The sequence below is a fragment of the Balearica regulorum genome, chromosome 1 (genome assembly GCF_011004875.1).
Source record: "Balearica regulorum gibbericeps isolate bBalReg1 chromosome 1, bBalReg1.pri, whole genome shotgun sequence".
Classification (NCBI taxonomy): Eukaryota; Metazoa; Chordata; class Aves; order Gruiformes; family Gruidae; genus Balearica; species Balearica regulorum.
Window position 1 is genome coordinate 145,958,357 of NC_046184.1, and position 122,574 is coordinate 146,080,930.

The 122,574-nt window shown below is 40.8% G+C and overlaps 2 protein-coding genes across 9 annotated transcripts; one reads left to right on the forward strand and one right to left on the reverse strand.

Annotated features, from left to right (window-relative positions):
• The first annotated feature begins 17,522 nt into the window (after window positions 1-17,522).
• UBE3A (ubiquitin protein ligase E3A) lies at window positions 17,523-72,560 on the forward strand. 6 transcript variants are annotated; one of them, XM_075737600.1, is made up of 15 exons: window positions 17,725-18,114; window positions 22,057-22,146; window positions 26,451-26,518; window positions 33,728-33,874; window positions 34,492-34,610; window positions 38,057-38,101; window positions 48,432-48,742; window positions 52,607-53,862; window positions 61,763-61,907; window positions 65,565-65,770; window positions 68,474-68,638; window positions 69,042-69,197; window positions 69,291-69,364; window positions 70,866-71,009; window positions 71,239-72,560. In XM_075737600.1, exons 5-15 carry the CDS (start codon window positions 34,591-34,593, stop codon window positions 71,357-71,359), a joined length of 2,643 nt encoding a protein of 880 aa, XP_075593715.1. In that variant the 5' UTR covers window positions 17,725-18,114; window positions 22,057-22,146; window positions 26,451-26,518; window positions 33,728-33,874; window positions 34,492-34,590; the 3' UTR covers window positions 71,360-72,560. The 6 variants fall into 6 exon arrangements, with proteins under 6 accessions (XP_075593723.1, XP_075593739.1, XP_075593706.1 ...); XM_075737608.1 differs by lacking the exons at window positions 17,725-18,114; window positions 22,057-22,146 and adding an exon at window positions 17,523-17,640; XM_075737583.1 differs by lacking the exon at window positions 22,057-22,146 and having other exon boundaries at window positions 17,701-18,114.
• Window positions 72,561-81,256: 8,696 nt separating this feature from the next.
• CNGA3 (cyclic nucleotide gated channel subunit alpha 3) lies at window positions 81,257-119,574 on the reverse strand. 3 transcript variants are annotated; one of them, XM_075737651.1, is made up of 9 exons: window positions 119,371-119,574; window positions 109,179-109,310; window positions 101,082-101,198; window positions 98,188-98,367; window positions 96,459-96,512; window positions 91,848-91,979; window positions 89,615-89,722; window positions 88,626-88,732; window positions 81,257-85,518 (listed from the first exon to the last, which is right to left on the reverse strand). In XM_075737651.1, the coding sequence occupies exons 2-9, from the start codon at window positions 109,277-109,279 to the stop codon at window positions 84,110-84,112; spliced, it is 2,208 nt and encodes a 735-aa protein (XP_075593766.1). In that variant the 5' UTR covers window positions 109,280-109,310; window positions 119,371-119,574; the 3' UTR covers window positions 81,257-84,109. The 3 variants fall into 3 exon arrangements, with proteins under 3 accessions (XP_075593766.1, XP_075593750.1, XP_075593758.1); XM_075737635.1 differs by lacking the exons at window positions 91,848-91,979; window positions 96,459-96,512; XM_075737643.1 differs by lacking the exons at window positions 91,848-91,979; window positions 96,459-96,512; window positions 98,188-98,367.
• Window positions 119,575-122,574: the final 3,000 nt, after the last annotated feature.

Below are 122,574 nucleotides of genomic sequence, written 5' to 3' on the forward strand. Positions count from 1 at the left end.
ACCTCGCTGCGCCCTTCAGACCAGGCGCAACAAGCCAACACCCAGCAAAAGTTCAAAGCCTTATCACCTCTCTGCACTGGGCAGAAACGGCGGCTCCGGGGCTTTGAGGGAGCGACGGCAGCAAGGGGAAATAGAGGGAAGGGGGGAAAAGCTGCTGCGTCAGCGTATGGCGCTTGGCACCCAGTTGCAGGGAGTGAGACAGCAAAGTCGGCTGCGGTCGAGCCCAATCCTCACCAGAGAGGGGGAGAGCAGCAAAGAGAAAGCTGAGGAGGAGACAGCGGGGATTTTCCCTCAGCAACAGTGGTATCTGAAAGCATAAAGATATAAATTACTTTTGGACCGTATGGGCAGTTAGCAGGAGCTGGGGATTATTGGTACGGAGTTCAGAAGAGGCTGTAAGCGCTTTGGGAGGATCCTAAACTGAGTGTAAAGTGAGTAAATCTCTGGTCAGCTGTGAGAGGAAAGCTGCAGTGATTCATTTTAGCTGAAAAGGGTTTTTATAAGCTTATAGGCTTCCTGGGACCTTTGCTTACCGCAATGACCATCATTGCGGCAGTGTTGAAGGCACCTGCTGTCTTCACCTCCCGCTTCTCTCTGTGAAGGGTATGGCACAGGCACTTTTATTTTCAATGCTCATGATTATTTTGCCTGGGAAACTTACTGCAAGGGGATTTAAATCCTCTTTTGTGAGGCTCTCAGCCCAAAATAAATACAAATAATAGCCAAATACACCAACTGAAGCTCACAGAAAGGCCTCCACCATTTCTCTCTGTACTTTCTGTGGTTCTAAGGCACCATATGCTCAAATGTGCATGCTCATTTGGTGGGACAGCCCAGCCCCACAGTGAGGACCCAGCTGGTGACCGTCAGCAAACAGAAATGACAGGCTCAAAGAGAGGAATCCAAATCGGGGGGCCCCAAAACATCCACATACTGCCTATTACACTGCAAAGACGTCCAGCAGACGCCACCAGCAGGAGCCCTGCCCAGATGTGTTAAGCAATTCCCTACTGATATGGATTGCATCAGCTCTCCGGATACAGCCAGTGATTTTTGCTGTCCTTGAAACTCTTTAAAATACACAGTAAAAGTGCTTTTCTTTTTTTAACCATTGTTAAAAATCAGGTTGTCCCATATGTTTTATATTTTCAGTTCATTTGCTGGGATGGAGAATACCTTTGGGCAAGGTCTTTATTTCCTTAAACTTAATTCAGCTATACTACCCATACAGATGAACAGTTTTCAAAAATGAGGTACAGATAAGTCCAGCAGTAAGTACAGACTACAATTTCTTTGCTGTATAGATGGTGTCTTTCCTCATTACAGAGCAGCTTTTTTTGTTTCAGTGTGTTTTGCCCTCAGTTTATGCACCGGTTCCCCATTTCTTCAGCCCTCCTCAACCTCAAAATTAGGGTTAGGCAGCAGCTAAGCTGGAAGGCTCCTGACCACCCCTGCTCACCCATATGGCTTCATATAATCTCCCATGAGGAAAAATCTCTCCCAGTCGGAGGGTGGCTTCCCTCCAGTAGCAGCTCGTGCATAGGGATTTTGTGAAGGGCCAGAGCGTGCTTTCCTCCTCCCCATGAAATCCTAGCCAGATCACGCCACCGTGCATCAAAAAAAGAGAGTAGGGTCAAAACGGCACCCGCCTCACGCCGCCTCTCTGCCTGAGAGAGGAGGCAGCCCCGTGAGCTCTCACGGGGAGACTGAAGGAGGCAGGTGCTGGCAGCTGGGTCACGTAGGCGTGCCAAGGGCTTTGGCCACCTCCAGCTGCCACCCTCCCCTTAACTCGTGCTCCATCAGAGGGGGTGGGAAAAGCAAACCCTGGAGAGGAGCTGGCAATAACGGGGCTGTCTAAAAGGCTACCTTGGAGGAATGGGGGGGGGTGTGTGTCTCCTGCCTCAAGCCCCTGTCTGCCACCCACGCTCCCTCCTGCTCTACCCCTCAGCCCCCTGCGTACTCCCCAGGTCTGCTGAAGGATCCGGTTTTACACATCTTGCTCATCCATGAGCAGCCTTACCGATGTCCACAGCCCTTCCAGCCCCATAAAGGTCTCCTCAAAGCGACCATCACATGCCAGATGTGCTCCCCTTTGCCCAGAGCAGCACTTCCACAGCTCTGGGATGCTTCAGGCTGAGCATCAGCCAAAACGGAAGAGCACTGATGCCACCCAAGCACTGATACCATCCAAGCACCATGTAAGAAGATATTTGATTCAGATACGGAGTGGATGGGGATCAACATCATCTGCAGGGTTTGGGGGAGGGAGGGAGTGGATGAGGACCCGCAGCTAGAGCGGGAAAAGGAGAAGACCAGGAGGGCAAAATGGGGGACGCACAGGTTTGGAGGCTGGCAAGACCATGAAGAAAAAAGCATGCAGGGGGACTAGAAAGGGAAGACTGAGTAGTGAAAGAGCAAAGCAGGGACTGGTGTTCAGCAAGGCAGTAGGAAGAGCACTGTATAGATAAAACATCATACAAGAAGCACAGAAGCCTGGGGAGAACCAGGAATGTAGAGAAGGGTGAGCATGTGGCATCAGGGGAGAGCATGAGGTGCAAAGCAGCGTGCAAGGGAAAAGCAGAAAGATTAAAGAAAAATCTGTGCTTGGGAGTTGAAAGGCATTGAGGCTCCCCCCTTTTTTTTTTCCTTTTCTGTCCAGAAGTGCCTACAAAAGTTTCTGACAAAGCATCCCAGCCCTCCCGAAAGCCTCAGCCACCCTGTACAGGGCAGCTGGCAGCTGCTCTCTGCTGCCTTCTTCATTGTGTACCTGGCACCGGTCCTGCAGGGAAACTCGTGGTTTTGTCCTGGTTTTTGGCATGTCCGCAGGTAGCAACAGTATGATAAATCTGTGTGTGTTCTTGCTTTTTAGAAACCCAGGCTCCCAATCTTGATTCCATCTGCCGCAGTACGTAGCATCATGTAACCCCTGTACACAGAATGTGCATTAGGAGACACAACTCACCAAGGACTCTGCTCCACTGCCTGGATTTACTTCTTTTTAAGAGAAGAGATTTCAAATGAAATATTTGAAGCCAGTGCAAAAAAATCCCAAATGTGTTCCTCTCAAATTCAAGCAGGTGGAAGGAAAACATTTTCATTTTCTTCTTCTGGAGGGAAAAACAAAAGCATAACATCTCCAGAGTGGCACAGTCACACTTCCTGGAGGCGTTTCCAGGTAAAAGCAAACCCTGTCAATGAGCAATTTCATTTTCTTGAAATGGAATTTTCCCTCAATAAATGAATAAACTTACTTCATTTTTAACCTCAAACTTTCTATTGTTAATCTGTAAAGTGCAGTAATGTTACCTATCCATCTCTTTGACATGTTATGAAAATAAAGCCCTGTGAAGCCCTCAGTTGTTACAGCAATTAGCATCATAGGAAAAGGCCAATGATGAAACAAAGGAAGTTGTCTCCAGAACAGGGTTTAAATCATGCATGAACTGTATGTTAACCTTAAGACCCACATAAAACGATGAGGAGGAAAAAAATATACTGAGGCAAAAATCCTGAAAGAATAAATATGCCACGTGCTGATATAATTAAAGGCTCCACGGCTCACACAGGCACCTTCTTTCTGACATTTCCTGTGAGATCTTTAGGCGACTTGGCAACCAGAAGAATGTTTTTATTAGTTAATGATTTTTGTGTCAAACTCTATTTGATTTGCCTTGTACATGTAATTTGGTCTTTCACCTGGATACTTGAGGAAATTATGAATTCGTAGGTTCTTTTTTCCATTAGACTAGGTACCTCATAAATATATCTATCTAAACTGTACCATATATGTATTTAAAAATACTTAACCCACTTCAATTTCTGTTCTAACCTTTGTCCACCATCTATTTTCTTTTCTCTGAAAAGACTTTCTTCTTATCAGCTTTTTCTTCCACTCTATCTTCAATAAAAAAGTGCTTCCTAATCACAAGACATGATGGGGCTTGCCACGTTTTGAAACAGCAGTGTGCTTGGGTGCTTAAGAGCATTTGGCTTTGTGCTTTGCATCTAACCAACAACGCACCCAGGTGAGCTGCTATTGGACGGGGACTTAATCCCTGTCATGTTTAATCACTACATTAACAGATTTAAAGACTAATGTTAAAGGCCATTCAGTTTGGGCAACATCGACTTAAATGACGGAGTTGGGAAAAGCCACTTGGTTTATCCAGGCAAGACCTGTTTTAAATCATTGAGAACAAAAGCCAGGGCAGCTGAGAAGGAAACTCCTTCTTTGCACAGCCTCTCCCCATGGCTCAGACATCCATGCCGATGCCCTCGGACTTCCCGTGAGTTCCACATATAAGGTGTTACTTGCACCATTTACTTAAATAGTTGCAATAAATGGTTAGCTCTGTCCCACTTCTGCTCTGCTTGACACCAGTAAGAAAGCTATTAAGTCAGAGCTACATGCACTGAAAAAATCTCATCCGTGCTCGGTGTGTAACTCTCTGCAGCGAGGATGACTCATCCGCCCCCCAGTGCAGAAGACATGAGGGGGCCATTTTACATTCCCTCAAGAATTTGACCTTCAAGTGTAAAATCGCCTGCTCGAATCCCACACTGCCAGGGCTGTTTCTGCCTGTCCAGTTGGCTAGGAGTTAGAAGCTTCTCTTAGGGGTGTGGACTTTGCTACAATTCCCCAAGTGCGGTTACTGTGTGCTTAACTCAGATCTCGGGCAGCTGAGAAATAAGAGGGGGTGGAAGGTAGCTGCACATCCAGGTTTGTCCCCTGGGGCCACACTACTCCCATGTTGCAATAAACTCTGTTGGCTTCCAAATCCAGTTCTCCAGTCCAAATCCAGTACCTTGCTTTGATTTCTCAAATTGCTTATGACTGTAGTCCTCTGTGTCTGACAAAAACCACTTCTCTGCATTTTCAGCCTAGTAATTCATCAGCCAGAGGACTCTGGTGCTACACACAAACTGTGGGGTGATTGCAATGCCTTCTGCACTGTGTTCCAGAGTCTTAGTCCCTCAATGTCCAGATGAGGCGACCATGGAGGCCACCACGGATTCTTCCTTGAGTTTCTTACAGGTTTTCTTCCAGTGAAAACCAGGGTAGGCAGTGGGGGAGGAGTGATGTGTGATGGCTTTCTCTCTAAGGTACCGTCAGGGTACAGGTACCACAGCTCAGAGGCATCCTCATGGTTGCCCAGATAGATGCCTCATGTCTCAGAAGATATACCATTCAAAGTCCCTTTCCTTGGCAAAGACCAAGTTTTATCAACTTCAGAGGACGCTTTGAGGATAACTAGTTCTTCAACCAGACCATTTCCAGAGTGTTATTAAAAAAACCAGGCAGCTTGAGGGGTATTTTAAACCATTAGCTCATACTTGCTTACATGTTGTGCTAGTTAACTTTGCTGCTCAGTTTATATCTCTGTTAACTGTAAGTGTATCTGGAGCTGGTATATAGGTGCATCAAACAAAAGAATGAAGTAATAAATTTAATCATCATACTGATTTTAACTACATTCCTACAATATAAATGGAAGCTGAAATAGACACCTGAGATGTCTTCCATCGAATAGGGAGAAAATACAACATTATAAGACCATCAAAAGGAAGTCTACTGAAGATACAAGATCTTTTTAATTGTATTCATGAATTCATATGTGAAAAATCAGGTTTCGGAACTCAAATTATGAGACAGTTGAAAAAGAATTTGGGTCTACAGCAAGGTTTCCCCACATTACAATCCCTCTTTGTGCAAAGAATGGTACAAAGGCCTGAACCTGCAAAACCTGCCTCGTATGACCTTCTCTGTGAACAACACAGGCTGTACAAAGCCTCTCACATTACTTTCCCAAGTGGGGAAGAAATTAGTATTGTGATAGCAGGACATACAATACCTTTATCATGGCTTTATCTACAGAAAAAATCTAGTTTTTCACAGACAACCCTACAGTAATCATCAATCTTTCCAGCTACCAGAACCTGGCACAAACTTCCAGGGAGCAACTCTCAATAATCAGCTTCTGCCAGCACCCATAGAGCAAAGACATCCCTTCCTGATGCTTTCCCTGCAGCCCTTTTATCTATGCTGCCTTGGCTGAAAACACTTTCACAGCCACAAAGCTAACAATATCACACATCTTTTCAAACATCAAGTCTTCCTCATATGGTAAAAAAAAAAAAAAAAAAGAAATTGTAAAACAGCAGACTACACAGTGATAACCACTGAAGTACAGTCTACATCATATAAGGGTCTTATCAATAAGGTCATTCCTTATGAATGCTCATTTAGATTTACAATCCCCCTATATAAACAATCAGCAATTTATTCCATTTATCCCCATTTTATGTTAACAATATGTGGAGTCATTCAAACCATGCAACTTCTTTTTTTCCATTAAAAATAAGCCACCGTTGTTTTCCTACCAATTCCTTATCAGGGTAATAAAAATTGTCTTTGTCATAGGTGTATGACGTCTCAACACAGATAGGTTTTAATACTCCAAAACAACCTTTTCAAATGTTAGCCTTTATCATATGTTTGCCTTGTCTTTTCATGCATCAACGTGCACACACACACATGCACACGCAGATAAACACAAACAGAAAAGATAAGGAAAACAAAATACTTTCTAGCCCAACCACTGCTAGCAATGGACACTTGAAAATGAGACAAATCATGATCTTCGTACACAAGAGAATTATTTGCTCGAGGAGGTCAGGAAAGACTTGGCCTAGGATGCTGTTTAATGTAAATGTAATGTAAAAAACTTTGCAGTCCGAATATTCTATCATTCACATGACTTGGACATAGTCTGTGGCTTAAACAGCATGGAAAGTGGGCTTCTCTTGTTCTAAGTATTTTTCTTTTTTTTTTTTTTAATTTAAGAGAGTGGAAACTGAAATATGAGCACAAAGGAGTCATCAATGGGTGTCACTCTAAAGAGGTCTCTCCAGTTCTTCCTCACCATAAACACGTGTCTCTGTGGAAGGAAGATGAAGTTTGCATGCCCTCTGTGTCTGTGACAGGACAGCATGAGAGGTATTTGCTTCTTCTAAGAAAAGTTCAGCATGAAGTATAGAGTTGTTGTTCCTTATGTATTCCTTACCCAAATATTTGCATATTGCCACAGTAAGACTGAGGATCCGAACTTCACTTGGTATTGAACTTCAGAGCTTATATCTAGTCCTGAGTGCTTTGATACTAATTTTGATATTATTTTCAACTGCTTTCAGTTTATGATTTTACAGCTTCGGCATCACTTTATTCTGGGGGAAAAAAAAAGAAAAAAAAATATTTAGGCATGATAGCTAGTGTTTCAGCTAGGTATATCTTAATTAGTAATTAAGCATATGACACACATAACACACTGTATTAAAGTACTATTATTTCCAGCATTACAAGCATTATAGCATTAGAAATCACTCTACAACTCTAATTCCAGTTCATAAGTGATTACAAGCACTTACTATGCTATATAACTCTTAGCTAAGGATCCTACATGCTTATAACTAAGCTTCTGAGAAGCCTGGAGTCTTGGCAGAGAAATCAAACCACAGTATTCACTCTCAGGGCAAAGATTTTCTTGTGTAAATACTGCTTTCAGGTTCAGGAGGAGTGTATTTATGGAGAAGGGGGGAAAAAAGTGCGTGGGGGCTACTTGCTACATTTAGGAGCTCATTTGTTTAATTGAACAATGGAGAGCATAATGGTGTCTGTAAGCATGGAATTAACCAACATTATAAGATGAAAATGTAAGGATGTTCCTTCTGGATCCATCTTAGAAACATCAGTGTGGATAATTTAATGAAAGGTAAACCCTCATCCTGCACAATGCTTCTTACCACATTTCCCCTCATTCTGAAGGACAGACCCTGCAGTAATTTCCAGTTGTTCACTCCAAGCTGGAGAGGGTAATTTGTGCCTTGAAGGAAAAGTTCCCATTTCAACACAAAGTTCGCAGTGGTGATTGAGTCTCAAAGATGCAATTCTTATGACCTTGGCTCCAACAGCATACCAATTTAAAATTTACTGGATCTTTTCACCTCCTTTATGGTCATTACACATAAGAAGTCATAAATAACAGACAACCATCCAGTCTTGCTCATATAGTAAGAACAAGAAACCGAAAACCAGCAGACTATGCCGTGGTGTCTGCTGTCACAGAATCTACATCATGTAAGGGTCTTACCCTTGAAGTTATGCCTTGTGAGTGCTCATCCAGCTTTATAATGCCTCTATGTCTGTAATGACATCAATTTTGATCAATTTAGAAGCGTGCAATGGTATTAATTTTCAATATCCTCTCTAGAACGATGAGGATATCAGGTGAGGTACTTCTTAAATCAGATGTCACTTGTGAAAAAGCATATACGCATTCACTCACTGCTTCCTTTTGCAAAAGCAGTGTCAGTTCAACCTTTCAGGGTTACAGAATAGTCCCTGGGCATGGAATCACATCTGCTCTGTGATTTTTTTTTTTTTTTTAATATTACTTTCCGTAATTGCAAGGCTGTCAGGGAACTTGTAGGCTTGCAAAGGAAAAGCTGACAAGAAGTCACAATCAACATTTGTTATATCTGTTCGAATCTGTTTCTCATATGCATGAATAGCATGAATATATTTCTTCTTCAATGTCTCTAAACAGTGTGAAGTAGCTGGGTTTTTTATTTTTAAGTGTCTGCAATAAATGATCACTGTAGGTTAGTAAAGAAACTAGTTCAAAGGGGGCTTGCCCAGTCTTTAGCAATACAATGATTTGCTCACAAGCTTGGCCTTTTCCATATAAGTAAAGTAAAATCAGTATTTCACAGTTCACACAGATTAAACACCAGCCTAGAAAATCAGCACCAGAAGCAATACACTGTTTCATTCCTGAGTAGACTTTCTGAGAGACCAGAGAATGAAGATCCTGTTTTAAAAGATACTTATTCTTAGTTCAAATGAGTTCTGCATCCAGACAGGTCCAGTCATCATATTTGAAAGAGAAAAGCAATGGGAACAAGGAGCTCTAAAGCACCTTCTTAAAACTCCAAGGTCTATTTCCATCCCAAAGGCCAAACCTTTCAGTACTCATTCAGGCAAAGCTCCCACGTATTTCAACCAGATTTTCCTCTGTCATGTAGGATTTCACTTTCTCGGTAAAAATATCTGTATTTCTTCAGCATGCCAGACAGAATGTTATTTTTTAGTATTACAAAATGTAAAATTAAGAAAGCAAAACTGTGACAGCAAAATCAGAAATGCAAAGAAGACCATAGGTCTATATATTGGCAGTCGTGGATTGACGTGTATGGGACAGATATTCAATGCTTCTCCAGACAAAACACTTATTGAATGCATTTGCTGGGTACATAAGGACCTGGTTGATCTCTTCGGCTATACAGGTATTAGCAGCCCAGAGTATATTTCAGTTCTGGGGTCAAGAGGTGTGACATGGCCACATGCCAATGTCACATGGGGCTGAGATGGAGATTACACAGCAGTTTCCACAGAAAGGCAATGCAGGCACGTGGGTCAGATGCAGCCTGCAACACACTCTAGCAGGACCCCAAGCATAAAATGACATCCTCCAGCAGATTTCTGTATGGTGTCTCCCAACCCTACGCTTCAGTGGTGAGCTCAACACTGGGGACAGTGGTTGTCTGAGGAGACCAACAATGCTATGGTACTTCTAACCTTTGGGTTCAAATGCAATTCACCCCAACCTTGGTAATAAAATCCCTCAGTGGTCGATGCCTCCAGCGTCCTTGTCCCACTGCCCCCTCCTCTGCCACTCCACGGAAGTAAGGCAGGGAGCAAGACCCAAACCACAGCAATTAAATTTCCACCTAATACCAAAACCAGGCAATTCGCTGGGACAAAGCATGTGAGGCAGCTTAAACTCTCCTTCTTCTCCCCCATCCCCTCTTACTTCTGTGTTTCCCTGCAAGGGGCAGCCTGCCAAGCATCTGGTGTTTATATATTGATGAAAAAAATGTTGTGACTTGTATATTCTGCCTTTCGGGTAGGGACATACTGCAGGGTAGGTCCCACTAGCTACAGGAGGTTTAACCTGGTACAGCTGTCTCTGCAGCAGCAAGAGCTACAGTAAAATTAGTACTGCTGCTGAGGAAAGGAGGGGAGCCGGGCTTCTAACATCTTCCAGCACCTGAGCCAAGAGAGGTTGGAGCTGTGGCTGATGCTTCTTCTTCTCAAGCTAAATTAGGTTTCATCTTCCAGCAGACATCCCTTGGGAGTGCCCTCCTTTTCAAACTAAAATCTCCCCAGACAAGTGTATTACCAATGCAGCAGTATAAAAATACTGGGTGTGGAAATCTGCATATTGTATGCTAATTACTTGAGCCTTCAACTTTTCAATTATGTCATGATGACCTTTTAAAAAATCATTTATTGACTGGAAAAAATATGGATAGCTGTTTGGACCTGATTTCACCAAGGTGCCACTGCAGTGCTAATAATCAAACCATACTTTGTATTCAAGGAACGAGCTGTTTAAATAGGAAAGTAATTATGACATTAAAATGCCAAAGGAGAAAAAAATTGTAAATTGAATTTGTCACCCTGTAGTATAACCCAAGGGTAAAGTGAGTTTCTGGCATGACACAAGTTTCTCGTGGAAAAAATAGTGTCTTGTCTCAAAAGCAATATTACCAATTGGGCATTGTGCGGTCCCTTGTTTTAGAAAAACATGTGCTGTGTTTGCGCTGGGATTGCTTGTCAGATTATTTTTTTTTAGCCATGGCAGGTTGATAAATGCAGATGCCTGCACCCTTCCAAGCATTATTAAGCATGTCACATTAATTGCACAAAGTCATTTTGCTCTGCTCAGCAAGTCAGACTTCTATATATATCTTGGAAAAATAATGTAGGCATGTGGTCAGAAAAACAGCTGTCAGTCAGGCTCCTCTTTTACAACCGAAAGAACAGTTAACCCAAACCTGCATAGCTATGTGATGTAAGGCAGTTTCAGCTGGGTTGCGTGCTGCAGAACATACCAAGATGTCCCCATGAAATCTCTGAGTAAACAAAAGCATTGCTCCTAAGCATCTTTCACAACTACAGCAACTGCTCGAGACTTCTTTCTGCAACCAGACACCACGTCAGGAACCAGGGCCTGGCTGTGAATGTAGAAAAGTGTGTGATACAGCACAGCAGAGAGCAAGAAGGCATAAAAAAAATGGGTTTAAAATCCCTGCAGTGCTGGCATCCTCAGAGCACAGAACCGGAAAGAACGCAGAATGGCCAAAAAAAAAAAAAAAAAGGCATTTCCAGTTCATCTGCAAAGGTGACCAAAGAAAATATCGCGGAGACCTGCAGCGAAGCACAAAGCCCTCACCCCAAAGGGAAGAACAGAAATGTCTATATTATGCTCCCTCAGGATGCCTGGATGAGGTAAGTGCAAGGCTGGCAGAAAGATGGTACACGAGACTCGGAGACAAAGGGCTGCGCAGGAGCTGCCTCTCCCTTCACCCCATTTCTTTCCAGAGGCTGCTGTGCCAGGCAAAGCATTTGGGGAAACAAGACTCTCCTCAGACGGGCTGATTTCAGCAAAATACAGTGGGAAATCTCCTCCAGCTTGCAGGGAGGAACCAAAAGACCCTCACTCAATTCAACATCAGTCTTCGGGCCAGAAGTGGGAACTGCTTCAAGGTAACATGAACGTCCACATCACACCTTAACTAAGAGACCAGTTCATCTCTTTGTGTGTGGAAAGGGGAGAACAAGTATGCTTTTCAGGACTCAGAAGCATGCACGGCCCTTCAGAAATGCCCATGGAAAAATTCAGTCCTTCAGGTTAAAATGAAGAACTGGAAGTAAGTATGAAATAAACTTTTCTGAGTACTGCTTGCATTTCGCTTCTATATTTTTCAAACTAATGTTTCCATCTTGTGAATAAAAAGGGCAGTAATTTGGTAGAGTTTAAACATTCTCCTTGTTATTCATACACACCAAACCAATAACAAGAGATAAGACTGTTTTCAGACACTAAAAATCAACACCGGCAAAAAACCACACCTGTGTAAAAACATATGGGAGATGGGGGGGATCACATCTGGGCCATCTCCAGAGGACGCTGGAAAGCGAAGTGCCTGTTTCCCTGTTTCCACTTGCTTCACTCATGTCTGACTCCACTCAGAGATTTTTGCTACAGCTCTCAGCACAAGGACAGTCACGTTTACCATAAGTGGCAAAGGGTGGAGAGGCCAGAAGGGGCTGGACAGGTTTTAAGATTCTGGGGACACATTACTAACCACTTGAAATTAGTTAACTCCTCACCATCGTGACAGTAATGAGAGGAGAAAAGGTTAGAAGCAACGCTCACTTTGGTTGTGACCTGCCTTCTCCTACATCCAGGGCTCGAGCTCAAAGCATCTCGCTTGCCTGTCAAGGCCTGGCCCTGCAGCCTCCGCCACTGTCTTCGCTTCACTGCCTGCTTAAGCTAAGGATTACGCTGTATTAAGCCAACTGACTTGCAGTCCCCTATAGACAACCTTATAGAGAGTGAGTCTCCCCATCTGCATTGAAAATGAGATCTGCGTCAAGAGTGTTATACCTACCTCCAAAGTCCTACCACAGAAAGAGAGGAACAGATGAGAGGACAGACCACCACAGTCCATCATCATCACCCAGTCACTCTGGGGATTTTTTTATCTCCCAGTTGCCCAGACTAAACTCTAACTCAGAACCTCAGTATTTCATTACATGGCTGATGATCTTTTCCCCTTCCTTATCTTTTTATCTGCAAAGGGAGGCATAAAGGCTTCAGCTATCAGCAAGTCAAAGTGTTTGGCTTGGCTCCCAAAAGCTCATAACACTTCAGTGTACTCCTTCTGTCTAAAGAGGATTAACTAAGGTAGATTGCTCACAAAAAGATGCCTATCATCTGACGGGTTACACTTATAGAGCTTCACAATCTAATTTTCACTCACATAATTCTTTGAAATGAACACACACACACAAAAAAAAAGCATTAGCAGGTCATTTGTATTGGGGTTTTCACATGAAATGAGAACAGGACACATGCAGCATTCTGTGTGTGTTTATGAAGACATCTCCAGAGGAAACTATTTTCTACAAAGCTCTGAAGTGAGACATCAACATCTACTGAAATTAATATGCACTAGACTTGGTTCATGATGGCATCTGTCCAGCATCACAAGTAAATGGGGAACGAGGCTTGGGATTCTATTTTTAACGTCCTTTTCCTCCCGCTGGAAACCACTGCCTATTCCATACAACTTGTGTATGAGGCAAGTTCTATTTGTTCCCCTTCAGCAGTTAAGGAAAGACACTTGTATCCAAATCTTCAGACGCTAGGATTAGATTTTCTACTTAGTGACCAGGTTATTAGCTATAAGTGTTGATTTTTACTTTTTTTACCAAGCATTACTTCAGTCACACAATTGAAGCATCTCACTGGTGCCTGTTCTGTGGAGGCGACCGCCGCAAAACATAGCCTAACCACTTGTTCTCCTCAGCAGCAGTCCACACCCAGGCCCTAGAGCTGCAGCAGGGATTAGTGAGGAAGCAGGGAGGGAGTGGTGGCTTTTCCACTGGGAATTCCAATCAGATTTCTCGAAATTCGGGAGTCTGCTCAGCTGGGCAGATCCAGTTGCTTTCCAGCAGCTGGCTATACCAATGCCAAGTAGCTCAAAGAACTCACTCAAGGCAGCAAAAGCATTTCTGTACCCTACTAAGCACTTCAGAATATGCAACATACTTACATGAGGCAGGAAAGTACAATTATCCCCTTTGTAACAGAAACAACTTGGGCACACCAATGGCCACAGTTCATCTATGGCTAGTCAAGCTACTTCAGTGTACAAAAAAGTTGCAAGCATGTGATATAGAGCCTAAAAGTGATTTGGTACTTCCCCCAAAACAGCAATTTATCCCTAGCGGAATCAAAGTGAAATCCATCATGCAGCTTGGTCATCCTTGCACCACTGCTATTGAGCAATTTGCTCTGGGTATATTCATTAACATACCATTCTTCACATGGCCACAGCCAATATGTGATTTGTCCCACACCTCCTCAAAACAGAAGGAAGGCTGAGTCTTTTCAGCCTTTGTCCTTTTCAGAGAAGTCCCCTTCCCATAGCTCTGCATCCAGCCAGTGCAATACATACACCCCAGCATCTGCATCAGCTGGATCCAACCTGCACATTTCCTCCATCTGCTATCATCTGCCTCTTCCTCGCAATTGCCTTGGTTTCTTCAGAGGAAAACCTGTGACATGTCTAAGCAATATTACCTCAAAGCAGTCATAGACCGTGAGCTGCCTGTTCGTAACCAGGGCTGAGATCTCAGGATTGCAATCTATAGTTCCATGGAAAAAAAAAATGCACTTGATGCTCTGCAAGGGCCAAAAAACCCAACTCCAAACCAAATGTCAGCTACTATTTGGAAAGAAAGAGGGGTAAAAAAGACCATCATCGTATAAATCCATGGAGTCCCTATCTTGGATATTTTGGCGGTCCTGGTCCTTCCTGCTATAAGGATGCAAAAAGATGACCAAATGTCCTGATAAAAGTTATGGACACAGCTTCCATGCAATGAGTGACTGGGATATATTCCAGGAAGGGCTTTAGGAACATCATCTAAGTGTGCAGGGATAAAATTGTGAAGGCCAAAGCTAGGCCAGAGTTGAAACTGGTGAGGGATGTGAAGGACAGTAAGAGCATCGGTAGGTACATGAGCAGCAAAAGGAGAAGTAAGGAAATTGCGGTGGTGTTGCTTAATGGGGCAGGGCACCTAGTGGCACAGGACACAGAAAAGACTGTGTCAGTGCTGTCGCTACTGGCAAGGTGTGGTCTTGGGGGTCCCCGATCCCTATGGGTAGTAGCCAAGCTTGGGGGAGAAAGGTGCTCGCAGAAGAGGAGGATGAAGTTATAAACTACTCAGATAAATCAGACATATGTAAGCTCACAGGATCAGATGGGAAGCAACCAAGCACACTGAGCTGGCCAATGTCATTGTGAGGCCACCTTCTGATATCTCTGAATGATCCTGGTGTTTGTGACAGGTCCCTAAGGGCCAGAGGCAAGGAGAATCTGGAGAACTTATGGCTGATCAGCTTCACCTGAAACTCTGGGAGGTTATTTCCAGACTCGGTACGAGCAAGAAGGTAACTGGGAACAGCCAGCATGGATTTACCAAAAGCAAATTATGCCTGACCAGCCTGAGCACCTCTGTGATGAGAAGACTCACTCTATAGGCAAGGGGAGAGCAGACGATGTTGCTGTGACAGAAGTTGAGAACAGAATTTTAGCCTGTGACATGCTTCCCCATAGCATCCTTACAGTCAAGCAGGAGATAAGGACCAGACATGTGGGCTCTGCAACAGAGCAAGGGAAAAGCAGCAAGAAACTGCATTTCCAGATCCAGTTTTCTCAATGTTATTATTTCTGAGGTAACAGGAAAGCTCATGGCACAATAAACTTTGTCCTGAATCTGAAATTTTAATACATTAAAGTTGGCAGGTTTTGCTACTGTGTGGGAGAGAGCCTCCAGATGCAGAAGTCTGTGTTCATTCCAGTGATTATTTTTAGATGAATACCGACGTCCATCTGAGCACAGCGATGCACCCGGCTTTCAGACCATAGTGAAGTATGAGAGTACTTCACTCAGCCTTAATATTTCAATTATACATCTGCTTACCATACTCTCTGTGAGTACCAGGACTCTCCGCATTGATTTGTAACAATGTAGTTTAAGTCCACTGGTCTTATCAGCTATCACTCTGTAACATACACATTAGGTCTTCCAAAATTGTGCTAAAAAATGTACTGTGTCCATGTCTTCCTAAAGATCTTGAACACACGTTTTCTGGCCCAGAACAAACACTTGGCTTCAGTATCATGCTTTTCAGAATTTATGTTTATGGTTTCAACAGCTTATTCTAACCTTTAAGAACTTCTCATGCTTCTAGATTACACTTTTTTTTAAAAAAAAATGTATACTCTCTGCCAGGGTAGAATCAACTCTATTTAATCCCCTTTATTAAGGGATAATGTAAAAAAGATTCAGATCTGTTTTCCTTTTTTCTTTCTACTTACTCCTTTCCCCCCTCCTTCTAAGCTTGCAGCTCCACATATTTATTGCCTAAAAAAAGTCAACACCCCCCAAAAGTCAAATTTTGCGTGCTTTGCCCAACTTTGAACTTATTTGCTCAACCTGCTTTCAACACTGACCTGCCAAAACGCAAACTTTACTTGTGTTTTTGAAACCCCTCCAAAAGCATGCCTGCAATGCACAAGGTAGGGGAGGGAAAGAAATGACCCGAGAGGCAAAGGAAAAATTATTCGTAGAGTCAGACGAGCAAGCCAGGCAGCAGGCAGGGCTGCGCAGCACCTGAGGGTTTCTTGCCCACCCTTAGGGCTGCACGTCCAGGCCTCACGGCTCCCCAACCCTCCCAGTTCTGCCCTCAGTGCCCCCCAGAGTTGGGCGTTTCTTAATATTTATTCAGATGCATATGCTACAAGTAAAAATCAGTCATTCAAGAGTGAAAACATGGACAGTTTGAGTAACACTTGGCTTTTGGTGACCTAAATCTACACGGTGGTGGCCCTCTAACCCACCCAGGCCCTCCCTGCGCCTCGCAGCCAGCCACCCGCCCAGGCCTTCCTCTCCACATCCTCGCCTCCCTCGCCTGCCGCCGCGGCAGGGCCCCACACGGCCGGGGCTGCCTGTCCTCGCGTGCCTCGGGCAGCGGCAGCAGCAGCAGCGGCAGCAGCATATGGCTGCGACGTGGGCTGCTCTCCAGAGGTCACCAGCCATTCCCCTGCCTGCACTCCCTCCCGCCGGCCAGCCCTGGCATCCTGCCCAGGGTAAACTTGATAAACCCCGGGCGGGCAGCCATGGGGCCCGTCGCTGCGGTGGGGTTTGGCAGTGGCGGGCCTTGGAGGGGACCTCGCCGAGGGGTGAGGAGGTGGTGGTGGTTGCTGCTCTCCTGGGCGCAGCAGCGATGGCCCCTTGCTGTGCCACAGCCTCTGGGCTGCAGGTGTGCCTCGATGGCTGCGTGCTGGGAGCGTGGGTGAGCGGGGCTCTGTGTGTGTGCGTGCACGTGCGAAGGTATGTATGTATGTATGCGCGTGTGCATACATACCTGTGTGCCTGTGCACGTGTTGTGTATCAATGTGCACACACATATGTGCTTATAACGTGTGTGTGCACATATGTTAATACACGAGCGTATGTGCCTGCATGTGGATATGCACACTCGTGTACGTCTCCATAGATATGTTTATGTGTATGTCCCCCCGGTATGTATGCATTTGCATATGTATGTGTGCACGTTGACAGGCACGTGTACGTGCGTGTATGTCTACACTTATACATGTGCGCGTGGGCGCGCACCCCCGACGGCCCCGCGCACTGCCGCGCGCCCCCCTCTCCCACCCCGCCCTGGGCTCGCCCCCGGGGCTTGAGTATGCGCATGCGCGGCTCCGAGCTAAGCTCCGCCCCACCGGCGCGTCACCAACCCGCGCGCCGGGCTGACCGCCGCTCCATAGGGAAGGAGCTCCCGCCCCCCACCCCATCGCCCTGTTGCCCTCTTCCAACATGGCCGCTCCCGCCTCACGCGCGCAAGCACGCAGGCGCCGCCTCGGCTCCCTTCCGCCGGGCGCCCCGACTGAAAAAGGCAGGAAAGAACCGGCCCGGGAACTCTATGGTTTCGCGCGGTGGGTAGCGCGGCGCAGCCGCTTCGTCCTCCCGCCCCCGGCCGCGTTGCACGCCGGGACACAGTGGGTCCTCCTTCCTGTCCCCCCCACCCCACCCCCGCCCGCCGCGAGTCCTCCGAGCTTGCGCCGCGCCGATATCCGCGTTGCTCCCAAGATGGTGGCGCGGGGCTCGGGCTGAGAGTGAGCGAGTCCGTGAGAGGAGGCACACCCGCGGGCCCGGCCCGCCCTCCCGCCCTTGCGCTCCGCGCCGCCGGCCTCGCCAGGCCGCTCGCCTCTCCCTTCCCCGCCCCGCCAGGCCGCGGCCCCGTCTCCTCCGCCCCGGGGCCCCGACGGCTCCACCGGCAGCTACAGCAGCGGCGGCGGCGCCTCCTCCTCGTCTTCGCCTGCGGCCCGGCCCCGAGCGCGGCGCGGCCCCCGCATGAGCCCGGGCGGCGGCGGCGGGAGTGACCGGGAGCAGCAGGCCGCGACGCTCAGGTCGGTAGGCGCTGCGCAGCGCCCGGCCCGGGGGAGGGCCGGGAGGGGGGATGGCGCCCGTCTCACGCCGGCCCTGAAGGGGAGGGGTCCGGGAGGCGGCCCTGCCCGCTTGCCTCCGCCGGAGAGATCCCCCATACCGGGTGGGAGGCACCGGCGGCAGGGGTGCGTGGCCTCAGTGGTCCGTTCCCTCCTCCCCGAGAGGCACATGGGTGCGGGGCCGCCCCGTCTCTCCCCAGAAGCGGGAAGGCCTGGCGGCTGGGTGACTCCGAGCTTCAGCCGTCCCCCGGGGAGCCCGGGCTTGCTGGGCGACCTTGCGTGAACCCAGCCTGCCCCTGCCTCGGCTTCCCGGCTCGGCCGAACGGCGGTGCCCGTTCCGCTGGGCTGCTGTGGGCATGGGGTGCCTCGGTGCCTTCGGCATGGCCGGCTGTGGCAGTCGGGGAGGTGCGGGTGTGCAAAGTACTGTGAGGGTGCGTAACTGGTGTGCAAGGCCTGCCTAACAAAGTAGGTATGCTCACTTGCTCGTGTTACCTTCTAACTAGTCTGAAGAGTTGGATCTGCTAACCTGTGAACAGGCTGCTTCGCTGGTAAACGCGGTCTGTCACTCCTGATTGCAGAACTTGCTGGGTTTCCATTTTTAAGTATACCTGCAGTATTTCTTTTAAAGGAACTGTATGGGTTGTTATGGTTCACAGTTGATTTGTAAATCAGTATCTAAGATGATGGAATATGGTCATTCTGAAGTTACTACTGCTTAGGAAATAAGACATGTTCCATAACTCTCTTAAGTGGCTAGAACCTGTAATCTATAGACTTGTAGTTATGCTTTTTTTTCCCTCCAGTTAATGGAAGTGCTTGTTTCTGTTTCCTTCTGTGTAAGCAATGCTCTAATTCTGAGACAAAGCCTGCGTCTTGCACATCACTTCAGGGATGGTCCTCTGTGTCTATGGAAACTTCCGTACCTCAGTAGGAGTCAGTGCAAACCTGAGGCTCTGCGAGAATCAGATTGTCAGATTAGTTTTACCATGCCTCTTGCACGTCTACCAAAAAGTTCCTCAGTACGAAATTGTACCTCATGTTAGCTTTGATTTCCTAAGGAAGTAAGACTTACATGATTGTATTGTCAGTTTATCTTTTTCTTTTTTTTTTTTTTTTTTTTTTTCCTGGTTTGAGAGAGATCTAAAAGATAAGATTAAGTTCCTCATTCATGCAAATAGCATCCCTTTAGAGATTCCCGGCTAGGGGAGAAGCTACACTTAAAGTTTAACTGCACTGTTAGACATTTATGATTGGGTGGGAGAATAATTGTGATGGGGAGAGGTACCTCTTGATAAGAATGAAAACTACTGGAAAATGGGCTTTACAGTTTTCACAAACTGCTTGGTTTGGGTGGTGGCACTGAATACTCTGTGCCCTTTCTTTCATCTTGGAAACAGTTAAAGGTTTTTAAATTTGAAAATACTGTGAAACCTCAGAGTTTAGTGAGTGTATTGAATTGAAAATATGTGCGTTACCAAATTGCTATAGATATTCAGTAGTTCGTGCTCACATACATTTGTCTTTTAAAACAGATGCAGTTTGCAGTGTTTATTACTTGTCTTCATAACAGTAATGTTCTGTCAATTCAGTACAGACAAACCTTGGAAGAAAAGCTAGACCACTACTTAGGTTTACAGGGCCGAAAAACACCTTTAATTGAGATTATTTCCCTGCAATATTACAGATACTTCATCTGTCTTGTAGAGTGGGATGGAAGGTATTCATAATTGTTTGCTATTTAATGTAATATCTTTCATACTGGAATTAACAAGTTCTTTTTCTGTTTACCAGAATTGTTTGCTATTTCTCCTCACTGGATTATCCTGAGTATCTCCCAAGAATTTAGAAATAAAAGCACTAAGATAGATGGCACAATAAATGGCTTGATTTGTTTGGGGGTTTTTAGAGGTATGATTGTGTGACTGTGTTTAAAAAAAAAAAGTGACTGAAGGAAAGGCAGGCTTGAAAAAGCAGAGGTGTTTAACTTTTTCACAGCAGTCGGTTTCAAAGCCTAGATCTCTCAGCCCAGGTCCTCTTCAAAACTCTTAACACTGTGTGGATTTGATTCTTACTTTTAATAGGAAACAAAACTTCCAGTCTTTTTTAAATTACTGCTACTGCTTAAAGACATATGCATATGATGATTCTTTTGTGAGTGGAATTTAAAACTGTGTGTATTTGTTAAATACATCTAGGTTTGTTCTCAGCTTGTTAGAGTCCTTGTTAGAACACCTTGAATTTGTCCCTGCTCTAATCGACTTGAGAAAATGAAAACAAGTTCTCTTTATTTTTGTTTAACTTCACTTTTTGTAGGAGAAAACCTGCTTCAGAAATCTGGAATGATGCATACCTCGATGTAAAATCATGCTTATTTCATTACCAATATGTGCTTTGTTGACATGTTCTTCACTAGTTCTCTGTGAATTCACAGCTTCTCCTTAACTAAATATGTAATTGGGGGGGGGGGCAGGGCGGGAATATCTTTAAGTCAAGTTTCAATAGTCATAGACATGTTTAATTGTGAACATGTTTAAGCATGTAACATTTTGTGTAAATAATTAGTGTAGTGCATGATATAACACTTATCATGGAACAAATTTAGTGTTTACATTTTTGTAAATATGCATCATCTTAGTTTTTGCTATGTAGGAAAGATTTTATTTTTTTTCCCCCTGCTACTTTTGGTTTCAGTTTACTTAGTGAATGTCCAGAGAGAATTCATCTTTCTTTAAACGCAGGAAACGTCTTTCTTCCTCCCCACACCAGTGTATTTGTACACTTGAAGGCAAAAGCCACTAATTCTTAAAAATAGAGCATGCAATTGAGGGACACAAGGAAAGAATCCCTAAAGTATGTAGGCATATATCTTGTTTCCAGTGTCAATCTTGATTTCTGGTACTGTGGGCCAGATCTTTGCTTCACTTTAGTTAATGAAGTGATATTGATTTTTAAACAAAGGAGGTATGTTTTACACTTTTTTTGAAGCATTCAGTATATTTAAGGTAGTTACACATTTTATAGAGAAGCAGTGTTGAAAGGTTTTCTGTCGTTAATCAAATTTTGATTTGTACATGGAAGCATACATGGGTAATACATTTGCTTTCAAGATCTGTAACAAATAATTTAGAATACTATATTTAGTTTTTTAAAAAAAAATAATCTTCTTCCCTCCCAGGAGAGCGCTGTAAGCTTTGCTAAATAGCTGGTTCCCAGAGACAAAAGCAATGAGCAAATCACATGTTTGAAGTTACTTTTGCCACCTTAAATACTTTGACCTTAACATGTACTGCATTAACTTCCTGTATTTACAGGCAGTGCCTGACAGCCTCATAAGGCTGTATCACCCATGAATGAAAGTTTGGGGAAAAAGCTAGTTCATCTGAATAGTAATGTGTGTCATGTATCTGGTTGGTTAGCAGAAAGTCAGCAAATACAGTGTAACGGTAATGTTTTGTAATGAAGCAATGCTTCAGTAACTATACCAGCTGGTAAGACATTTTTACAGGAAAATAACCTCGTAGAAGAAATATAAAAAAGATAAAATCAAATAATGTTGAGATCCAGGACTCATGCTAGGCAATGTAACGTGAACAAATAGCACTTTAAATTGCTGTATTTTTTAATAGTTCCACCTTATAAGTTCTGTCACTCCTAGCCACAATGACAAAATAACTTGCTGGTTTCAGAATTACACTATAAATTAAATATTGCCATGGCGTTCTGTCTCACAAATACTCTTATGAACGAATCTCTTAAAGGAAGCATTAACTACTTCTTACTTTTAATAGGTTGAGCCTGCTTCCCTGTATTATGCACACTGCTGAATGGAGGAAGGGGGCAGAAGTCAGTCTTTACCGATACTCTTTCCGTTACCATCCTGCATGGTTCTTTACCCATGTTTTGCAGGGTGGTGAAGAATTAGGAGAAGCTGCAGTTATTCAGCTGAGTGGAACTAAATGGGTGGCTTCCCTCTGGACCCTCACTTCACTGTCTTAGGTAAGAGGGGTGACCTGCTTCTTTTGAAGCAACTTGCATTTCCTTAGAACAGAGGTACATGTGTTTTTAGAGGAACTGCTAGTTATCAAAGCAGAGATTTGGACTCTTGGTTTGTGTTTTTTGGTTTTTGTAATCTGGTGTCTTGAAAAGGATATTCAGCATATGTACCTGTTCAAGAGCTTTCATCAGAAAGCATTAGTGTTTGCACCCATCCAAATAGCTTTGAAAACATGCTCGATGTTCACGTGCTTGTCTTACGTAGTATATCAATAAGTGAGACTGTACCAGAGGTGAATTACAGCGGTGATGTTTTAGCATTACACAATGATGTACCGGTTGGCTGCTTGATATTGAGGGTGCTAATTTTTTATGTTCAATCCTTGTGTGACATAGTTTCAAAGCTGTGGCCTAAGTAACTAAACACCACAAATTTTAAGTGTCTCAGACTGTAAGGTACAGTATCTCAGTTTGAAACCCAATGGAAATTTTGGCTTGGCAGGCCTTGCACCAACTGGTGGGATCACAAGCACGAAATTATGGAACTCGTATTTGGGTTTGGTGGTTGTTGCATAATTGCCTGGCAGTGATTAGTCCACATGGATTGCTTTTCATTCTGATGTCCTGTGAGGGCGATGGCAGGACTTCTACTGTCTTGACCAAGCTTGAATAATAGAGGTGAAGCTAGTTCTTCATCTCTCCTTCATAGAGGAGACCACACTCTTACTCCCTTTGGTGGACCCCTTTTTGGACTTGTTGATAGTTCCTTGATAATTGTCACACCAAAGAAATTGGTAACATGAGGAAATTAGAATGACAGACACCTCGTCTCTCTTACCTTTAGGAGCTGCGTGCAGGGTGGCACAAGAGCTATCTGTAACACGTTGCCAAGCTTGTGCTGTGCTGAGAGATGCAAGACTTGTCCAGGCAGCCAGTCTCTGGCACTACTTGTGTACTCCTGCTCTGGTATGCTCTGTGCGACCCAGGCTGGAGCAGCTGCACTTCAGCAGGCTTGTAGTGTTAGAGGGTGATGGAGTGGCTCTTAAAGGAGCTGAGCTTCTACAACGGGCTGCGGGTCAAAATATTTCAGGAAATGCTACCATAGTTGTAGATGAGTTTTGCTTTTGCATTATGGTTAGTAATGTGTTTGAACTGATTAATGCTTAAAATATTTTTATTTTTACAGTACAATATTTTTCATTTTCTTAAAAGGTATCAAACACTTTTACAAAGTTAGATAATACCGAAGAGGTCTATCACTACTTCAGAATTTCTATTCCCAATATGATGTTTTCCGTCTTTCTTATTTGTATAGCCATATTCAGATAATGGTTACTTTTTATTTCATAGTGAAATCTCATGTCCAAAGTCTTGGTGATGAATATTGTGGTTTAATATGTGTGTGTACCCTATTTTATTTTTAGAAAGTCCAAGGTATATTAGCATACACTGGCTGCAGTAGCAGCACCTAGAGGTGTTTCAGCTGTTGTAGCAATATTTGTCTATTGTGGGCCATAGAAATACACGCTTATATTCCACAGAATCTGCAAGTCCCATGAGAATTCAAGGACATAGGAGCTCTTAAGTGTATGTATCACTTCTGTGAAATACTGGGATTTCTTGGTTGCAAATGTTGAGCCCTTTACATTGCAAGGTGGTGATAAATACTGTTTGCATGGTTCTTATGACTTGAATATCTTATTGAAAGAAGGATGTTTGTGAATACTTGAGAGTTTTTATTTGGCTAACGTTGTTGTATTAAGAATGCCAGTCATGGAAGAAAATTATTCTCATTTGAACTTACATATTTGAAACTGTGTGAGAGAATCTATAATACTAGGTAAAATACCTACCCTTTTCTTTAGGATAATGCTTTCAGAATTTTTTCTTCTGCTCCTGTCTTGTGACAGTTATTGCAAAAAAAAAAAAAAAAAAAGGAAAACTTAATTTAAGCACCTGACAGAGGTGACTTCATGATGTCTTTTATCACGCCAGACATGAGTTGCAAAGTATTTTTTGTAATCTATAATTCATTTCTTAAATATTTTGCAGTTCTATACTCTACAGTTTGGTTAATTCAGCAGTTTACAGTCTCTGTTAATATAATTTAGCGTGCCGTAAAGTCTCTTTTTCTTATTGAAAATTGTAAAAAAGCAACTCTTTTGGCTCTATTCATGTGACAGATAAAGATTTCTTTATGTTGAGTAGAAGCAATAGTGTTAGCCACGCAAATGGTAAATGTGATTAAAAGCATCTTTTTTTAGGCAGATGTGGCTTAATGCTAATTAATAAGTATACCAAAGGTGAATGTTGAAGCACATCTGAATTAATGAAATTATTTTCTTAGACAAGCATTATAAATTCCATGTTTCATTTTGTTGATCATGTAGCCTTTGCACAATTTTTTTTAGTAGACTGCTGAACTCTTGCTCTGCCTTGGTGGTAGCTGCTAGGGGGAGATTGAGGATGGAGAACTGGAAGTGCAGGTGCTTCAGTTTTTTGTACTGTTGAAGTTATGTATCTAGCAGCGGAAGAGCAAATGTTATTGATCAAATCCTCTGTCTCCATCTCCTTTACTGTGGTCTTGTTTCTTCTGTGAATTGTACTGTCTTAAGCTACATAGCTTCAGTTATGTTGGGAACCTTTTTCTTTTCCGCTGTTGCTGGGCAATAGTCATAAGGCCCCTGATAGATGTATTTGTGATACTTCTTCATGCTGTACTTTGCTGTGTTTGTGCTCTGTGCAGACCAAAAGTTGGTGCTTTTGTACCTTAGAGGAGAATGGGTGAATTTTATACAGATGCTATTGTGTGTACATGAACAAATATATACATTGGAGTATATAAGCTGGAAGTTCCGTGATAAAGGTGTGAAAATATTGGTCATATTTGTCAGAATACTTTTAACTGGGTTTGCCTAATGGTGTTACTGTGAATTATTCTTCAATAGAATATAAGGTAGGTATTCTGGATTTCTGCTGTTGGTATGGAGTGGCAGTGCCACCTCCAAACAGGAAAATCATCAGTTACTGTTTCATACTGTTCAGATAAATTTGGTTTTTTGCTTCTGAATGTTAGTAAAGTTTTATTGACACAGTTGCGTAACATTAACTTATCCTAATTGTACATAAATCCACATAATTATCATAATTGTTTGTTGAAATAGCAATCTTGTTTCATGAAACAGGTAGGGTGCCCTATTTAACTTTTTAATTTAAATATAAAAAACTGTGTGCAAACTGTTAGTGCTGTAGAGCATAACTGGCACGACTGTGTCAGTCCAGGATCACACTTTTTCACATCCCTGATACAGAATTGGGCCTTTGGTACTGGATGGGTTCTCTGTTGTTTGACTTCTTTAAGACAAACCTGAATGTACTCTTCAGATATCAGATCAGGGTTTCCTTTGTGGAAGCTCCAATCTATATCAGAGATCAGCCTAAATTAGCTGCATTGGATTTTTTTGTTTGTAATAGAGTTTTAGAACCAAGAAATAAAGTATTAAATCTTCGTGGTACTGAAAATGTGATACTGTGCCAAATGAGTAACTTTCTGGAAAGTAATTACTAGATTTCTTTAGTTATATGCCTGTTTCTGTCACTTTTTTTTTTTCCCCTGAAATTGGTTGTGCTTTTTGTTGAAAATGTTTGGAATATGTTTTAGTCATGAGTCCCATGTTAATTATGGCTTTACTGAAAACGAACAATTTATAGAAAAGCTTATCAAACTCCAGCAGTTTTGTGCGATGTGCAGCCAGGACAAAGATGCAGTTCTGTCTGTGACTTCTTTTGAGTGTTGTTTTTATTTTATTTATTATTATTGTAAATACCAATTTATTTATTTTTTTTAAAAGGAGGGGTGGGGAGGGGGAAGAAGCCTTGCCAGAATCTTCCAGAAGGAGGAAATGGGTATTTTTAATGAACTGGATGAACAGAATTGTAAAACGTTGTTGTATCGCTAGAGAGGAAAGAATAGGGAATGTTGTGTGTATGTGCTTTCTGCTTTTGTAGTTTCCCTACCATACTAAGCATTTTCTGTTGCATTTTTTATGGAAAGTATGATTTAGTTTGGGAAGTCATATGATTGAGTGTTAGGTAGTTCCACAAGGAGTAGGGAGTTGGACCCGATGATCCTTACGGGTCCCTTCCAATTTGAGATATTCTATGATTCTAAGTATAAGTTTCCTCTAATTGCAAACTTGTGACTAATTGAATGGCCATTCTTGAATGTATTGTTTTGAAGTTGTATTGAGCTTCAGATTGGTATGGAGCATAGTGCAAAAACTGAAATGTAATGTTTTGCATTATAGGTGCAAGAACTGTAGAAGTCCATTTTAGAATTTGAAAGAACAAGTTTCTGCAGCTCTGGAAAGATATGGTATGTTTATCTTTTCACGTATCATGTGTATGCTAATAATTATAATAAATAATTATACTTTTGTTCCCTGATTTTAAAAAAAAAGTTGAAAATGGATTCAGGAAGAAACACACGTGTTCATTTTTCCCATATTTTTTTGACTGTAATGTCTGTTACTTAGATATAGTTCTCTAGGAAACGGAGTTATTTGATTTTTCTTGGAGAAAATAAATACTGAAGACACAGCATTGATGAATTCCCTTTTAATTTGTTTTATGAGCTCAGCATCATTTCTTTCTCCATGGATTGGATAAGAATTGGTGCTGTTTCTGAAAGTTGGTGGGTTGGGTTTTTTTTCTTCCTGCTGGGCATATTTATAGTGAGGCGTGTGCAGTTTTTAGGTATAACTTGAAAAATAAGTTCAGAACTACTAGAAAACTTAAGGAAACATCAGTGAAAGTCAAATTTGCATTGGAATGTTAGGAAATATAGAAATGTAACCTTCATTAGCAGTGTTAACATGAGCCCATGGCACGTGGTATTTCTTTTTGTTTAGGCTCTTAAATGTCCAGCCAGCTTAAAAATATGTACATGTATTACAGCAAGGTTGGAACCTTAACTTGTAGTTATTTTAATTTCCATTTTCTAACTTTATTCTGGTGTAGTACTGTGGAGACACCTGGTAGTATGGAATAACTGTGAACCACTCTTCTGTAGTTCTGCAACTTGGTACATACAGAATTTTTGAAACTTCTTGCGTTGCTGCATTCAGAAAAACAATTATTGTTTAAGTTCATTTTTCTACCATATTAGATCTGTTAATGCATATATAAAATTGTATGTAGTTACTTCAACTGCTTCTAAGCCATGTGTGTACTTTTTTTTCTAACCACTTAAAATGTGAGGAAGAACTCAGTAACTGCCGATACAAATTTTGTACACTGTGTGCTTATATCTGATTTTTTTTTTAAGATGCTTAACATAAGAACATATTTAAAGTTTTGAAATCTCAACCTTGCAGAAGGGTCACTGGGTGTCTTTTTTTTCTTTCTTAAGTTCTATTCACAGGAAGCTATAGACAAGAGCTAAAATGATTAATTCTAAGCTGAAACTTCAAATATAGTGTGTGCTAATTAAAAACTGTAAACCTCTTAAAAAGCTACAATGTTACATTATCACAATCCAGATGTTCCTGAGAGAATTGTATAGATTGGTCCTTTACTCTAGCAGGCATCTGGCAGGTAGTGTATATTCATTTTTGCACCCACAGCACCACTGGGACCACCCACTTGCTTCTTGCTCTCCAGTTTCAATACCAGTTGTGTGTATGATGGCTCTTCTTCAAACCGAAGCTATTACTTCTTTATTGCCCTTATTACTGCTGGCTGCTTTTTTCTGAATGTTTAACTGCTTGCCACTGTATGTATGCATAGAATCTTTGTAATGGTATGCACTTCATAAATTGATGAGGAATTTCCCTTTAATCCCCCACAACTTGCAATGAATACTAATGGAACATCAGAAAAGCTGAATGTTATGCTACAGAATTGCATGATTGCTTGATCTTAATATATAAACTGTATATAAACAAATGTGCTGGTGACACTGAAGAACTTGGTGAACAGAAAGGTACTTTACACGGAAGGCTGCATGAAAGATGAGTGGCAAAAGAAAGCAAAATAACAAAGCATAAGGACAGATGGAATAAAAATGTAAATGTTAAAGCTGAAGTGAAGCTGTAAAACTTACCTGTTTGGAAAATAACTTAACTTGATACCTAGCCAGTAAAATGAGAGCTATTAAAAGAAATTTAAATAGATGATTGGATTTCACCTCATGAATGGAAAGCCTGTCCTACATCAGAACTATATCATTTTGGAGGGAGCCTGAAGTAGCAGGCGTAACCGAGATAGAAACAAATGGTTCTGCTGCAAAAAATAAGGAGTGTGTGTATTGGAAGAAAAATCAGCTGTGGTCTAAGTGAAAAATGCAGAAGGTAAAGATAATTTCAGGTCTTTCTCTCTTTTACAAAGGTGAATAAAGTATATCTATGATCTTACTGGAATATCGAACCAAAAACAAATGTTGAAGGGAAAATCTAGTTGTAGAAAATGAGAATAATGCACAGGCCTTTAGCTTTGGGCCGGGGGAAGGAATGGGAGCAAACACTAGACTTTTTTTTGTTACTGGGTGATTTGTGGAGTATTGACATCAAGGCAAGGCAAATATACAGATATTATAGGATGAAGCTTTTGTATAAATCTATAGTAGATCTCTGTGTATTGAGATGCACCAAATTCTACCTTTATTAACCTCAGTAACTTGTTTTTTTACTGAAGTGTAAATTTCAGAATGGCACCAGCTTTAATTTGAAGATAGTAGCAAATTCAGATCCCACCACAAATAATTTATTCAAGTGTTAATTGTCCTCGCTATCCTGCATGGTTATGTTCCTACTCTAATTTGAACTTGTCAACCTTCAGTTTCTACTCATGTGGAGTTTTATATCCTTTCTTTTAATTGGAAGATATTTTCTTATGTATTCTTTCTGTGCTATTAGAGGACTTAGTTACTTCCAGTATCCATTTTGATCAGGTTGATTAACTTTGAACTCTTTCCATTATCTAATCACAAGGCACTTTCTCTTATCTTCATGCTGTCTTTGTGACTTTGGCTACTTCTGGAACACTTTTGAAGAATATTGAATAATTGGAGAACTGGGCTCAAGTTTTTAACATGTCTGAAGTACAGATGTACAGACACCTGTACAGATGAGCAGACACTTTTCCAGGAACCCTTCATAAGTGATATTTGTTGTCGTTGCTGTAATACTGGGAGCATGTGTGTGTTTGCTCATCAGTTGTGACTGCCTTAGTCTCTTTAGGTTGGCATTTTCCAGAGTAGAACCCAATTCTTTTGGTCTTCGATGTAATTTTGTATTTGTTGTTATTAGTTGAAGGGTTTAGTTTACCAGGCAGTGGAAAAAAAAAATCATATAGATGTCTTACTACTGTTCTTTTGCAGCTCCATTAGGATTTATGCAATCAGGTTTTATTAGTGGCTGTTTTATTTTACTTTAGGATTATTGTTAATTTGACCTGCTGTTAGTTGCACGAAGAAAACTTCTGGAATCTTACGTCTTTCCATGTTTTCTGTGTTGGAAGCAGCATGCAGGCAATAAAAGCAATTGATGTTTCCAATCTTATCAAGAAATTAAATCTCAAACATGCCTATTACACTATTCTCTTTTTTTTTCCTGCAAGTGACAGTTAATATTGAACTTAGGGACTTGGTGAATGTTCCACAATTTCCTTCAGGACACTTGAATCAATCTCAAGTTAAAAAAGGCCTGCTTTCCTATTAGTTGTCACTTCCTTTTTTTGAAGTAGTAAGCTAGCTAGAGCAGTTCTGAGGGCATGTTTTGCTGCATAGGTGATGGCTGTCCATTTAATCATGGTACTAAAGTCATTCTGGAAATGTATCAAATTCCTGCTGGGGGTATTCAGAGGGATTCTTCAGAAAACATACCAAAGCTATCTTTAGTGGTGTCTTCTTGAGATGGTTATTTGTAATTAAGCAATGCAAATTCTCGCACTGGAAAGTAAGGAAGATCATAGTACTTCTTTGTACAGGTGAATCACCCCTGTTTTCATTAGATCATCTGTCAAAAAGAGAATTTAAGTGTGGATCGAAGATTACTTGGCTGGATACTTAAATTTTTACAAATGCCACTTCCCAGGGCACCCATCCTTCAATAAGGCCAATAAGAAGTCATGGTTTAAAGAAAAGTGTTCTTCCTCTGAGGGATCTTCTTAGACCTCAGATACTGGGTGTCAGCTGCCAGGTTGCTGTGCTGTCCCAGAAAGTGAATATCAAATAACACGGGGAAAGTAATAAGTATAGGAAATCCATGTAAGTGACAACTTTAAGTGATTTGTAGCTGGAAGTTTTTTGGCTTTAACTTTGACTGCTGACGAATAGGTACTTACATTCTCCATGGCGTGGCTTTAGCTTCTGTTTATTGAAGCTGTGGGCCTCTTCTTGGCTCATGTTTGTGATTCCAGACTTTCAAGATTAAATGAAATATGCAAAGAGAAGATCTCAGGCTATGCAACACAGTTGCTTTTAGCCTCTTTTGATGCATCTGAACTTGATTTCTGACTTCTTGCTCTTTCACTCATTTATTATTTATTTCCTTCCTGGTTTTGAGTTGATAAGAACATTCTTTTCAGAAAATCTCCACTTCTGCCACCTTGGAGAAACGGGTGTTATCTCAAACTACTACATAAACGTTATTTATCCTGTTCCCTCTTGATGAGGGCTATTCCATGCCACACAAGATTCTTTAGATATATATGGTTTGAAGGCCTGGATCTTGTGTATTGTCTTTCTAATTATAATAGGGGTTGTTGTAGTCCTGGTTGAATCTACCCCTTGTAAATAGTTACTAGGCAGATGCAGATGTGTCTGTACTGGAGCCTGCCCAGTCACAAAGAGCTTAGCAGCCATCTCAGATTTCTCGGACATACTCCACAGGCACAAACTTCATGTGATACCTTCAGCTGCTCTGTATGTCTGTGAAAGCCTAAACTAAGCCATGCTAATCATGACAGTGAAGACCAGAGAAATCTGTTTGAGTAATAAGAATAAATATCTGCTTTGGGGCTGCTGTTCCTACCTTCTAAAAGGTAAGTTACATCCAGAGGATTCTTTTGTAAAGGAATTCCTGTGACAGAAAAGCAGTTGATTTAGGTTAGTTTCCTATTCTTCATAATGCCCTTTCCCAAGATTTTAGTCTGTTCATCAGTGTGATTTCCCTTCCCTGATCAAGTAGTGTTCTTTAACTCTCTTACCAGTGGGGCTGTGTTTTCTGCCTTGTTTAGATCCAGCGGTCAAAATGTCATTTGTTCAAACTAGATTCAGAATAAGGAATCTCTGATGGCAGTGTCCTTCACCACCTACCCCATGTTTCAGCATGCTGGTCTCTTTGCCAGCAGACAGTACTCTGCTGATGCATGAATGAGTAAGGTCTTAGAAAAATGAATTCTTTCATCTGTGCTAGGGAATCCTTGCCAATCATACTCTTGTCCCACAGGAGTGGCAGCAAGGATAGGTGGGGAAGGTACAACGAGAAGGAGATACAAGAAATGTTAATGAATCATTTTCCCTTCTATCTGGACTGTTGAAAAGTAGCATGAGATTTTTAGACTCCAGTACAGTAAGTCTAGTTTTAAGGTAACTAGTAACAGATTAGAAATGCTGCAGCTACCTGATTCAAAGATCTGAGCCATGATAAATTCAATTCGTAGATACAAACTTCACTACAAAACTTAGATGGGTTAACTTTGGCTTGGTGAGATTCATGCCAGTTTGGATACTGCCTCTCTTCACAGAGCTGCTGTAGATACTATGTTCGGTGGTGTGGTAAATCTGACTAACAGCATTGGATCTGTGTTGGGCCTGGGCACAAAGTTTTCTTGGCCATGACTGTGGAGCTGCTACCTTAGTGCATATTCTTTTAACATTCCAAAATCTGTTGGTTTTTGCATCCGGCACCAACACTTTGTGTGTTCTTTCACTGTTGACAATCGTGTTCATGACTTCTCCCATATGAAACAGCCTTCAGGAAAACCTTGTTTTACTAGGGTTGCCGTCAGCCTGTTATTCTTCCATTTGAATGGAAGACTGCTGTAGTTAGCTTTTGCACGTGGTCTGGGTGATACAGGACACAAGTCTAGGTAGGGCCTGATTGATCTGGCACACTCCAGAACGTGAGCTGGTACTGCCAACAGTCAGAATGCGAGTTTCCTAACGAGTGAGGCATTAGAGATTACACCACTGTCCTCTTTGACCAGCATACTAAAAGTTACTTGGGCAAAGAGCTAGAAGGGGTTTTAATTTCTAAATGCATTTTTACAGACCCATTTCACATCAGTTCAGAAAGCAGCAGGAATTTAGACTTAATTTTAGAAGAAAGCGCTGCCTTAGACTAGGCATTTGTTTCTTTAAAGCTAAGGCTTGCCTGAAAGTGGACATTGTCAGGTCTTAAACAATCAGAATGCCATAAGCAGTGTTTTAAGGCTTCTTAGTTTTGTATCGGCATCTTCGTTTTTGCTGTTTGCTTTTCTGTACAGCTGATGGTCAGCAAACATTAATTTGAAAATCTTTACCCTGTCTGCCATTTAATGTTGACAGATGAGGAACCTTTCCAACTGACTTTTATTCATTGTACTGTGTTCCTGGCATTGACTCAGTTAAACTTTGACAATTTACACCAGTAAAACATAGGTACTAGAGAATCTGTTTTGGTTTGGAGGTGTTGGGTAGCCTGCTTCTTTTTTTACTTGTCACCTGCACTTGTGTTTAGATGAAACAACTCAAATATTACTGACGTTAAAATAATGAAATGACACTTTTCCTACCTCAAGGAATGTACCCCGTAAAACTAATAAGCATCATTCCGAAACTAATACAAATTTTATTCTGTTGCAGAGTTTGTAGCAGAATGGCAAATTGTAGCAGAATGGCAAAAGTCAGCAGCTTTTCTGACAAACTTTAGAAAATCATGGACTTTGTTTACTGATCAGTGATTTCATTTGTATCTCTTGGCTTGTCAGAGATATGAGCATTGAGAATGCTTGATTGGTCACAAAACCTAAGATCTTACTGAAAGACTCTTGTAATAGGTTGGACTGAAGCACAAAAGCTTTCTTTACTGAAAGGTTTAAAGCTGTCTGATGTGCTCTCAGTGTTTGCACCAGATCATTATGTCTTCAAGTGTTGCAGAGAGCTGCGGGTGTGCCCTTGATAGCTCACTAGCATTTGTGCACCTTGCTTCTGTATGAGGCTTCTGCTGCGTGGCCCCCTACAAATATGGGGTTTCATCTGGGTTAGAGCCACAGGAATAAACTCAGATACTGTACAGAGGTCTGTCTTCATAGCTACTGACTGTTTAGAGAAGGATGACTTTTTATTTACTAAATACAGTAATAACACTTCAATTTTAATCAAAACTTTATATTAACAGAAAGTGAGTAACACTGTGATCTGACTCTCTATCAGAGGCCTTCTTTCTTTACAGTCTTTGTCTAGTGCACCTAGGAGCTTGGGTGGGAGAGAGAATGGGGTGAATTGAGTGTTGAGGGTTATGTTTGGAAGTACTTTTATCAGTTAACTTTAGTTTAGAGTAGATAATAGCAGTAGGTAAGAGACTAACTGGTTCCTTTTCAGCCATGGAAGTAATCAGCTGGGGTGGTCCCAGGGCGCTCTGGGCACGAGTATTGCTGAGTGATCATTGGCTGCCACCTGCGTGACAAAGTAAAGGACCAACCCTTCAATTTATACCGGTGGAGCCAGATCACGGGAAACAATTGACAGGTAAAAAACACTTTTGAAAATTTAAGGGAGAGGAGAGAGTACATGTGGCGTAAATGGACCAAAGAATCTAAAAGATTGGCCACAGGTAGCAAAGGTTGCTCCTCTGGAACTTTTACATAGCTTTAGCTTGTTTCATTTTGGGGAGAGGCACACAGCAAAGCACAAGTTACGTGTTGGTCCCGTGGGAACACCAAGCCTCATTAGGAACCAGTATTAATTGAGTTGCAGCAGGAAAACAACTAACAGAATTTTATTGTAGTTAGAAATTACAGTTCGTATTTATGCACATGCTTCCAAATCTTTGAGTGCTTGTTGTCTTGACGTGGGGTGCTTTCCACTGGTCCAAGAGATGGGGTTTTGTTTTGGTTTTTTCCAGAGAGGCTAAAAGTAAGTTGATGAATCTTCAAGTTCACCAGTTGAGTGTACTCTAGTGAGTTACTCTAGAAGTCTTAGAATGCCATTCAAAAATGAACTAATTTTTGTGCAGTAGGTCTTAGTCGTGCAGATAAAAACCATAAACCAGAAGAAAAATATTGATGCTAAGCATTGTTTTATTTAGTGGACTGACTGCAAATAGTTTGTAAGGACTTTTAACTAAATTATTTTTACTTATTTAGAGTTGTTAAGCTTATGCTTAGCCCAGCGTGATACAGGACTGGTGTGACAACTCGTTTTTAATCAGTGACTCAAAATTGTGATCACCCCGATGTCACCGAATGGCCACAGCTTGTAAAAGGTAAGCATAAACCATATGTATTGTTTCTCAGCATCATTTTAAGTATAATGTTTATTTTAAGTGTTCCATTTGTATGACTTGAAGTTAGTTTTATAGATAGTATTAAGGTATATTGTTTGTTTAAGAGAAGTCAACTGGCAAAGTTGACTTACCCTCTTGCTTAGAGTGATTTCAAAGCTCACTTATCTTGTCCCTGTTTGCTAAATATGAGCACTGTGGTGCTCTGTGGTATCCCTCTTAAGAGCAATACTATAATTTAAAAGTCTCTGGCTTTTACTGTTATACTGAAATACTGGATAAATTGTTTAGCATACTTATTTAAGCATTTTATTCAATTTTTTTTTAAAGTATTTGTCCAGGATGCTTGATGATGATAAAATTTGTGGGTTTGAATACCTTTGCTTTTCTCTCCTAGGGAGGTACAGTGGAGGTAAAAAAAGTGGCTTGCAGAATGGAAAAGTTGCTCCCTGTGTTATTGGAAGTGAGCCACCTTTTGAATTTGCTAGCTCATACTGCAGTATTCAGTTTAATTGGTGTCTTGTGATCAGTATCTACGATCTAATTCAAAGCTGAAATTTGTAAGAGCATTTGCTCTGAAACTTTCTCTGAACAGAACTCTTGTTTCAGATTTTAAGCATGATGAAATGATGTCTTGCCATACTATATAGTTGTTTTTCAGTACTGTTGCTTGCTCAGAGGAATAACAAGTTACCTTGTTTGTAAACAGTTGAGTATTGCAGAATAAATAGCTTCTCAACAAACAACTACAATTCCTGTCATTAGATTGATCTTCCATGTTGTTTTAATGAGTACTGAAAGCTCATTTTATTTGGTCCTTACAGTGTCATTTGAAACCTTTTAAAATCTGGTTAACAAGTGCATTAATAGTTCTGCAAATCATAGTTATGGTAGGTCTGCTCATGTTAGAGAAAACAATAGCTGAAGGAATTTGATCCCTGTTTTCTGTAGAACCACTTAACTTCAGAGGGCCAAACCTTTTTTTGAATCAGCTAGTTTTTATTTTTTCTGAACTTTCCTGAAACTTTGTCTTCTCTTATGTTGTTTGTCTTATAGAAGAAACCTTTTTTGAAGGTTTGAACAGAATAGTATGTACTGAACTGTACTGTCTATTCAAAGCCCAGATAAAACTGACAAATGATAAGAATAGGAAAAGATTTTGGATATACTGCTAGCTGTGTTTACATGTCTGTACTGCAAATCACAAGGCTATCTTTTTTTACATGCTAAATTTAGATGCTAACTGCTCTTTTTCTGTGATTTTTCATGCTGCTGTGTATTTTAAAGGCTCATAGTGATTAATACTCTTGATGTTTTTGTTTTAACACCACTATTTCACTTGTATTTTTATAGCAACTTAAAGCACTACTCTTACCCAAAGCTTCATTGTGTTGTATTTCCTATGACTAAAAGATAGCAACTGCCTCAAAATACCAAGCCCTTTGCTATCAGTTCCTGAAGTCCTGGATGTGAATAGAGGAGCTAGCCAGTATGAATATAAACGCTCTTCTTTCCACTGCTCCTCACGTTGTACAGCTTCTAGCGCTTACATGCTTAGATGAATAATTAGAAAAAAAAAATAATTGAGGTACTTTGCTGAGTGTTTAGTGACTTGTTCTTGCCACTGGAGTTGAAGGGAAATAAAATTTTGATTTGTTTTGCTGTTGAGTGTTGTTTTTGTCAGCAACTATCTCATCAGTCCTGAACTTTAATGAGTAAAGGAAACATCATTTGGAAGGAATAGAGACCAAATTTTGAGATTGACCAGTTGTTATTTTCCAGTTAGAGGGTATTTGCATTTTAAGCATGAGTATAAAGTTAGTTAGATAGTAAGTTCAGAATTGTCCCTAGTGTCAGTTGAATTTTATAACTTAGAGGAATATAAACAAATGACTTCCTGTGTTCTGCATCATCTGTCACTGCATAGTATCCAGCCAGCCTAGGAATTTTAAGTTGTCTGCCAGAAATGCTTTCTAAGTACTGGGTCTGTTAATATAGTACAGTTTGGTAAAATCCAGAAAGTTGCTAAGATCTGGTGTGTCAGTAAAGGACCTAAGATTTTACTCAAGAATTCGGAGAACAGTCTAGGCTTTAATAGGAGGGACCATCCAGTAAGGTAGAACAATGAAACGTAGGAAAAAATGGAATGTTTCAGGCTACAGGTGGAGATTTCCGGTAGTGTTTAGAATAGCATACATAGTCACATAGTAAATAGGAATGGAATTTCTGAATTTCTCTATAAACAAAGATTTTTCCCAGTAAAGCTATGGCAAAGCCTGCTTAGCTGTGCTAACTGAAGTCCCCTAGCAAACTGTTGAAACCTACAAAGTGAGGTTTATTTGCAGATTTTAGCTCACTTCTGTTTTGAGAAAGCTCTGTCATGAAAGACATTTTTGTTCATGTAAGCTACAGAGTTTTACTGTAATAGCTGTGCTGTATTTGCACTCCTCATGCAAGATAGCCAGCGTGGCAGTTCTGGTCAGCTGTACCAAAAGCTATACCCAAGTGAAGGTTGGATGAGGTTCTTCAGGATATGATTTCAAGGCAGCTTAAGGTGATTGAAGTCAAAACTGCTGCATTTGTACTCCTTTGTGTCCTGGCTTGTCTGGCTGCAAACTCACTGGGTAGGGGGAAGTCCTGCAGGGAGGAAAAAAAATAACCTGTCTGAAAAAAAAAAACCAAAACCTTGAATGTTAACTTCTTGAATCAGTGCTGGCATAAAGATGATGACAAGAATAGGGAGGGGCTAAACAGCTATAATTTAGCCTACTTAAGTTAATATGGAACCATACCCCTAAATTACTCTGTAAATTAAGTCAAGGAGGTTAGCAAGCTGAACACAGGTGCTGCTTGTGTGTTCAAAAATGCCAGGCGATAACACCTAATACTGAATAATGCTGGCTCACCTGGTGGCTGGAAGGAAGAAACTGAAAGCTGCCTGTGAGATTACATCCATAAGTTCAAGCAGAGAGAGACATGAAATTTGTTTGAGATTCTGCTGAGACCTGCTTCGGAGTTGCTGCTTCGTGGAGTCCAACTCTGTAGAGAATCTGTAGTAGTTGGTCACTGATGAACTTTGAGTATACGTTTTGGTTACAGAAGTGGTTATGAAGAGTTAGCCTAGAACTGGTGCGCTATGCAACCTGAATACAGAAGTACTGCCAGCAGAACTCCTCTAATGGCTGCTGTTGCGTAAGCTATGGGGGGAAAAGGGCTGTCCTCCTTAGAGAAATTTGGCTTAATTATATTGTCAAGTTTTATGTTATAAACTGTCTTCTAGACTTCAGTCAAATTAAATGTGCAAGTGCATAAAAGTTGATGCTTTTAGTGGCAATAATATGTTATCATCACTTTCCACCTTTCCTAACTCTTCATGTAAAGATTTAAAATAACAAACAGTGCTTAAGGTTGTTTATCTGTATTTGTAGATCACCAGGAGAACCTCACTCTGAAAACATTGAAGCTAGCCGAATGTAAGTAAATGAGTGGATGGATTTGGTATATCTTGTTTAAAAAAATTTTTAACATATGTAACAGTTACTCTTGTACCTGCTTAAAAAAAGATGACAAAAGCTGAGTAGGACTGTGGATTTACCATGGAAAATTTCAAGTTAGTATTTTGCTGTGGAAAAATAGAAATCATTTTAAGCTTCTCTAGAAACTGTAGTGAGGTGGGTTTTTTTTTGAGAGTGAATGGGTTGAAGGGAAAGTTCAGAGGTTCAATTTAACGTGAACCAGTAGATGGTAGCATAATACAGTGTCAGAAAACTTCAGGCCTATGTTCTGACTTGACAGTAGGGGTGTAATTTCTACCTGCTATTCACTAACATCTTGCATGGGTTTGAAGACACTTCAGTACTAAGGCACAATACCTGCTAATATCTGTTGTGGCAGATGGATTGCTGAACTAAGAAGAAAAAAAAAAAGCCTAACTTAATTTGGGAAATGTATATACTAGTTACTTTTATAAACAGCAAACTAGCTTTCTTTCACTAAACAGTATTCATGTAGCATCTTACAGTTCTGAACCTTGTATTGGTCTGTCTTCATTAACCTAGAAGCCAAGATTAACTAGAAGCAAGATTGTGATAGGCTGAAATGTTAATTTCAAATTCAAAAGGGTTGAAGGAAAGAGATGACCATTTTAAGAAAAGGAAAAAGTTATTTGAGACTCTCTTCTTTTCTGAGTTGGCAAACAAAGATTCTTTTCTAGCTATTCAAACTCTCCTGTCCTAGAACTCAAATAGGGAAACCACAAACTCTGCTTTTCTGGCTTACAGCACAAGCTCCAAAATAATAGAGGGGTGTAGCCCAGTGGTTGGGGTACTGTCTGAGGCTTCAATAGATTTCTTTTCTGCTACAGGCTTCTTCTGTGACAAACCGTCTCCTCCACACCCTCCCCCCAAGTGGTCTAGCTTTTTACGCACTGTGGGCTGATGGCCAGCTTTGGGATGTTTTGCAGGCTAGGGACATAGTGTGAATTGCTCAAGGACTTCTCTTCTGTAGCTGCCCAGCTTGGGGAGGAGCAAAGCTGAGGTGAGCCCCTCCACAGTGGACTGCACACTTAACCTTCAAAGTGATGAGAAGGAAACAAGGAACGCTTTTCCCATGTTTTTCAGCAATTCATTGCAGTGAAATCTTGCACTAGGAGGAGCATTTCTCCTGGGACGACAAATTTGCTTTTCTCTCTCATGCCATCTGTTACAGAAGTGCTGTCTAGCTACTTTCTTAGGAGTACAGGTTGCAGGGATCCAGGCTTGAGAGGTGACTGGCTGTTGCCACATGGACACGTGTTAGATGTTGCAGGGCGAAAACCCTGCCATAGCCTCTTCTGGTCCAGTAGCAGCCCTTGCTGCATTTTGGTTTATTGTTCCTGCAGCAAGTTGAGTTGTGTTCTTTTGTTTCCCTGGCCTAGCCAAACAGGGGGAATCGGGCTGTAGCCTGGCTGTAGTCCACTCTGGATATTGTCAGTTGAACTATTGCTTTGCACGTTGTAAGGAAAGATGTGTCAGAAACCAGGATCTTGACTGGTGTGAAACAGACACTCTATAGGGACCTATGATAAATCCAAAGGAAAAGGCAGTACAACTATTTTTCCTTCTAGCAGTTTGACAATTCTTGTGTGTGTTTTATCCTTCTTAAAACTGAACCTGACAAAATAATCTACAGTAGCAAGCTTTTCTGTATGAAGGCTGTATTATTTTTTTTTGGTGCAGAATGATCAGTGTTGCCCTGACTATGTAGATTTAGGGTATCTGTCTAAAATAGATGTAAGCCAGTCAAGCTGTAGGGATTCATATATTTGCTTGAGTAGTAGTTATATGGTAGTAATGGATGATATACTTACATTACAAAACTAAATTTTTTAAAACTGTATCACTGTGTGACATCACGTTACAGAGCATTTCTGCAGTCCTGCTGCATAGTTGCTCTTGCCACATGGGGTGGAATGGCAGGCTGGGTAATACAATGTGACCTGGTAAGCCTACTGTGTAGCTAAAATAGTTGCTATGTTATTTACCTGCCTGTAATTCATTAGTAAATGCAAGGACTTAACGCAAGGGTTTTGCTATTTGCACAATGAATGGTTAAGTTGTTTTTGCTCTGGTTGGCTAATATAATTGCTTTATTTGTTTCTGTGTTTAGCTTTATACCAAGAGCATAGTCACATGTGTTTTGCATGTGTGAATTTAAACAAAAACAAAATTTACTGACTCTTTCAGACTCTTAGGGAGCAAATTCTTCCATGGATAAGTCTTGCTTATCCCAAGCTTTTCAAATTCTGGCTCTATGCATGATGAACATCTTGGTGCTACTAGCTCAGACTTAGGAGTCTCTTTTCCTTAGCTTTCATTGAAGTCTTTGAATTTTTAAGATCGGTATCTTCTACTGTCTGCTCCTGTCACAGATCTGCATTAATTTTCAGCTTTGATTAGTATAACTTTTTTAAAACCTCTTTAGCACTGAATTATGTTTTTGTTTACTTTAATTTCTTAATCAGTTCATTTATTTTCACTCTGTATATTGTATGTTGTCAAATATCAAGGCAAAGATTTGTGTATTTTGATACAATGGCTTTCTCTGCATTCATCTTTTCTTCTGTCTGTTTTTAAGGATGGGGTGCTTTGCAATTTTTATGCTTTTCTCTTTTTAAAGTCATTGAACACACCTCCATTTAAAGTGGTGTTACAGTTATAGTTGATGTATAGTCATCTGACATTGGAGTAGACTTGGTAGGTGATTTCTTTCCCTTGAAAGAACAGCAGAGTAAAAATTCTGCAGTGGCCTGAAAATATGCCAGAAAAACAAATTACAACCATTGCAAATATATACAGTAACTTTATAAGTATTAGTGTTTCACAATATATACTGTCAGATGCTATCCTGGTGCTGTCTAAACATAGAATGCCTTAAATTACTTTTCTCATAGCTAAAAACACAGGCGGGTTTGTCTAACGTAACAGTGGGACATGCTGATCATGGCCTCTCTATCAAACCTAGCTACACATAGGTATTTCTGTGGCATTTGCTGCTTGTTTTATTGCCATTCTTGGAAGGAAAAGATGTAAATAGTATCTTTATATACATCTACAGCTTTGCACTATGTTATACTGTGATCTGTCTAGGATGAATTAAAAAATTTCTTCTTGGAGCCTCTTGCAATGCATCATTTAGCCAGGCAGTGATTGCCTTGACAAAACTTCATCAGTTAATAAGACTGCATTGACTGTACTCAAGAATTACTACTTTCTTAAATTTAGCAACTACTTAAGTTACAATTGTCTGTTTTACCTTTGCTTCCAAGAGCAAAAGTGCAGTAAGATAAGTTGACCTAATTTTATAATGAATTGAAAGAAAAGGAATTCCACATTTTACACTAGAAAATATAACTGAAGCAAATGTATTATAAACCTTCACTCCCATGGAGCTTGTAGGATGACATTAATTTACCAGTTGTTTAAAAAAAAAAAGAAGAAGAAAGCTTAAAGAGGAGGTATTTCTCTCTGGAGCTGTGTAATCTACAAATGCTAGACTATTCTTGAACTGGAAACTCAGGTGTTTAAGACTTAAGATCCATGTTATTTGCACTTAGTTTCTGTGTGATCATGGTCATCCTTCTAGGACAGCGTCATGCAGAATGAAGGCATAGTAAAAGAATGCTACCATAGAAACCTAACTTCAAAGAAATGTTCTGGAATTTTTAATAACTTGAAAACAGAGTTGTGTGATTGTCCCTCTCCTGTACTTAGCCACCTTTGTTCAAGTTGTACAAGGAGAGTACAAGGTTGATCAGCATTTAGGTCTTTTCTCTGCAGGTCAGTCTTACATGTCACAATGGTCAGTCCTCTTGTATCAGTGTTTTTGTCTGAAATAGTTTGTCTCTTATACTTTCTACTGAGAAGCCCCACTGTATCTTTTGATGTCTCACTGCAGTGCTAGTATTAATCTCCTTTCTTTGGGCTGCTGATCAGAATACAGTGTATAAATTTCATACTTGACAAATTGAAGCTTGTTCAGTAAAGTACAAGGTGAAGTTTAATTGTACTTGCTTGAGTGGCAGGACTTCTTTAACCAAGGGAAACCAACATGGAAGGTACTAAAGAATATGCATTTTTCCTAGTATTTTAAAAATATTGATTATTTGTTTTGTCCTGAATATGAGAGACAGACTGAAGAATTCCTGCAAGTATGCGACGTTACTGTCATTTCATTTCCTTCCAATAAAGACAAAGTTGGTCTTAATTCTGTCCTCATAGCCAGTACAGAGTATCAGAGTTTAGGACTCCTTACTTGATAATTTCAAACAAAATTTGAAGAACTGTTGAAATGTTGTGTGGTTAGATGTGATTATTCTTTGGAAGGTGAACAGCTGATAACAATTGTGTAATTTTTTCTTTAAAATATTAAGAATAACAATTTTTTTCAAAGAGTAAGATTTTGTAAGTTTATAGTCAGTCCTAAACTTATTACTAAGTTCACAGCAGTAATTCAAGTTACTTTTTCTTTATAGTTAACATAAATTTATGGGCTTTTTTATGAAGGCTGTATTTCACCCTGTGTTTTCAAAAAACACTGATTCTGTGAACGTGAGCATAGTATTTAAAACAGTCGAGTATGCCTACAGTCATTACCATTTACATATGTTGATTGCTTACAATAATTGCCTAAATTGTTTCCCCATAATCAGTTATTTAATGGCTTCAGGCCTGTAATGTTTGGGGGGGGGGGGGGTGGAATTAGGGATTTTTCTTGAAATTGCTTGGGTTGAAAAGCCAGGTTATAATTGATGCATTATTCACCTCTCAATTTTTTGGCTAATTGAATGTTGGAGGGATCACATAGGTGACAGGGCACTGCACGCCTTCTTAAGAAGGACAGATAGAAACCAGGGGATGAAACCAGTTGGTCTGTGGAATGACGTTATCTCTGTAGAGTCCTGGAGTTAATAACCTCAAGAGGAAGGGGCAGTCATGAAGGGTGCTTGTCTGATAGGACTGTAGCAGAGTAATTTGTCTGTGAAACAAGATTGAGATACATGCTAACCGTGTTCTTGACCCCCTCTCTCTAGCTGTCTTTCTGCATTGCTCCGTAAAGCCAGGACAACTCTTCTGTTCTCAGGTTCGCCCTTCCTGAGGAAGTACCGTGCCTGACTTTGTCAGCACATGATGTTCCTGGAGGCACAGTGGATCTAGAATACGTGGTGGGGAGGGAGGTCCCTTGGATGAAGCCAGTATGGTCCAAGGGAGTTAACAGTCTGCACCCCAGCTATTGGGTGCCCCCCGATAACAGTCTGCACTCCACCGCACCGGAAAGAATGAGGCTTGGAAAACGCGAGCTCCATGCGCGCGTGCATTTGCAGATGTGCATTCGCTGGCGCGTCAGTGGCCGAGGCGAACAAAAGGTGTTACGGCACTGCTGGAACAGAGGGCTCGACTCCAGCCCTGGGTGGAGCGTTTGGCAGTTGGGTGTGCAGGCCATTTCAGAAGAGTCTGCGTGGGCAGTGCTGTCACTGGAGGCTTGTCTTCTCTAGCACTGCTGCTCTTGCTCTAACTAAACATAAGCAGGAAACCAACACGCAAGGTTTGAAACTGAAACTCTCAGAAAGCAGTAACTTCACAAAGATGTCCTTCCATAACCCACACTTTTTTTAACAGTTTTTGGTCTGCTAGTCGTCTTATTTCCACAGTATAGTATAATTGTTGCAGGTGTATAAGTCTCTTTATGCTCCTGTCTGTTAAGGCATATACTAAAAGGTTTTTTGCTGTTAGTACTGAAAACACTGGTCCCTGGTTTGTTTGTCTTTTGGATAGGAAAAAATTTTCCTCTAGCTTCCATGCACATTAATACTTCCGTTGGCATTTTTTGGGTTAAGAAAACAGCTTATGAACATTTTGGCACTTATGAGTTCCTCCTAGTTTTGTTAAAATAGGCTGTTGTAATTTTCCACTTATTAAAACTGGCCATCTGGAGCAATATGAGACTTCTTTGTAGAAATAATATAAAAGTTGTCGTGTCTCAAACAGAAACCATTCAGAAACACGTCATTTCATACTGATATTTCCAGACAAGTGTGAAATCTTCATACGTATTTCTAAATTTTAGGTAAACTGAAAGCAAAAATGATGCATTTATGCAGATATTTTTAACTTCAGGCAAGTTTTTGAAACTGGGATGAAAAATCTTTGCTCTGAATTATTAGATATGCTTCAGATTTTTCTAAAATCCCTTAAATGTTTAAGCATTTGATTTTCTGTCACAAAACTTTCCTTTGTGTAGCATTTCTCTGTATGTAGTTTAAGATATTTGGAAAATGCAAATTAGATGCCGTTATGTAGGAACTTTTGAACCAGTGTATTCAATCCCTTGTTTTATATGTGGTTTAGACATTCAGAAGTTACTTTACAACCCAGAATGCAGCCCAGTGCACCTTTGCCTAAGTATCTAGAAAGGTAGAGGCTCAGTGGTGCACATTTCTAGTGATACTGCACAGTTTTGGCAGCATTTCAATTACAAATACAAAGTACTTATTATGTGGCTTTTTATTAGTTAAAGAACGATTGAAAAGTCTAAAGGCGTTCTTTTTTCTTTAAGTATTATAAAAGTCAGTCAGTGAATACTAGTTTTGTTTTTTTAAAATGGAAAAATGTGCTTGTGAAATTGTTGGACTTTGGGGAAGGAAGATGATGGCTATTTTAGGTGCCTCTCCCCCTCACTGAAGTAGCGAGTCTTGCTTGAGGAGGTTATACAAGGCCCACTGTGTGGGAAGTTACCCGTAAGTTAAGGATATGCCTGTGATATGTCCGTGAAATATTTACAACTGCAACCGCACACATCCAGTTTCATACTTGGATGTGCAACAACAGTGTGAGTCTTTGAAGTGACTGCCTTGCATATATGTTTGCAGCCTTAGCTATGCTAGAAGTTGGGTATCTGCTAATGTACAGTTAATTAGTCATTGAGTTTATAAGGGACCAGTTAGGTTTCCCTAGATCCCTGTATAGGAACTTAAAGGGACCTGCACTCTTCCCTGTTATAGTGTGAGCTAAGAATAGAAAGGGGTTTTGTGTTACCTGGCTTGATGAACCAGTTTTAATGCCTCAGGCTAAGAACTTAAGTTTTCTACATACTAAATGAGCAGGGGAATGTAGAAAGAGATCAAGTTTTCACCTCTGGAGACCTGAGAAGGTATGCTGCATTTTTTTTCTTGAATACTATAGAAATGTGGGCTGTTGGCATTGGACAGTGACAATAATCCCTCAAGTACCCCAATGAGAATGTGGTATGGAAAATCTTACTGTTCTGTAAAATCTAAGACATTGGCTTAGTCGGAACTGTATTCTCTGTAAGTGCTTTCATGGTTGGACCTCAGTAAGGGTAGCTCTTGTGGAAGGCATAGTAAAGTCAGTTCTACCTTCTTAGGTCTGTATGCTCACTTTAAGTATCCACCTTTTTTACTTAAATAATTTATCTGAGGCCATGTCAAAAATCTGCAGAATAACTGCCAAGGAGATGTAGGGGGAGGTTCTAGTACTGTTGTACACTGTACTGTTTGCTTCCATAGTTGATGTAAAAATGATAAAAATTCCAACTTTCAGTCAAACCTTCTGTCTCTAGTAGAATTTCACAGAACTTGAGTCAGTGAGTCTATAGCCATGAGTCAAAATGAAAATGTTTGTACAAACAGCATTATTGTAGATAGTTTGAGAAGTTAATTGGTAGTTAAAAATTGGAAGCAAAAAACCAGAAGTTAACTGTTAGAGACAAATCTAAGCTTAGCTTTGTCTCCTGGCATCACAGATATGACCTGATTAAAGTGGAGTGTTGTTTAATATGATAAAATGTGTTGTTAATATATCAGTGTTTATATGCTGAAATAACTTTATTCAAACTAGATGTTATGTAAGCTAGGCAGGTGTGCATGCCTCCTTAAGGCTATCAATTTCTCCAGTTTGAAAACTTAAGTTCTCTCTTCTTGGGGAATTGGTCAGCTTTTCACCCTAAATTTAATCTGAATAACAACTCCAGCTGCTTTAGGTAAATAAATACAAACATGCCTTCTAATATATATATACTTAGAACAGCTGTGAGAAATAATCCATGTAATATTCATAGGTGTATTACATAGGTCGGAAAACACCAAAATTATGGCAAAAACCTTGTGATCTACGTGTAAACTGCAATGGAGAAATAAGATGGAAGGAAAATGCAATGAGGAAGGACAAAGTTAAAATGATAATGTGTATATGAAATAACTGTCATTTAGTATTCACTGTGGAAAAGATGGTCAGTGAGAGAGAGGGGGAAAAATTAAAGGAACAGTAAGTTTCAACTTTAATATGAAAGAACTTTCATGACGGCATCAAAGTGATGCATAGGAGAGACTACAAGAGGAGTAAATAAGGAGCCTGTTGGTGAGACAGGTGGCCATAGCTCAGGTGTAATAATTCAATATTTACAACGAAGGGCTTTCACATGGTATACTTAACCTGCTTACAAATGACAGTATTTCACACTCTAAATCTGAAGGTCTGGAATGATTGAAAGTCAAGAGTGATCAAAGCATGAAATCTTGGCATTCACAAGTAGATGTCTGTGAAATCATGTACTGCTCTAAGCTGTGTTTAAAAAAAAAAAAAAAAAAAACCTGTTGTTTTTTTAAACTTCTATACTAAAAGCTGAAGTATGAAAGGCAAGATCAAAAAAAACCTTATGATTTTATACGTACGTGGAGGGAGGCAGGTTTTCCTAGGTCCAATGTAAAAATTGGAGAGGCTAGAACTCTTTCCGTGGATCAGAATACTGGTATTGCCTGCTTATACAGTAGTGGTTTTGATGGTATTGCTGGTGCTGCTTTTCTTTATTTTTTATGGTCTTACACCTCTGTCTTGAGGTGCCAGGAAAAGCTTTCTCTTCAAATTTTTTTGTCTTGGAACTCACTGGGGCATTTGGAATCTCAGGTAGACATTGAGGTAGTGGTTTTCTTTGTAAGAAATATTTTCTTCTAGGATTGTGAGATCTTGAAGGGTGAAAGAGAAAGGAGCAAAGGTGTTATTGCTGAATGATATACACCTTGATAGTTACTTTCAGAACTGAAGCAGCTGCATTGAAACTCTGATATTTAACCAGCCAGTATTAATAGCTAGGTGCAGCAAGTGCTAAGTAGTACCAGTGGGTCTAGCACTTCAGTTCTCAAGTACATGTTCTATGCAGAATCTATGCATGCATCAGCATCTGAAAAGGCAACTTTAATATCGCAATTTCTGATGAAAATCTTGCTTCCCGTGTTCTAACCTTTATAGTACTGTATCACTAAAGTTAGGTAAAAAGCCTGCATGTTATACCTAATAAAAATGTTTGAAATGTTTCATAGTTGATATTCTTTATTAATAACTTGTTTTCTTAAATGAAGTGAAAGTTTGGGGGTTTCTTTCCAAAATGTGGTGAAGTATGGTGCTGCATGCAGCTTTCTGGCACTTTCTTTACCATTCGTGTGTGTGTGTGTGTGTATATATATATAGTACTGAGCACTTTCACTTGTATAGTGATATGGTTGTAGTTCTTCAAAATACATACTTGCTGTGTATAATTGCAGGAGAAAGGGGAGGATTTGGCAAATAGCTTTTTTTTTTTTAAAGAACCATATACCTTATTAAGTTGAGGAGAGATATATAATCAGCCTTGAGCTCATTGTGGTTTTGTCATCAGTTTAACCAAGGAATATTTTTCATGCAGATTTAAATAGACTCAGATAACTTAGTCATCTAGAGTCTTGTTTTTTAAAAAAAAGTTTACTTTTTTTAAAGGATTTATATCCTATTGGTGTGGTATTGATAGTACTACTAAATAAATACCTGGGTCATTTGTATTTTGTGCCTCTTCCCTCTGTCAGTGGCAAGCACGCCTCAGTACTATATATCAGACTCAATCACCAGTATAAGATCCAGTTCTGTTTCACTTGCAGCCTTGCTTTGCATCTAAATTGCTCTTTTTTGGTGACAATTGAGATTGTTCAGAACTGAACAAGATTGTTTCCGCTGTAACACTAGAATGTAAAGCTAAAAACTGTTTATAAACAGGATTTACCTTTCACTTACGTAGGACCCACAAATTAAATTGCGTGTTAAGTTGCATTTGTCAAGATGAGAATCCTGCGTTTAAAATATCTCCTGATGTGTGCTCTCTGATACAGAAATCTTGTGTTTCAGTGCCTGACTAATCTCTGCCTTGCTGATGCTTTTGAATGAGCTTTGTATGTGAAAGCTCTACTAATCCTTGTACTTACTGTTTGAATGTTTGCTACAGGAAGCGAGCAGCTGCAAAGCATCTAATAGAGCGCTACTACCACCAGTTAACTGAGGGCTGTGGAAATGAAGCCTGCACGAATGAATTTTGTGCTTCCTGTCCAACTTTTCTCCGTATGGATAACAATGCAGCAGCCATTAAGGCCCTCGAGCTTTATAAGATTAATGCAAAACTCTGTGATCCTCATCCCTCCAAGAAAGGAACGAGCTCAGCTTACCTAGAAAACAATTCCAAAGGTGCCCATAACAATTCCTGCACTGACAGAAAAATGAACAAGAAGGAAATGCAAGGCCCAAGAGATGACTTTAAAGGTAAGGTGTTATTTTTAGAATTTTCTTAAAATAAAACACGTTGAATATGCATGAATATAACCCTACAGAATTCACTGTGGTGGTTTTCTGCTGACTGCGGTGGTGTTCTGCTGACTTCTTGAGTAAAACACAATATTTGGCAATGAAGTATTTTACTATGGATTCTGAAAAGTGGCTTGATTAATGCTGAACGCTGATTCCAAATCAGGATCTTTATCTCTGTTAAAATCCATATGCATTTGTTGCCTTCTGAGATTACTGGTTTTGTGAATATGGAGAGATTTTTTTTAAAGTGCTGTTATATGATTGTTTTAGTTTTTGCTAGTTTTGTAACTCTTCTGTAGTTGATGAGTTATAAAAGTTATACTGTAACTAATTCCAGATTCTGTGTTAAGAAACATAACAAATGAACAAAAAATGATAGTGGGTGATAGGCTTTGAACAGATGTTTTTTTAAGTATTGTTGCAGTAAGTGGTATAAATGTAGAAGTTCAGATTCATTCATCTTAGCTAAAGAATCATAGAATCACAGAATAGTTTGCATTGAAAGGGACCTTAAAGAGCATCTAGTTCCAAGCCCCCTGCCATGGGCAGGGACACCCTCCACTAGACCAGGTTGCCCAAAGCCCCATCCAACCTGGCCTTGAACACTTCCAGGGAGGGGAAAGAAGATGAAACTGTTTACAGCAAAAGGCCTACAGAATCAGCAATAAAACATACACTGTGTTATAAGGGACCTAAGATGTTCCAGTCAATACCTGCATCACTCTGTTGTTTATATGATACAAGGATAAACTTGTCCCCAAATTATTTGTGATCTGAGTAAGCAAAGAGGGAAACGGTAGGGAGGGGAGAGGAGAACCAGTGTGGCGTTGAACAGGCAAGGGGCACATTAGGTCTCTTGTGATTTGTCTCTTAGTTTTGCGTGTTTTTAATGCAGGTGTGCACATACAGGATTTTCCTCCTTCTCCCCGACCCTACTGTCCTCTCTCCCCAAGATAGGTTGAGAAGACTCTTAGATACCTATTTCCAGAGACAGTCTGTTCTCTAAAGCAATGACTATTCTGTCTTCTGACTTCATCTGTTGCAGCATCACAAGTATTGACCTGTCTTTATAGCTGTATGGACAGAGGACATTAATGCCTTCTTAAAGCCCATCTGAGACTCTTAGTTACCTTTGGAGTTGGATGATGTCTAAGGAATCTAGTGCTCCGAAGTTTTTTAAGATCCATCTGCAGCAACAGTTACTGGGAAACTGCAGTTAAGTTTAAGAAAGCCAAGGAAAAGGATGTGCAGCTTGCTTTTATGCTTGATGTAGAATTGAAAGTTCTAAATAAATGGAAAGAAATGTTCTTCATATAGAATTACTTACATTTACTTTTCTGTAGTGCTAAGCTCTAAGACTATTACCTTTGGGGGAAAAATGTATCTGGAGGCCATTGTCAGCGTCTTAGTAACATCTTAAATGGCAGTCCAAAAAGAGGAAGGAAATAGAGAAATTGAAAATACATAAAAAGCCTGGGTTACAAATGATGTCACATGGAGACAACCATTTCAAAATCAGTGTTATAATTACCAGGGAAGCTATTTTCAACTTTGATCACCAAAACGTTAAATTGGGAACAGAGGTCAGTAGACAGGCAGTGAGCACACAATCCTAACAAAGCTTCTGTAAGAGATAATGAAAAGATAAATAAATGTGCTAATTGGGGAATGTGTTGCTGGCAATATATAGATCACATAGTCTTTTTCACAGTTAAGGATCACTGCTAAAGCGTGACTTCATGTGCAGATTTGTCATGGAGTATTATTGAGAACAAGGTATGAGAGGAGATATGTTTACTTGACTGGATCACTTAGTTGCCATAGAAGGGGTGAGAGGAGAAGGCATGTAAAAGCTCACACATTCAGACATGAGTCAGCTAAAATTGACTTGAGTTAGAAGAAAGCTTCACTTACATTTGGTTTTCTCCAGCTGTTCTCACTGCTGTAAAGTAAAAATGGAGCAGACCATTATGGCAGCTCAGTTAGAGGGTGGTCACAGGATATGACTTAAAACTGTTACAAAACTGCTGATGGTAGTACTAAATATTTTAACTGGAGGGAGCATGTGGTTAGTTCCTTAAACACTAAAACCTTTAAAAGAATGACTGTGGAATTCCTGTTATAAGTATGGAAATCTGAAATGTGTCATATTGTTACATGTTCAATTTTTTCCTGGTAATTTTTATGTTCTGACTAACCTCTGCAATCCAGAGTCAGTGAATTTGAGGCTGTGGTCCTCCTTTTGAGTAGCTATGGCATGGAACAGTGTCTATATCAGCAGTTAAATTTTTTTTTAGGCAAGTTCGCTTCTTGAGCATGCACTGCAGCAGGTAAAAATAGTAGGTGTTGCACTAAGCTTGAATCCTTTCATAATATTTTTCAATGCTCTTGTTTTTTTTTAACAGGATGGATTTTAGTTTTGAAGCTTTTTCTTCAGATTGGTTCGAAGTCAATCTCAGTAGCATGACTAAGCTTAGTCTTTCCTGTGTTGTATGTGCTCTAAGAATGGCTTGGGGCTCTGCGAAAATCAATAGGTTGTCTGTCTTTGCATCATTTAGTTTGTATTTTTAATTTAATGACTACTTGGAATGAATGTTAGTGTAGGCAATCACATTTAAAAATACTTTAACGTATTTATTAAAATGGTACACTTCCCTCTGCAGGAAGAGGTAGTTGATCTAGTGTGGTTGGTGAATACAGTGCTGTGGTGTGTGCTTAGATCTCTAGAGATGCTATTAAACAGATTCATTTTTGGTTCTAAATTGTTTCAGTTCAGAAGAATCTTCTTAAACATCTTTCCAGGGTCTGATCATGTGGTAATCCTACTCTAAATCATCACCTGATATGAAAGCACCTGTGGATTCTATTTGAGAAGTAGCATAGAAAAGGGAAGGAGAAATCATTATTTATAGCTTTCTCAAGAGAAAGGAAGATTTCAAATAACAAATGGGCCACCAAATTACGTATTTCATAGCAGGAATTTGGGGGGGGACAGGGAACAGAGAGGTCTTTGGGCCCATGCAGATCATGTGTGTAAACCAGCTCGTTCATCTGAATTGCATGTTGATGAGTATACTCAAGTTGTTTATCTTGGTAAAGGTCTAATGTACAAAGAAATAACCCACATTCTCAAATGCTTGTGTAATTTAGAAGGCAGCATAAATATCTGAGCATGTATTGCGGGTGTTTTGGGAGGATTTTCAGGCATCGGTTTAGTATAAAAACAGTTGCAGAAAGCATTAAAAATAGAAATGAGAAATCTTATATTTCTGTTAATACACACCAAAACAAAATATTGAATCTTTTCTCTAAGATCTTTTTTTAAGGGAGAAAGAGTGTGTGAGGTCCATATGCATGTGCTATGTTTGCAAAAAAGAGGGTGATACAGTTTATTTTGTGTATGGTTTAGCGACTCACATGTTAACTGTGCAGATTTACCAGAATACTGTATTGTCACGGTCTTATTCATTAAGTTTCCTAAAGTTTAAATTTGTTACTGATTGTATTGTTTAAAACAAGAGCAACCAAAACAATACTGTTAACTACCAAAAGTAGTTAATTGGCTGCAAAGCAGTTTTACCATTGTGTTCTCTGATCTACATCCATGAATAAAATAGTTTACAAAATCATAGTGAATGAAATCATTCTTCATGCTAATGAAATTATAAAGTATCTGTCTTGGACTTATCCAGCACTGACACTGTTTTTTTTCAGTGTTGATGATGATACGATACGCAGATTTCTTGAGTAGAGCAAATTAGAAGTATTTTGTCGTTTAAATTTTTACCTTAATATAACTAATACTTTATCTCTTTATAGATGTGACTTTTCTAACAGAAGACAAGATATATGAAATTCTTGAACTATGTCGAGAGAAAGAGGATTATTCCCCTTTAATCCGGGTGATTGGGAGAGTATTTTCTAGTGCTGAAGCATTGGTACAGAGTTTCCGAAAGGCCAAGCAGCACACAAAGGAGGAGCTCAAGTCCCTTCAAGGAAAGGATGAAGACAAAGATGAAGATGAAAAGGAAAAAGCTGCCTGCTCGGCTGCTGCTATGGAAGAAGATTCAGGCGCATCGTCATCTTCATCGTCAAGAATAGGTGATAACACACAAGGAGATAATAACCTCCAAAAACTAGGCCCGGATGAAGTGTCTGTAGATATTGAAGCAGTCAGACGGGTCTATGATAGATTACTTTCTAATGAAAAAATAGAAACTGCCTTTTTAAATGCACTTGTGTACTTATCACCTAATGTGGAATGTGACTTGACTTACCATAATGTGTATTCTCGGGATCCTAACTATCTGAATTTGTTTATTATCGTTATGGAGAATGGCAATCTTCATAGCCCAGAATATCTGGAAATGGCTCTACCATTGTTTTGCAAAGCAATGAGCAAACTACCCCTTGCAGCTCAAGCAAAACTGGTCAGATTGTGGTCTAAGTACAGGGCAGACCAAATTCGGAGAATGATGGAAACATTTCAGCAGCTTATTACTTACAAAGTCATAAGCAACGAGTTCAATAGTCGTAACCTAGTGAATGATGATGATGCTGTTGTTGCTGCTTCAAAGTGCTTGAAAATGGTTTACTATGCAAATGTAGTTGGAGGGGATGTGGATACAGATCATAATGAAGAGGAAGATGAAGAACCCATCCCAGAATCAAGTGAACTAACTCTTCAAGAGCTGTTGGGTGAGGAAAGAAGAAATAAAAAAGGTCCTCGAGTGGACCCATTGGAAACTGAACTTGGTGTTAAAACTATAGATTGCAGAAAACCACTTATCCCTTTTGAAGAATTTATTAATGAACCACTGAATGATGTTCTAGAAATGGACAAGGACTACACTTTCTTCAAAGTAGAAACAGAAAATAAATTCTCTTTTATGACCTGTCCCTTCATATTGAATGCTGTTACCAAGAACCTGGGATTGTATTATGACAATAGAATCCGGATGTACAGTGAAAGACGCATAACTGTGCTCTACAGCTTAGTTCAAGGACAGCAGCTCAACCCGTATTTGCGACTTAAAGTGAGACGCGATCACATCATAGATGATGCGCTCGTCCGGGTAAGTCACACAGCAACATGAATCTTAGGTTTGTTGGTTTTGACTAGTGCAAACTACGTGGGCTTTGACTAACTGAAAAGGACTGCGTGTGAGCGCAATGTTTTATATACTAGATTTCCTCCAGAAGAAACTCAAATAGCTTTTCCGTATTAAGTTTGCTGAAGATTTGTATGTTCAGTAGAACCACTTCTACTCAGAGTGGTTGCAGACTTAGATGTTTTAGTGTCAAATAGTTCTTATTCCCCATTAACAGATTCTGTGCTCTTACGGCTCTTAATAGTGAGAGTGACCAGCTTCTTTTTCAGTACTTTTTTCTTTGTCCTCTGGACTGTCTTGGATTATCTTCTGGTAGTAGGGTTTTTCAGATGGAGGTTGGAATTAAAACCTTTCAGTTGTGTACTTTTCTTGTGGACTTCTGAACTTCTAGATATAAAGTGTGTGGAGTGACTGCATGATAAGTAGAACTTCTCACTTCTCTAAGCGTTGTTGCAGTTTGGTGCAAATACTGATATGACTGAGAAAGGAGAAGACAGACCTGTTAGTACCTGAGAACTGCGAAAGCAGCCTGTTTCTGAATATGCTGGAAAGTAAAACTTAAAGCCATTTGTTCACACATTTTTGGAAGGCGGGTATTATACAGCATACAAACTACAAAGAATATTTCACAGTAAACTATTTTCCATAAATATGTCCTTTAATTTTAGGGCTCTTCCTGTATTTTTTTTGCTTAAAGCTGTTATTTTTCAGAAGCTCATTTTTTTCTGTGTTCTGTTATTAAAGCACAATAATGTTTGCAAAATTTTAAATTTAACCACAGCTTCAAAGCTGGTTGCTGAAGAGCCAGACAGGTATTTGGAGAGACTCTGAGGAAAGTACCTGGTTTTGCCTCTCAACCCAGCTGTTTGTTACTTCTAGTTAAGTTTGATGACTTTAACTGCTGCTGAAGGTCAATTGTGAGAGCCCTGAATGAGCTCCCACCTTGATTTTATTTTTTTTTTTTTCTGTGTACCTATGAGTTTCCAGATGGGTTAGCTGCTTCATGGGAATTGCTGATGTTATGACTTATCAGGGAAAACCTTTGTCTCCAGTACCAATAGGAAAAGTGAAATTTCAATGCAGAAATGGCTTCTGTCTGTAAACCCAATTTTATATTAGGCAAATGAGAAATATACTATTTTAAGATTAAAGCCTACTATGTACCAATCTTCTGATTTAAGAATACTGTTTGTAATTTCACTACCTATCAGACTTACAGTTGTATCCAGTTATGTTTTGCCACAGTAATGTAACAGGGTTTATTTCCTTGACTGTTTAGCTTTGGGATACATAAATACTGCAAAAAAAGGAGGGGCAGTACTATCTCTTTAGGCAAGGATGGAGAAGAGAGTAAGAGCTAGTTTTAGGGAGATGTTCATTTTAGTGTCAGTTCCCACAGAGAAGCAGCAGACCTTCCTCCTCATGCTGATCATGGGAAGGATAATCTCTAAATATGAGAAAAGTCATTCTTCCACATACTGCTTGTTATGGAAAGAAGTTGAAATCTTTGAGAACAAAAAAAAACATGGTTAGTGTTGCTTAGAAAGCTCATGGGCAACATCAAGTTGGTGTGACTGCTGTATCACAACAGGGCCACAGCAGTCACTGCTGTGCGTGCTCTTGGTTTGTTGGAAATTTAGGTAACTTTAATCAGATTAAGCACAAACATACTAATTTAAATTATGATGTGCTTGCAGCAGCCTTTGCACAGCCTAGCAGTCTACCAGTATGTGCCTGGGCAGTTGCAATGGATCCTCTTATGGCTGTTAATTTAAGCTGGCAGAACATGCCAAATTACGGTGATCTGACTGTCAAAGCTCAAAAGAGAGTAAGAATTTTAAACTGTTTATTCTGGGACAGATGATAAAGGAAAAAGATAAAACTGTTCTACATTCAAGTAGTCTGAGCTGAACTGCAGTGTTAGTCAATGAGACCAAGTGCAGCCCATGGCATTTCTCAAAAGTGGAAAATAGATTTTATTCAGTAAAATGGGGATGAATGAAGACTCACCATCGTGGCTGGAGGAGGGGAGCTGTATGTGCCACTTCAAACAGATGCAACAAGGTAGCTGTTGTGAGATGATATGAACCTAGAGAAAATTGTGTTGATAAATGTATGTAGGAGGTAGAGAAGTCACCTTTTAACTATTGATATGTTTTAACTGATGTTAAAAGTAGTATCTGTGCTTGAGGAAGAGATTCTAAGTATTCCTGAGGAAGTGTGAGGAGTTAGAAAGGAGTGCATGGAACAATACAATGTTTCTGTTTACTATGGTGTGCTTATGCCTCTCTCTTTCATTTGTTTCTTCTCATTTTAATATCAAAAAGGATGCAATAGAAATACATTTGGAGAGTTCAGAGTCTCTTCAGAGAGACTGGAAAGTCCTCGTAATGGTATTAAAGATGACTGAGAGAACATAAAAGATGGCATGGAGAAGTTGAATGGGAAATACTGGTTTTCTCAACTGGTAGCACCCAGTCATATTATCAGGAAGCAGGCTTAACATAACCAAAAGGACATATTTTTTTCCACACTGTGTACCTTAAAATTATGGATGTCTTTGCCTAGAACTTGTAGCTCTTCATGAAAGAAGGATCCATGAAAAGGTAATGGGCATTACAGGCATTTTGATGTGACCCACAGACAAACCTTGGGAAGTCTCTAAGCTGCAAGTCTGCTGGTAGCTGGAAAAGTATTGTAGGGAAAATGCTGATCTACACTGTCATCTTGCAGTTTCTTTAGCAGGTGCCTCATCTGTTTAAGAATTCCGTGTTGCTGTTACAGGTACTTCCTGTAAAAGGTTGGGAAGTGATTTTAGAAGTTTTCACAATTTGTTTTCACTTCCTAATTGGAATGAACTAGGCCCGGAAGAAAATCTTCAGTCTTATGTCATAATCCTTAAAGTAACTTGCTCTGATTGTAGTCAAAGCTGGCTACCGTTGATTCTGTAGCAGCACTGACAGCATCAAATCTAAGTGAAAGGTATGTTGTATGAGTTTGCATCAGTGATGGTTGCAGTTTTGGGTTTAGTATTGAACTTTGGAAGGGTCTCACTGAAAACTATCAGAAAGATCTTGCCAAGATAATACTCTTCAGTAGTGAAAGTGTATTCTTAGATCTGTTCAGTGGCAAAATGTTTCCAAACATGCTCAAATTACAGGTAAGTAATTATGATTACCAATATTTTTACCCTTGAATTCCATTTTTTACTTTTGGGATTTGAATGCTTACAGACTTGTTTGAATTGTAAGTAATTACATGCTCATGTGACTAGACCTGTCGTTACAGAACAATCAGTGCAGATTTTTTTTTTTACTATATATGGAATAACTAACTTCCTGCTAAAAGCATTTTCAGAAATGTTGATTAAAATGAGGATGAGATGATCTTATTCATATTTTCTTTATTGATGTTGGATATTTTTTAAGCAAATATAGTGGTCAGCCTTCATAATTTCTTCTTGCAAGTGGACTAAGTACTGCTTTTTCTCTGCTAATTAGTTGAGCTAATTAAGTTATCACCAAGCTGTTTTTCTCTTATCAATTCTTAATATTTAAACTTTTAGAATTCAGTATGTACGTCTTCTCACTTTTTGGACTTCATTAAAACAAATATGAGCACTGGTAAGTGATTTTTTTACTACTGTAGGGCTTTTTCTTTTATTGAGAATTTGAAGCAATACCTTTTAAATACCTTTTGAAGCAATAACTTGTTTAAAGTTGCTTATTAAGAGAATCACTCTGGCACACATAGAACTAAGCAAAAAATTTATTTACAGATTCGTTGTTCACTTTCTTTGCATGTATGAAACTTGCATCAGAAACTTATTTTGTATGGAAATTAACTCAATGAAACATGCTTTCTTTGTATTACGCGCTTATCGTGTACTTATTTTTACGTATGTTAGTTTGAAAGGCCACAGGGGGCGGGGTGGAGGGGAATGTTGGAATTGGTAAAGTGCTAGTCCCCTTAAGGAACCCTTACATTTGGCAGTTGGTAGCTCAGTTTGCATTCTTGGAAACAGTTAATACTCTTTTTTTGTGTCTAACAGGTTTAAGAGGTTAGCTGTACTCCTGCTGAGTCATGTTATGTGGATGTGGTAGTAGCAAAAGGAAGGTTATCTTTAAATCCCCTCTTCAGCCTTTTCATACCCCAACAGCTATTTCTTTCATCCCCTTCCTCTGAGTTTACTCACCCCACCCCCATGCCTCAGATTGTATCTGGATTTATTCCCAGGTAGCAGTAGTTTAAGGAGTGTGAGTGATGACACGTGCGTTCTGCAGGAGAAAGTGTGGTGGACTCCTTCAGCAGAGTCTGGCTAGTACTTGCTCACAAATTAGGAACTCACTTTGACAAATTTCACATTTAATGTAGATGACTGGCAGGCAGCAAGCTTCTGCTGCTTGTAAATGACTGTGCTAAATATATTGATGATCTAAAACTCTGAGGTGACAACTGAAGTCAGTAGGCAGATTCTCTGATAGTGTATTAGCAACAAAGTACTTCAGGAGCTTTGAGGTTCTTTTAGACTAAATCGGTGTTTGCGTGTGTTGAGTTGAAAAATCTCGAGCGCTAGTGTGCCTTGGGTATGTGCAGAATGCGTGATTATGTATGTCAGCTTTGCTGGCAAGCATATGCCTGAATCGTAAAGTACAGCTTGAAAGGATGCTTCTTAGTCACTTTTCAAGTATTACTTTGCATGCCATTTTGCAGAAAAGGTAGTGACTGACTTATGTCATGATGTGTCACTGGTTCTTTCAAACTTGAATTAGTTGTGTTCATGTAATTTTTGCCTTCTAGCATGGAAAGTATTCCTGCCACTGCCTTACAGAGAACTTTTGAGAACTTTTATGTTCCATTGCTAGAACTTGAGGGATTTTTTTGATTGTTTTTTTTAACTGAATAGAAATTAGTTCAGTTGCTATCAGTTTTAAGAAGGTAACCAAATTGATGTTACTCTAAGCTTTTAAATGTTGTCATATTTCTCTCATTCAATGGAAGATATCTTTCAGGAAACAACAATGTTGTTCTGTAAGCAAAGTAAATCATACAATCTGTTATTCTGTGGTACAATGTCATGTTTTAGCCAACAAAATACAGATATTCTTTATGTTGTCTCAGCTTTCAGCTTTTCAATTTGTAGATAATCAATTTTTGATGCTGCTTCAGAAATGCTACACACATGCTTTCTGGGAAGTCTCTCGAAAATGTAATGACAACTTCGTCTGCTTGGCCAGTGAAACCATCATGACAGAGACCATATTAGCTTCTAAAACTTAGGAATACACACACGTAGGTCGGATTTATCCAGCAGCATCTCTGTTGATGTGACTGAGGCAATTCTGATTATTAAAAAAAAAAAAAAAGCAGCAGCAAACAACTTTAAACTGAAGGTCATACTTCACTGCTGCAGTTTTGCTAAAATTTGGTGCCTTTACTGTCATGGCTAATTCTGTGTTTTTCCACCGAGTTCCAGTTTTCTTGTGAAGCATCAATGTTAAGAGACACAAATGTTCAAAGGAGCAACTAAGTCCACAACCTTCAGTTGAGCAGCTTAGCAACATTGTCCTGGTTTATAGAATCTACTTCAAGGAACATTAGGCTTTGACTCAAAATCCTGGCTTCTTGGTAATCCTTGATCTGACTCCCTCGCAGACATCCAGCGCACTGTTCCAATCTGCCCAGCTGGTGTGGCTCAAGTAGGAGTGTTTCCTTCCCCTTTTTTAATACTGCTTTTCTTTTACATCACTCACTGCAGCTTAGTTCTCAGCCAAAAAATCATTTTGAAATATTTTTTTTAATTGCTTTAAATGTATAAACATGAACATGCTCCTTAGTATAACCATATTTCAGTGACACAAGGGAGCCTTTACAAACTATGACAAAGGGTTGCTGTCCCAAAAGAAATGCAGAGGCAATACTTTTTCAGAACCCATCAAAATTCGTAAAACTTGCAAAATAGTGAAGTGCTGGTGGTAAATACTGCAAAGCCAATGAAGTCATGACTGGGGAGAAAAAAACAAAGCATTATTAGTGCCAGTTGTGAGTGGAAGGGATTCAAAGAACTTCTGTCTGTCCAGCTTGAATGTATAACCTGTACTACGGTTTTAAAATAAATGCTACTTGTCTGTCTTTAAAAAGTCTCGGTTGTATTTGGAACATGTCTTAAGTTCCGTTGTCCTCCTGTTCAGGAACAAAATTTTTTTACACATCTGTAAGATGCATAATTTTAAGATTGACATGAAAGGCATGATGCAAAACTACACTGTTGTGGAAGGCACATGATGAGAATACCAAGGTGGGGGAAGTGCAACATGTTATTGCTGCAGAAGTATTGTTGATAAAATAACAGTGAATTTCAAAGATTAAATGTTACTTGGTCTCCTTAGGTGCAAAAATAGTTCATTGCAAATGATATGCAATAGAATACCAAATACTTTAGGTACTTGCTCTCGTTAATGGGTCTTCGTGGCTTGCCTCCCAATTTTGTAACTCAGCTTTATGTGCTATGGAGTTACACTCTTCCTGGTACTAGTTTTCAGTCCCAGTTACTGCAATTCTTTCCCCATGTGATCCTTTTGCATGAGGAGCTTCAAAGTCTTCAAATAACCACCTGGCTACCCATGCTGTGCTGCTTGCAGCATGGCTGGCTGACTTGGCGGTTACTGGGAGATGTATCTTACGGGTGGTGTCATTTTGAGTTGATGGTGTCGTTATTGCTGCCTTTATCCTCTGTGTTCTGTTCCTGTTTTCCTTTACACTTCTGTAGTAAAATTACAATATGTTGGCGTGTGTGTGGATAAGGTAGGGTAGTGAAATAAAAAGCAATGGTTCAGCATGTTAAGGACCCCTGCTGGTGAGTACAGTTTGTGCTAGCGCAGATTAGAGGCGAATCTCGCCAGTAATACGGTTTTGGCAGAGGAATGTACAGGTCCATCTGTGCCTTACTTTAATGCTGTTGAGTTTTCTTTCCCACGTAGGTATGTTTAATGTAATCATGCTGCACAGGTTTAACCAATATGTTTATGCTTTTAAGCAACATGTTTCTTATCAGCTGGAAAATATTCTTGCATAACTTTTGATTTACTGAAAGGATACACTTTTGTTGGCTTTTATATAGACATGAAACCCTTTTCTATGAAATGTCACAGCTGTTTGACCTCGACTGAATTTTCACTTTCATGGAAGCAATGTGGTAGATCTGTTTAAAGGCACTGAAGAAGTAAGAGCAAGAGATTTCTGAGACTTCTTCATTAGGGTCAAGAGGAAAAGGGATCAATTTGACTGTAATGTTAATCTTTTTATTTCTGTTGGGGGGGGTGTTTGGGGTCTGTTTTGTTGTTTTTTCCCCAGCTCTTTGGTGAGATGCAACTACTAGTCAAAGGCTTGTATTCTGTGTTCACTGTAACTTCTCAAATGAAGTTTCTGAAAACATGTCTGTGTAATCCTTTCACAAAACCATTCATTGTCAAACACACAGATTAGATTGCAGACTCTTTTCATTCTCAGATGAATTTAATTATCCTAGTAATACGTCTTGTTTTCATACTGTTTTCTGTGAATTTTGTGCAACACAATGCTAACATATAAAATAAGCACTTAAAAGAATAGAAATGGAGGTGACTAACAGACTTAATTGGCTAACAGATCAGATCTGTGGTAAGTTTCTTGCTGCGTTAATCCCCAAATGCTAGTGTGTGCTTAGTGATTTAGTGTTACTATTGTTTTTTGACATTTTACTGTTGTGATTTATACTTGCTTTCTTAGGTTTGGAGGGTAGTTTTGACTTCATTATTTGACACTCAATTGCCTATTCTAGTAAACAGATTTACTAATGAAATATTTCTATCTGTTCACTCAATAGCTAGAGATGATTGCCATGGAAAATCCTGCAGACTTGAAGAAGCAATTGTATGTTGAATTTGAAGGAGAGCAAGGGGTAGATGAAGGAGGTGTTTCCAAAGAATTTTTTCAACTGGTTGTGGAAGAAATCTTCAATCCAGATATTGGTATGTGTTCTAATAATTTACTAATTGATCAGACTTTTCCCACAAAAGGTTGGACCAGATGATCTTTCAAGGTCCCTTCCAATGTGGGCTGCGCTGTGTTTATGCAGTGCGTTTCTACATCTGCTGCTGCTTCTCTCTGAAGCTCTTCAAGTTCCTTGGTGATCATGAGACTACTTCACCCATTCAGGCTCACTATGTCATTCATCAGTCATCCTCCTAAGGAGCAATGATGAAAGAACTAGCAGTGTATAGTTAGTGAAAGGTAGCGTTGGTTGTTTAGATGTAAATCAGTAGCACAGGGTTTCTTTCCAGGGTTCCTTTGTTCTCTCACCTTTCTCCTCATTTTGCTTTGTGATTAGCTTCTAGAATTAGTAATCAAACCAAAGAGGAAGAGCTTCTGCAATAAAACCAGAGTAGGACTATGGTGAGTCTTTGAGTTATTTCCTCCCCTTCCTCCAGCTTAAAAAAATCTGATAGCCTCAGATCTTCTAATGATTCATCTAAAAGGGGTACAGATCCAAAGTGTGGCGGTAATGTCAAATTTGCTTGTAGTTACTTAAGAACTAGGAGTAAGTTTTATATTTGTGTTTCTAGGTTACATTTCCATCTTGCTGTTTTTACCCTTGTTCCCTGCACCAGTCTTCTATACTTCTGTCTTTATACATGCAAGGACTTGCTGCTTTTAGTATGCAGCTTGTCTGCTGCTCTGAAAAGATTAAAATGTTTTAAAATGTTATGAATACTTTATGTTAGAATAGAAATGAGACCTACCAGGTTCCTATACTAATTTCATAGTTATGTGAAATATGATGTTAAATTGTAGTTCCTGTAATGGAACAGCTCAACAGCTTATGGCCATTAGTTAATTTGGGTTCATTGAACTGTTTTAAAAAAGTCATCGTTCTTTGTTTTGTAGCTTAGAAAATTGATGAAGAAACACAGAAATTCATTTTGACTGGGTTAAAGAGGAAGTCCTCAGAATCAGTAACAGAATCTGAACCTTTGCACCTACCCTTCACTGTACACAAGCCAGTTCTTGTTACGAGTCATTACAGATCCATAGACAAGTCTTACTCTGACAACTGCTGTGAACTTGGAGAGATTTGGAATCTGAGTTAGCAAGGTTACTTGGAGTAAATTAGAGTATGGCAAAATAAGGAAGTCGTAGTACTTTGATGTTGTATTTCCAATGTGAAATACATTTTTGTCCTGAGTTTGTCTGAACAGAAGTTGTATGGAGTGGCTGTATGGAAATATTCCTATTTAGTAATTGAAGTCTGATTCAGCTAATATCCAGTCAGTGTACATACACTCCCTGGGTGTAAAGATTGGTAAAAGATTAGATATGCATGCATGTTTTAAATTTTACTTCTGTATTCAAAAGACAAAACAGTATGTATGCTTTTTCTATTCCTATCAACTTTGGGGAAAAAAGGCACTTAGTGGCTTTTGGCATAAATGTGTAAAAGCAGAGAATGTAGCTTGCTTTCACAGTTGTCTTTTCTTTTGCACCTACTAATATGCACTGCAGTATAAAAGTTTACATATATACCAAGTGTGACTTTTGTTGATTTGAAAACACTTTATTTACTGGTGAAAATGAAGGAAATCCTTTAAATGGAATTTAAAATGTCTGTCCTCTGATAAGTATGTGTGGAGTGACATTTATTGCTGTTATAGTTTCTTTGCCATTACATTTCAAGTGTTTTCATATTAAACTACATTACAGTTTTACTCAAAGGAGACAATAACTCAGACAAAATATTAGATTTATGACCAACAGTCACCATGGTAAAAGGGAAGAAGGAATAACTTCATATAATATTCCTAGCAACACTATACAATTGTTTTCCCCTTATTGGAGCTTCCAGTTTCTTCTGGTGTTTAATTATGATTTTAATGTACTGTAGTCTTCATTTTGTTCAGTGAATAAAACATTGCATTTAACATTAAAGTGTTTCCAGATGTGGATCTGGGTAAACTGTTAGTCCTTCATTATTAGACATTTGCTGGAGTTGTTTGTTTTGACTGTTTAACTCTTCCCTCACCTTCCCTAAAGTGCTTTTGTTGTGCCAGTAATCCAGAAGTTACTTCAATTCAGAAAATGGAATGCAGGCTTCTATTTAATGTTTCTGCTATATATGATTTTGTTGCTTATCTATTTCTGACTTCCTGTTGCCTTACCTAACGTGTTCGTCTGTTATTTGTGTGCTCCCCTGATAGCTGAGCCTGTTCTCGTACCTTACTGAGATAAATAATCTTCAATTTTGGGGAACAGCCAGTCTCTGAATGAGATTCTTTACATTGAATGACAGTTCAGGCTTTATCTCTTGGCTGAAGGTGACATCTTATTTTCAGTCTTAGGAGTTATTTTGTGGCTCTGTTCATGTGACTTTGTAATCAATTTGTACATCTCCGTAGGTTGTAAATAAGCATATCTTTTAAGAGCTGACAAGATAAATCCTTGTGGCAAATGTAGTTCATGTTCTTGACCACATGTGTCTAACTTCTGGTGTGTGAGGAGGAAGAAGCCTGGATGCTTTTTCTTAGGTTCTGCCTGGAAATCATGAGACTTAGCTGTACAAGCAACAGGTCACTGGGACTATACTTGTCTCTCCCTTCCCTTAAGTCTATGGGTTTTGCATTTATCTTGCTTCAGCTAAGCAATGTATTTTACCTTGGGACACATTTAAGTAGTTTATAGCCTGCGCACAAGCTCTGGTTTCATAAACAAAAGCTAATCGAGTGGCTTGCTACAGCCAAAAGAGTCAGGGACTCATTGCCCTTCTCCTGTCTGTACAGTTCTATCCGCTTCCTCCAGTTCCTGGTATGTGCCAGTTCAGCCGTTTGTTGAAGCCTTCTGCGAAGGTGTCAGCTTGTGAACTTGGCAGGAAACTGGTCACCTGAAATAGCTGAATCAGATGAAGGGATAGGGGAACAAAGCAAAACCTCACCCTTTCAGCAGTGACAAGCTATTAAATTTGCAACCCTTCCTGTGAAACAACAGTCCCACATTACATTTTCCCCTCAAGTTAGGGTGTATGCGATAGCTGCTGCAACTCAGTGGACCTCATTGAGTACCTTTAAACAAACAAACAAAATCTATTAAACATCTAAAGTCATACATGACGGTTAATCCCTGCTCCATTATCATCATTTCCAATTCAGTAATAGGGCTGCATCTAGTCCTGTTCCTTTGCTGAACCTGGCCTGGAAAAGCCTTTGAGGAAAGGCTATTGCTTTATAGTACTTTGAGTCCTTCAGGATTATTTCATCCACGTGGTTTTTGATTGTGGGTTGGTGTTTTTTTCTTGTACTGTTGTATTTATCAAAGTTACCATCTGTGTTGACAATGTGATGCTGCTTCCTCAGTACTGGAAGGGGATGAAATGTTGTCTCTGTACAGCTTCAGTGGGCATTGCAGGGTGTTGTAGCGCAGGTCTCCTGCATGCACTTTAGTGGTAATGTGAGTAACAGTGTTTTGAGCAGCTCCAATTCCCCTAAGGTAAGTAGCTTCTCTTTGCTCTTAAATTCACTGTAATGTTAAGTTAAACATGTTTTAGAGGCATTCTAATGCAAAAGGATTTATAGTGGTATGTTTTGCATGTCATTTTTACTGAAATGTAACCGTAATTGTTCAACATCATTTTTTTACAGGGATGTTCACATACGATGAATCTACAAAACTGTTTTGGTTTAATCCGTCCTCTTTTGAAACTGAGGGTCAGTTTACACTGATTGGCATAGTACTGGGTCTGGCTATTTACAATAACTGTATACTGGATGTACATTTTCCCATGGTTGTCTACAGGAAGCTAATGGGCAAAAAAGGAACTTTCCGTGATCTGGCAGACTCTCATCCTGTAAGTTCATTATGTTCTTTGAGTTTATTAATGCATTTTCCATGCAATAACTTAATCTAGATTTAAATTAAACACAAGATCGCTGTCAGAAGTGGAAGTGAAATAACCAGTGACTTGTGTGAAGAGTCTGTTTTTGTTAAGGTAAATTCATAAGTAATAAAACCTCTTACTACATCTGGTTTGGAGGAGGCAGAATTGTCAAGTCAACAAATAAGGCTGGGTGTCATTAAACCTTTGTTCTTTTTTTTTTTTTTTACATATTGCCTAAATTGCCTAATATCACTAAGCATGAACTGTTATTAATAGTATCTTCCCAAAGAGACATCTAAAATTAGGCTGTTTGTATTTATTTGTAGAAGTAGATTTCTACCAAAAAAAGAAAAAAAGGGAAAGTAACAGTAGGTGTGATGCTCGTATTGGCTTTTGTCTAAAGCAAAAGACAGGTGAGGCAGTTGATGAATATTCCTACAGTTTAAGAGCAGCGATCAGCATCCATCTTCCCCCTCCCCAGCCAGGGCCTATACGAAAACACTACACCGTGCACGTGCTTTAGCAGATGTAGCACAGAAGCATGTATGCAGGATGTGTTGGCCCTGCTCCGTCTTCAAAGATCACCAGTAGCTTTCCCTCATGCTAGCTAATCTGAGTTATTAGTATGCTTCATTTCATTTCAAATGGTGGGACATTTCCCTTTTCATAAGCAGTTATGCAAAATCTTCAGCTAATCACAGAAAGACGAGTAACATGATACTGTTTAAAAAGAACTTGCCTTTTATTTTTATTAATCAGAAAATGAGGCATCTGTAACCAAAAGATGGGTTATCCAGCCTGCTTCAAATGACTATGTATGTATAACAGCATGCCATCTTTGCCCAGATTCTCTGTAAAATTATGTTGAGAAATACACAGTGCTCCCAGTTTCCTGTAATTTTTATAATAAACTCACAATTTCTGTGACAGAAAAAGTGGCTTTATTTCTGTGGAACAAGGTGGTCAGGGCATTTCTTAATTTTCTTTCCACTACTCGTGTTTCTCCTCGGACACCTACACTGACTTCATTTAAAATCATCCTTTTAAAACTCTTTGCATTCTAATATGACTTAAACACTCAGAGCTTCTCAAACCAAAAGTGAAAATCAGAGTAGTCAAGCCACCCAGTGCTATAGAGCATGAAGGATAGGGTGTTCACCAGCCCTCACCACCAGTGGTTCCAAGTCCATCAGTTTCAATGCAAGGTATTTTTAAAGGTGTTGTGGAAGGATCAAAAGGATACAGGCTTACATGTAAACTTTAAAACATTGAGGGGAAACCTATTATTTTGACCTCACTATAAAATATAGTTGCCCTCAGCTGTTGCTTTTACCTTCATTTTGCTTTGAGTCCTACACCTCTGTTTCAGCCAAAGAATTGTTCCTTTTGTGCATAGCCTTTGGTTTCCAAGAGAGTCTTGGGCCTTTTCCTTAGGCATAGCAGGGGAGGAAGGCTGGTTGCTCCTTTGAGTAGACTTGTGATTGTTTTTTTTATTATTGATTTTTTTGTGCATAGATGTTTTCTTACTTTAATGACTGCCAGTCGTGGTTTTACCCCAGCCGGCAGCTGAGCACCACGCAGCTGCTCGTTCACTCCCCCCCATCGGGATGGGGGGGAGAATTGCAAAAGTTAAAGTGAGAGAACTCGTGGGTTGAGATAAAGACAGTTTAATAGGGAAAGCAAAAGCTGCGCGCACAAGCAAAGCAAAACAAGGAATTCATTCACCACTTCCCATGGGCAGGCAGGGGTTCAGCCATCTCCAGGACAGCAGGGCTCCGTCACGCGTAACGGTTACTTGGGAAGACAAACGCCATCGCTCCGAACGCCACCACCCCCCCTCCCCCTTCCCCCAAGCTCCTTATAAACTGAGCATGACACCATATGGTATGGAATATCCCCTTGGTCAGTTTGGGTCACCTGTCCTGTCTGTGTCTCCTCCCAACTCCTTGTGCACCCCCAGCCATCCCGCTGGCAGGGCAGTGCGAGAAGTAGAACAGGCCTTGGCCCCGTGTAAACACTGCTCAACAATAAGTCCATAGAACAAAAACATCCCTATATTATCCACGCTGTTTCCAGCACAAATCCAAAACATATCCCCACACTAGCTACTATGAAGAAAATCAATCCTCTCAGCTGAAACCAGGACACTGCCCCATCCATGTTACTTCAAGATTACTTCCTAGTTTGTTAGGGTTTTAAATTAAGATGTGGGAGATAAAAGCCTGCTACCTGATTTTTACCTGATATAAAATACAGTGCTTTCTTTTGATTTTAACATATACATGTTCTACTTACTAGTGTAGCATGTTCTGGATGCCAAAAGTAAATACAGTTTCAAAAGAGTTAAAGGAGGAAGAGTCAAAGGAATCAACGGCTCTTAAGCTGCAGGTCTGACCATTGCATTTAGGAAGATTCCTGGGTACTGACAGGCTCTTTTAAGGGAGTTACCGCTTATTGCCATGTTTCTTTTTTGTCTTTCCTTGATATCTGCTGTAGGTTGTTTGTACGAACACTGACCTTAATACACCTCTGTTTGGACTGCTATGGGAGATCTTAGGTGACTTGTGTCATAGAATATAACAACCCTTTTTGAGGCAGATGATTTTGTGTCTTCTGGTATTACTTGGTGAAATCTGTTGAAACTTATGACAGACATGTATTTCTTACTGTTAGGTTCTTTACCAGAGTTTGAGAGACTTACTAGAGTATGAAGGAAGTGTGGAAGACGATATGATGATAACGTTTCAAATATCTCATACGGATCTCTTTGGCAATCCAATGATGCATGATTTAAAGGAAAACGGTGATAAAATTCCTATTACGAATGAAAATAGAAAGGTACACTCAAATAATTTTTTTAAATTTACTTTGCAATTTTTAGATACTCGATGCAGGATTACATAGGACTCTATAAAGGTTTGGCCTCACTTATTTAAGTTTAAAAGCCTTTTAAAATTTCTGTAGCACAGTGCAGTTGTAAGCAGAAAGCGGGCAGGGGGGCGGGCAGTGGTTGTTTTAAAGAAAGGATTGATACGTGCATACATAGCTTCTGGGTGTGGTGTTTGACCTGAGAAATATTTGACACTTGCTCTTTACTGTTGCTCAGTAGAAGCTGAATCCAGATAGTCTGGGTAGAATTATAGAACTAAATGTATTTTGGGGTCTTGCATTATTGGGAGCTACTTCAGGTGGAGTGTATGCCCAAGCACTAAGGGGATTTTTTGGGATTGTTTCCTTACAGGAATTTGTCAATCTGTATGCTGACTATATACTCAATAAATCGGTAGAGAAGCAGTTCAAGGCCTTTCGGAGAGGATTCCACATGGTGACCAATGAATCTCCTTTGAAATATTTATTTAGACCAGAGGAAATCGAATTACTTATTTGTGGAAGTAGGGTAAGAATCCTGAATGTACACCAGAAAAAGTGGAGGTTTTTGATTCTGAGTGTATAATTGGTAGTCATTTTTAAAAATGTCATCTTCTTACAGAATTTAGATTTTCAAGCACTAGAAGAAACTACAGAATATGATGGTGGCTATACAAGAGACTCTCTTATTATTAGGTAATTTTTTCTAATTTCTGAAAGGTTAAAAGCACATTACATGCCTGTTTCTTCATAACGAATTTAATACTGTAAGATTTAGTATTTTTGTAGTATTGGAGATGCAAGTGTCTTATGTATAATTTCACTTTACTCAAGTATTGTCATTAGAAAAGAGCAGATAGTATACGCATAGTCTTTAGCTTCCAGTGAACTTTAGTAAAGCTTAAAAGCCGTTTTTCCCTGAGTTTTTTTTGTCTCTCTTACGCCATTGGCTTGGTTTAGCCCCAGCCGGCACCTCACTTACTCTCCCCTGGTGGGTTCGAGGAGAGAATCGGAAGAGCGAAAGTGAGAACTTGTGGGTTGAGATAAAGACAGTGTAATGGGTAAAGCAAAAGCTGTGCATGCAAACAGAGCAAGACAAGGAATTCACTCACCACTTCCCATGGGCAGGCAGGTGCTCGGCCATCTCCAGGAAAGCAGGGCTCCATCACGCGTAACGGTGACTTGGGAAGACAAACACCATCACTCTAAATGTGTGTGTCCCCACTTCCTTCCTCTTCCCCCAGCCCTTTATATACTAAGCATGACATCATATGGTATGGGATATCCCTTTGGCCAGTCTGGGTCAGGTGTCCCAGCTGTGTGCCCTCTTCTTATGTCCCAACTCCTTGTGCACCCCCAGCCCACTCGCTGGTGGGGTGGTGTGAGAAGCAGCAAAGGCCTTGGCTCTGTGTGAGCACTGCTCAGCAGTAACGAAAACATCCCTGTGTTAGCAACGCTGTTTTCAGCCCAAATCCAAACCAGAGCCCCGTACCAGCTACTGTGAAGAAAATTAACTCTGTCCCAGCCAAAACCAGCACAACCATTTAGTTAAATAATCCCCAGTATAAACAGGGCTCAAATAAATTACCACTCCTCTGCTGTTTAAAAAAAAATAAAAAATCACAAATGCTGAATTGTTTCAATAGCTTGCGTGTGTAGAACTTTATTCTCTAATTAGAAATCAGGTAAATTCAATGGGTTTTTTATGTCTTTACTTTCTTGTCCCCTTTGACTAGAGAACTCTGAAGACTATGGTCAGTGAAGTGTGCATCTTTGGTCCTCTGACTTTGCCAACTACTTAACTAGTTCCTGCTAGGATAGAAAAACCTTTGTCAGCAGCTGCATCGGTTTACTGTGGTGCTAAAGAAGGTGGTAGATAGGGACTGTGTAGTGGAACCAGTATTAATTCCTTAGGAAGTAGGAATCATAAAATAAAGGAGGAACACTTGCCCATCTTTATCAGCCAAATTAACATTTAGAAACAGTTAAACTGCAGTGTCTTGGTAATATTTCTGATTTCAACTTCTGTCGATTAGTAAATACATTACTGTTAGTTTTGGTTTATGAATGCAACTTGTAAACAGATGTTAAGATTTATTAGAATTACTAAATCTTCAAAGTTCAATTACTTCTGAAAGTCTCATTTATACCAAAGAATGTTTTCAGTTTACTTACTTTTTGATTTCTTCCTTGATAGGGAATTCTGGGAAATAGTCCATTCATTTACGGATGAACAGAAAAGACTATTCTTACAGTTTACAACAGGCACAGACAGAGCCCCTGTGGGAGGACTTGGAAAGTTAAAGATGATCATAGCCAAAAATGGCCCAGATACAGAGAGGTAAAAAAAAAAAAAAAAAAAAATCGTCTACACTTTGCTTCTTTGCTTATAAATGGAAGCAAGTTCTGTGCTTTTCATTATTAACTTAGTTAAACGTGGAAGTTGAATCTTTCAGCAAAGTAGACACTCTTTAAATTGATGATTTTGGATTTGTGAAATAGCGATGTATTTCTTTGCATGTACTGTGCGTTCCCAGATCTGAATAATTCTTTTTTTGTTCTCCCCACAGGTTACCTACATCTCACACATGCTTTAATGTACTTTTGCTTCCGGAGTACTCAAGCAAAGAAAAGCTTAAAGAAAGATTATTGAAGGCTATCACATATGCCAAAGGATTTGGCATGCTGTAATCAATATAACAAAAGGGATTAAAAAAAATGATGGTGATGATGTCCCTGTCCAAAAAGGCCATAAGATAGTGAGCTACAGTAGTCACCTGTGTTTGTGCCTCCCTTCTTTACTGGGGACATTGGGCTGGAACAGCAGATTTCAGCTGCTTATATGAACAAAATCTTTATTTTTTTCTTTTAGCGTGAAAGTGTTACATATTCTTTCACTTGTATGTACAGAGAGGTTTTCCTGAATATTTATTTTAAGGGTTAAATCACTTTTGCTTGTGTTTATTACTGCTTGAAGTTGAGCCTTTTTGAGTATTTACAAGAAAACAAACTGTACTCTCCCAAGGAAAATATTGCCATCATTTGTAGACCATGTAACCTTCAAGTATGTGCTATATTTTTGTCCCTGTATCTAATCAAATCAAGAACTGTACTTTTTGAAGAGTTTGCTTTTGAAACTTGAAGTCTTGGAAAACAGTGTGATGCAATTACTGCTGTTCTAGCCCCCAAAGAGTTTCTGTGCAAAATCTTAAGAATCAATAAAGATGGAAGGGAGAACTCGGAATGTTAAATTGCAGCCTTGAGAACTTTACTTTAGTCACAGCACAACAATTAAAATTCATTTCACTATATGTTGTCTTCACATGTCTTGTAATAAACTGTGTTTTTAATTAGGAAACATTTCTTAGCATATGAAAGGGTAGAAATTTTAGTTACTTTTTTAAAACAAGAAGTTTACTGGGGAAAGTGCATTTTCAACTGAACAGCTTTAGAGTAGGGAGTGAAGTGTTTGGAAAGAAGATAGGAAGTTTTTGTTATATTATAAACAAAGCATGTGGAAGTGCACTTAAAATGAAGTTTTATTCTTAATTGCCTATTATGTTGACATTTTAAATAGACAATCCAAAGTCTTCCCTACATGTTATGTCATCATCATTTATTTAATGAATTGTTGTTCCTACTTATCAAGGCACATGATCAGTGTTGCAACATAATCTAAAGGGATGGCTACTGTATTTTAATCTCATCTAACAATAAGCGAAATTGAACAATATTAAACGTAAGGCCTACTTCATGTTGTACACTTCCAACCATTAAATAAACTGTTAGAAAATAAGTACTAAGGTTATGTTCATCTACTACATAAAGTATTCAGTAGGTTTTTAATTTAACTCTACAAATCATATCAGAAATAAATCCTTTACCTTTCGTAGTCTGTGTTTAATGTTAATTTCTCCTGTTGCAATATATGATAAAGGGATTATGTTTGTTTAAGTGGAGACGTAACTGGCATATCTCTCTTATAATACAAGCTGCAGCAGATGTGCAGAGCTGAGCTTGTGCCTTGACAGTTGCTATAACCGACTACTACCCATCAAACCCGTGACTGTGTGGAATTGGCATTAAAAGGCATAGTTTTGGAATCATTGCAGAAAGAAAAGATGTCTTTCAGGACTATTTTAATAAATTCTTTCTAGTAATAGAAACAGACAACTGCTATGTAACTATGATGCTGAATAAACCAGTGACCTTTTTTTCACCACGGTTCAGTGAAAAAGAAAGTAAGTGACTTCGTTACTTTGATAAATTGGATATTAAATTATTTGATTAGAAAACATTGTAGCACAGCATAATTTAAGGGTTACAGGTACGTAAAACTCCGCAGAAGGGAACTGTAGTGATGTGGGGTCCTTTCAAATCCAAGCTGGTGCAAGGCGGCCTGGACGCAGGGACTGAAACTCGCTGGGGTGGGAGAGGTGCTGGCTGTCTTCTGGTCTTTGATCTTGAGGTGGCACTGAGGGCCTGCCTTCTTCAGTGCTCACCTCATTGAAGAGGAAAACACCTTGGAGAGGAAAACACAAGATATCCTCCCTCTCAGTAGGGCGGCCGACAACAGTGCTCGACGATTCCTTCAGGTTTGGGGCATCATTAGGTGGTGAGAAGAAGATTTGCCAAGTGCCTTAAGGTATTTTGTTACAAGTATGAAGCACATCACGATACCGCTGTGTGGTATATGCTGTGTCAATGGTCTAATACTGTTAAGCTATAAGCCTATAACTTCTTTTATTCTGATGTCACTAGGATTAGTGGTTATGCCCAGCTGACAAGTGTGTAAGATTCATGCTGGGTTTTTTATATAGGTCCAAAAACTGGGCAGACTGTGTAATTGGGTAGCAATACAAACTTCCCTGACTGAAGTGTTGACATTGTAAATATACTTCTTCTGTCTTCCTTTAGCATTAAGATTAAAATAATACATAATTGTATTGGCCTTTAAAAGCATAAGTTGTTTTTCAAGGTATCGTTTTCAGGTAAGACGTAAATACTTCCTATTTGGCAGATTTCCCATTTAAATATATACCACCTCCCCCAAAATGCCACTGTATTGAAACCTTATCTCCTTAGTGGTGTTGTAAATGTGCTAATTGTCCAGCAGCAGCAGCTGATAAGGTCTAAACTAAATAAATTTTGAAGTCTTGTAGCTGCAGGCTCCTCTGCTGCCCTATAGAAGTTCCAGTCAGTCTTCTGTTGCTTGAAAGGTTTGTCAAAGTGGGGAAAATCCCCTTTCAAGTTCTTTTTTTCTGGGCTCCAGGCATACCTGGCATGTCTGTCTTTCTCACTTAGTCTTTCAGCAGCGCTTAGCAAATTTCAGGTCTGCAGAGCTTACCTCAGAAACTTCGGTGTACTTAGGTGGCACTGATACACCTCTCAAGTAGACAGAAGACACCTCTTCTAAGGCAGCAGTCTGAGGCCAGTGCCTTCTCCTCAAGGTGTCCTTAATTTGTTAACAAGAAAGTATTTTGGCTGTCTCAGCATTGTCTCATTTGACAAGTGACAAATGCCTTTGAGCATTTCCTTCTGCACCCTAGTAGACTGCCAAGATGTTTCCAACCTTGGTGCGAAGGAGATATCAGGCCTTTATCTGTATTTTGTAGCACCACATGCCTCAAAAATAATAGTAATGCAAGATACTGATAAGAATCATCTGAGGTACTGAACAAATCAGCATGTTTTTCAGATTTCAGTAGGAGTGAAGGAATACTTCCGTTTAGCTCTAAACGAGCGTTGGCATGTGAGTCTGCATGAGCAGAGCAGCACCTTTTAAAGCCTGGAAGGCTTTTGTTGCTAAAAAGATTTATTTTGGGAACAGCCATCAGGAGCAAGCACAGTTCAGTTAGCTAAGGAATAGCGTTTGGTGGACTCATGACTGGGCTGTTGTTCTGTTAGGCCAGGCCGTAGCCTGAGATGGGGCCACGGCGGCCCAGGAGCCCTCCAGCCTGTGCTCTGTGGAAAGCCAACGCTGGAACGGGCTGGCCCGGGGCTCCAGGCAGCGCTCTCTTCCAGCCGTCAGTCCAACAGCGGTCCTCACTGCTGACGCAGGAGCTTCATACCATGTGTCATACCATATGGGTGTGATGCACCTGATGGGCTGAGCCTCTCAGTAGCCCCTCGTGGGGGCTAGCCAGATGCTTGCCTGGGTCTCCACTCTGTGGATCAGAGAGCGGGATGCCAGTTGCCACGCGGCTGATGTTCGGCAGGAGGGCAACCCCAACAGCATCAGCTTTAAGGTGCTTCCCTGGCACCGTTGTAGCCAATTACCTCCAGGTAAATTTTCAGTCTTACCAGGGGATTAAAAATGTCCTGGTTGTCCCAAGAATTTTCAGGATGCAGATACTTCAGTTGGGCTGAATGTTCGAGCTGTGCCTTACTTAGTATGCTGAAAAACTCCAGCGTTTCAGCGTGCAAGATGGAGCAGGAACTTCTTCCCAGTTTATGCAAAATCAAGCTTTTCCTGACAAGAGCTTACCTTATTATGGTTAGTCTCTGAACCTCAAGGGTTTGTGATGTTACCTACAGTTCCTGTTTGTATTTGTGCACAGCTTTAATTAAACTTCCAGAATTACTGCAGTGATCGAACTTGTCACCAAATTCATAGGGCCATCAGGGGCTTGAAATGAATTTTATTAAGAAATTCATTTTTATACCATATCGTAGAAGGGACAGTGCTTTGGAAATGGAGTTGATACTGGCATTTGCCTTTGGACAGGTCACTTCTCACGCAGATGAATTCATTTGGAAAACCCATGAAATAATGGTGTATCTCTTTCTCCAGTGCTCCATCTAAAGATGTCTTCAGCTGTTGACTTTTACTACTTAACAAAATTGAAAAGGATGCCTCACTGCTGGACTTCTCTAAGTAATTTTAGAAGTTATGTGCAAGGTGACTTTGGCTGTACGCTGCACGGCTATATGGTTTCTGTCTCCATAGCTTTGCTGTCATTAAGCCACCAAGCGAGGGGCTGGCGTGGAGTCGGAGGGCTTTCCCGCACTGACCTTTCATCCTGATGTGCCGCCTTGTCACTGAACGTGGACATCTCCTTCCACTTGCCTTCCTAGAAGCTTCCAGTGCGTCTTTGGTTGAGTTTCTGGTAAGTGGCAGCGTGGCCAAGCCCAAAGTGGGGCAGCTTCTTCATCCCAACTGCAGACCAGGTGGGCCAGGGACTACCCAGCTTGTTGAAAGGCACCGTGACAGAATGCATGGGCTTTTAGGTTTGGTTTTTTTCCTTAGAAAAAAAAAATAAAATGTAGTATTTCTTTCACTTGGATGCAAATTCCCAATTCTTTGAAACCTACTGAATGAACATCGGTCCCTCTCTTGCAATGGCTGGTTTGCGGGACGGGCCCTGGGCGGGAGCGGGGCTTGGCTGGAGAAGTCACTGGTGTTGGCTGGGGGGGAACAAGCTAGAGGGTGAGATGGGAGAGGAGGGGAGGGGGTTGGGGGGTGGCAGGAAAAAGTAATTAGGTGGGAAGAGAAGCAGTTGGAAAATAGATCTGGATTGAGAAAGAGACTGCGGAGGATAAAGGGAATGGAGGCGTGTTTGGGGTTTATTTTTGGAACTGAAAGGAGAGTTGCAAAAGATCTTGGGAGGGTGGGTTTAATTGCAGGTGTGCTGCTTTGCAATACACAAGTGTGGTTTTGTTCTGCTCTGCAGTATTTGTAGGATACATCCAGAGAGCGGTCCTGATAAATAATTGGTTTACCTAGTACGCTTCTGTTTATGGATGTGTGTTCCTCACTGTATAACCTGCTTCAGGATTTCTGTGCGGGGAAAGTTCTAAGAGACGAGGGTATCAGAGATGTAGAGGGTGGGAATCGTTATTCTATTTTAGGGTAATAAAAGAGTGTTTGGAACTGCTATATTATCTTCCTGGGTACGTTTGTGCGTAGTTTTGAGACTTAAAAATGAAACCAGAGCTGACTGGAAATCAGGCAGTGATCACTGGAATGGGACTTGTGCCTTTGGAAGGACGGGCGGCACAACTAAACTGTACACAACTCCGCGTGCAGGGACGCTGCTGCTCACGCGGGCTCAGCTGACAACTAGCACTGAGCAATGTCAAGCGAAGATAAAAACCGCGGCAGCTTGAAGATGTGCAACTGAACTGTTGGCAAGCGCAAAGCTGACGTGAAGCCTTTCTTCTTAACATCACCGACAGCTCTGGGGTGTGTTTCTGCTGTGCCAGTGGGTTCACACATGGAGAAAATCCCTTGAATCTACCTTCCCACTGCACACTTTGGCTTCCAGCTCCGTGTCTACAGCAGTGCAAGCCACACTGCTCCCAAGTGCCTGTCCATAAAATGGCAGCTAGTTGAACATTTCTAAGTTTTGAGCGGCTGTATGTTATGTGCTGCTACATTTGACTCAGTTATTTCCCATTGCAAGCACTCAGTATTTGAGCAGAAAGGGATAAAGATCAGGTGATCTACTATGATACAATTAAGGGGGGGGGTATTATTTCCTGATATAATTGATTTTACTAAAAATGGGAAACTAGGCACAAAAATATTTTCTAGATGAAAGCATGTTTTCAAAAGAATAATCTCCCTCGTGCTATGTACACTGGTTTGGGTTTTTTAAATTAATTTTTTATTTGTCATCTGTGCATGAAGAATCCTATGAACTTTGTAGCGAGTCACCCAAAATAAAGCAGGTGACATTTTGGCCTCACCAACACTGATACTCTCTTTTCAGTACACCACACAGATTTCTTTATGAGTATCTGACAAGGGCTGCTCTTGGGCCAGTTTCTTTCACCTTGAATCTCTCTGGGGAGGGTCTCGTATTCCCAAATGAAAATCCCCAAGTGGATATCCTTTCTAACACAATTCCTGTCCAGCTGCTCTGGAGTAGTGCTCTCAGCTGCTGCGTCCTGCTGCTGACCAGCGGTTGCAATGGGGGAAGCTGGAGGTGCAGAAGCAACGGTGATCTGCCTGCTGCCTCTGAGCCTGGCTGCCGCAGGCCTGGGGTGGTAAAAATGGGCTGTTACGGCAGTTTCTTCCCAGCATCTGCAAGGTGGGAGCCTCCAGCAGCTGTATTCTGCTGGTTTTCACCTCTTCTTTAGCAATCTCCCATCACAAGGCTGGTTGCAGCCTCTGGAGTCTCCCAGTGGTTGACAGCAGCATTGGTTGGTCTCATCACCTTCTGAGTTTACTCTGCAATTATTTATTTTTCTTCCCCCCTCCCCTTATACAGGTGAGAGTGAAGCCCTGTAGAGAGAATCCTGTACGGAGCAGGCAGCTCTGCTGTGCTGCACAACGCTTCTCCCGCCCGCAGCACCAGCGATGGCCGGGGAGGGGGAGTGTACTCTGCTGGAGACGTCCCTGTCGCCCATCAGTCCAGCACGGACTGGTTCTTGCTACCAATGTTTAAGTGTAAATCAGCTGTAGAAAACTGCCAGGTTACTAGAAAGGGGGTTCCCTGTCAGCTTTCTCCAGCTCGCTGTGTCTCTTCTGTAACAGCCTCTCTCCCCAGTGGGAAAAACCCACCGCCAGATCGTTTCCCTCACTGGTGCGCCCAAGGTCGCTGCTATAAGATGCTTCATTGCGATGAGCGTTGGACAAGTACCCATGAACAAGCAGCCCCGAGGACTTGCTTTAAATGACCTAAATCTGCAAATAATTTGAAAATAGAGGGAATCCTGCTGAAGCTTGTTGAATGGATTATCTGCACTGTTCTGCAAGTAAAATACTTGCACTTCAGTGAGGAACTGGCAACTAGTTCTCCTCAAAAGAGTAGATCTTTGCAGCACAGTCGGTTCGATTAATCAGCCCTGGAGGCAAGCTGCGCCAGAAAAAAATCCTTTTGTGCTTCCTTATCTCCTTCCATGGAAAGGCAGGTAGTGCCTGCTCGTTCTGGCTGTGCTACCTGCCTGGGGGGGCTGCTCAAGTGTAGTGACTGCTGTGGGGTGGCTCCCCTTTCGGCAGGGGGTGGGGGGGGGGGGAAGGGGGGAAATAACTATTGACATCAGATCAGAATAGTGGGATTTTTCTTGACAGGAAACTGTCAGAAATGACCTGTCAAACCAGACAAAAAAAGCTGCAAAATTAATAGCTATTCATCAAGCTGCCAATCAGTTTGGAATACAGTTGTGCTTTCCCAATTTTCCACGTTACTGTTCTTCCGTTGCCCCGTTACAGAAAGGTTGGTATCAGCCACTACAAATATTAAGGAAAAACGGAATAGGAAACAGTAAGTAAATTTCTTTCATTTTTCTGCACTTCTGGGTTTAGTACCAACCCCCAATTTACCTATGCAAATAAGACAGGTCTCTATTCGAGCTGGACGGTGTCCTCCTTGACCTCTTGGGAGAACAGCCTCTGGCGTGGGAGCTGTAGCCATTGGCACTGTGTCCGGCACTCTCCCTGCAGAAGCCGAGCAGAAGGGGTAAAGCTGATGAACCAGAGAATCATTTAGGTTGGAAAAGACTTTTAAGATCGTCGATTAAGAGGAAAAGCTCTTTGTGAGAATCGTTGCTCTTTTTGGTGTAAAGCTAATGTTTGTGTTCATCCTTGAAGCTGAGGACACCCTGCTGTCCTGCTCTTGAGGTTGCAGAAACCGATTTTGCTGAAATAATGCAACTCTTCCCTTCCCTCCTCGTTCTGCTCTTAGGGTGGGGAGCAGGGAAGACTGCAAACACAGCACAGCAGAATTTTATTTTCCACAGCGAAGCTGTGAGGGCGGTTGGCAGCTGCTAGCCTCGGCCTTTGATTTGTGAGCTGGAAACAGTTGCGAGATCTGAATTTCAGAAACAAAAGGCCTTACCATTTTTAGACCCAGGGCTTGCATGTGTTTCCCTCCCCCTCCACCCAAGGCGGGGTGAAGGGAGCGGAGCTTCCCCATCCTCCCGTAAGGACTCCCCAGGGAGCAGCATCCTCCTCGGGCTCTGGACTGTGGATGGGGCTGGGGGCAGAGGGGGATTCCCAGATGGATGCCTTCCCTTAGGAAAGCCACCACAGCCAAAATCACGTGCTTTTGCTGCCTGTACAGTTGCCAGATCCATTTACTGCAGAATTCATTTTGCTGTCAGGGATACACAGAGAGCTTTTATGAATGCTAAATTATGTAAACAAGGGTTTGATTCTGTCTGTCTGTTCCAGGATGGAAACATTAATAGAAAAGCCGAGGGACTTTGAAGCCAAGTACAAATGCTGTCATCTCATAAATCTTCAGCATGAAGAGCAGCTCTCCTTTAGTCAGCCTGACTGCATTATCTCGTTGGACAACCTGGGTTCAGTCTGGCCTGTGAAACCCTTTCTCATCCTTGCCATCAGCAGCGATACAGAAACGAATGTGTCTTCCAAACCAGCAACGTATGGACCAGCTCAGAGAAAGCACAAACGCTTTTGTGGGGGAAAGGAAAATGAAGTTTGTTTTTTAATGGAAATCAGAGCATACTCTGCTTGCAGGTTAGCAAATATTTGGTAGGAATGAAACTGTAAAGCAGATGCTTAAGCGAAAAGAATTACATGTAGGGTTGTTCCTTCCCTAGGCTGTTTCTGCAGAAAGAGCTGCACAGTCAAGCTAACCCCAACTCTCGGCTGTGCGTGAGGGGGTCTGTGTACACACATGCATGCACACTGTTTTGCTGCCACCACCATTTCTGTTGTCCAATTCAGTCCACTGAACTTTCCAGAGCAGAGCTTTCTAGGGGATGAGGGGAAAAGGATGGGGAGCTGCTATCACCAGATCTTCAGAGCAGCAAGACTTGAACCATTTGCTGTTGGAGAGCGAGGACCGTGACTCGAGGCTTTTTCCTGGCAAAGCTCGCCCCAAGCTGTACCAGGAGCGTGGCAGTGCCACTCCACCAGCCTTACCCTCCTTTTGCACCCACAGCAGATGCTCAGACACCTCGGGCCTTGTCTGTCGGCTGTCTGGCTCAGCACAGGCAGCTTAGAGCAGCAGTACCACCCCATGGCACCCCACTTCGGCACAGGCTGGCTCCTGTGCCTGTGTGAAGCGAGTGCTGTGGCCGTAAACCCGTTTGAAGATTCAGGGCGTATATTCAAACACCCTGTTCCTTGCCTTCTCTTGTGGCGGGGTTGAAAGACCAGCCCAGCCCATGCCAGGCTCTGCCTGCTGCCTTGTTTTTGTTTTGGGTTTGTTTTTTTTTTTTTTTTCCCCTAGATGAAGTGTGTGTGTGCAAGTAGCAGAAAGCTGCAAACGTTTTTATTTCTGCGGGACAAGGCACCATCCCGGCCGTGCCACCCTGCATGGAGCTGGGGAAGGGGCGGGCAGGAGCTGGGTGCCCATGGGGAAGGCAGCAGCAGGAGGCTGGCAGGCTCTGCGTCCCACGGGGCCTGGCACCGAGGGGTGGTTGGGCTCTCGTGCCTGAGCGGTATCTGCAAACGCACTGACAGTGTCAAAACCGGGCACAGGACCAAAGGTGTGTGCCAGCTGCCCCACGGTGAGGGGAGAACACTGCTGTTCCCGCTTGGTTTTCTGTCACTTCAGATCTCTCTTCCAGCTAATGATTTTCTGGGCCATGTTATATTGGCATTATCAAATTCTGTCATGAAATGCTAAAATCCAGAGGGATATGGATAAGAGAAAACACAGGGTTGCTTGATCATTACTCAGAATATTTTAATGTACATGCTGTAGCCACGTGAAAGAAGGGGAAAAACATCTTAGATGAAAGACGTCAAAGGATGCGATTTCATCATGCCAAAACCTATATATTTTGAAGTGACTGAGGAAAATAGCATCAAAATAGCTCTTTTTCTGGTATGTGAAAAACCAGACCAACAGGCATGGAAAAGGGAAGAGCAAACAGTAACTGATGGATCAAGCTGTTCTGATCCATCAGGTAAAGAAGCATTCTTGTGTCTGTGGGGTTTTTTTTAACAGGTATCAATTTGGTATAAATAATACTTTTAACAGTTCTATTTGTATATACCTAGTGGGCTGGAACAGCTGTAGTACATTGGGTAGACAGATATTTACAGAGAATGATGACTGATGTAGAACATAAGTATGAAAACCCTACCGGGTATGGTGTTGGAATAACAACAGTGAACGTCAGCCGCAGGCAAGTGCGGTACCTGCCTCTGTTACAAGGTGAGAGTTGCAAGTTCAGCAGCCTGTGACCGCACCGTCTGTGCTCACTGTGGTACGTGGCAACTAGCCAACGCCTCAGCCCTGCCTTGCTCCCTGCGGGAGCGAGGGCGCTAGACCCCTGCCAAAAGCAGCCTCCCTTGCCTCCCCCATTTGCCTCAAGCCCTTGGAGAAAATAAGGATGGGATTCAACTGAAGGACCAAAACTCCAGAACTCTGCTGGCCACACATGGGTCTCAGCTGGTTTCCAAAGCCCTCGTTGTAGTCAGTGGAAATCTTGATTATAGAGGTTAAGCCCAGCCTATAGTTTAGTTGGCTTCTAGGCTGATGAGAACAGGAGCTTGGACATGGGACATGCGTGGACATCTACTACCTGGTGGCCCCTTTGCCAGTGTTGCTGGCAAAGCCCTGTTCCTTAGTCACTGTCAGCTTTGTGCCTCTCATCAGGCTCAAAATTGTGGACAGGAGGGGCACAGCTGCCGGCCCAGAGCTGAGTGCACACCCTGGGTGGTTGTACTCAGTCTAGCAAAGCCACCGCCTCTTTTCATTTCACTGCCATCTCATTAAGCTGCTCTCTTCTCTGGGGGTTTCTCAGAAATTTTCCAACAGGCCGTCTGACCCACGTGCTGTTAGGGCTCCTAAATCAGGGCCGAGGACAAATAAAAGGTGGAGCACTGCCCATGGTAATACCTAATGCGACTGGAGGATCCAGCCCCAACGCCATAGATGCTGAACAGCCTCTGTTACTCCAAACTCTTCTTTAATCAGTGAGGTACCCAAGGCTAAAAGTAACATAGGGGAAGCTACATGACACAAAAATACTGTACAGAAAGAAATGAAAACTAGCATCTTCCTAGTGGGAGAGTATTAGAGAAATCCCCTCAGTGGGAGCAAGAGAAGCCTGGAAAGAAACTGGAAGCAGCGGGACAGAGGAGGCTCAGAGGAGTGTGTAAGAGGCAAATCCTGATGTTGCAGCGTGACAGAGCAAGAAACCTTCTCAATACCGTTCTGCCCTGACTGTCACAGCAGGCTGAGCAGACCAGACCTGTGTATTCACCTCAGAGCCAGGCTGTCGGCAGAGACAACTACTCTGCAGCAAGTAGTTTTTCTTTTCTCTGTAGAAAAGCAACCAGCACAAGTAGGCTCCTATCAGCAAGACCCAAGCAAATGTGCCCTTCGTTCTCCCTGACTAATGGAAACAGGGTAGTGCGACAACTACTTCGGAGAAAAGCTGGCACTAAACAGTGAAAGGAGATGAAGTAGGCATCATTAAATAAAATAAAGAGAAAGAAAACATAGGCCTAGTAGCAGGAAAGACTTTGCAAGACAGAGCTTGTTCTCCCTGCCTTGCAGAAACCCTGCTGGAGGTGAAAGCTGGGGGGGAGGACAACAGGCTGAACCTGCCTGCCCATGCAGTTTCATGGTAGCCTCCCTCCAGGACTGCCCACTTACTGAAAGGGAATTAATTCAAGACCCTACCTATAGGAGCTGCATGGACCAGGACCCTCTTTTCTCTTCCCCACAGTTCAGTGAAGCCATATTGCCACAGATGCCTTTCACCAGTCAGCTTTTGGGGACTCCCTTCCAGGTGACTGGTTTACCAGTGTGGATGGGGCTGCACAAAAAAAAGGTGGGGGGGAGGGGGATCTCCTACTCTCTCCCCAAGTGAAGCAGCTGCAGAGAAGCAAAGGCTGTCGCAGACCATGTCAGCGAGGACGTGAATGAGCACTGCTACTCTGTCAGCACGATCCTTTGTGTGGAGCCCAGCTCATTAGGAAGAATCAGACTAATGCATCTGGATGCACAGCTATTTCAAACTCGTGCAGGGCTACACCGCATAGGCCAGGTACATGCTGCTGCTCAGCTGCAGTCCAACTGTTTGCGCAGACGCTTCACTGTGAAAGAAAAAAGATTTTTGAGAAGCCCAGATGTGCGTCCATGCATTTAATGGGCTACTATGGTAGCAAGGTAGAGCATGTACCCTATAAATATTTTTTAAGCCCTTAAAAAAAAAAAAACTCCATCCCTTCTACTTTAAGTACAATGCCTTCTTAATACAACATGCGTGGGAAGAGACGATGTGTCAAGACCTACACATACCATACACAACAGATGTTCTGAGCATGTCTTGTAAGAAATCCACTCCCAGTACAAAAAAGTACCCAAATGCCAGACCAAATCTCCCCCTAAGAAGGTGACAGTGTTCTATTTACAAGAAAATACTGCTTCAGTTAAAAAGGCTAAAAACCATTCTGAGTTCATATAAAAATAATCATGTCTATGTATGCACACATGTATTTACATACATTTATGGCTTTCACGTGCTTCAACCCTCTCCAGTAAATGAGGAAATATAAATACTCCATTACTTCTTTTTCTCCTCCTCGGTTTTTCCAGCCTCTGATTCTCCAACTGATAAAGTACCACTACCGTATTTTTTCACTCGGGTTTCTACCCTGGCAAGTCTCTGCTTCACCTTTTGTTGAGATGAGGTGTATTCTGCCATGAGCCTGGCAAACCTAGTCTGCAGCGTATCCAGAGCTGTTTCAAGTCTTTCTACTTTTTCTTCCAAGTCTTTTGGGTCAGCCCCTGCTTTTGCTGCTTCCTCATCTATTAAATTGTCTTTCATCAGAATTTGTCGCCCTTTCTCTTCCAGAGCCTTTTTGGCTTCTGGATACTCTGTGAGGGCTTCCATTAAATCATCTTTAGACAAGCAGAACAAATCAGAATAACCAATACTCCTTATGTTGGCTGTCCTCCTGTTGCCAGATTTGCTACCTTTGATGTTGAGGATGCTGATTTCACCAAAGTAGCTGCCATCGCTCAGGACGACAAATTGGGTTATGCCATCATCTGCCACCACAGCCAATTTTCCCTCTTTAATAATGTACATTTCTCTCCCAATATCTCCCTTTTTGCAAATGTAGTCCCCAGGACTGAAGACTGTAGGTTTCAGTTTGAGCACCAGCTCAATAAGAAGTCCAGCTTCACAATCCTGGAATATACGCACTTTCTTCAGTGTGTCCAAATGGACATTGATGGCAATTTCAGCCTTCAACTTGTCAGGCAGATTTTTTAGAACCTCCTTCTCATCCACTGTTTTCTTGTTGGTCCAGAGGTAATCAAACCACTTAATAACCCTGGCTTCCAAATCCTTAGTCACTTTTCGGAAATGCATGTACTGTTTAATGGAATCCACTTTGGCCTGGAACTCTGCCCTGGAGGCATTCATGTTGGAAATCATGGAGCCCACGTTACCGACAATGGTAGCGAAGATCAGCACACCCACCAGGAAGTCAATGACCACAAAGAGATACTCTTCATCTTTCACTGGGGGAGGTGTTTCTCCAATGGTTGTCAGCGTGAGCGTTGACCAGTACAGACTGTAAATGTACTTTCTGGACAGGCGCCCATACTCTGGAATGGAGACGTTGGGGTAGACCCAAGAGTCAGTTCCAAATCCGATGAGCTTCGAAATCGCAAAGTATATACACGCGTTCCAGTGGATGATGATAAGAATGTATAAGACAAGATTTCCAATACGAAACATGTTTGGATAATTTGTCCTGGTTTCAGTACGGTCAAAAAACTCAAACAGCCGAGAAATCCTCAGCAAGCGGTTAAATCGCAGTTCAGGGTAGTTCAAACCAAACTTCAAATATGCCAGGTCTGTTGGCAGAAGAGACAGCACATCCAGTTTGAACTGCGTAGTTTTGGTATAGTGATCTCGTAATTTCTTTTCATCCTGAACTAGCAAGCCTTGTTCAAGGAAGCCTTCAAAGAATAAAAACACATGTTTTACTTTTTAGAATAAAAACACCATCAACAGTACCGAGTGACTTACATTTCACATACCTGAGAACATTAAAATGTGTACTGTTATGCATGCAGACATTGATATGAGTTCATTTAATGAAAAATATTTAATTGCCAATTTAAATATTTCAATTACATTTCAAAGCTGACATATAATGATAAAGAGCAATGACTCTATTATTACCACAGTGCTCCCTGCAGTTTTCCACTCTATTCTGGGACAGCTGTTATCTTTTTCTTTTAGGTATCTTTGCAAAAAGAAAGGGGAGATTCAAATGCCTCATTTTTCATGAATCACTGGCATGAGTCATAGCTAAAGTTAAGCAAGTGTTAAGCAATTGTGTATAAAATTGGAGTGGGATATTTTTAAATAAATACCAAGAATAAGTAGGTATAAGTTGGAAACTTTTTCTGAACAATATAGATTACCCTGAGATAAAGAAATCCAGTGTTTTCTCCCCCCGAGCCATGCTTTTCCTCTTGTGTCCCACGTTAAAGCTGGCAGGATTTTCCTTTTCATTTGGGGAAAATTATTTGCTTTTTGTGTGTGTGTTTCTAGTGAGAGAATTACTAAGTAGAATTTTGTACATTGGTATTTCTTCATTCAAAAGACTTTGGAAAGTATTAGATTGAAAAAAAAAAAAAAAAAGAAGATATCAACTGTGGTAAGAGACCTGAAGGCAAACTGCATCTGTGTAAGAGTTCTCATAGAATGGCTGCCTGAGCAGTACAGCTGCAGTTCTGGTTTGTACCTCTGAAAGCTCCAGGCACTGAAAACGTTCCGCAGGGAGCAGCCTACACACTGCAAAATAACTTGCTGCAATTGCGAGTGGAGATGTCCAGCTCTCTGCCCGCCAGGCCAGTCAGGAGGAAAAGTCCACCGAGAAAAAAGCAAAACATTCCCTGTGTATCAGGGATTATCACATTTTGCTAATCCCTTAGCAATCTACAAGCAGCAGCTTTCTCAGGGAAGCAGCTGCTGTGGAAGACCAAGCTGCATTTCTTTGTGCCCTCCACAGCACGGCCGTATTTCCGCAATGTGTCTCTGTCTGTACAAACATGTACGATGTATATGTGTGTATCTGTCTTCAACGATCTGCAAACTGATGGTGACTACAAATGGAAGTAGTTCCCGTGCCGTGAGTGTGTTACCTCCCAGAAAACTGCTGAAAAAACTGGTCAAATATGCCTTATTAACAGAGTTATGCAACTAATCAGAAAAGTTGGCCAGGCAGATGAATTTCTGACGCACAATTATTTAAAATAACTTTGAAAACAGCTTCCTCCCGAAGGGAGATAAAAGCCCCTCAGCTCTTTTTTGACCCCTCACAGAACTGAATTCCTATAGTAAAACCTTTTGAAAGCATCAAAACGCAGGATATTCTAAACACGACCAGCTGCTGAAAGACATGAATCTTTTCTGCTTCACACCGCATAGTCACCAGATGATAGGTGAAATACAGTGAAACTGGCCCTGCAGCTAGACAAGGGTGCACCACAGAGTAGCTGGCGTGGATCATGGTAGTTACGGGGCTACTTAGATCCCAGTTCAAAGCCAGTCCCTGCCCTTAGACAGCGGGGAGTCACACCGTTCCCCCAAATGGTTCCAGGACCTCTGTCCGCAGGGCAGATGGACCTTGCAGACTTACAGGAGAAGGCAGCAGGCACAAGCAGAGCCACGAGGGGTTGTTAAGAGAGTTGACAAAGATTTCGGCACCTAAAAGAAGCAACTTCCTTATTTGAGTGCCTGAAACTGCAGGAGACACCTGCACCGAAGCGTTCAGGAAATCTCTGTGGCAATTTTGCAGTTTCAATCCAGGCCTGCAAAACCAACCTAACCACGCTTTAACAGCCATACAAGCATTATCAGGACAGCCTATGGAAATTTTGTAACTTGCATTGCCTGGCCATGTCCAATTTCTGCTCGGTTCTTTCCCACAACAATAACAGATGTAACTGCAGAAGAGAAATTTAGTTGGCACAGTTGACATTTTAACTACACAAAGAAGATGAAGCCCCCCCGCCCTCACCCCAAATACAGGAGTCTGGTGACTTAGGCTGCTATCTGAAATAGACTTCCCTGTCGAACAAGGAATTTACTGAGTTTAAGCAGTTGGCTTGCCATGAGTCCTGTGCTTCCCAACATGACAGCATTTTTATCCTCTGTCTTGTAACATGTTTACAACTTGTCACAAGCCATAACTAGTGTCAAGCTGTCAGCATGATTTAAAAAAAAAAAAAAAAAGAAAAAAGAAAATGTAAAAATCAAAGATTTAAAAGAAGTCTTATTTTAATACTGATCAGTGAGGTTTTGGACCCTTTCAAGGGACGTTTGGGAGCTGCATCTGTACCAGTTAATAGAACAAGCCAGGAAACATTTTCTGGCCCTGAGACCAGCTACCATGACAGCTTCTATTCATGTGTAAATTCTCCCTGCCCCCTCCAAACATGACACCATGAACAACACCCAACTTCTGCTGTCCTTCCAGCTGTGCCCTGACACTGCCTGAGAGAGTGCTGGCTGGCATAGACCAAAGTACATCAAGGACTATTCTAGAAATGTAATGGTACTGTTATGGCTTAGGCCTATATTATGACCTTGTATAGTTTAAAACAGATATACCTTTAAGGCTAGAATCTGTATCAGCTGGGTGCGCTCAAATATGAAATCATAGCTAAAAAAGCAGCACTTGTGGGGTGCAATTGGTTTCTTGCGCACTCAAAGGAGCACAAGCAATATATTATGCACAGAGTGATCATGACATACAAAGTGCCTTATTCTCCCTTCCCCACACAGGCTGTTACAGCAGCTCTTCAGTCAGCATCTGGCATGCCTATTAAGCACTGATAGAATTGAATTTATAAACAAGTTAAGTGGAGGTGTTAGGATGTCCAGCCTTCAAACAATCCAAGCTGATCAGACACTTCATCGTCCCAAAGCCCCACTGTTGGGCTCTGCTGGAGACAGGGTACTACACTGGTCAGACCCCACAGGGGAACTTCTGTTTCCAGCCTTTATAACCATGCCATATCTGAAAACACTGTAAAACCCCAGACAGACTCACCTGTTCTGAATCTGACAAACATGTCAAGAACATAGATGATATCAGAGCCATAATCCAAAACCAGCCATAATTTAATATGGTCAATTTGTAGTTCGTCAAAGCAGGCTCTAAAGAAACAAAGATACAAGGGAAAAAAAATAAATGACACCAAGTGCATAAGAAGAGTACTCGCAATATATGTCCTAGCAGCATGTTAGTGCACATTACTGGCACTGAAAAATTACAGGCAGCATATCTCCATGCCTAGACATCTGCACACTAAAGCTATGTCTAAATAGACACTAGGATCTTTCAGAATTCAAAGGTGTTCAGGCCAGGAACAAAACTCAAACACATACGCCACCCAAGTGCACTTATGGAGGACTACACATATCCCTACAATTAGACATGCACCAGATTTCATGGGATACACATCTCCATTAAAATAATTTCCAAATACAAGTTATGTTTCTGAGTGGCAAGCCATCCTCATCTCTCCCTGCCATCTGACATAGCCTAAGTGAACCATTTCCACAGCACTCTGTTACTTTGACTCCAACCGATTTCCACATTTTACAAGGGAAAATAAATACTTGAGTAAAATCTTCCTGCCCTTCAAGCATCTATAGATGCATGACATTAATTTAAGCTGACCCAACACTGCCCAGATGACTGGAAGACCCATCTAGTAATGGTTTCTCAGCCCACGGTGGCCGCGGCCCATCTTCTTCAGCTAGCCAGCAGGTGGCACACAAAAGCCACAGCCAACGCTCGTGAGGATGTTCATTGCAAGTGAACAACAAACTGGTTTTAGACAAAAAGATAAAAAAGAAACATTGGCCATCTATTCCCAGTGGTACGTAGATTGTATATCCGTAAGGGCATATGAACTGCAAATCTTCTAGGTAAGACACCCAAAAAATACCGCAGGGAGATAAGAGGATGATTTACATAGGAAACATGAGACACTAAATTTGAAACCTAAAATTATTATTAACTTAAATCCATACCTGCACACTAGCATACACCAGTTATAGAACACGGGTCCTGCGATTACAGTCAGCCAGTTGTAGTAAATATTGCTTGAAGGATCTATCACAAAGATCTCTTTTTTCTTCCTGGAAAGTAAAACATGCAGATTTACGCTGGAAATGTAATGAAGCGACCTGCTGGATCTCCCTCTTCTGGAGGCTGCTCATCTCAGGATGAACTCACAGCTGCCTAAGAAGAGAAAGTATCCATGCAGGCAGCTCCAGGGGAGATACCAAATAGTAGCTTCATCCCATCTTTGCTTGACCCAGCTTTGGAAAAAGTAAGAGTGGGAAGAGAAACACAGACATTCACACTGTCCAGGCTGAAAAACCACAGCCTGTCTGCCTATGGCCCCACTGAAACAAAAGTAAAACATTAGATGTTTCTTATTATCATTCCAGCTAGAAGGCTATGGTCCATTTCTAGAGAAAGAGCCTTCCTTTGCAGATTAATTATGATGGTTTTGGAAAATCCTATAACGGAAATGACTGTATGAGCACGTATTTAAACAAGTAAAACACATATGTATTCAAATACATGTTTACACAAGTAAGCCTCTGTGTGTGCATACACACATATAGTGTGTGACTAGAATAGAAACATGTATTATTATGTGAAAGCAAATTTCACGCATTCACAGCCCTGGCTCCCTAGGCCTCACAACAATGAGAGATGCTAAATGAAGCGTACAGGCCTGGAATTTAAAGAAGATTTAAAGAACAGCATGGCTAATGGCACACGTAGAGTACGCTCAGAAATACCCTTCCCCAGCACGAGAAAGACTGATATGGAATAGACAGCAATTAGGCATGTTGTAAGTAATCAGAGGAAATACGTATTAGTGGATTGTGAGGTCCACAGCTGCAGAAGTGGTTCCAACAGTAACATGTGACAGTGTGATCTGTAAGCTGTGTAGTAATGTGGGGAATATGTGATCAGGCAATGCCTGGATATGTATTCGTGTGACTTTTCCTTATCTCCAAGAATGTAAATATATTAAAACGTAATGATACTTTATTTCGTATTTGTGTGCATTTCTGGCATTATCCCTGCTATCAGCTGAATGTCCAGATGATAATGTTAGTAAAGGACATAGTTTTAATCTAAAAAGTATTTACTTTGCCATCTTCACAACAGGTTTTGAGGCATTTCTTCTAAAAAACTGGTCACCACCTCAAAATTGCTGACCATGAAATACGGTCTTCATATGACAGAGTACACTACCTTCTAGACATTAAAACATTTATTTTCTTTGCTGAAATGTTTTAAAATGCTCTAGGCTTCTGCAAAACTCGGGCTGTCACTACATAGTAGTTGAAGCTGAAAGAGAATCCTTAGAACGAAGGCTTTCTAATCAAAGCTTTGATTAAGAAAGTCAAGATCTTGAGATCAAGCAAATTCCATTTGGAAGCCGTTCCTAACTAGAATGTCTACAAAGCACATGCCACCATATACATACATACAAACTTGCAGTATATTACTCTAATGTACTCCTTAACTGTGAAGTCCACTCAAATGCATTCTCTTTTTATCTGCTATTATTGTTATTTTTAATGACTGGTAATACTAAATTGTACTACGTTTGGGTCAGCTTTGGGGGAACAAAATGAGCAGGATTCATTTCTGTCAAAAGCATTCAAATTATCTCATTTTGTTGCAGAAATACAGCGTCTCCTAATCAGCAGAAGCAAACTTTAGTAATCACTAGTCATGAAGTGCACCATATTAAGTAATCAAACCTGCTAGTCAGTGCAGTAACTAAACTTATTAGTACATCTGTAATTTTCTACATGTAAGATTTTTGCTCTTTGTCCAAACCAGACTTTTGATTCATCTGCTCCGAATCATTATGGATATTCTAGAACAATGAAAAGCCTGTGTAGATCTGTGAAGCAGGCTGCTATCCTAAAATGCCCTCATAGTAAAAAAGTGATCTTCAACAGCAAATCAAAACGACCAGAGGGAGCTGAATTCCCTTTTACTGACCTAGGAAGCTGTTTGTGACAGGTCTAAACACCAGTCTTAAAGATGCAACACGTTTGTTGGACAGTTGCACCTTTCTAAAGGGGAAAACATATTAAAGATTTGACAGGCTAACCTTCTGCAGCCTACAGAACAATAACTGCTGTGGAAGTGGTACGATGAAATGCCATACAATGCTTTGTAGTGTAGGAGGTGTGTTACAAGCACACAATCATTCTTTATACTTACTCTTCTTTTTTTTTATCATCTTTTTTGTCATCTTTTTTGTCATCTTTCTTTTCCTCTTTCTTTTCCTCCTTCTTTTCCTCTTTTTTCTCCTCTTTTTTCTCCTCTTTAACCTCTTTCTTTTCTTCCTTTTTGCTGTACAACATAATGTAAGGCTTAGCAGTATTACCAATATTCTAGCAGTTAAGGGAGAGGGTGGATGTTGAGGTACAGGAAACTAGACTAGACTCCAGGTAGAACAGGACAGGGTTTCTCAGTGGAAACATCCATCCAACTGGTTAAAAACAGTTTACAGGCTGGGGCCTCTCGAGCTGACACGACCATCACCATTACATCAGGTAACCAGCTGGCTGATTCTGTGCATTAGTCACTCACACCTTCTCGACCTTTTCAGATATCAGTGTACCAGGCTGATTTTAATTAAATGCTTCCCATTTGTGTCTTTCTTTAGAACTCAGGCATTTAAAAAGAAATCTATTAAATGATAATAGAACTTGAAATGGCTTAACAAACTGTCAACATTCTTTGCATGTCCAAAACCTCACAGTGACTGTCTGAAGAGTTAATGGTAATTAAATGAAATAAGGCTGAATTTCCTCTCACAGTTCTTTAAAACCAGCATAGTTATAATTAATTAATTACCTCTGGCTTCAACAATTGCCTTGGAGAAGAATCCCAGTCAATGTCTGAACAAAAGCAGCAAATGCAGAGAAAAGAGGTGTGTCTCATTTAACTACATACTAGTTATTTTACAAGCACTTTATAGTCAACATGACTAAGCCAACCTATTTTAGATCTTTACAGTAGAGATCTACTGTATCTACAAGATAGTCCATATTTCATAGTCCATATCTACAAGGTGACTTGTGCCCTAAAAGCATTTTTTTCTTTCCATCAACTGTAAAGGAAGAATGGGTTGCCTGGTTCAGATGCAGGTGTCTATGTTTGGTCAGAAAAGCCATGCCCAAGTTGCTCTGCCTGTATTTGATTGTTAATGTATTCAAAGGCTGAGAATTAAGCATGAAGTTCCATCCTTCCTAAAATCAGTGGGAATTTTTCCTAGACTTAATGGAATCACGATTGTACCTGTGTTTATTAATTGCTTTTTCTTTCAATAAAGTCAAATATGGACTGTTTAACATAATGATATCCTATCATTCCATAGTATCCAGCACAGATCCAAGCTGCAAGATTTAATTCCAGATATGGATTTTCATACTCTTCATGTATGTACAGCCTTTATCACACGAGAATGTGATAAGCCAGATATAAAGATGGATCTGACTTCCCCCATTCTTACGTTTGTCTGAACAGAAAAATCTTGAACTGTGTTAACTTATGCAGACAGGCCTATGCATCCTCTTCAAAACTGCAGAAAGTTAATGTCTTTCCTGAGATTCTGTCAACACTTAATCTTAAAGCTAAATTTGCTACATGCATTGGTCAAGAATCATGTAAGCTGAAGAATTGCACTCATTTGCACAAGCAGAAAATCCATCAACTGAGATTTCCCTGTTATGTATTTGAAATTTCTTTATTCCTTGAAGCAGAAAGTGTCCACATTAGTTAGACAGAAAAGCCTAAATGTTTCTGACACTACAGTGTATGTGAATAATGCATATATAAACATAACTCTCTACACATAAGGTCTGGTTTGGATGAAAGCCATGGACTCCTGCTCCCATGGGAGCTTCATGCTCTCCTCTGAACTGCCAAGACTGGGTCTGATTCTCCCCTTGCACTAGTGTCAATAAAGGACGAATTAGTTCAATGACAGCAACATCCCACAGCAAAGGCAGAATACATAATAACAGTTGAAAAAGTGCTGCTTACAGGATTTGAATCAACAGGTAAAAAGTTTAGTGAGCTCACTTGTGCTTTTCATGCATACTTGCTCATATTACTCAGAACAGAAAAAGTCTACGATGTGAATGGCAGTCCTGTCTATGAATGTGCTTGTTACAGGGAGAAAAAAGCACTCCAAGGGAGAAGACAACAGTCACCAATCTTAAGATAAATATAATAGGCCTAGTAGTAGCTTTCACCTATCAGCAATGAGCACCTATTCCAATTCGTACCCTTAGACACTTCCATAGTTCCATAAGTTGTGCAGCACCACAATGTAATTCAGAAAAGCCCAGACTCATTTGCTAAAAATTCTGACTTCCTGCACTCCTCCGTGTCCAGGGAAATACCTACCAAGCTGACCATTGAAACCTTTAAAATTATACACTGCAAGGAAGCATAATTGGAGGAGAAAAGAGCCTTTGGGTTGATTGATCTTCTATTTATACATGCATCTCAAAGAAACAGTTTTCCATCTACCAAGGCTGATTTCTACACAGCAGTGGGAACTGCCACTCAAGGATTTATTTCTCTGCCTCTGACCTCGCTGGACTTTTATGGCTTCTCTTTCAAATCTGCCCCAAAAACTCTTTTGTATTTAAAAAAACATGTCAGGATTTCACTGCTCATTACCATGCATGGTGCCTGATCTAAAGGCCAATTCACAGTTGCTGCTGTTAGCATTAACATAGCTCCTTAATACTTCAAATGTCTGGCATTCTTACCAGAAAGGAAGAACTAAGAGTAAACATAATTTTCAAAGGGTAGGGCCACTGTACATTTGTGGATGTTGTTATGCGGGGAAAAGTAGGTTGAGAAAGAGAATCAATCAAAAAGTCTCAGTGGTGGTGAACTTTGGAGAGACTATTTTGACAAATCCAACTTCCTCTTCCTTTTTGTTTTAAAAATGAGAAAAAACATTATGTCACATAGCATCTAAGCCAATACTTCTTTTTCTCTGGCCTGAGATGTCCTATAAACTCATCTGTCAACTACAGGTATCTTTCATAAGTAAGATTCTTCCATTTCTGTGACCTCTGTTCATTTCTCTATAGTGGTAATTCCCAAGTTACCATACTCTCATCTGCTTGTAGTCTGGCAGTGGACGTTACTCAGAGGAAAAGGCTGGCCATAACCAAAGACTTGAAATCATCACCTACAGTTCCCCAAGGGCAGGCACTCTTAGGTCTTTAACATAATGAAAAACCCAAAGATTCAAAAAGACCTGCATCTTTTCTTCTTTATCAGTGCTACTGAGTAAACTGGAATCCAGTAACTAATAAACGAGTTGTTTGTGCCTGTCCTCTTTTACAGCAATACAGTGGCATCCACTCTGTGTTTCCAGCATGTTAAAAGGAGCAGGCATCTTCAGACTTAGAAACCATGTCTTCATCAGCCCCTATAAAAACACCGTCATAGTCTTTGAATGAGTCAAGTATTTGCATTTCTCAACAGTCAAGTACTTTGCAAATCAACTATGTTTCAGACTGTCAGGCAGGTAGACAGACAGGTGCTGTCTTCATTTAAAAATAATGAGACATTTGAAGGATTAAAGTTTTGCCCAAGGTACATGAGTCATTGTCAGAAACAGAGTAAGAAAGCAGTATTTCCATCCTAATCAGTCCTTTGGGCCCTGACTAGCAGGCTAGGCTCCAGGCTTTTAGTATTTTTTTATACCAATCTAAACAAAATTCTGCACATCTCTGTCACTGTTGACTGCACATTGATTTCCCTTTTTAATAAAACTTACGCAAACCAAACCAAAACGTTGCTTCAGGAGCAGGAAGACCTCTTGTTGAGGTATGTGCACAAAGGTTTTGCAGCATCATTTAAAATGTACAGTTTGAGCCAGTCCGTGATGGAACTATTTGCAGAAAAACCCAAGAGTTTCCTAAAACTATTTCTGACATAATCAGAAGCTGTCCTGATTATTTTTAATTGTTGTTTTCATCTGGAAAGCAATGAAAAAAAATTAACTATCATCATGTGTGAGAACAGGTCTGCTGCTGGATGCCACAGAGCAGATACATCCTCAGCTGTGGTCTAAGACATGCAACAAACATTGGGGTCGGGTGATCTTAAATTCCAGGAGCTCTTCAACTTTTCAAGAGATTTCTCTTTGGTGTAACACACTGAAATAGCTTGTCAAATATATAAAATAGACTCCAAAGGACAGCTTGTGTCAGAGCTTCTGTTGCAATGCAAGCCTTGTTACGGTGCCTGTCACTCTCTCTACATCTACACAAACAATATCTGCTGAACTGAAACACACATTTTAAAAAGACAGCTAGTTTTCATTTAGATTGCACACATGCATCTTTTCTTGGTACTCTGATCAGTATCCACTTCTCATTTGACAACCTGAAATTTTTGGGGCACTTGATTTGCAAAAAGGAACTAGGATGTCAAAACAGGAAAATCACTATTAGAAAGTCAATACATGAATCTCATTTAAAAACTGAAGAATTAATAAATCAATTGGCAATGCAGCAAAATCAGCCAGCTGAACTAGAGGAGGTAGGGACTAAATGTTTAATCAAATTCACTCCTTGAGAGGTAAGGGTAACTTCAGACAAAAAGAAGTTCACAGGGAGCAGGAAGGATGCTTCTCATACTAAGAAAACTAGATCTTCCTTTAGAATTAAACTATATTCTTAGGAAAGGCTTAGGAAGAGATAAGGACTTTATACTACAAATGTTACTAGGCCGGAAAGGGAAAAAGAGAAGGAGCTAGTAGTAGAAAGGTGTTTGGAAGTTATCAGTACTTACTCTTCGTTGGTGTTGTTGCTATAGTTGACATTAAACCTGGCCAAGGGCCAGTGACTGCCGCAAGTTAAATAAAACACATTAAAGAGTGTAAAGACTGCTGGTATTTCATACACGTGTTTACCAACATGACGGACTGATTTACTAGCTTCTCACATACGCACTGATAAGATTAGGAAGGTCAACTTTGACTGCAGTGATAAGCCCCTTTGCATAACTATTTCAAGGCACCAGTTTCTTTTTACCATGTGCTTAGCATACACATTTGTGATCACATCTGATGTCTGAAGCTTGTTCTCAGGCATATTAGTGCATGGCAATATGCATCTCACTATTCTTAGCCCTGGACTTATTTGGCTACTATTTCAAGCTTTCTTCAATCCTTTCAAGTCTTCTTCACAGATGTAGTGCCAAGGCTTGTGGATAAGTAACAAGCATCATTGCTGCAGAATTAAGCCTTCATGATAGAACAACTGGGAGTTGCTGTCATGCGGCAACAGTGTAAAACAGAGAAGGCAAGGATGGGTGTTCCCAAATTCACTTCTAATAGCCTTATACAGAGGTTTGTTGGCCCAGGATCAGTGTTGTCCTCTCTAATTACTTCAAATCTGCAGTTGCTACTGATACAGATGTCTGAAAAATCAGACAACAATCTGGCTAATTACTTCAAATCTGCAGTTGCTACTGATACAGATGTCTGAAAAATCAGACAACAATCTGGCTAATTCAAGAAAATACACTTTTGAGCTGAATTTCTAAGGAGTAGATCAAGTGAAGATAATAAGGCTGTGTTGGACCACCATAAATCAAGGTAACCTGTGTCATGCATAGCCCTTCAAAGGCTCTTGCTTTAATCTGAATGACTAGCTGAGATTTTGAAACAAATCAACCTATTACTTGCTTACCTACCAATCTTTAACTAAGCACAAAAATATGGGAGTCTATGCTTCAAAGCATAATGCCAAACAGAAAGTCAACTTTTGTCTTGGGACTTTATTTTCCTCTTTAACTGGAGTTAAATTTAAAACTTTGTATCATATATTTATAAAGTAATAATAACTCATCAAGTCAAAAGACTATAAACACATAAAGGTTTCTCTGGCAAGCCTCTGTTGTTTTATTGGAAAAAAATTAACATAAAACATTAATACAATGCCTTCCATACCCTAGACTAAGTATATGCTAATAAGTCAGCAGTGGAAAGATTTTCTCATTCCTGCATCAGAAGTCTTCTGTAACATTAACAGCTAAACTCCTGAGTAGGTGTAACAAAGCAATGACATATTTTGCACAACTGCTTGTTTGGAGTTTCCTAACACTCGCAGATAATGTGCGTAACATTAATGTCCTGAAAAGCCACAACTAGCAACATTCTAAATTCTTGATATAAAAATTGCATTCATTCTCAATAGAGAGGAATTTAGCAACATCAAGTTGCACGGGTAGCATATGCTAAAATTCCAGTTCTGAGAAACGATTCTGTCTGAAGCAGCATAATCAAAATCCTTTACTTGAAGATCTTTGCCACACTGCATTTGAGTGGGAAAGAGAAAGCCTGCTGAAAGCCGTAACACTTCAGTTATGCAAAGATTCCTCGGCAGCATTAGATACTCTGTTCATCTCCCATGCTAAGCTCCTTACCCTCTTCTTAAAATAAAACTTACATCCTAATCACCAAGAAAATACCATAACCTCAGTCGTCTTCCTTTAAAGTATAAACACATCTTCTTACCTGTTTACTCCCCCAGGCCGCTCACGGATACCCAGAAAGGAGCGGATATTACTTTGCCTACTGGACACCTCTATGAGCTCTGGCCCTCGGAACCGCTCTAGGAAAGAATCAGGTCTTTGGTCTTCATGGTGCAAATGTCTTGCGGCCCATGACCTCACAGATACAACAAATCGTGATAGCCTGCATGGAACAGACATACGACATTGACTGAACCAGACAAGAACATCAGATGGGTTAAAACATCCCCACAAACAGTAGCCCAGGAGGATTTTTCTCCACTTCTCCACCTGCCACGAAATTAAACTTGATGAATTAACTGTATGAACCCAGTCACTTTCCACAATTTTATACATCACCTTTTGCAGTGGATTGGGAAAGTATTTCACACATCATTTCCTAGTCCACTGTACCAGCACCACAGGAGCAACAGAAGAATATTCTTGCCGAGTGGGGGCAAACCAAGTGGTTGGGGTACGGCAGTTGACATCTGACAAATGTCTGACATTATGTGATAATGGGGGAAATCTCGACTGACAGAATTAGGAAATAAAAAATACTCACAGGATCACATGCTCAAGGGCTGGTACACACAGTGGAAACAAAAGCTGAATAGTTGGTATGGGAGGATGGACTTTGAAATAAGGAATGATAAAAATTCAGCCACTTTCCCTGTGATTTGAATGTCTGTCTGCAGACATATTAATTGTCTATCAAATATAAACCTGCCTACCACATAGGAAGCACTATTTCTCCATCCTAAATTTCTAGCAGAGCACTGAAATAAGCAAAAAATCATGACAATGTAATTATTTTATCATTGTATCATGTATCTTTTTCTCTACCCACTAATTCACATTACAAACCCTTACAATATTTTCTGTCAAAGGCCAAAAGGAAATGTTTCTGAAAAAATTAAAATAATGGAGATTGAAATCTACAAAAGTGATTATATTTATTACCCACGCAATATATGGTATTATTTCCTATCAGCAGTCTAGTTCAGACAAAAGTCGTGTTCAGTCAGGTTTCCCAAACTTTGGCCTTGACGACAGCATAATGAAATCCTGAACAATGCTTAACTTCTAACAGAGACCTTGGGCTACTCAAGGAAATCTCTTTACATTCTCTCTGCATCAGCTAGTATTACATATGCTCAGAATCCACAAAGAGGTTGATATCAACAATTTAAATCTTATGGTAAAGTACATCTGCCTCTTGATTGCAGTTCTCAAGGGCCTAACTACACCTCCTCATAGATCTTGCCCAGGTTTTCTTACCCTGCAATAAAAAGGACAAAAAAGGCAGGAATAATATCATATATCGGAAATTAGAAAAAGCTACTTCTAGTTCTTTTGTGCTGTACCAAGATAGCATCATATAAATCATCTAAATTTCCAACAAGTAAAAGAATTCAAAGCCTAGCAAGAACGCAAAAGAAAAGCAAAGCTCCGCATAAAAGTCTGAGATTATTTAATAGATTCCTCACTCTATTCAAAAAAAGCTGCATAAAATTAAGCTACAGAACTTTTCTCTGTAGCAGAACTCAGCTTTCACATAAGGAGTGGTATGGAAAACTACTAATATGGATGTTCTTACTTACATTAGAAAATGAAGCATTTTGATGAGACCTGTTAGTTAAGGAGCAAACAGATTTTACCAAGTAAGATTGGGAGTCTCTCTATTTGAACAAAATAGAATTTCCAGATTTCTGCCATGCTATATATTTTCACTTTTTTGTCCTTTATATCTCAAAGTAAGATAGCGAAGTCCATCAGATGCTGTTGACTTAGGCCCCTGAGAATGTGCATTCAAGAGGCACGGTATGTAAACATTACTTAAATTGCTAAGAATTTGTGTTTTCATCACAGGCTTCCTTGTATATTCAGAGCATAAGTAACGGTAGCTACACACGTGTAATTCAAACTATCCTGAAAAAGGTAAAGAACAATATAGACAAAGATCAAAAAGGAAGTTCTCAATATTAGTTTATATATTCATGTGCTTTATGTTTACACAGAACACACACCTATAAGTATTTTCCACCTAAAACCAACTTCTTGTAGACTTTGTAATCTACATGCAGTGGTGTCACTATCTGACAACCAAACAGGGAAATACAAGTTTATTCTTCACTATCCAAAAGGCTGAAGTGTAAACAACACTCTAGTTTTATAATAATTTTTTTCTTTACTCTTTGAAACACACTATGCTTAAACTGAGTATGGTCTGTACTGTGTGTAACAATGGTATCTGAAGACAGAGCTCTGCAGTGTCAGCTGGAAATATTTAAAGCAGAGGCAATAATTTTTTGAAGCTCCACTTCAGGTTTATGTTTAAGTTCCAGTAAAGTAAATGACTTAAGCAAATAGTTGACTTGAATTTTGCTGATTAAGGCTCCCAATCCATGATAATTATAACTGAATTCTAAAAACTGAAACTCTTGCACTCCCAGCACCAGAGCTCCTGTCTCCTCCCTTGCCAGAGCCATCTACCAAGAAGGGAACAATAATTATGTCTCATTTGATAGGAAACAAACACCACATCAGCTGTCAGCCAGAACCAAACTCTTACCCATTTACTTCACAGACTGACCTCACTCAGCATTCAATATATTTTCAGATCTGATCATGTAAAAATAATATTATTTTTTTAATTCAGACTAATTTGTGTAAGCTCATTCAGCACCTCTAGGATTCTACTAAGGTTTTTATTAGCAATAAGTGATGAGTTCAGAATTGAGCAGCTTCTGTTATTTTTTTATAGACTTTCTTCAGCTGGACTCCATCTATGTTCTTGGGAAACTGATGGTTCTTCTTATCTTGCCTCCAAATTGTGATCAGTCTCTTTCAACAAGTTAAACTTAATACTGGAAATGGTATTAGTTAGCACGTTACCTTGCCATTGCTCCCCTGCCTGTGAATGAGCTCGTCTGGGATTCAGATAGATGTCTTGCTTCCACAGAAATGACTCTCTGCAGTTCTGAAGACGCATCCTCACACAGTGAATGAGTTCTGCAAAAGCAAATTTTTTTTAAGAATTCCGTATAGCATCCAGCAGACTTCCCCCCATCTGATTCTTTCCACATCAGGAAACAATGCATCAAATCATTCTATTCCTAGTAATATGGCATACATTTGACAAACATAGAGCTAAGCCTATATTCCTACTTTTCTGGAGCCATCCAACGTGAGATGAAGTCAGTGGAGGCTCTGCCATCTGTTCCAGCAAGCTCAGAAGCTGATTCCTTACTGGTCAGTACTACTCTGGTGTGCAGATACACAATTATGGGAAGCATGTTTTCTACTCTAACACTTCCTGTAAGGCATCGGCAGCTTTCCTTCAACATGGAGTTCATCCTCAGGGGTCTTTAATGCGACTGCCCACTGCTTTTTTCAATGTTGTTCTCCTAGATGTTGTCTGGGTATAACAGTCTGGAATTTCTACCAATGCAGTTCCTTTTTATGACTCAAAAGCAAATACACATCTCTTTTTGCTTTCGCTCTTGCTTGGATTGAAAAGGAAAATGGTGATTTTACAGTAGTTAGTCCTGAGCAGCACCACTGCTGATCTTACCAGCCTGTTGCCACCAGCTGCACAACTACAGGCCTAATGCTGCTCCCTTCGTAACTGAAACTTCACCTATTGCAGAGCAAAACAGGCTACAGATCTTCAGAGCTGCTCTGGCAGCGATGAGAGGAGGCACCTCATGCTACTGCCACGTACAGAAAACACTGCAACAGCCCAACTGCACACGACTGCACATACCGATTATAATGTTAACCTACGTGCAGTCTGCCAACTCCCATAAGTTCCTGTAATTGCAAGACTACTTATTAGCACTGAAATGATTAGCATTTGAGAAAAATAGATGAAATTTTAGCCTCATCTTTCAGTAAGGGAGTTTTCAAATTGACTTCACTGGAACCTGGACTTTACCAGGGCTCACTCTGGATTTTTTTATAAAACTCCTAGCGTTTTCTCTGTTTTTCATTCTTTAGTAGTCACTTTTACAAGATTTTGTCACATCCATTAAGGATCACTTTTTCCCCCTTCGTAATGCAAAGAAGAACTCTCACATGACTCTCTTAATCTGTATTGCCAGGCAAACACTGACTATAATGATATTTGCAGTATCTCCATAAGAGCTGGTAACAGCATTTTGAATGTTCACAAAAGGATAATTAGCAACTCAATTTTTTGTGTACTCACAGCTGAGAATTAGAACTTTATTATTTCTACACAAAGAACCGTGCTTAAAAAGATAGGTCCTGCCACTCCCAGAATTGTCATCTTGTTAACTGCTTTCTTCTTCTCTTCTAATAAGTAGACACCAACAGACACTTCTTAATATTAAAAAAAAACCAACCTTTTATGACCTAGTTGATGTTGTACGTGATGAGAATACTGTGGATGCCAAAGTTAACATGGCTTCAAGGAAAGAAGGAACAAACTCATGGAACAGAAATCCATGACGGATTACCAGATACACAGAGCCTGCCTTCAGCTCAACCAGTCTCCTGAGCTGGATGCTGGGAGAGTAGTAGAGGAAAGTATGTTGAAGACACTTGCAGTGTGCCCATTATTTTTTCTTTTTCCTGAAGCATCTGCCTACAGACCTGCTGGAGAAAGGATACTGGACTAGTCAGTCTTTCAGACTGCACTGCTATGGCTAGTTTTAAGTCCTTTTATTCCTTTTTACAGAAAAACATATACTTTGTGTGATCTTAGACAGCAATAAATTCTAATACTGCTACCTCTGTTCTTACTTACCAATTATTACTATTTCTGAGCCCTGAAAACACATTTTTAAAAGGAGATACTGGGAGTTCTTAGAAAATAACTTAAAGCGTCACAATTCAGATATGAAAAAAAAAAATTGTATTTTGCAGAAATAGATAGCCTTTCATGGAGGCTTAAGCCAGTATTTTTTATTTCACATTTGGATAGATTAGAAGTCTGTGTTCAATCAGTGACTCTGATGAGTATCTCACTAAGTTGCAGTAACTCAACTACTTTTAGTGACTGTACATGAAGTTATTATATTTGCTCTAAATATACATAATTAAATATAAGGGTGACAAAATAAGCTAGTGACTAATAATACAGAAAACAAAGTAAACATGGATTAAAATGCTCTAGGTATCCTTCCAAGTCGAATTTAAAAAAGAAAAAAAGAATATCAGAGTGCATTCTTTATCAGTCTAAGAAAAACCCACACAGAGGCCAGATGCAGGAAATCAGGCCAATCAGACTTTTTGTGAAGTCTCAGAAGGAGATCTATTTCAATTTTATTAGCCTCTGTAAGCAGACTGAAATGCAATGTTCTATTTTGATATGTGTGCTAGAGAGCCAAGCAGGAGTTGAAAATTGCTATCCAAAATGCAGTTAACTACCCTTCTTATTTCTTTTTTGCAAACTTTTGTTAGTCCCAGTCTCCTTTATTACTGACATTGTTGTGTTTGGGCGTCTGCTGACAATAAATAAAAGGCTAAGAATGAAGAGCTCAGCTTTATTTTGAGTAGATGCCTAGGAAGGCAATGCAGAATAGTGCAGAGAGAGCTGAGTGAGCTCTGAACAAGCTGGATCAGGTATGAAAAGCAATTCTGCCCTACCAGCTCCACTTATCAGCACAGAGTCATACTTGCTAAGTACATCATCTGTCAAGTGCTTCGTGTGCATGATCACCACTTTCATGCTCCTCAGCAGTGCAGAAAGCTGTGCTCCACTGTCCCTACACAGATGCACTCATGTGCGTCTCTAACAGTGAGAGCTTTACCAACTGTCTGTCCTCTTGCTAGCAGTAGCTACAGAGCAGTTAATGGCACCCTCTACAACCCAAAGTTTTCAATCTAGGGTATGGCTTTTGGTGTCCGGAGCCAGAAGTATGTTGAATAAATGTTTTAATCTAATCTAGGTGAAAGAAACTGGCATGCTTAATGTGACCTGATCTGAACACCTTCCAATCTGATCCAGAGTACCATAAAACAAATTCAAAATTTCAAATTATTTAAATTACTTTCTGGTCAGATTCTTACAAATAAGTGATCAGACACACTCACTGAAAAATTTGTATTCTGTAGGAATAAAAAGGCAAAACTCTCGGACTCAACTGCTGGAATCGAATTGGGTGGATTATGATCTCAACTAGTGAAATTTTGAAGTTTATATTTTTATTTGGGTTGCTTGACTTTTTAAGAAACAATTATCTGATTACTCTATATGTGCATCAAGAATTTCTAGGTTTATGCTATAACTAAATATAATAATTTGTAAATAAATTCAAGTTTACCTTACAAAATAGTTATAGATACAACATGTGTAGATAACTCAGGAAAACCAAAATCATTTTGTGGAAACATTACTAAAGTGCTTGCATTTCACTTTTACAAATACAGCTTATGTGTATCTGCAACAGGATCAGAAAATAATACACGAAGGACTCCACCAGGCGACTCTTACGAAAGCACTTGTCGAATATTACACAGCAATCACAAATGTATTCCACTTTAATTCACACGAATGCTGTGGTGGGTTGACCCTGGCTGGGGGCCAGATGCCCACCAGAGCTTCTCTATCACTCCCCTCCTTCACTAGACAGAGGAGAAAAAAGTATAACAGAAAGCTTATGGGTCGAGATAAGGACAGGGAGAGATCACTCACTAATTATCGTCACGAGCAAAACAGACTGAACTTAGAGAGGGAATTCATCTAATTTATCACTAAGCAAAACAGAGCAGAGGAATGAGAAATAAAACCAAAATCTTAAAACACCTCCCCCCACCCCTCCCATCTTCCTGGGCTCAACTTCACTCCCGGCTTCAACCTCCTCCCCCCTCAGTGGCACAGGGGGACGGGGAATGGGGGTTATGGTCAGTTCATCACATGTTGTTTCTGCCGCTTCTTCGTCCTCAGGGGAAGGACTCCTCTCATCGTTCCCCTGCTCCAGCATGGGGTCCCTCTCACGGGAGACAGTCCTTCACGAACTTCTCCAACGTGAGTCCCTCCCACGGGCTACAGTCCATCACAAACTGCTCCAGCATGGGTCTCTCCCATGGGGTGCAGACCTTCAGGAGCAGACTGCTCCAGCGTGGGGTCCCCCACGGGGTCACAAGTCCTGCCAGCAAACCTGCTCTGGCGCGGGCTCCTGTCTCCGCAGGGCCACAGGTCCTACCAGGAGCTTGCTCCAGTGTGGGCTTCCCACGGGGCCACAGCCTCCTTCAGGTGTCTCCACCTGCTCTGGCATGGGGTCCTCCACAGGCTGCAGGTGGAATCTCTACACCCCCTCATCCTTCCTCCATGGGCTGCAGGGGGACAGCCACCAGCCACCATGGTCTTCACCACAGGCTGCAGGGGGATCTCTGCTCCGGCGCCTGGAGCACCTCCTGCCCCTCCTTCTGCACTGACCTTGGTGTCTGCAGAGTTTCTTACATCTTCTCACTCCTCTCTCCAGCTGCAAAAGCTCTCCCTAACTGGTTTTTTCCCTTCTTAAATATGTTATCACAGGGGCGCTGATGGGCTCGGCCTTGGCCAGCGGCGGGTCCGTCTTGGAGCCGGCTGGCATTGGCTCTATCAGACACAGGGGAAGCTTCTGGCAGCTTCTCACAGAAGCCACCCCTGTAGCCCACCACCGCTACCAAAACCTTGCCACGCAAACCCAACACAAATGCAAATCAAAAGTCTAAATCTAAAATGAAGTCTTCCTTCCATTATCGTAAGTCCCTATTACAAAAATCATATACTCATTCCTGACTTTCCTCAACCCTGTTCAGATAATACAAGAGGCCTTATTTGTCAGCTGGCTTTATATTGATGCAGAGGGACAGTTACAGATGGAGCTTTTGATGTAACACCCTCAATGTGCGTGGCATAGTTTTTACTTTATTTTTCTTTTAAGATAGACTCATTCCCATCTGAACTCCGTAAACTTGTTTGGTATCTGCAGCAAAACAGTAACCACTGCCATTACTATCCCAGGGTGTTACACGGTCTGAAATCAACATGAGAAGAAAATATGCAGTGTGCCAAGAAATAGAGAGCAGGTTACAAAGCAGAAATATCAGCAGATGATTGTGCCTCCTTGGGTTATGCTGAAAAATATTTTATTTCTATGGGGGTAGCAATGTCACTGTATCTTAGAGAAAACTCACTGACACTGAGGTTTCTGCTCCATGCCTCGTCAGCTCTCTAAAGACCAATTTATTCCCATGCTTCTGAGATATTTAGCAGAGTAAGCTCTGGAAAGGATATTTACATCAGCACCTACTCTGTACCTGTCCCTTGCCTTGACTTAATTTGGCTCTAAATTTGCGCAAAGACCTTCAAGCAAACTCTAGAAGACCATTTTCACCTAAAATGTATGCAAATAACCCAGAATTTTCATTTAGTAGTACTTGTTTTGAAGTTCTGATCAGTTAAACAGGAATTGCTGAAGACCTTTTGAGTAATGACTATAAGCCAGACTTCAAGGGCAGGATTTGTCTCCAGATGGCAGTGATCTAAATTAGGGTGTCTAATATAAGCCGAGTATCTGAGTTCCCATTATATTCAATTGTCATCCTAGGGCTTGATCCAGTTGCCTCAATATAGCAGTCCAGTACCATTTGGAACACCTCAAAATACTTTATCTGACCTCTCCAGAGCACACAGGTCTTACCTTACATCCACTAGCCCCAACTAAATGCTTCAGATACTCCATGGTATCTCAAATAGCTTTAGATGCCTATTTTAGGCAACTAAATACCTCTCATAATTAGCACAGCCAAACGAGCCTGAAGAGTTATTCAACTTCAGGGTAAGCCAAACAGTTCCCTAGGCACCACTATTGGTACTGACTACGTCTCCACTGATGACAGCAAGAACTTATAGACACCTACTCACAGAAATACACTGAAATCCAGATGTCTACGAGCCACAGCTGAATCCTACTTCCAACTTGTAGATAGCCAAACTGTGTCTATAAGCTAATGTGCTGTCTCTCCTATTCGAGCTGTTTCTATACAGAGTCTGGATTTTAAAAATGAAGACTCATTTGTTATTTTTTGTATTGTTGATTTTTGAAATGGACCAACTTTATAGCACACTACACTAAAAGAATATGGGCACATGAATCACCTACTCTAGCATCATAGAGAATGACAGTTTAAAGATCACCAGCACCTTTCTGTTAACTGTTTCAGTAAATGCTTTTCCTTGATAATACTTCATTCCACAGCAGAAAAGCACTTAAGCACATCCTTAGCAGTAAGCATAAATTTAACACCCATTGACTTTATGGAGAACTAAGTAATGTGCTTAATTGCTTTGTTGAACTATAGCCAACAGGAGTTGGAGGAAGATAAAGGCAAAGGAGAAATGCTGCTACTCTAGAAAAACTGGGTTTTTTCCCCAATGTCTACAGTTGTATATTTTGCTACAAGACAAAGAAGAGCTAAGATTTTGGATGGGATCTGTCGTTTGGTATGGGCATATTCTAAACCAAATCCGAATTTAAAAAATTGTATCAGAATTCTTTGAATGGTATTACAAAGTTATTGTCTATACTTAGTAGCAATCGCTTCAGCAATCCAAAAACCTTAAATATGAGATCTCTTTTACAGAGTGAGAGTGGATCTTTCTACTCACCTATGAACTCCTGTAATTAACGCTGATAACAGCAAACTTTCTTTTAAATAAATGGTTCTTCAAGACCATCACCATCATGATAAAGTGCAAGTCATGTTTCATGTCATAACCAAGTCATTGCCTCTGGAACTGCGGATGACTGCAGTGATTTAATTCTACATTTAAACCTTTATAACCACACTCTCACATCCCTGCCATTAATTCCATTCTATGACCTGCCAATCATTTATATCCTCTACAAAAAGGACATTAAAAAAAAAAAAAAAGAAAGAAAAGGAAGAGGCTAATTTTGTTCTGTGTTTTCCCTGTTTCTGAGATATCACTGTAAATGGAGACAAAGGGACATGGCTCTTGCAAATATCCCTAAGGAGACCATGGGATGGTATAAGTAAGTCAAGCAAGCCATAGTGTGCAGAATAAAAGCAGCTCCATTTTTACTAGGGTAGGCACACCTACATGACTTGTAAGCAAAGCAGAAAGAAAGAAAAAAAAAGACCAATTCAAACAGGACGGGGATCCCATCCATACTAGATGCTAGGGGCATGCAATCCAAAATTATCATAACGCAGGCAGTCCTATCAGCCCAGCAGGATTCTGAGTGCTCTAGTCTGGGTACGCTTTTGAATAGCAAGAGACAATCTGACAAGGTCCACATAGCTGAGATGGTTGACCGTAACAATCCAAAAGCAGAACATTTTTTCCAGTCAATACAGGTGCTGTGGATCATCAGACACTTCCCTGCAGGCCCACCAGAGACAAATGACTGGTACTGTGTAAAATGCAAGTGCAAGCTCACTGGCACATTTTAAACAGACACTTTAAAACTATCAAAACAGAAAAAAGTGAATGTAAAGAAACTGTTACAGTTCCATTGTACAGTGCGAGGCTCTGAAAAGCCAGTATAAAAATGCTGATATTCTTTATACACCACAGATGTTCCCTATCACAGAAACTAGGTGATTTGCAGAGGATACTTTAAAAAAAACAACCAACTTCCTGAGGCTTTTCACTGTATGGCACTGGGAGGATCCTTTTCTCTCCAAATCCCACAGACTCTGTGGGAAGCACAGACCCTGCTATCTGTGTGGCGACTTGAGAAAGAGGTTTCTCCTTATTGAGTTGGTGTATTTCCCACTGGTGTGAAAATGGGATTTCTTCCTGAGGTAATACAGAGTCTGGTTCCAAAACTGCAAGCCATGACAACCTTCCTGTTGCTGTCTCCTCTGTACTTTGAATATACATTATTAAGTCAGTTAAGTGCACTGAGTCAACAATATCATGATATAACACTCCCATAATGCAGAGCTAGAGGAGTGCCGCAAATTACACTGCAATCTGTCCTCTTAACTGTGATGAAAAGAACATATTACCTGATACAGCCATTTTCAAGCCTTTCAATATCTTCATTGGTAGTTCTGACAGACAGTCTGTGCATACCGGGGTAGGAGTGCTGGGTGTTGATTTTTGCCATTTTGCTTTACATACCAACATCTAAATGACAGCTGCAACAGGAAAAAAAAAAAACATTTTGTGAAGGCTGCAAAAGAAATGTGCTCAGTACTTAAAAAGAGCAATTTATTAAAACAATGGAACAGCAAAAAGCAAATTCAACCATTTGAAGAAAAGCCAGTGATACTTAAACACACAATATGATACCTGTTTCTTGATTTACTTGCACTAGACAGAAAAAAGTGCTAATAAATTTGTAACAAAGAAAATTCATCAAGACCAGAGAAAAGGGTTACATGACACTATATTCTTTTTAGTCTCTGGGCTTTCTGAATACCTACACTATCATACCTATTATCCATAGTGAAACTGCATATAAAATCTCATTAGAAGAAGGTTACTGTTAGAAAGCTAACCAAAAAAAAGCTAGGTGACACATGTGCTAGGACAACCCATTCCATTTTAAGTTGATCCCCTTGTGCTAATATTATCTATTTTATGATGAAGCTTTTCATTCTGAAAATGCGTATTAACCAAGCAGATAATTAATGGAATATATCCCTCAGCTTAATATATGTCATGCATTAATTCTATATTATCTAAACTCTGCAGTAAACACAAACTGGGGTTTTTTTCATTTATTTCCATATGTCATTTTTATTATACTGCTTCAAGACAAGCTCTGTTAAGATATTTAGCAGTCTAGCTCCTACAAGATTTAGGATATTGACCTAAATTCCTGATTTGGCCTTCAATGCCTTACCAAACTCATATCACATCTTTCACCTGCAAAAAAAATTTTAAGACTCAACACAAGTGTCTTAAAAATGAGGGACAAAAAGATTTTCAGTGAAAGCTTTGACTTTTGCAATTTTTTATTTTTTTTTTAGGTTTTTTTTAGTTTTGAAACTCCATTCGGGAACTTTCTTTGTTTCAGATATGACCAGATGAAATTCTCTTAGGATCATTCAACTACCTCAGACCATCTACTGTTGCTTTTTCTCCTCTCTCTCACTGACCATACAACATTCACCTTTAGCAGCAAATGAAATACAGATCTTACAGAAACTAACATTCTGCCCTGAATTATTCCTGAAGCAACTCACAATCCATGATTAGGTCTATGTTATGCATCCAGTTTCTTAAAAACCAGATACCCAACTTACCCTCCACTCAACTCCCAGACTAAAGGGAATCATGTAAAACTTTTAAAATTATTTAATATATTTCAAAATGTAAAATAGATTAACTTAATTTTTTCATCCAGAAATAATGAAATGAGTCTAGAAATACCCCTTGGGCATCATTTAACACCTGAAAATCTGGTTAGTATTTCCCATCACTAATTTTACCTCCATGCAGATCAACTGATGTATAACTGTGTCTCACCTTAAACTGAACCCTGTACATACTGGTTAACTTAAGCTTTACTGGGGGAAAAAATGGGCACTTCTATGACACATTGATATAAAAAAATAAAGAGGGATCTTTCAACCCACTCTCAGATTTGAATGTTCGCTCAGAAGAATTAATTCGTAAAGTGCAGATAATTAATGCTAAAAACATAACTACGTATAACAATGTTAAGTGGAGCAGTCTCACAGAATGAATCAATTTTGCCTGTTCAGAAAACATCTGTCAAATTATTTATGTATATCCATTATAAATATCAATCAATATGATTTATTTAAAATGATTCAGCCTTTGAGAGACAAGCACCGTTATTAATAAATTAACCAGCCAAATGAATACGTTTCAAAATAGGTACAATGTCAAAATAACTCATCTCCAGGAAAATTTTTCATAAATCATTTTTTTAGTTATAATTACTACTTCTTACTTTGTAACACAGAATTAGATAGATGACACACAATAGTGCTTAGGTGATTAGCACATTTATTTTGCCATAACAATGAGTATTAAAGTAACTCCCATTTCTCATATATTAATTTAAGCATAATTCAACGTAAGAAGGAAATGTCATTTTCCTTCTGTTATTACTGATTTCTTCAAAGTAAAGCTTAGCAAAATCTGCAAAAGTGGCCTACAATTTACACTCTGTCTCAGTGCCCAGGCTTGAAATTACAAGAGGAGGCTACGATGCAGTAGCCAGGGTGTCACAGCCACTTCATTTAAAAATAGAGCAGCATGCCTCCTGCTGACAAATTGCTGTGCATATACAGAAAGTAAAGCACAGCAGCAAATTGCTTCTTCCTACTAATAGTTGCTCTTGCTGCCTATTTCATTTCCATTGCTTTGAGCTATACTAAGTCTCACGAAAGATAACTTTTAAGAGCAAAGTGGCATGAGCTGCTTGAATTTTACTGCTCTGTATAGACCCTGCTCTCCTATAAAGCTCAGCCAAATGATTTTATTGTGTTTTTAAATCAAAATAGAACTCTCTATCACATTGCAGAAGGGAGGGATAAATTGTCACTCTTCTACTGAACAGCATCATGTATTCCTCATGTACCCTCATTAAACTTCCACTTTATTCTAATGTAAGATTTTAAAAGCCTGATAGTGGGAAAAACAGAATGATTCATAAGATAAGTAACAAAGTATTAACTTTTTTTTCAGGATGTATTTCCAACACAAAGTTAGTACTGAGTTAAGATCTTGACTAGTTCTGCCACCTAACACAACAATAACCCTGTCAGTAGTTCTGGTGACTGACAATCAGACTGATGTCTATCTACAGCAGTTCTTAAACAAGGGTCACCTGGTTTATAATCTCTGACAAAATAACTCTTAAAAACCAGTAAAAGTACAAGATAATAAAAACCTTCTGAAGTCCAGGGATGATGTAAATAATTTGCTACCAACAACATGTAGTATCTCACTGAAAAGACCATTGTTTTTGACCCTGGAGAGTAGTGAACAATGTCTTTCTATATTTCAAACACTGTAGGTGGATTTCCAGAGCTGTCACTTCTGCATCAGTTCCTGAAAGTTTGGTCAAAACCCATGAAGTACAGTATTTCTTTAAACTTCAAACTGAAATGGCTTCTCCAGATGTTACTAATCTCCTGAAATTAGATATTACTAGTCTGGAATTAGACACTACTAACAGATACTGGAATTGGATATTCATAATCTCCTGGAATGGTTTGAGTATGCCAGCAGAGCACTGAATACAGAAACAGTTGTATACCTTATATAGACTTGCAAAAGCTATGCCAATAAAGAAACAAAACAAGTCATAGGATACGAAACCCAACACTATTCTGGATGAAAAACTGCCGCCTTAGAAGACAGAAAGCAAGAACAGAATTAAATGGTCACCTTCACCACCGCAAAAGTTTAAGAACAATATTCCTCAGGGTTCCACAGGAAAATATCTCATTAATTATGCTGATGAAAAGAAGGAGCAGTGAGACAAGAAGATCTCAGGATGGCAAAAAGTACAATGGGCAGGAGAAACAAAAGAGGAGTGCAAGGAACTTCAGGGTGACCCACATCAATTAGATCAATTTCTCAATTTGATGGCTAGTGATCTGCAATGTCAGCAAATGGAAATCAATGAATATTGGTGAAAAAAGCATGTAAACTACTACTTTATATGCTTCCCAATTAACCATATGCTCTCAGAAAGGAAACCTGAACACTACATACATACAGCTCAGTGAAATGCCCTGGTCAGTGCAGGACGGGCTTGCTGACACAATAGCTAACAACGTATATGTGGAAAGTCTTAACAACACAAAGAACACTAAAACTGCTCCATGAAACAACAGTGTGGACTTACCTGGAACACTATTAATCCTTCTCTTAAACAGAAATATACTGCAGAATAAAAGCATGACAAGAATGATGAAGGACATAGAAATGGGAGAGAAAGAAAAACAGGGCTTGCCTGTCTTAGAAAGGCAAAGAATAAGAAGCTATCAAATAAAAATATGTAGGCAAAATTGGTGAGTGACCTTCCTCTCCTTAGCTTGACCTACGAGCTTTCTCCCCTTACTTTCTCCCCTTGGACTGCTGAGGAGGGGGAGTGAGAGAGCGGCTGGGTGGGTGTCTGTTAGCCAGCCAAGGCCAACCCACCATACCACTCTAAACTGCAGTTTGAAACACAAAGCTGACCTCACAAGCAAAAGAGACTGAAATTGGAGAAAATTAATTTAATTCATTGCCAGTCAAAATCGAGTTGCACGGTAAGAAACAAAGACGAAAACATCTCCCCTCCTCTTTTTTCCCCGGATCCAACTTCACTCCTGCAAGCCCAACTCCTCCACCTCCTCCACCCCACCCAGCAGTGCAAGAGGTGGAGAATGGGGGATTGGAGTCAGTCCATGGTGGTTCCTCTCTGATGTTTCTTCCCCCTCACGCCATTCCCCTGCTCCAGTGTGGGTCCTTCCCACAGGCTGCAGTCCTTCACAAACTGTTCCAGTGTGGGTCCACTCCATGGGCTGCAGTCCTTCAGGATAAACCTGCTCCAGTGTGGGTTCTCCATGGGCCATGGTTCCTGTCAGGAGAACTTGTTCCTGCATGGGAATCTCTCCACTGGCTGCAGTTTCTTCAGGAAATATCTGCGTGCTCCACTGTAGGGTCCTCCCCAGTGGATATCTGCTCCAGCATGGTCCTGTTCATGGGCTGCAGGGGAATCTCTGCTCTGGCACCTGGAACAATACCTGCCCCCCTTCTTTGCTGACCTCAGTGTCTGGAGAGCTGTTTCTCACACTTCTTTTTCCCTTCTCACTCCTCACACGCTGCCTGTGCAGCATTCTACCCTTTCTTAAATACATTTTCCCTGCAAGGCACGACTACCTTGGCTGCAGGCCTCAGCCGTGCCCTGCGGTGGGTGGGTTGGAGCCGGCTGGAGCCAGTTGTGTCCAGCATGGGCAGCCCCTGCAGCCCCCCCACAGCCCCTGGGCACCTGTGCCCCATGCAAGTAGGTGTCTGCCTTTTATAAAACCTCTCTTATATTTGAAGTACGCTCTCTGCTCTGAATATTTAAAGCTAGTAATTACACTGAGGGTAAAACTTGAATACCTAAAGGCTGACAAGTCTGATAAATCTTTGTTAGGCACTTAAAACAGGTATTTAGCTCACAAGTGATGTAAGGAGACAGACAGATCAATAGTCCTCTGAGCCTGGATCTAGTTATTCACTTTTAGGCAACCAAATTGGAGAACTGGACCCTTAAAGTATCCTTGTAATTTGTAATTTTCTGGAACTTAGTGATTTATCTTTAAGCACACCAAGTCAAACTATGGAAAACAAAAACTGCCTCAGGTTGAAGAATTATCCAGTGTCGGCAAAACAAAACTTATCTGAAACAATCCTAGCTCTTGAAAGTTTGACATCTTTACCAATGAGTTAAGCAAAATTTTAACATGCTTTCTCACTTAGTATTTCTTTCCTTGCTACAAATTGTACTGACCTGAAAGGGATGAATAATAATTTCGCACTCAAGAATATTGCTTTTCAGTGCATAAATCATTGAGACTGAAACTAGAGCTAAACAAGAAAGATGTATTATCCTACTACAAATGTAACAAATTATATGTTAGTGATAGCTCTCCCTACTCCAAATGCAAATAGTTCATGTACTCTCTTATCCTCTTCCTTTTGGACTCAATAGCAACGGATGTTTTGTGTCAAATTATTTTATATGCACTGTTTGGTATAAAAGATCTGTTTTTTCAAGACAGCCAGTTGTTTGACAACAAATACGATTTCAAGTAACATATGAAAACTGCAGATTCGCATAAGCATTTCCTAATTTTGAAAATCAGGTTCTATTTATCTCTTTATAACATTACAGACTTAGAACTAGAGGTATGAAGGCTGCCGTACCTAAATTTTAGGAGCTCTACTATCCAGTGATTTCCTACACAGAAAAAGGCACACAGAAAATCTGGGACCCAGGAATAAGACACTGAGAAAGAAGCTACATATGCCAGCCGATACGAAATGACTGAAGCTAAAATGGGAGACTGAAAGTAACTGGGCATGTAACTCCAGGCCGAAAGGAGGTGGCACCCAGTTCACAGCCATAACTCCCCCCTTTCTCAAGTCTATCCACCCATGTGCAGCTAATCGCGTTGCGCTTAGGAGCTGCGCATCGAAAATGAGAAACCTCTCAAGTCTGCTTCAATTTAAGCAAGCCAAAAACAGTTTTACCCCTTTCTCCGGAGCCTCCTACCAGTAGTTTATGGGATGTACTCACAGAAACTTTCTGATGGGTTTGCAGTGCTCTGAGAACACATACCAGAGCAGCAGCAGGAATGCCTGTTTTCAGCACCCACTGCAATCTGAACACAGTCAAGGCCTCTGAGCAGCCTCGTGGCCTAGGTTTCAGATAATTTTGCATGTGCTCAGTAGCAAAAAAAAAAAAAAGCCAACACACAGGTACGCATTTAAATATTGCAAATTATATCAAATGTAGGAAGTTGCTGGCTATAGGCTAAGCCACCAAAATTAACTGTGTAGCCTTTCAAACATCTGTGAAAGAAGTTTGAATTCCTATAGTCTTCTCAAGAGCAATGAGAGTTCACATTTGGGCTACTCTAGCTGTTTCTTTCGGGCAGAATATGTTAACTCACCCTAACTTAATTCAGAATTGTTAACAAAACAAATATTAATACTTCTGATATGAAGTAAACATAGTTGTTTATCAAGTAATGATGGCAGATCAGGCTGTTTATACCACCACTTAATATTCTTAAAGCTTATTTATTTAGATTAAAAGGACCACACACAGAAAATATGGCAGAATTAAAAAACACAAACAACAAACCCAGCTTTTCAAGGGGAAATATGTATTACTGTCACAAAGTAAAAGGCAACTTCACATATGATTTTATAATGGATTTTATGTATTTGTGCAGTTGGTAATACACTGTTGTTCTTGAGGCTTTCAACAACATTTTACTTATTGCTATGGAAGCGGTGATAAGCTCCATAGTATCACTTACATCATTTTAGTTAATACATGTTCCAAATCCTCACATAGCCTCTCAGGTTCAACCCTGGTAAGGCTTTGGGATTTATTTTGGGATTTGACCTCCACCTACATGATCCTTGTTACATCACTTTGTAATAGTTGTAGTTCAGCTGTGCGTTATGTATGTTGTGTATGTTTTGCGTGAGTCTGCAGTTCCAATGTATCAACCAGTACAGGCAACAAATGGACTTCAAAGACTGGACACTGGATCTTTGAGCAACTATGTGGTTTGTAGACAAGGTGCAACATTTTTTTTCAATTATTTGGAGGTTTGTAAATTAACCTGCAGATTTAACTCTGGCACACTCTCACGGAAATCAGCTTTGTATAAAGGCCACTGGATCAAGCCCAAGGGGCTGAAAAAATAATAAACAGGTTGCACCACCTTACCCTCATGAATCATTATGTATAACAGTTCAAATCAACAACTCCTAAATCCCATGATCTCTTTTAAAAGTACGCTTTTCAAATTTTATTACTCTCCACTACGTCTTATTGCATTTTTCATAATCTGTGGGCACTGATATCTCCTGAAAATGCACATAATTTATATGCATAGCCTAGTAACCTCAGTACCAAAGATCTGTCAAATAAATACCTTACCTCTCACAGGTACTCCAGGATGTGCACACACAACACTGCATATTCATATATGTATAATTTATAGTTTTAGAAGAAAATGCATATGATTATCCTTCATCCATTTGATGGTTGAGTCCCTGGCACCTTGTAGTAGCAAAATAATCTTTTAAATAAATTGATTTGGACTGAGTTTCCCTTCTACATCTATGAACTATATGGAGCTGTTGGAGAAAGTCCAGAGGAGGGCCATGAAGCTGATCAGAGGGCTGGAGCACCTCTCCTATGAGGACAGGCTGAGAGAGTTGGGGTTGTTCAGCCTGGAGAAAAGAAGGCTCCAGGGAGATCTAATTGTGGCTTTCCAGTACCTGAAGGGGCCTACAGGAAAGATGGAGAGGGACTGTTTCTCAGGGAGTGTAGTGACAGGACAAAGGGTAATGGGTTTAAGCTGAAGGAAGGTAGATTTAAGTTAGATGTTAGGAAGAAATTCTTTACTGTGAGGGCGGTGAGGCACTGGAACAGGTTGCCCAGAGAAGCTGTGGATGCCCCATCCCTGGAAGTGTTCAAGGCCAGGTTGGATGGGGCTTTGGGCAACCTGGTCTAGTGGAGGGTGTCCCTGCCCATGACAGGGGGGTTGGAACTAGGTGATCTTTGAGGTCCCTTCCAACCCAAACCAGTCTTCGATTCTATGATTATTAGTAATGCAGTTCAATTTTCTAAGAGCTTCTAAATTTTTTTGCAGACCATTTTCTATGAATGCATTATTTTTTAGACTGGAAAGTGTTCAGGAGAAACTAGCTGTGTATGTTGAACATAACATTGTAAATTAAAACACAGTAAATTACAAATTACAGTTGACTGGACAACCAAGTCACATCGTGTTCTTTCTGCTGCAAGTACAGGTAAACATGATACAGGTATCCATGTTTCTATACAGCAAATAAGCTCTGTGCAAGGCTTTTGTAACCACTGTCTAAAATTGACCGGTTCTGCCAACATTTATGTCAGTGTATTAATTTGCGAAGGTAACTCTTAAAAGTGAACATAACAAGGGCATGAATACAGCTAACATGCAGCAGGCTTACATTTCTGAATGAGTATCTATGAAATATACATATATGTTTACACATGTGCACATGCATCCACGTGAATGTTACCCATTCAACGTCACTCCCTGCCCACTTTTATGTAAACTATCACAGCCATCCCATTTGGCTAGGGAAGGAAAACACGAGAGGTAACTTGTGTCACGTTTCACGTGCAGTAACAAGGCATTTGACAGCAGAGGATTTAAGAGATGCTAATGAAAAGAGATGGCAACATTGGAGAAGGCTGCCAGATAACGTGCTGAACTGAAATGACAGAGCTTGGGTGCAAATTGGATGACAAAGGCTGGGATGTGCAGAGGTACACAGAAGGCAGAGCTGAGAGATGCTGACATGGAAGGACGTTGTATAATTTTTTAAAGCTGATATGCTCTTCCCTCAAGTCATTCAGTGCTTGTTTACCATGATTACCCTTGCTGATTAGACATCCTGACAGTCCTATTATCATCTGCACTGTATACTTTTCTAATCAGATGGTTTTAGCATGCACACTCAAAGAAAACAACATAAAAATATCAGAGAAAAAAAAAACTGTGCCAACTGAAGGTAAAGTTATGCTATTTCAAAAAATGTAACATCTGAAACTACAATGTAATCAATTGTAACAGTGAAAATTACAGATTTTAAATACAACAGTCCTCATATTGCTTGCTTTGATTGTAACAACTCTGAATCTGGAAAACAAAATGTAACAAAAAGCATCCACTAGTAACCAGTACCAATACCTACATTTAACGTCTTTTCTTCGCAGATTTAAAGTAATGTTCATGTCATTTTTCCTTGTCTTCTTTTGGCTTTTTCCTCTTAGCAAGTGAGCGGACCGTGCATTAGAGAAAGACACTGATTATAGTCATTATTGTATCTTGCCCATTCTTTGGCACACTACGGCCTTGTTTACACTACACAAGTTTTGCAAAATATGTCATATTGCTAAAACCAAGGTCAATTTAGCAGGAGCACCAGGAATTCCAGGAGAGTGATTTCCTTCCAGTGTGCTTGTAGTATTTGCTAGCATTTTCTTTATACTGCGTTTGACAACCTCATGCTTATATTGCAGGCACCAGGCAGCTGAGAACTTAGAGGCACATGGATCAAACTAGCAAAGCAAAGCCTCAGTCATCAGGAGTGGGGCAATTCCACCAGCCCCACTTCTGTATGGACTTGTGTACTGAATCCAGTTTAATTGTGGATATGCAGATCTCTGTGTCAATTAATCAAATGAACGCTTTTCTTTAAAAAAAAAAGAAAAAAAAAGAAAAAAAGAAAAAAGGAGGAAAAAAGGAGAAAAAAGGAGGAAAAAAGGAGAAAAAAGGAAAAAAAGAAAAAAGAAAAAAGAAAAAAAAAAAAAGAGCTTGTAAGTTACGTTTCCATTTCAAGCTTCTGCATTATGGTTTAGAATTGAAGTCGGACACAGGACATGATCCCACTCTCACAAGCGTAACAGAAACGGAGGCTTACTGCCTCCTCTTTCACACTCACCTTGCCACGCTTCCCCCGCAATATCCGAACTGAGAAACTCTCTGTCTGTCCGTCTGTCTGAACGCAGGCTCTTCGGGGCCGTTATCCTTAAGCAACACTGACGGGTAGCGCTGCCCTTCCCCGGCGCGGTTCCGTTCCGGACCCCGCTCCCGGCCCGCGGCGCCGGGAAGCCCCCGCCAGCGGCAGCCCTCCCGGGCGGGGCGGCGCGGCCCGGCCCGGCCCGCCGCCCCTCCGCGCAGCGCGGGTGGATTACAGCCGAAGCCCGGCGCGCCTAAGCCCGGCTCACGGCGAAAAGCAGCTCGGAGGGCTTTGCGATCCTGTTAAGTTCTCGGAGAGGATCAAGACGTCAAAGCAGCTCGGCGGCGCCCCGGCACATTTCTTGCCACGCCGAGGAAAGTTGAGAGCCCTCCGCGGGCAGGCACGGCCGGCCCGGGGCGCTGGCGGGGCGCGGACTCGCAGCCCCGGGCGGCGACGCCGTCCCCCACGCGAAAAGCGACGCGACCCTATGAGGCGGCGGGGGCGGCGGGGTCTCCCGACCCCACGGCGTCCCCCGGCAGCAATACACGCCGCGGCCCCGGGGCACTCACTACCTGCGGGGCGGAGCTGCGCCCGGGCGGCCGCTCATCCCCTCCTCGCTGAGGGGTGGCGGGGTGGGAGCGGGCGCGCAACCCGCCCCAGCCTCAGTCCCTCTCGGCCAGGCGGGGTCCCGTTACCGATGCCATCCGGCTCCCGCCAGTGCCTCCGCGGCTGCCTCAGCTGCCGCCCCGCGATTCACGCCGCGGGGAGAGACCAGGCGGAGCGGGGAGGCTCCGCGGCGTCCTCAGAGGGAGGAGAGCTCCGGGCCGCCAGAAGCAGCCGGCTGCCCGCCGCCCTCCCCTGCCTCCGCGTCCCCCTCCGCAAACCCCGGCTCCTCGCACACGCCGCCCCCTACGCCTTCATCTGCCGCCAGCGGCGGGCGCGGATGCGCCGGTCCCCGCGTGCTGCCCGCCGCACCTGCGTCCCCAACCGCCGCCCCGCGCGAGGGGCCGCCCGTTGAGGGCGGCGGGGCTGAGCGGGGCGGCGGCGGCGCTGGCGGGAGCCGGTTTGGTCGGGTGGGGAGCGGGGCCTCGTCGGGAAGGCGGGTGGGGGACGTGCCGCTGCCAACTGGAAGCGTGTCCGTGTGTATGTGTGTCCCCGGCAGCCGTCAGGGAGCGGATTTCCCTGGGACGGCGGCCTGGTCCCTGCCCCACCGTCCAGTCACGACCTGCCCGAGGGGTACCGTGAGGAGAGAGTACCCCACAGCCGGTCACAGCACCACTGTCGGGACCGACACCTTTTCCTTGATGAGGAGGCGTTTCTTCTCGGTGTACTGCTGAATAGGTTTCTTTTTCAATACTTTGGCTCTCTGTCCCTGCCCTCCTGGAGGGAGCTCACCTTCAGGCTGACTCAGCCTGTGCCAGGCAGCCAGCTTCCTTCATCCTGTCCTGCTGAAGCTCCCCGAAGGCTTTCGCACTCCCCTGAACTTGATCTGTTCAGTTCTGATTCTGCTTTTGGCAGGGTCCTGAAAAGCTGGAAACAAAGACCATGTATGAAAGTGCCATAAAATGATTCTTCAGCTGGAAAAAAGAGTCAGCAAAAGCCATGTCATTCATAACTGAGAGGCCGCTGCTGTTTGCTGCACAATGTCAGTTCAGCTAGATTGAACACAAACATGACACTAGAAATGCATTTAAGTGCTTGGGTTTATGGAGAGGCAGAGAAACTCGCTGCTCTCCCCTCACTAAGGATTATTTTACATGTGAAAGATGAACCACATCACACAACAAGCACTAATGAGAGGAAAAGGCCACGTCTAAAACTGTTAAAACCCCATCAGAACCTCAAGGTCTCTTTCTCACGCAGCTATCAATCACATCGGTGTTCAGTGTAACAGGTTTTTTTGGGGATCGAAACAGAAAAGTCTGGGAAGGCAGAAAGTGTTTGAAGAATATGCTTTTTCTCCTCCTTTCCTGCTGGATTGCCCCCATGGGAAAACTCCAGGCAGCATCCTGGAAGCACTGGTAGGGGAGCTAGCCGACCAGGCTTGTACCAAGTGCCAGGTCGTGTTTATCCCTCAAAAGGCTGAAGCACTGGTTGTTGCACTTTCCAGGTGCTACGTGTCGGTACACACACTTTGCAGGTCCTGCCTTCCTGCTACAAGTTGTACGCCTTGTGCTCGTGTTCTGGTTGGTACGTGAAGGAAGCCTGGGAAGGGAATCCAGGAAAAAGCTGTGGAGATTTCCAAAAGGTCCTAGTTCTGGACAATAAGGGGATCAGGCTGAATTTAAAAAAAAAAAAAAAAATCCACATCTAGAATGCATCACTTTCCAAAGTTTGTCACAATAGTCAGTGGGTTTGGTGTAAGAAAATCTAGAGAAAATACTGTTAAAGTTATATCTTCACAAAACCTTAATTTACCTCCCTTAATCAAAGGGTTAAGTCTCTTAAAATCATTTAAATAATAGAATTAAATCTCTGACAGAAAAAATGTTTCATAAAGCAAAAAGTTAACTAAGTTTATATAAGCATTTATCATAATATGCATGTTTGCTTAAAAACTATTTTCTATTCAAGAAAAGAATGCATTGTCAATGTAACAACTTTTTAAAAAAAAACAGAATTATTTCTCAGTTTTTAGTTGAAGGTGAATTACATAAATTTCAGAATAGGTAGTTGTTTTCTCAGTGTATAAATATGCGGCCTGCACTGTTTGTTTTTCTGGGTTCTTCCTGGAGTCATCATTCTCTGTAGAAATATCAAACCTACACTTACAGCTCTGCAGAGGGGTAGAAGCCTTAATTAAAGCCTAAAATTCCAACACCACTATTCTTCATTTTATGTAGGTTGTTAAAATATATACCAGAGACATAAACAATGTTAAGTGTTCTCCATTAAGCGTGACACCTCATTCTGGGCTTTCCTGTTGTGTTGGAGCAAAGAGCCCTTTCTGCACTAAAAGCTTTTGCATAGCAAACACATTAAAATAAAAATCTGGAAAAATATAATTTGCAGCAGTACCAGGGAAAAGAGTACCCACTCTTCAAATTCATGTGAAGCCCTTTTTTCCTCTTCAAGAAGTTGTGTTTGCTGAGATGTTTCTTATCCCTTCAGACAAGGCGCTACCTGGAATGACAGAGATACTATTGGTACCAAGTCACAACCACTGGTTCCCCATCAGCCCCCTCC

Coding starts and splice junctions, on each gene's coding strand:
- UBE3A (XM_075737608.1), top strand. CDS start 34,591: ATGGCCACAGCTTGTAAAAG. Junction 34,611..38,056: donor ATGGCCACAGCTTGTAAAAG/GTAAGCATAAAC, acceptor CTGTATTTGTAG/ATCACCAGGAGAACCTCACT. Junction 71,010..71,238: donor AATGGCCCAGATACAGAGAG/GTAAAAAAAAAA, acceptor TTCTCCCCACAG/GTTACCTACATCTCACACAT.
- CNGA3 (XM_075737651.1), bottom strand. CDS start 109,279: ATGGCAAAAATCAACACCCAGCACTCCTACCCCGGTATGCACAGACTG. Junction 91,980..96,458: donor AGCAACAACACCAACGAAGA/GTAAGTACTGAT, acceptor TATGTTGTACAG/CAAAAAGGAAGAAAAGAAAG. Junction 85,519..88,625: donor GTTTGTCAGATTCAGAACAG/GTGAGTCTGTCT, acceptor TATTCTTTGAAG/GCTTCCTTGAACAAGGCTTG.